The following is a 114,774-nucleotide window of genomic DNA, read 5'->3' as shown; positions in this document are numbered from 1 at the left end:
GGAGAGGAGGGAGAGGGAGAGAGGAGAGCGAGCGCCGGCGGCCGAGGAGCCGAGCGCAGGGAGCCGAGGGGGCCGAGCGCGGGGAGGGGAGGGAGCGGGCACCGCGGGGAGGGGAGGGGAGGGGAAGGAGGGGGAGGGCGGGCCGGCGGCGCGGCACGTGACCCGCGCGCGCACACCCCCGCCCTCCCTCCGCTGCCCCTCCCCCTCCCTCTCCATCCTCCGCCTCCTCCCTCCTCCCCCCTGCATCCTCTTCTTGCCCCATCCCCCTCCTCCCCCCTCCATCCTCCTCTTGCCCCATCCCCCCTCCTCCATCCTCCCTTCCACCTTTCCTACTCCCCATCCTCCTTTCTCTTCTTCCGTCCCCCTTTCTCCCCACCCCCTCCCTACTTTTTACTCTCCCCTCCTTCCCCTCCTGCTACCGAACTTCCCCCAATCCCCCCTCCTGCCCCCTCTCTTCTCCTCTCCGCATCTTTCCTCCCTTCCCCCTGCTTTCTTACCTGTCCCTCTGACTCCTCCTGCTCCCTTCCCAACCCTTCTCTGGATAGCCCAGTGGATAGAGCCTGGGAGACCTCAGTTCAAATGCCACCTCTGGCAATTGTTTATTCCCTGCATGACCATCCCGCCCCAAGACCCCCCCCCCAGTCACTTAACCCCCCCCCCCCCCCCCCCCCCCCCCCCACACCCCCCCCCCAGTCCCTTTACCCCCCCCCCACTTATTTTCCTCATCCATAATATCAAGGGCTTGACTTGTAAGGCCCCTTCCAGTTCTCGGTCTCTGACCCTATGCTCTTCTTCCAGTCCTCTTCCTGGCCCCTTCCTCACCCCTACTTCTCTTCCTCTCCCCTCCCTCTTTTCCCCTCTTCTTTCTCCTCCTCCTCCCACCACTAGCCCCAGCCCAAGTTTCTAACTTGGTCTTCCCCTTCTCCCTTGCTCCCCTCCTGATATCTCCCCATCTACCAGCCCACTCCCTTTCTCATGGGTCCAGCAGCTCCAGGAATCTCTCCTTTCCCTGCCTGCCCCTGTGATGATTTTTTGCTGCTCTGCCTTTTCTTTTCACCCGGGGCACACTTTTCCTGTGGCCTCTGGTCTGCATCCTCAGACTGACCAAAGCTCTGGGTGACCAAGAAGCCATATCTCACATGGGGAAGGAGGCACTGACTGCTGTTTAGGTTCAGGGAGGAGAGAGACACAGAGAGGGAGAAAAGGCTCACTTGAGTGACTTACTACTCTTGCCAATATTTGGAATCCTCCTTCCTTCAAAGCACTGGACAAAGCAACTTTTCAGAAGTTGATATCTCCACCCATCTCTATTCTACCAAAGTATGTCCTACCTTTTTGCTCAGTCTCAGACTTCACTGATGGAACTCCCTCACTGGGTCTTAAGGACTCACAGTCAAAATGCAAGTCCTACCATATTTGGTGGGAGACTGGGTGCTTAGTAGAATCCTAAAATTGTGGATTTCTCACTGGAAAGGACATTAGAGGTCATCTTGTCCAACCCCTTCAATTTCCTCAGGAGGAAACTGGGCCTGAGAGATTATTACTTGCAAAGAGTAACAGCCCAGCTTCTAACCCAGGTCCTCAGACTCCAAAATTTGTTCCAGATATAACCTTAGGACAGTTTGCCACTGGTCCCCAAGGCCTTTCTGCAAAGGTTGTGTTTCTTGCTCACACTTCCAAATCACGAGCAGTTGAGAATGTGTGAGATTCCAGAATTAAGTGTTTAGGTCATAACAATCCTGAAAATAGTGCAGCCATTCAGGGATCTAGTCAAGTTCCAAGCTGATTTCTAGTCTTACTGTAGTAGTTATTCAGATATTTGCTGAATACATAAATGGTTTTTTACCAGGTTTTCAATTTTTGTCTTCCAGGGTCTGTGAAGTGCTGGATGGATTTTATTCAGACCAGCTTGTCCAAAGGTATCGTCGAAGCTTATCAAGATCATTTATAGTGGGTATCTAGAATCAACCTGTCCTTTGAATGAACTTTTGGATTTTATGGTTTATTTCAAACCAGAGTAAAAAAATCTTCCGAATGACTTGAGCAAGATCTTTGAGGCCCATTTCTATACCAACCTACACTTCTACAGTGCCAAATCACCTTAGGAGTTGAAAATAAAGGTCCAACAGTTGACCATCCTGAACACAATGTGTGGATTATGAGTACCTTTTTAGGTCTTAGCAACCTGCTCAAGGGCCCTTTGTCCAGGTGACAGGAAGTAATTTTCCCTGACAGATGACAACTTGAAGAGCCTTCCACCACATAAGAGTAACACCTCCATACAAGGACATTTCCAAGAAGAAGGTCTGGTACAGAAAGGCAAGAATAAACAAGAATGTCTGGGAGGTGTTCTAAGAAAATTGTTTAATCAAATTAGGGGTCTTCAAATAAAGACTTCATTTTTTTCCTGAAAGCAGTAGAAATATTCCAAGTATAAAATCATAGTTATAGTCATTAATGTGTGTGGCCTGTTGAGCTAACTGTAATAATTAGATTAATACATCTAATACCATCCCCATTCAAAGATGTAACTGATGGTGATTATTATGTGTATATGCAGGCAAGGGATGACAAAAATAAGTCCAACCAACAATTTCTTCATAGTGGATATCCTTTGACTTGTGGCTGCAGTTTTTTTTGACCAAGTTTAATCATTCTGCTTCCTAGATTGACCCTTGTCATGAGTTCTTCACCCAAAAACTTCTACCCCTCTCTTTATAGCTACATGAATATTTGCTTCACAGACATACATATGCATACACACACACACACACACACACACACACACCACACCACTGGGTACTCTGCCATTCAGTATAACTGGATTATATTAAAGTGGTCAAGGAACTAAATATATCTATGGTATGTGTGTGAGTAGATTGCATAGGAAATTAGGAGGCATTGACCCTATAAAGCTTCAGTCTAATTTGGAGCCTAATACCATATTGGTTCTAGACTTGGTCTACTCATATTTCAAAAAGCCCACCATCATTTTTTGACTTGAGTCTCCCCTTTTTTGTCAATGCATCATTAGACAGCGCTGCCTGCATAGCAGAATTCACTGTTCGTCGTTGTGTTGCCAGCAAAAATCTTATACCATATGTAGATAGGTCTTCCTTGGTGCAAGCATTCTCTCATTAATCATTCCATATTTGTTGAGCTTTTTTCTGTGAGTAAGATATGTATCTGCAAAGGTGACAAGACACAGTCCCTGCACGCTGGAAGCATCTCAGTCTTCTCCAGGATTTTTGCCAGTCAGTATTTTTGAATCAACCCTGCAGAGTAGTACACGATTAGTCATATCTTGCTTGGCATGTGCATTCAAGTGCAGTCACCAGTCTTATCAGTTCCTGGATGACTCTCCCTAGGACATTGATGATGTTCCTAGGCTATTGAGTTGGAGTTTCCTAGAGGGCCTGACTGTAATTGCAAGCATCAGTATACTTAATTTTGGCTGCCTAGAACAGGTTGAATAATACTCTACCTCTCTTTCAACCGTACTTAATTATATCAATTCAAATCAACAAGTATTGGTGATGGAAAGGAGTCACAAAGAGCACCCAACACCCACTCTAACTAGACTATGATGGAATAAACTTTGGGTAGTGCTCTTTTCAAGGCACCGTAACTGGCTTAGTGGCATTTTTTTCTTTCATCCTCCTCTTTTCAGCATTTCACTGAGAAGGAAGGGAGAGAAAACAAAGTGGGAGTGGGAGGGAAGGAATGGGATGGGGGAGAAAGTAGTGCTGGAGAAAGGAGGAAACCATCAGATAAATATCAAGAACAGAAGAATCACCACCCTGCATAAAGTCCCATTTACTGCTTCTGCTTGTTTATTGTTCAGTTGTGTCCGACTCTTTATGACCCCATTTGGGTTTTCTTGGCAGAAATACTGGACTGTTTTGCCATGTTCCTCTCCAGCTCGTTTTACAAATGAGGAAATTGAAGCTAACAGGGTTAAGTGACTTGCTCACGGTTGCAGAGCTAATAAGTGTCAGAGGCTAGATTTGAGCTTAAGGCCCAACACTGTCTACGGCACCACTATCTAGCTGCCCCGCTCTATGCAGTAGGCAAAAAAATGTTCTCATTGAGCTACTTTGTTAAAGTTTTACTTTGTTCAGTCTGTTGCCCTCTTGGAGTCCCTTCCTGGTCAAGTCCCAACAGAGGAAGGGAATTCTGTCTTTTATGTCTTACCGCCCTATATAACATTAAAAGAAATCTAAGACAACCCGTAATGAAAACCATCTAGCCAAGATGGCCCATTAAGTAGAGTGAAAAAATATATGGTTCCATCTGGTGGACCAAGTAGAATTCTTCAGGTTGCATAGGCTTAACAATATACTTCAACTGAAAGAAAGAGCATAAAAAGAGAAGAAAGTGATGACTCAAGCTTGACTAGATAGAAGTGCTTTTAGAACTATCCAGTTGTATCCAATACTCAGATATTTTCTAACAAGTTTCTCGATTCGAGTAATAACTTCCTAGAAGTAAATCATCGTTAAAATATCAAACCTAGCTTTAAAAACAGTAAAAAAAAAAAAATTGATTGCATGCCATCTTGCCAAAAGAACACCGGAAAAGAAAAAAGCAAAACAATGTTTTGCCAGTGAAAATTTCTTGAAATGCTGTAATTTTATGACTTGCAGTCTATGGACTAATCTAATTCTAGTTGGTCAGCTCTGATTCTCTATTTTGGGCTTCTGGAATTAACATATCAGTTTTGTGATTGTCTTATAATAAAGGCCAAAGGAAAATTATTTCCTTAAATGCCGAGCAACAATTTGAATTTCCTTAAACACTACAATATTTAGGTATGTTGGGTAAAGAAATATCAGCAGAGTTGGAGATTTTGTGATTGTTTTATGGACTATTTTCTCTCTATAAAACTACTAAGTATAATAGAAGATATTTTTTTCTTCAAGGTTAATTTTAAGTTAATGTAAAATTAATTTTTATGTAAAAAAGCCAAATACTTAACAATGGTACAACACCATAATACAAAGTATTCAATATCCAAATTATTGTACCCACTAAATATCATGTCAACAAAAAATAACATTTTATCCTCAGAATTCAGCAACTTGTGTTTTGGCAGGGACAGTGGAGGGCTTGGTTCTCCCTTCTAAATTCTATTTTTTTGTCCTGGATGTTACCAACCCAAGTTAATTTGAATAGCCCTGCCCAGTATGTTGCTGCCTGGGTGCTTGGAGTGAGAGGACACAACACTGTGAGATTCATCCGAACCTAACCTGATGGTGTGATGGAAATGGCCTTGGAAGATAAGAAGAACCATGTGTTCCTGACCATTGAGAGGCTTCCAAGAAGCCAGAGGTCAGCAAGACCTTTTTAGAATTGGGGGAACTAACCAGAGCTTAATACAGGGAGAAAAAATGTCTCAAGTCAAGTGATCGTACCTTGAAATGCGACCCTTGTCTGGTGTGAGAGACTCATGTGACACAAAGGGTTGAGGTAGACTTGAGGGAATTTCTCCCTTCTGTGGCTCATTGTCCTCACCTCCACAATCTGGGAACTTCACTATCCAATGGATTTGTCACTAACTCTCCTTGGGAGTACACAGTTTATGAAACACAAAGAATGAAAAGATGTATTTATGTGGATTCTCCATAGTTTTGTGGGATCTCATGCTGTGTGACTCTCACCCATTTCTCTTGTAAATTCTACATCAGGACATGTTATAAAGATTTCGTTTTTCTTTCTTTTTCAATGAGGGCAGGTGTGGGGTGGGGGGAGGTGGAAAGGAGAGAAGATAGATTTTCATTCATTAAAAAAAGAATAATAAAAAAGCATGGACCAAAAATAATGATAAAATTTACCAGCAACTGTACAAATAAAATGAATTATACATAGGTGGTCCACCCAACATACTAGGCACCTTTTTTGGTCCTCTTGACATTAAATGGATATCAGTAAAGCACACAGGCTGCTGGTTGTTGGGCTCCCTTGTTCTTGTTATATGACTAACCCACCTTTTCCCAGCCATATTGTCTCTGATGAAATCCTTCACACTACTTCTTCACAATTCTTTTTTTTGGTAATGTGTTGCAGTTGATTCAGTCCTACTCTGTGCCTTTCCACTGTTCTTTGGGTGACCTGTCATGTTAATCCTTTGTTGACTGTGGCATTCCCTGTCTATGAACTGGATGAAATCACTGGAAGAATATCAATATCAAAAATATGGGCCCTATTTTGGGGAAAAGCTTGGGGATCATTAAAACCACTATACTCTTTCACCATAGCAATCCAGCCTGCTTTCCTCCTGTTTTAGTGGTAAGGAAAGGCTTTTTGATTGTTTCCTGGGCATGCATTCAAAAGGCACTGTCCAGATCGAGGGTTTCTCTCCTTTCTTTTCTGTCTAGCTGCTTTCAAAAGAAGAAGTAAAGACTTCTGTAAACCTCAGGTTAGGAGAGAGCATCTTCGTAGATGATTGATACAAAGCCATGAGCATGTGTTTCTATCCCATTTGTATATTTTCATTTCCGGTTTAGGTGGAATAGTGTTGGAGATAGAACAGATTAGGCTGTGACCTTGTGAGCTTCAAAAGGTTAGAAGAATGAGCCACCAGAGGTCAAGTAGTAAAAAACCATGCCAGAATTGGCGGGCAGTCAAGCCCAGTAAGGAGTGATGCTCCAACGGAACCACTTACTCCAAAGGATTAGAGGCAACCGAGAAAGAACTATCCATCAGCTATGCTGCAAGGTGGGTGGTGAATACTTTGCAGAAAATGCTTTAAGTGTAAGCTCACTCTCCCCAGGGACTGAGGAGGAGTAGGAGAGAGACCCCGGACTACTGGGGGAATACTTGTGCTTCTGTTAAATAGTTAAATAGTTAAATAGTTAAGAAAATAGTTAAAAGCTAATTGATGTTAATTGGTTAAGTGATACTGAAGTGCTAACCAATGGATCATCAATGGTGTAATAATATGGAAAAGATATTAACTGGCTAATAACATTGGGGGAACCACACCAGAATGGGGCTTGAAACAGTAGCAATAGAGAAATAACCCCAACCCCTCAGGGGTATTCCTAGAACCCTGAAGATAAAATGTAGCTAAGCCTTGTTGGGGGGGTGGGGGCGGGGAATCTGCCTTGCCAGTGAGAGTAGGAATTGTAATAAGGAGCCCCAGAGTTGTAGATGGGCTACACAGTACCCTTTCAGCCTCTGCAGCAGACATTGGTTATAAGCTTCAATGATGTATGTGGCAGTCTTTTGGTAAATGTTTATCTTGGGCTCTATGATACAAGATGACCAAATGGTGCATGGTGCCATGTTTCTTTTTGCCTTTGGACATATGGTAAACCAACTTCACAGATTCCTTTACCTACCTCTTCAAGTAGAACCTATGAGTCATTCTTCCATTGACATAGAACTTCCATTTATTATTTGGTTTCACTGATAGCAAGAATATCAAAAGGGATGTGATTCCCTTCCTCCAGTGGTCTATCCCCTCAGTGACCACCCTACAAGGAACTCAAATTTAGAATACCAGCAGCTTGGTTAATGTTTGCAGGTGGTTTCAAACTTCAGTGATCCTTAAGTCTGCTGCCCATTTTCGCACCACTGCCATGTTCACTGTAGAAACAGAAACAATATATACAAGATCGTGGTGTATTTTGTATTCTTTATTTCATGGGTCGCCATCACTAGAGAGAGAACTCATCATCAGGCCTCCATACTACTGGTTATGTGCCTCTCTGTACTTGACTGATCCTCAGAAAATAAGTATACTATCATCTGTTTCCAGGACTGTCCTCACAGCCTTTCCAGAATGGAAAAAAAAAAAAGTGGATTAACTTGGCCAAGGTCAAATGGGCAAATGGCAGAGCTGGGGTTTGAACCTAGGCCTCCTGAGTCCAAAGCCAACACATCTTTTAAGCTACCATACAAAATAGCAATGCTGATCTATGAGCAGTCTTCCCTCGATGGTCCAGATAGTTCCAACCACTTAAAATCATGCTGTGGATAGGACTCCCAGCAGAGGCATTGCCCCTAGGGAGGCTGGTTCATATAGCTCCAGCAGGAGGAATTCATAGTCAGCTTGAGCCTCATCTGCTTTTCCAGTTGTGGTTCCTCCCATAGCCAACACACCATCACTCTCCTGTTGTCTTCTACAGCTCTTGATCAGTCATTACCCAGTGAGTCAGGTCCCAATAAATGTACCTTCCCTTAGAAGCTCATCCCAAAGGAGTGGGGGAATTCTTCAGAGCACCTTTGCTTGACCAAAGATACCTAACCTTCCTGCATCCAGCTCTTATCGCAGTGCCAAGCAAGGGCCTTCACTCTGGGTTTCTCCTGTGTGCTCTGGCCTCTGTCGCCTTCTAGCCTCACAGGTTGCCCAGTGATCAAAAACACACCATTCTTCTGTTTTCCAAACTCCATTCCCAATCAAGTTGGGACAGAGTAAATTATACAATCAGCTAGCTTCTCTGCTGCAGCGCTTCCTGTCTGCCTCAGCATGCCTCCCCTTCTAGGTCTGGAGGCTCAAAAGAGTCTCCATATACCCTAATACTATTTTATGAGCTCCACTAAGCTCCTTTCCACTACATAAGGATGACAAGGGGAGAGTCAAGAAGGATACATTTTTACAGCCCCTGCTCCATGAATTAGCCATAGTGAACAAGCACCCCTATTCAATCATGTCACTCTTTTGGATTTGAAAACCATTTATAATGCCCTTCTCTTAAGCATCCCTTTAGAGAGTGTAAATAAAATTCTGCAGGGTAATGAGTCTCTTGAGATTCCTAAGACATTTTAATGCTTCACAGAGCATGAAGGAAGGAAACTAGATGCCTATAGGTCCCCTCAATCTTTAAAACACTGAAGGATTTGTTTTATTCCCCACCCTACCCAAAGAACACAGGCAAGCTGTGAATAATCATCATTGTAGTTACCCTTAATTCTCGCACAGTTGGTCCTTGTAGGTCAACCAGATCTCTTTCTTATAGTTTATAAATTACACTGAAATAGCTCCTGCTGACCTGCTCATGCTGGCAGTATTCCCAGAAGTGCCACCCATGAAGGCATTGTTGAAATGAGCAAATCCAGAAAGTTGATCTCAGCATAAATAAAATTTCAAGCTGAGATTTAAATTTTTAACACATTTGCAGCATTGAAACAAAATAACCAGAGGAACTTCAGCAAAATGACATCATTCAGATCACTGAATAATCATTTAAAGAGCCTAATATCAGAAAAGACATGGAATTGTAGCATGATGTTACTTGCAATTTCCCTCAAAGTTGCTTTGAGGGTCACTATGCGCTTCGTGGATATGCCTTGGATAAAACATATGGATCCAATCAATGGAACGCTTCATCATCTTTTTTTAATGAGTTTTTCCATATGTGGAAATAAAGAGAGGAGGTAATCAAAAACTCCTGAATTCTTGACTGGTCAAAAATACACAAAGAATATCTAGCTCATTAATTTAATACCATTTTGTATATTTAAAAATTATATACCACAGTAAAAAGCATCTTTAAAGTTTAAAATGTGAAACACATAAGTGAAGAAGTAAAAAAAAAATCTCATATAAATATATCAAGGCTGAATGAACTTATAGAGATCATTTTAGTGAGCATGCTCTGCTATAAACAACCAGGGATTATTAAAAAAAAAAAAGTGACTTTGGGTGATCAGGCCTTTGAGATAATGAATTTTCTAGCTACTACCAACCATGGGGTAGCCAGCTATGAAGAGACCTTTTTGTGCTTTAGAATGATGAGATAGACCCTGAATAGTCCATTAGTCACTGACTATAGCCCCATAACAGCAGAAGATGTGGGGTGCTACATCAGATAAAAGAAGCTCCTGGCTGGTGGGTCTCTCTTTGGCATGGTAGTACTCAGGACAGAGACTTCCAAATCAGTTGTGATTGCAACAATAGTAGAAGTAGATTGGGCGGAAGGAAAGAGTCAGCATCAGAGAGAGAAAGGCCACCAGAAAAAAAATTTTGATTGGTGCTTCACTGGACTAAGGTAAAATATATACTAATTAGCAGCCTTGCAAAAACTGTTTATGTCACATATCACACCATGATGCTTTATGGTTAGCATTCCTTTTTCTGAGTGAGAATGAACATATTCCATACCTAACTCATATTTGTACATTAAGTGCCTTTTTATACACACTCAGTCTTTGAGAAAGCCCTAGACTATATAGGACCAAAGCCTTACCGTAATTAACAATTTTCAGCAGGAAGCTGAACTGACGATGATGAGTCAATGAAACGGACAACTGAGGATCCTACTTTCCCCATCGAGAAGTCAGTCTTTCCCAGCAAAGAACCAGGTATAAGACCACCTTGCTGGGTATAGAACAGGGAAAAGAGTATGTACTCTGAGCCCCTTTGAGTCCCAATGCCATAAAATCCAGCCATCTGTACCTGTGGCTGGTTCACTGCCAACATCCCCCAAGCACAGAGGGAAAGCAGTGATCACTAGAAACCAGCATGAGTTCACTAAAAATAAATCATATTATCAAGCGTGGTCACTGTATTGGATGTTTTTGCTTAACAGTTTTCAGTTGTTAACCTCAGATTAAATGTAATGAACAACCTTGGTATCAAAGAAGAGGTAAGCCCCCTTTTCCTCCTCTTAACAGTGAAGAGAAAGACTAGAGATTAAGAATGTATCACAGGAGCAGCTAGGTGGCGCAGTGGATAGAGCACTGGCTCTGGATTCAGGAGGACCTGAGTTCAAATCCGGCCTCAGACCAAACACTTGACACTTACTAGCTGTGTGACCCTGGGCAAGTCACTTAACCCCAATTGCCTTAACAAAAAACAAAAAACAAAACAAAAAAAAAAAGAATGTATCATAAGCTGGGAGATGAGGTAATTGTGTCAGTTGGTTTTGTTTAACGATTTTTTTTATGCAAATGGGGTAGGGTATATCAAGATTTAACCCCATAGCACAAAAGAAAAGGTATCAACAAAACTTCCAAATAGATAGTTTATGTGTGTCACTTTCATGCTGTTAATCAGCAAGCATTTATTAAGTGCCTACTATGTGCTAGGCATCATGCCCACCACAGAGGTTACAGAGACAGAAACAAGAAAATTCCTTCCTTCAAGGAGTTTACATTTTAACAAGGGAAACCACACATGTGCAAATGTTCCAAGTATTAACTTCAATAATTCCATAGCTCTGTAACATGGGAACTCCCCCCCCAAAAAAATGCGCATAGCAACCCATTCATGCTGGCGCCTTGGAATAAGCATTGGGTCCAGGGTTGAGGTTCTGCTACTAAATTACCTGCCTTACCTTAGGAAAGTCATGAATGGCCTCTCTGGGCCTCAGTTTCCTCATCTATAAAATGAGGGGTTTGGACTAGATGACTTCTCAGTTTCTATCTCTAAATCTGCAATTTCATGCAGTGTGACTTTTGTCTGTATTCTTCCATAAATAATCCTCCACAAGGAATATACCTAACATAATAAACAAGAGTTATTATATGCTACAGTAGGGGGAAGGGCTTCCTCTTTACATGTAATGTTATATAGGTACCAATGCAATGTAAAGTCTGTCTATTATCTTTCATTCTGGCTAAATAATAATATAACTAACATTAATATAGCACTTACTATATACCAGGCACTTGGGGAAGCTAGGTGGCGCAGTGGATAGAGCACCGGCCCTGAAGTCAGGAGGACCTGAGTTCAAATCCGGCCTCAGACCAAATACTTGACACGTGCTAGCTGTGTGACCTTGGGCAAGTCACGTAACCCCAATTGCCTAAAAAAAAAAAACTATATACCAGACACTGTGCTAAGCACTTTGCATCATTATCTCATTTGGTCCTTATAATACTCCAGGGAGGTAGGTGCTATTATTGTCCCCATTTTACAGATGAGGAAACTGAGGCAGACAGAGGTTAAATAACTTGCCCTGGGTCACACAGCGATTGAGTGTTTTCCTGACTCCAGGTCCAGAACTCTATCTGCTGCGCCACCTTTGTGCCGTTGCTCCTAGATGAACGGCTCACCCCCTTTTTCACTTGTACATCTCAGTGTTGATACTTTAAATGCCCTCTCTTGTTTTAGAGTTGTTACTAGTAACATTTAGAGCACACAGGCATCATTGCCCTCTAATGGACTTATGATTTTAATTCTTCAGAAATTGTGATATTCTATGGCTTGAGGTCATTTTGCATGATTAGAAGATTAGTCATGTTAGAAAGTTTGGGTTTTGTTTCTGGGAGAAAGGGGTTCTCACTGAAAACTCATGGTTTATTGCTGGGCCTCATTGGTGATCTGTGTTCAAAGCATGTTAGCTATATTACATGATTTAAGCTTTTCTAAAAAGCAGGTGGGTGGCATAATAGATAGAGCACTGTGCCTGAAGTCAGGAAGACTTAAGTAGGAATCCAGCCTGAGACACCTGCTAGCTATGTGACTTAACCTCTGTCTGCCTTAGTTTCTTTAACTATAAGTGAGGATAATAATAGCGCCTATGTCCCCATGTTGTTGTGAGAATAAAATGAGATAACATTTGTGAAAAGCCACTTAGTACAGTGGCTAGTACATAGTAGATGCTTAATAAATACTTATTTCCTTTCTTTGTTCTTTCCTATAAATCTTCCCTGCAAAGAAATGAATGAGTACTGGAAATGGTTGGGCTGAAAAAAGTAGTTATTGGTGATTTTATGCTAACTTAAAAGAAGCTCTCTAATGGAGTGCCACAGGGATCTGTGCTTTGCTTTGTGCCATGTAATGTTTTTATTATTGATTTGGATGGTATGCTTATCAAATCTACATATTATGAAAAGTTATTAGAACCTAGCACATTAGATATCAGTCAGGATTCAAAAAAAATCCAGACAGACTAGAATATGAGTATGAATCTACCAAGAGTAAATAAAATAGGGATAAAAGTAAAATTGCATTTGGATTAAAAACATAATTTTACAAGTATGAGATGCAGCAGGAGACGTGTGTTGGGGCGGGGCTGAGGGAAATGGGGGTTTTATTTATTGCTTTAAAATATGTTTAACCAATGACTCTTCTCTTTGCAAGCCATTTCTCTTCCTAACCCCATTTCCAATTTCAACCTTCCCTTGTAGCAAAGAAAAACAATTAAGCAAAAAACATCTACTGTGGAGACCTTGTCTGACAATGTATACAATATTCCGTCCTAGTAGTCTCCAACCTCTATGCTATATGGGAGACAGACCGGGGAATTTTATTGAACTATAAGCTTGATATGGCTATTAAATAAACTAATGCAGTGTTACTGGAATTTTTCATTTTCCTTTTATTCAGTTTTATTATGCTATTCCTCCTGGAACATTTGGCTAATTGAAGCCTATTTCCTGTTAATATTAACCTCACCTGGCTAAAACATTATTTAAGGAATAATAGTATTAAGGGAAGACTTGACATTCCTGAGATAAGAAATGAAAAGAGAAGAAGGGAATTTAGCATAAGAATTTCCCTGACAGCAAACTTTTGGTTATCTTTGTAACATATATGTTGCTTCCCCTCAATTAGTCCATTGTGACTCCTTTAAAATGTAGGCTTGTAGTTTTCTAAGTATAGGATTTTGAAAACTCAGTGTTTAAATCTATAACTTAGTCTGTTTACTAAATTGCACTAACTTACTGTGTTCAACCTTAATTCAAGGAAGCATAAGATAAGAAATCTGACTTGGTCTGTGTGACTTTTATAATTTGAAGTCATAAAGATTGTTATGTGTTTAAAAATTACATCTGCCACTCTGACATAATTTTCTCTATAAAGTCTCTGTCAGAAACTTCAGTCTGTTTCAGGGTTATTTTTCTACTTCCTAAACCTATGTTTAAGCATCATAAAACCTGGGTTTTTACCTCTATAATTTCTGCATTGGGATAGGTTTATTCTGTAGTAGAAACCTACCTACCACGTGAACTCAAAGAGGACATGTTTTCCTGTAACAGCAGCCATTGGGCTGGGTTAAGAGAAGTATAGCTTCCTATAATCAGAATGTTCCAGTCAGTTCCATCTTAACCTGTCCTGGTCAGATTAAATCTGGAGTGGCATGTTCAGTCTGGGGAGCAAAGATTTAGGAAGAACAATGATAAATTGGAGAATGTCAATGGGAGAGCAGCCTGGAGAGAGAAGGGCCTCAAGTTTGTGCAGTATAAGAATCAGTTAGAAATGATGGCATTCAAATGGCTATGGAAGGTTTGCAAAGCTCTCTCATTTAGTCCTCACAACAACCCTGGGAAGAAGGGGCTATTATTATCCCTGTTTTACAGATGATGAAACTGAGGCTACCCAGGGTCACAGTTATTAAGTGTTTGAGGGCAGATTCTACCTCAGGCTTCCCTGACTCCGAGTCCATCACTCTTACTCACTGTGTCACTTAGATGCTCATTCCAGGATTAGGGAATGTTAGAGGGACATAATGACTGTCTTTATGGATTTGAAGGGCTGTCCTGTGCAAAGGGGATTAGATTAGTTTGGACTGGCCTTAAAGGGCAGAATTACAGGCAAAAGTGGAACCTCTAAGGAGAACAATGTCAGTATGTTGTCAGTAAACATTTCTTAACCCTAGGAGTGGTCTCAAACTGAAATGGATTGCTTATTTGCAAGGCCATGGTTTTCCTTTACCAAAGGTCTTGAAGCAGGAGTTGAAGTCCACTGTTGGGGGTGGGGAGTGGAACTGTGGGGATTCTCTTTCATGTAGGGGCTGAACTAGGCAGGTGATGAGGTCCCTTCCAACTCTGAAATTCTTAGATCTAAACACCCTATATGAGAGTATGTGCATGATAACCACAGATTAGACATTTCACCGTGCTGGCCAACAACTGCACTAACCCAGCAACAAATTCTCTGACTACTGAGACACCAGACTGAGCAGCTGTTCATATAAATAGCCTCCATTTTCAGTTTATTTTTCCTCTATGAAAAACATGTTGTGATGGAGTCTTTGGAGTAATGTATTATTAGTAGCACAGGGCATTTCAACTTAAATATCAGATCTGTTTTAAAGTGTATTGATTATGAATAGAAGACAAATGACAAGGATGTAATGCTGGCATCCCAAGCTCACCATGTCCTAACTGTCCCCCACATCTGTCCCACTTCCCAAATTCTCTATTTCTGTTTGGAGATGCGACAATTACTACAATTACTTTGAATTGAAAGCTTAACATCATCTTGGACTCTTCCCTCCTTCAGTTGCTATATCTTATAGATTCTCCCTCCACACCCTTGCACTCCATCCCCTTCATTCCACTAACAATGCCACTCTTCTAGTTCTGGCCCTCATCCTTTCTTGACTAGACTATTTTAATAGTCTAATTGGGTTTCCTCTGCCTCCAATCATGGACCTCTTAGATCTATTTTTCACATTTCTGCCTTAAGAATCTTTTTTTCCCTTTCTGTTTTTAAATTTATTTTTATTTATTTCATTAAATATTTTACAACTATGTGTAAGAAATTTAACAATCATTTTTTAAAATTTTGAGTTCCAAATTGTTTCTCTCCTTCTTGCCCCTGCCTCATTCTTGAGAAGGCAAGGGGCAGCTAGGTGGCGCAGTGGATAGAGCACCAGCCTGGATTCAGGAGGACTTGAGTTCAAATCTGGCCTCAGACACTTGACACTTACTAGCTGTGTGACCCTGGGCAAGTCACTTAACCTCATTGCCTAGCCAAAATAAAAAAAAAAAGAAAGAAAAGAGAGAGAGAAGGCAAGCAAGATTTCGATTATACATCTGCAGTCATGCAACATATTTGCCATGTTGCAAAAGAAAACACAACCAAAATAAAACAATAAAAATAAAGAAATTTTTAAAAGTATGCTTCATTCTTTATTCAGAGTTCATCAGATTAGTTTTCTCTCTGGAGGTGAATAGCATTTTTCATCATGGGTCCTTTGGAATTGTCTTGGATCATTATCTTGATCAGAAGAGTAAGTCTTTCACAGTTGATCATCTTTACAACATTACTGTTACTGTGCACAATGTTCTCCTGGTTCTGCTCATTTCACTTTGCTTGGGTTCATATAAGACTTTCCAAGTTTCTCTGAAACCCTCCTGCTCATCATATCTTATAGCACAATAGTATTCCATCACCATCATGTACCACAACTTGTTCAGCCACGCGCCAAATTGAGGCATCCCCTCAATTCCCAATTCTTTGCCACCACAAAAAGTTATTATGAATATTTTTGTACAGATGGGTCCTTTTTGCTTTTCCTTTGATCTTTTTGGGATGCAGAGCTAGCAGTGTATGGTCTGAGTACTCAAAGTTTTATAGCCCTTACAGTATAGTTTCAAATTGTTCTTCAGAACGGTTGGACATGTTCACAACTCCAACAGCCTTACATTAGTGTCTCAATTTTTCCACATTTCCTCTAGCATTTGTAATTTTCCTTTCCTATCATCTTAGCCAATCTGATATGTATAAGGTGATATTTAAAAGTTGTTTTAATTTACATTTCTCTAATTAGTGGTGATTTAGAACATTATTTTCATATGACTATCAATAGCTTTGATTTCTTCTTCTGAAAATTTACTGTTCATATCCTTTGACCATTTATCAACTGAGGGATGGCTCTTATTTTGATAAATTTGGCTCAGTTCCCTATATAATTGAAAAATGAGGCTTTATCAGAGAAACTTGCTGCAAAGTATTCCCCCCAGTTTCCTGTTTTGCTTTTAATTTTGATGACATTAGTTTTGTTTGTGCACAAACTTTTTAATTTCATGAAATCAAAATTATCTATTTTACCTTCTGAGATATTCTTTATCTCTTGTTTGGTCATAAACTTTTCTTTAATCCATAGATCTGATAGGTACATTTTTCCTGCTCCTCTTATTTACTTATATCACTGCTTATGTCTATATTATTTATCCATTTTGACCTTATTTTGGTATATGGCATGAGATGTTGGTCTATGCCTCATTTCTGCCAAACTGCTTTCCACTATTCCCAGAAATTTTTGTCAAATGTTGAGTTCTGACCCACAAAACTTGGGTCTTTGGGTTTATCAAACACTAGATTGCTATGGTCATTTATTACTGTGTATTGTGTATCTAAACTATTCCACTGATCTACTATTCTATTTCTTAGCCAGTACAGATTGTTTTGATGATTACCACTTTGTAATATAATTTGAAATCTGGAACTGCTAGTCTGCTTTCCTTAACTTTTTTTTCATTGATTCCTTTGATATCCTTGACCTTTCATTCTTTCACATGAATTTCATTAATATTTTTTTCTAGCACTATAAAATAATTCTTTGGTAGTTTGATTGGTATGGCACTGAATAAGTAAATTAACTTAGGTAGAATTGTCATTTTATTATTTATATTGGCTCAGCCTGCTGATGAGCAGTTAATATTTCTCTAGTTGTTTAGATCTGTCTGTTTGTGTGGAAAGTGTTTTGTAATTATGTTCATATAATCCCTGGGTTTGTCTTGGCAGGTAAATACCAAGTGCTTTGTACTGTCTGCAGTTATTTTAAATGGAATTTCTCTTTCTGTCTCCTCCTGTTGGGTTTTGTTGGTAGTATATAGAAAGACTGATGATTCAAGTGGGTTTATTTTATATTTTGCAAATTTGCTGAAATTGTTAACTATTTAAAACTAGTTTTTTAGTTGATTCTCTAGGATTTTCTAAATATAATATTATATCATCTGCAAATAGTGATAGTTTTGTTTCCTCATTTTCTATTTTTATTCCTTCAATTTCTTTTTCTTGTCTTATTGCTATTATTTCTAGGACAATACTAAGTGATAGTGGTGATGATGGACATCCTTGCTTCATTCCTGATCTTATTGGGAAAGCTTCAAGTTTATTCCCATTACAGATTAATACTGGCTCTTGGTTTTACATAGATCCTACTTATCATTTTAAGAAAGGCCCCATTGATTACTGTGTTTTCCAGTGTTTTTAATAGGAATGGACATTGCATTTTGTCAAAGGCTTTTTCTGCATCTCTTGATATAATCATAGGAGTTTCCTTATTATTGTTATTGATATGTTCAATTATGTTGAGAGTTTTCCTAATACTGAACCAGCCCTGCATTCCTGGTATGCTAGTGATAGCATATGATCTTTGTGATTTATTGTTGTAATCTACTTGTTAGTATTTTATTTAAAATTTTTGCATTGATATTCATTAAGGAAATTGGATTATAGATTTCTTTAGTCCAATTTTGCTCTCCCTAAGTTTAGATATCAAAACCACATTTGTGTTATAAAAGGAATTGGATAGGATTCCTTCTTTACCTATTTTTTCCAAATAGTTATTATATTACTGGGATTAATTGTTCTTTAAATATTTCATAGAATTCACTTGTGAATCCATCTGATCCTGGGAATTTTTTCATAGGGAGCTCATTGATTGCTTGTCCAACTTATTTTTTCTAAAACAGGATTATTTAAATATTCTATTTCCTCTTCTGTTAATCTGGGCAGTTTATATTTTTGTTAACATTCATCCATTTCACTCAGACGATCAGTTTTACAGGCATATAATTGGGCAAAATAACTCCTAAAAATTGCCTTAATTTTCTCTTCATTGGTGGCACATTCACCCTTTTTTATTTTTTTGATACTAGTAACTTATTTTTTTCTTTCTTTTAATAAAATTAACCAATAGATTATTTTATTGCTTTTTTCATAAAATCAGTTCCTAATTTTATTTACTAGTTCAATTTTTTTGCTTTCAATTTTATTAATATCTCCTTTAATTTGCAGGGTTTCCATTTTAGTGTTTAATTGGGGACTTTTAATTTGTTCTTTTTAAACTTTTGTTAGTTTCATGCCCAATTCATTGATCTGCTCTTTCTCTCTTTTACCCTAAGTACTGCTTTGGTTGAATTCCACATATTTTGGAAAGTTGTCATTCTCTTTAATGAAATTATCGATTGTTTCTATGATTTATTCTTTGATTTACTCATTCTTTACCAGATTATTTAGTTTCCAATTAGCTTTTAATTTGTGTTTCTGCAGCCCTTTATTAAATGTAATTTTATTGCATTATGGTCTGAAAAGGGTGCACTTAATACTTCTGCTTTTCTGCATTTGGTTGTGAGGTTCTTATGTACTAATACATGATCAGTTTTTGTGAAGGTGCCATTTACAGCTGAGAAAAAGTATAGTCCTTTCTATTCTCATTCAATTTTCTCCAGAGGTCTATCATGTCTAACTTTTCTAAGATTCTGTTAATTTCTTTGACTTCTTTCTATTTATGTTATAGTTAGATTTATCTAGCTCTGAGGGGGTGAAGTTGAGGTTCCCTCACTAGTACAATTTTACTATTTCCTCCTTAATTCATTTAGCTTTTCCTTTATGCTATGCCATTTGGTGCATACATATTTAGTATTCATTGTTTATGGTTCTTTTGAGGATGAGATTTCCCTGTTTATCTCTTTTAATCAGGATTATTTTTGCTTTTGCTTTGACTGAGATCATGATTGCTACCTCTGCCTTTTTTTTTTACTTCAGTTGAAGCAAAATAGATTCTGCTCCAGCCCCTTATTTTTAACTCTATGTATCACTGTTTTCAAGTGTGTTTCACGTAAACAACATACTGTTAGATTTTGGTTTGTAATCCATTCTGCTATCCATTTCTGTTTTATGGGTAAGCTCATCCCATTCACATTCAGTTATGATAACTAACTCTGCAGTTCCCTTCATCCTATTTCCTTCTGTTTGTCCTTTTCCCTTTTTATTCTATTTCTCTTCTAAAGTCTGTTTTGCTTCTGATCATTCCTTTTATCTGCCTTACCTTTTATCACTCCCTACCTCCCCCCTTTCTCTTATCCTCTTACTCTCCTACTTCCCTATTGAGTAAGATAGATTTCTATCACCAATTGAACATATGTATGTATATTATATATACATATATGTGTATACTATATATGCATGTGTGTATATATTATATATGCATTTATGAGTATATTATATATGCATTTATATGTATATTTTATATGCATATGTGTGTATATTATATATGCATATGTGTATATTTATTATATATGCATATGTGTATATCATATATGCATTTATATGTATATCATATATGTATATGTGTATGTATTATATATGCATTTATATGTATATCATTTATGCATGTGTATATATTATATATGCATTTATGTGTGTATTATATATACATGTGTGTATATTATATATGCATTTATGTGTATATTATATATGCACATATGCATATATTATACATGCATTTATATGTACATTATATATGCATATGTGTGTATATTATAGATGCATTTATGTGTATATTATATATGCATATGTGTGTATATTATATATGCATTTATATGTATATTATATGTGCATATGTGTATGTGTTATATATGCATGTGTATTATATATGCATTTATATGTATATTATACATACATATGTGTTATATATGCATTTATATGTATATTATATATGCATATGTGTATATTATGTGCATTTATATGTATATTATATGTGCATTTATATGTATATTATATGTGCATGTATATGTATATTGTGTGCATTTATATGTATATGTGCATTTATATATCTCCTTTTCAAATCGATTTGATGTGAAGTTCAAGCCTTGCCTGCCCCCTCTCCTCCATATTTCCCTCCACTGCAAAAGCTCTCCCTTTCACATCTCTTTTATGTAAGAGAATTCTCTCCATTCTCCCCTTCCCTTCCCCCCTTCTCTCAAGATATCCCTCTTTCTCACCTATCCATTTTTTTATATCATCCCACCATAATCCACTCACTCCTGCACCCTCTTTCTATATGAAGTCCTTCCAATTGTCCTAATAATGATAAAGTTCTTAGAAGATACATGTATCATCTTCCCATATAGAAAGATACAGTTTAACCTTATTGAGTCCCTTATGATTTCTCTTTTATGTTTACTTTTATGTTTCTCTTGAATCTTGTATTTGGAAGTCAGATTTTCTATTCAGCTCTGGTCTTCTCGTCAGGAGTGCAGGAAAGCCCTTGATTTCATCAAATATTTGATTTTTCCCTTAAAGGATTAGTTTTACTGGTGTGTTATTCTTGGTTGTAATCTCAGTTCTTTTGCCTTCCAGAATATCTCATTCTAAGCCCTCCACTTCTTTAATGTGGTAGCTGCTAGATCTTTTGTGATCCTGGCTCTGACTCCATTATATTTGAATGGTTGCTTTCTGGCTGCTTGAAGTATTTTCTCTTTTACCTGGGGGCTGTGGAATTTGGCTATAATATTCCTGGGAGTTTTCAGTTTGGGATCTCTTTTAGGTGGAGAAGGATGGATTCTTTCAATTTCTGTTTTACCTTCTCTTTCTGGTATATCATATCAGTTTTCTTTGATAATTTCTTGAAATGATATCTAATCTCTTTTGATCATAGCTTTCAAGTAAACCAAGAATTCTTAAATATCTCTCCTTGATCTATTTTCCAGGTCAGTTGTTTTTCCAATGAGTTATTTCACATTAAAAAATTTTTTTTCCTTCACTTTGCTTAGTTATTTCTTTTTTGGGGGGTAATTGGGGTTAAGTGACTTGCCCAGGGTCACACAGCTGGTTAAGTGTCAAATGTTTGGTCTGAGGCTGCATTTGAACTCAGGTCTTCCTGACTTCAGGGCCAGTGCCCTGCGCTGAGCCACCTAGCTGCCCCTAATTGTTTCTCAGTGTCTCATAGAGTTAGCTTCCACTTGCTGACAGTGTTTCTGATAAAGGCCTCATTTCTAAAATATATAGAAAACTGAGTCAAGTTTATAAGAATACAAGTTGTTTCCCAATTGATACATGGTTGAAGGATATGAACAGTTTTCAAATGAAGAAATTAAAGCTATCTATAGTGACGTGAAAAAATGCTCTAAATCACTATTGATTAGAGAGATACAAATTAAAACAACTCTGAGGTACCACCTCACACCTATAAGACTGGCTAATATGACAAAAGGAAAATGATAAATGTTGGAGATGTGGGAAAATTGGAACACTAACATATTGTTGATGGAGTTGTGAACTGATCCAACCATTCTGGAGAGCAATTTGGAACCATGCCCAAAGAGCTATAAAACTAGGTCTGCAGCCCAAAGAGATCAAAGAAAAGTGAAAAGGACCCACATATACAAAATATTTATGGCAGCTCTTTTTGTGGCCAAGAATTGGAAATTGAGGGGATGCCCATCAATTGGGGAATGGCTGAACAAGTTGTGGTATATGAATATAATGGAATACTGTTGTGCTATAAGAAATGATGAGCAGGGGCAGCTAGGTGGCACAGTAGATAGAGCACCGGCCCTAGAGTCAGTAGAACCTGAGTTCAAATCTGGCCTCAGACTAAACACTTGACACTTACTAGCTGTGTGACCCTGGGCAAGTCACTTAACCCCAACTGCCAAAAAAAAAAAAATGATGAGCAGTCAAACTTCAGAAAAACCTGAAAAAACTTGTATGGACTGATGCTGAGTGAAGTGAGCAGAACAAGGAGAACATTGTGCACAGTAACAGCAACACTGTGCAATGATCAACTTTGATATACTTAGCTCTTCTCAGCAATGCAATGATCTGAGACAATTCCAAAAGACTCATGATGTCCACATCCAGAAGCATATTGTTTTTTTCTTTTGTTTTTTCTTTCTCATAGTTTTTCCCTTTTGTTCTGATTCTTCTTTCACAACATGACTAATATGGTAATATGTTTAGTATGATTGTACATGTATAGCCTATATCAGATTGCTTGTTATCCTGGGGAGGGGGGAGGGAAGGAGAAAAAATTTGGAATTCAAAATCTTATAAAAGTGAATGTTGAAAACTAAAAAAAAAAAAATTTTTAAAGAAAAAAAAGCTGCTAAATATAGAGCAAAGTTTGGAGTTAGAAAGACCTGGTTCAAATCCAGCCTCAGACCCTTACTAGCTGTATGAGCCTGTTTCCTTATACATAACAATAGCATCTGCTTCACTGGGCTGTTGTGAGGGTGAGACAAACTGTACAGTTCTTAACTGTGAGCTGGTGCTATCTCCTCCGCTTTGAGAGCAGAGGCTGTCAGTTTATCTTTGTATTCCCAGAACCTAGCTATTCTGCACACATATTAGGTACTTAATGTTTGTTGCATTCATCCAGTTGAAGATCCATTGGTTTCTTTAATTGCTTTTTCATGTCTTTTTTATTGAATCCTTTAAATATAAAATTAAAATACAAGGCCCATTAAGAAAAGACATTTTTTGGTGGTAGAGCAGGACACGCCTATCAAATTTAATTTGTAAATTGGTAAATTTAGATCAAATTTGTTAAAAACTAATTAACCCATTGCTTACTGAAATTACACAGGTCGAGGTTGAGTAGTCAATCATAAAAAACAAACTTGTAAAAGGGGTCCTGGGCAAGAAAACTGACCCATTTGGCATATCCTTGCAGGGGTCAGTTGAAGGTAAATCCTTATACTATTGTCAGTCGAGATGTCTGTAGGCAGTTGAAGCCTCTTTGTGAATAGATTAAGAACAGGGCTGGCTGAATCAATTCCAGGTATCTGCCATCTCTGCAATCTCAAGGCAACAGCCAAGTGAGGCTGATCAATACCCAAGCAGTAAAGGATGCCAGCCCAAAGGTCTGCAACTGTGTGAAGGTCACCCCTGTCATTAACAAGCACAGGAACTGCAGCATGAAGAGAAGCCCCACAAGACCCTTTAAAAAGCCAACCGCTACACCGATTTAATATTTGTATATGCTGTATTTTTTCATGACCAGCCATGATATCCCCATTCCTTATCCCCAGCCAGATCAACCAACAATCTGATAGCCAACTAGTGTTTTGCTTCTCAAGAGACTGTCATTGAAACCTTTCAAACTTGGAAAAACCTTACGTTCTGCTGAATAGCTTTAGAGGACTGAGGCTCATCTCCACGACACAATGACGTATTGGAATAGGACTTTCATAGAGCTCTTAAAGGAATGCTCTTAAAAGGAATAATCCAAGCATCAGGGTTAAAACACTTTTTGTCTACTCAACAAATCTATGCTAGTTAATTTAAGTGGAATTACATTTTTGCTTCTGGCTAATCTGCCAGAGACATGCTTGATAGCTTTAAAAGTATCAGTGAAACTACACACCTGGAGTAGGTTGAACTCCGGAATCTTTCAATAGCTATAATCAGTTGACCAAAAAAGGCAAATGCCAAACATTGGACAGGATGGGAGAAAATAGGCACATTACTGTAACTGGTAGAGCTGTGAATGTATCCAGCCATTTGAGAAAATCTAACTATGCCCAGTTACTAAATTGTGCATAATCTGACCCAGAAATGCCATTAGGAGGTATCTCAATGATATCAAAGGAGAAACTCATGTAAAAAAAGGTTTATGGAAGTTTTTCTATGGTGGCAAATAACTGGAAAATAAGGTACCCACCAAGTGGAGAATGGTGAACAAATCTGTAAACAGAACTCAAAATCTTGTGGAAGTGAACGTTGAAAACTTCAATAATAAAAGAAAAAAGGAAAAAAAAAACCAACACAAATTTGTAAACAGAATACTACTATGCCACAGGACGGAAAAGATATTTATGAACAACTTTGAAAATTTAACACTGACCAACAGAGGGACCAATTACCATCTACCATTCCAGAGTACCTAGGAAGAATGCTATGCCCTCATGAGGTGATGCTGTATGCACGACATGAACCAACATGGGGTTGTTTTACTTGATCATGCATGTTACAGGGACATTCTTTTCCATTTTCAGTGGACAGTGTGGCAGCGAAAATTAAAATAAAAGCTTAATTTTAGAAATATTTTTGCATTATGAGCCCTTCCTTCCAATCATCTAGGCCAACTAATCTATAGGCAGACAATACATTTTCATCCAGGGATCTCTTCCAAACAAACTTGATTGGAGTACATACCCCATTTTATATTCAGTACCTATCATTTCTAAACAATGGATGAATTCCACAAGCATATATGAATTAAATCCTCTCATTTTTTTTGCAGGTTCCCCTTCCCCCAAGGTATATATAACGAAAACACTGATTATCAAAGGTTTTGAAAACTTGGGTTTACCTAAGAAGCTATTCTATGGAAGCCCACAGTAGTCATATTCTAGGGCAGGATTTACAACACCCCTGTGGAACATCTGGCCACCTACCACTCAGCAAATGACTTCACACAGAACAACCTTGAATGCAGCTATTTAAAAATCAGTTACTACCTAAACATCACCTTAAGCTACCTAAACATCGCCTTAATTACTTGACCCTAAGTATCCTGGAATTAATCTCTTGGACCCTGTCATTTCCATGTAGGTCTCTCCCAGTGAGGAGCTCTCACCATCGAAATGCATCATCTGCTCTATGCTTCTCTGACGACTTGAACCTGGGTCTTTTACTCAAGGCCAGCTCTCACTATGCTCTTTTCTATAATCACAAAAACTTAACTTCCAATGCCAATTCTGAGATGACCTTCTATTCAGAAAAAAAAATCCATTCAAATAATAAAACCAGAATGGGAGTACACCATTTTATTATTCCCTCCAACATTACATTTCTGATCCTTTCCTTTACCCTTTGGTGGGATCCCTTGTTACAGACTCAATTTCAATTTAGAGTCATAAATTAAATTAGCATGGCAATATGTTGCCATAAGTATCTCAAGTTTAGGTTGCACACACTCATCTGTTAAATCTGCATAAAGAGTGATTAGTATTCTTCAAAGATTTGGCCCCAAGGTTTTAAGTTTTCCACAATTACTGCACTTTTATTACCTGGCAACCCCTTTACAATACCTACATTTTGGACATACTGCAGACAACAAAACATCATCATAAATGTTGTTTATTAAACACTGAAGTTTACAAATTAATGTGCACCAATTAGCGGTATCTATGTAGTTGGAGAGTATTTCGCCGTCTCCAAGCAGCACGGCGAGACCCTCCAATAGTATGGTGGAATTTGTGACCCTTTCCAAGACCCCTGCTCTTCCGGCCAGCTGAGGTAAGCCCTCGCATCTCTCTGTGTTTGTGCACTGGTTTGGTGATCCATTGAGTGTCGGGGTTTCGTCTGATAGCTTTATGGAATGGGTCAATAAGAATAACCTCAAAGAATTTGTAGGTTGAATCTTCACCCACCCAGTAGGAGTTCAAGACTCTTAGGGCTCCACAGTGGCGGCCAGCACGTTCCTAGAATGGAAGAAAAATGTGGATGTTAAAAACCCAATTCTTGTATTTTTACTGGAGATATTTACAAATACAAGCCACAGTGCTAAAACTGTGCATTCTAATGCCTGTAAAAAATAACCACCAACAAACACAGAGTAGAACATACTATTCAAGGACCATTTGCATACTAAGTATGCATAACCAGTAAAATAGAAGGTCCTAGAGAAAAGCGCTGCTTGTTCTTCCATCACAGTGCTTAGCAGCAATAACTGCTTAACCAATATTTACTGAAATAGCTGGAATGGTGCTCGGGGAGGCCCTGCTGTAAAAGCACCACCACATTCTGCAAGACTAATTTCAGACGTGTTGCTTCTCTGCAGTCTTATGGGAAAAGGATGTAAACCAGCATATCAAAATCACCGCCCCCCATCAGAAACAAGGTGTCACAGGATCATAAGTAAGAGTTGGAAATAGCTTCCGGGAGGAGTCTAATCCACCTCCCGAGGCTACTCAAACAGCCATCTGTCCCCGCTGCTTTCCTTGTCTTCTCCGAGACTATGCTTACACCCCAACTTGTACAGGAAGCCTTTCAGCTACTGAATGCCCTCTGAATCGAACTTCCATCTACTCTGATTAGATTCAGTGCACACCTCAGTCCCATTCATCATTAGGGGAGGAGGCTGTCCTAGAGAAGGGATATATTTCTTTTACCTTTGTACCATGACTTCCAGCAGAGTACCTAACATAAAGCATTTAAATGCTCATTGCTTTCAACTCCTGAGTCACTGAACTATAACTCAAGTGCTCTTTGACTTCCCAATTTATGACAAAATAGTAAAAATTAAGCAAAGTACCAAGGGAGAATAAGCTTATCATCCAATGTGCTTACTAGATATGCCACATCTCATTTGATTCTCACAGCAACCCTGGGAAGTAGGTGCTATCATGATTCCCATTTTACAGATAAGGAAACTGAGGCAAGGGAAAATTAAACGACTTGCCGTGGGTCACACAGAAAGGAAATGTCTGAGTCCAGATTTGAATTCTGATCTTCCTGACTCAGATGCAGAGCTCCATCTCCTCCATCCCGTCTGTAGGTTCCCAAGTTAGAAAACCTGGCTTCAAGTCACAAAATGCCTGAGATTGTTTTGAGTGTATCAATGAAACTTACCCAAAGCTTAACCCTGGCCTAGTGCTGAGCTTATTTTATTGATGACTTGGTTTCTATCATTAGGTGAGTGACCCTGGTCACCTAAATCTTATTTTCTAGCCATCAGCCTTCCCCCCTCCCCGGTTAAGGTGGGAATAATTAAATCAACGCTACTAGGGCAAAGGGTGTGTTATTTGACTTTTCCAGCTTCTCCCACAATTTAAAGATCCCTTTCCTGGCCCAGATTCCCTCTAAACTGGTTTTCAAAGTAAGTCCCTTGAGAGCAGTACTGATTTGTTGTGTTATCTCCAGGGCTTAGCACAAGCACAAAGTCTGGTACAAAAAAATCGACAAGATGCATAAAGGACTTATCCCATAAATATAACAAAAATAATAGAGACCTAGAACAAATGCCTGCTGTTATTACAGCCAACTTTCCCAATCTAAAGCAAAATAATTTTTTTGAGCATAATGTTTTTAACTCAGCAATCAAACTATAATTGATAAATATTTACTAAATGCCTCCAGAAACACAGTTTCTGCTTCTGCCTTCCAGGAATTTACAACCTAATGGAGTAATCTAATGGCAAGGTCAGAATTAATTCTTTGGCCATTAAAGCTTTTCAAAGTATCATCAAAATAATTTCTAAGAGATTTCTGCAGTCAGGTTAGTTTTGTTTTTGCAAAGTTCTGTTCAAGTCTCAAATTAAGAGTCATATTTAATGATTCCCACTCCTGAGCTTATAAATAACTTAGGTGCTAACTTACTGAACTCTTCAAGTTCCACCGGCCCTTATCATGCATTAATAAGCTTTTCATACTAACATTTATGCCAATTAGTCAGATAGATGTTAAAGTTTAACATGAATAACAGTTCATCTCTTCTCAAGTCAATAAGCACTATTAAGCATCCCCTATGTGCTTGCCATGTGCTAAGCACTAGGGATGCAAAAAACAAAAAACCAAAACCAAAAACCCTGTCCTTACTCTCAAGCTTAGTCTAAGGAGACAAGTGATGCACAAGATACATACAGGACGAACTGATAATTAACAGAAAGAAGCCACTAGGTACTTGCTTTTTCTCTGGAAAACCTATGGGTTTCTCAACCTTTTTTGTGACACGTTTAACACCCTCAAGCAGTCTGGTGAAGCCTGTGGATCCCTTCTAAGAATGTTAATGCCTACATTTCTAATGGAAGGAAATGCTAAATTTAAATTAAGAGGTTACTGAAAATAAAGGTTTAATTTTCCCCCTCATCCAATTCATTGGCCCTAGGTTAAGCACCTTTGGCCTAACCAGTGATACCCACATACTATCCTTCAGCACCCAAATTCCACAGCATTTCTTTTGAAAAATATTTTAATGGCAATTTTAGTTCTCAGCTTGTTGAAAATGCCCTGTAAAAAAGCAAGTCACAACCTCTAAGGCTCACAGAGGGTTAAGTTTGGGGTCACACAGCTCATACTAGGGTTCAGACAGACCTGAGCCTAGGTGTTCTGCCTCAGTTGAACAGAATCATTCCATCACACCATATTGTTTCTCATCTCTAAAAGAACTACCAATTTAAAAAGAAAAAAAAATCTTACTTCTGCTACAGACTGAAGGCTCCTGGCAAACTTCAGCTGATTCACACCATGATGCACGGGTTTACCATAGGTTGCACCCTTGGGAACTGGACGCTTTCGTCCACCACGTCGAACACGAATACGGTAGATGACATAACCTAAAACGAACACAAGTTTTTTCTGTCTACAAACAGAATCAAATCCAATTGCCTGTAAACCTCCCCCGCCAAAAGATTTACATGCTTCAACCCTAACAGTCAATTATGTTAAAGATTAGAGGCCAAATTATACCAAAATGTACTCTCTGAGTGCATGAACACCTTCACGTGCCTAAGACTTTCCGGCTGGGTAGGTATTACAGTTTTGCACGTGAGGACAGACAGGCTTGGGGGAGTTCACCCAAGGCGGTCAAGTGACAGAGCCTCCGGGCCGCCTCTTAGCCCAATGCCCCATTATGACACAGCAGCAGTTCTCGAGCTCTAGCGGCAAACGCATGCGGACTAGGATTACGAAGGAAAATAATTGCAGTGAAATAAGCTCAGCCTCGCCTGCAATCTATGCATGGACTCCATGGGGTCCAAGCTAAGAAGTACCATGCTCCCTGCCTGCGCGCTGTCGACATTCGTGCCAAGGCAAGGGCAGGTGAGACTGCCCCCAACGAGGGCTTCGCGAGCCTTCCGGGTCCCCCCCACGCCGTTACCTTGCTTGGCCTTGTACCCCAGCCGGCGGGCTTTGTCGGGTCTGGTGGGCCGCGGGGCTCGGTGCAGGGCGGACAGCTGGCGGTACTGCCAGCAGCGCACGCGCAGAAGGAACCGCATGACGTCCGACTGCTTCTTCCTCCATAGCTCCTGGATGTATTTGTAGGCCCCCATCCTGGCTTACGCCTAGCCTGGAAGAGAGCGCGCTCGCCTCAGAACCGCGTCCTCCGGAGCAAGTCTGCCAGGCCCGGCCGGCGGCGGCGGCTTTGGCCGAGGGCTGGGAGTCGGCGGCCCGGCGGCGTCACCTCCCCTGCTCCGGCCCAGCTTCCCCCCTGCCCCTCGCCCGAGGCCGCCTCTCCCCGCTCCCGCTGCCCCGGGCCCCAGCCGAGGCCCGCATCGCGCGGCACACACGCCGAGGCCCCTAGGCGCATGGGGCCCGGGCCCGGATGGCCAAAGCAAAGGGCAGATTAAGCGCGGATGGTCCGTACGAAGCAGGCGCTCCCTACCTGCCTGATGGCTGCCGCCGACCGGAAAGAAAGAGGCCGCCTTCCCACAATCCTTTATGGGCTCTTCCTCTCCACAGACCCTCTTCCCGGCTCAAGCACTGGACGGGCGCACAGCCTCCTGGGAATTGTAGTCCTTCCCGCCAGTATCCCGGCGGCCTTGGAGGGGACGGGACGGAGGCTCGGCCTACACCAAGGGGAGGAGTCGGGGATGGCAGAGTCGGGGATGGCAGAGCCTGCGGCGGACGCTGCTCTTCCCCTGGGCGTCCCGCCCCGCCCATGCTCTGCAGTTCCCTTTCTGGTTGGAGGACGCTCGGCGCCGCTCCAAAGGGCCAGTCAGGAGCCTAACCCGCGGATCCTGCTGGGGCGGGGGAAGGGCAGGCGAGCACGGCCTGCGCCGACGAGGGGGCGCGAGGGCGCGTGCGCGGCTTCCCTGGCTCGGCCCCTCTCGGAAGGTAACGCGGGGAGCTGAGCTTGCTGCCCTCGGCCTGTAGACGGGGAGGGAAGAGGACGCCTTTCTCTAATTGGGGCCGGCGGCGGTCTCACTCCCATCCTCACCTGGGGCGGACGCGGTGGAGGGGGGGCGGGGGCGGGAAGGGAGATTGCGAAGACCTCTGACTGAATCGTGACCCTGCCGGGCCACCGTCTCGCACCTTCCCTTCCACCTATACCCTCCTCCCCCACCCCACTCCCCGGGGTTGCACGTACTGGGTCCAACCCCCCCTCCCCGCTTGAGGGGCTCTCTTCCCTCCTCCTCCCCCTGGGGCGCGGCCCTCCCTGTTGCCTGAGAAACCTACCCCTCTCGTGGATCGGGCAACCCCTTCCCCTGCGGAGGAGCGCATAACTCGCGGTCCTGGGTTCAAGTCCCGCCTCCGCGTCTTGACTCCCCGTGACCTTGGGAGAGTCTAGTTCTTTAGGTCAGTGGCTAGAGCAGCGCCAGGCCTGGTGTCTGCAGGACCTGAGGTCCAAGTTCGGCCTCGGACACTCCAGCAGCGACCGTGGGCAGGTCCCTTCCCCTCTGCCTCAATTTCCCCATCCGTGAAATGGGGACAAAAAGAGCTCTCCCCCCGCAGGTGGCTGGGAGGCTCACGTGAGAAGGATAAAAGTCGGCCCCGTGGTTAGGACGACGCTGATCCTCGGCTCGGGCCCTCCCTGTAGACGAGCCGGCCTGGGTCCGGGCTGCGTGCGCACAGCTCGGGCTTTCGGGAGCCTGCCCCAGCTCGGGCCGTGGGGTTGAAAGCACGGCAAATGTCTGGGAGGCAGACGCAGTCTCCCGCGGTTCCGAGGTCGCGGCTGGCTCATTTGTTTGCCCGAAGTCCTGCCCGTGAGCCGTCAGTGCCCGCGGTCACGCGAGGACGGGGTGGGTGTGGGTGTGAAAAGGGAGCGCGCGTGGTAGGGAGAGCGGCGGTGGAGATTGCGTCCCCCCCCCAAGCCTATCCCGTGCTCAGGGTGGTTTGTGTTTGCCTCGATGGGGTTTTGGGGGCCACGGGTTCTTGAGCCACTGTGGAAATTCCTTGTTCGTGGGACTGTGAAGTGTGGCTTCTCCCCCACCATCGCAGCCAGTCTTTACTGGTATGAGGTGGGAGTCGAAGGGCGTGGATTCAAATGGTGACCGTGCATGAACTTAGGCAATTCGATTCTCCCCTCCTGGCTTCAGGTTCCTCTTTGGTGAAAGAACTGGCTTGAGTCCAACTCTGGAGTCTGCGATTCTATGAATAAGATGCCCATTTGATGCATTTTAGAATTTAAAAGTTTTTAAAGATTTCATGTTAGATGAATATTTTAAAATGATGTATAAGTCTGTAAGAACTATGCTAACCGCTGAGCGTGGCTTCCTGTAATTGGAGTATTAAAGTCATTATCCATAGGAAATGGAGTCTTTTACACGGTTACGTTTGGTAATCCAGAGGAGCAGGGTCTGGTTACTTAGATCAGCCTCAACTGTGGCTTTTTCAGATCTCACCGTTTTTACTTGGCAGATTGTGGTCATTGGGTAGTAATACGTTACTTAAAAGAATTTTTTATTATCTTAACAAATATGAATATTTCTGTATGCAAAGAACAGAAAAAGAGGATTGGATATGAAACAGGGTCTCGCATATAGCTTGTTCTTTCTAAAGTCTGTATTAAATGTAACCTGTAGAGCCAGCTGGGCCATGCTTGTCCATATTCCTTTCCGGATGTGTTTCTGCCTTTGTTTTTAAAATGTGTCCTTGACGCTTTGTTGCGTGACTGGCACTCTCTCCATAATTCCTCAGTCACCCTGCCCCTGGATGCTTTACTTTATGGAGCCCTGGCTCCGTGGGATGGTGTAGGGGTGGGGAACCTGCGGCCTCTTCCTGGGCTCCAGGCCTGGCCCTGCCGCTTAGCATAGAGGATGGGGTTTAAAGCTGAGAGAGAGCCTCTCACTGTACATTGAGAAAACAGGCTCAGGAAGGGGGTGGCTCCCCCAAAGTCAGGAAATAAATAAGTGGCAGAGCCAGAAATTCCCAGATCTTCTGATGGCCCAGCAAGTTGCTTCTCCATGAGGCCGTAACTCTCCCTTACTGGGGGCACTCTGGATCAGCCCTCTGATCCTTGTGAGACTCATTGTATTTTGTATAGGATGCTGATAATAATAGTACTTATGCTGCCTTTTCCACAGGGGTATTACTAGTATCAAATTAGGTAATATAATATAGTAATATATTAATAATATAATATCACTTTTCGCAAACGTTAAAGTATATAAATGCTAAATATAGCTATTGTAGGGGGTTTTGTGGGGGGCAAGGAGGAGACAGTAGCAAACTGAGAAAGGGATTCCTGCAGGCTGTATGTTGACAAGAAAACCACAAATGAACATTATGTTGTATTTTGATTTATTTTGCTAAACATTTCCCTGTGACATTTTCATCCACTTCTGCTTAGTTTGACACCTCTGCTGGGAACTCCCAACGAGGAACTTGCTTTTACTACTTTTTAAAATTTAATTTTTCAATTAATAAGTATTTATTTTTCTCTCCTTCCCACTCCTAATTAAAAAGAGGAAAAAAAAAAAGAGCCATTGCTATATCTGTATCTATGCACAGAGAGGCAAACCATTCCATGGTCTGCATCCCAAAACAGATGTCTCATTTTGCATCTTGAATCCGTAAGCACGCTTCATGATGGATTTGATGGAATCATGGACCAGCTTTGTATTAATCGGTGTTCCTGAATCTTTGCAAGTTGTCTTTGCAGTGTTATTGTGTCATTGTTCCCTCGAGTTTGCTCTCTTTGCTCTTTTCTTGCTTACTTTTCTTGTTTACGTTTCTTATGGCATAGTATTCCCAGATATTCATATATCTTAATTTTATTGTATAAAATTTTAAAGTGTTTGCATAAATAAAACCAGCATAGATAAAATTAAAAGGGAAACAGTTAACTGGGGAAAAAAAAAAATCTGTGCAGCTAATTTCTCTAAAAGATCTCATTTCTAAGATCTATAAGGAATTGATGGAGATGTGGAAGAGTTAGAGCCATTCTCCCCAGTGGTCAAATAATATGCACAGGCAGTTCTCCAAGGATGAAATGAAGGCTATCACCAGCTGTAGGAAAAAATACTACAAATCACAAATGTTTTGAGAAGTGCAAATGAAAGCAGTTCTGAAGTTATATCTTGGCCTATACCCATTGTATCGGCAAAGGTGGCAAAAAAGGAAAATGACGTGTTAGAAGAGATGGAGCAGAACAGGCGCATTGATGCTCTGTTAGAACTTTGAATGGGTACAGCCGGTCTTGGAAGCAATTTGTCATTATGCCCCAAAGTCACTAAACTCTATTATACTTTGACGTAGCCACAGTTCTCTAGGCCTGTAGCCCAAAACCATCCAGGAAAGACAAAAGGACCCACATGTACAAAAATATTTCTAACAGCCCTTTTTTAGTGGCCAAGAACTGGAGTGGGGTGGGGCCAGAAGGGGCCTCAATTGGGGTGAAACTCTCACTGCCGATCTTGGCCATTCTGCAGTTGAAGTCTTGGAGACATTAAGTGATGGCGCTGCCCTTAGAACCTAGGCCTGACTGACTTCAAAGCCACTCTTGGCTTCTAGGCTAACCTGCCTCTTATGTATTGTCATTAACAATTGTGATATCACCTTTCCTTTTGAGCAACTTAATCCCTTTCAGATACCAAAATTTTAAATAATCAAAATGCCTTTGGATAGAAATTGGCTTTTTATAGGCCTTGTAGTTTTCCCACTTTGTAAGCTGGAATTTCCTGCCTCTCAGCTTTCCTAGTTCTTGCAGTCAGTTATACTCCCCTTTGTTGCCTTTAATCTGCTGTGGTCTGGGAATCCGGACAACCAAACTAATTGAAATTGTGTAGAAGCAGGACTCAATAAATCCTGAGCACCTCTGCTATAAAGTGAAAGTACGTGGGGTTAGGGTTAGCGATTAGGGTTAGGGTTAGGGTTAGGGTACGTGGGGTTAATGATAGCCATTTGAGCTGCTCTGCATTTTTTGCTGTTTCCAAATTCAGGCTCTATTCTAGAGTCTAGATAATTGAGGCCGCCTGATTGGGTAAGTGTCTTTCAAACAAATGAGGTGTTAACACCAAAAAAAAGTTAAACTTGCGTCCTCTATGTCATATTTAATATTTTTTAAAGTCTTCCTTTTACAGAGGGAATCAAGGAGGAAATTCTTCTAATAGTGAGATAACTACATTTTAAATTATTCCATCGACAAAATTTTAGCTTTAAAAATAACTTAAGAATTCAAAATTTTTTTTAAATGAATGTTAAAAATTGTCTTTACGTGTAACTGGGGGAAAACAAAAGTATTGTTTTTAAAAAGAGAGGAAAACCAGACTACCAATATCAAAAATAAAAAAAGGTGAATTCAGCATAACACAAAATGGAATCATTGATTAACAAAATTAAAATTAAAAAAAACTTCAAAAACATCTATCTTTAGTGGAAAGTAAGATTCATTAGCCACTTCCCCTTTCTCCACCCTCCTCTTTTCCCCTTTGAACATGTTCTATCTGGATCATTTTAGCTAGAGGAGGTGAGAGTGGGATTAGTAGATATGATTTATTTCATTAGCATTAATTTCTATTAAGGGAATTATTTTTTACTGTCAGTGGATTTTAGTTCTAGCAAAGTGATGTCCTTTGGGCCTTTTCTAATTTACTTTTTTAGCATTGGCAAGCTTATTAGAGCTATTTAGAAATGGGAATGTTTAAAACTTTGGCTCTGTGTACAAAATGAAAGGTGAAAAAAGTGTTTTCTCCAAATTATTTTCTTTTTAAAAGAGTTGAATTGTTAATCTGGCCCAGTTTTTGTTTCATGGAGAAACAGCCCTTTGTATATTTCTGTTTGTTTGTTTGTTTGTTTTTTGCATTTTTTGGTGAGGTACTTGGGGTTAAGTGACTTCCCCAGGGTCACACAGCTAGTAAGTGTCAAGTTCTATGTGTATTTCTGACTGGTTACTTCCCAACTTCTAAGAGACCTAGTGTTTAGCCATCAGGCATTTTTTAAAAAAATTCTTAGAAGGCTGAGAAGAAAGGTTAGTACTTATAGATACTTCTGGGGATGAAACTTAGTTAGACGGTGTACAAACTAGAGGGAGAGATATAAAATAACAATAGGAAATGAAATTTAGATTGTAAAATCTCCCAATAAGGACATTATCATTTTGTCTTTTTGGTGGCAACATTCTTCCTTTCCCTCTGAGTTTCTAAATTTAAATTCAAGCAGTACGATGAAAAATCTTTATTAAAATAATGATCTGTAACATTTTGGTTTGGAATTTTTTTTTGTCTGTTGACTTGTATTCATTTATCTACACTTTCTTACCATATGCTTCCACCTCATTGATAAGCTTAGATGATTGGGAAATAGAGAAAAACTAATTGACTCACCCAAACATAAGTCAACTCATAACCTTAGCACTGAGTTTAGCCTACGCTGTATGGAAAACAGCAAGAAAATTAGAGGGAAAAACGACCCTAATTTTCTAATAGCCAATGTTGATGTTACCTATGCTACTTTTCTATGTAAATGATAGACCCTTTAGGGAACTGAGTTTTTTAGGTTGTACACAAAGATGGAAACAGATGAAAATAGATGGACTTAGCTTTGCTCTTCCTTGGAATATTTATTCGGACACCTGGGCTTTTCCAGTGTTTTAGTTAGCAGGGGAGTTGTCTTGTTCGATTTAGCCAGGAGTCAGTGATGCATCTGCTATGTATGTGTCAGGCACTGTGCTAAGCGCTGAGGATACAGAGAAAGGCAAAAGACGGTCTCGTGGGGGAGATGATAACAAACAACTGTAAAAACAAAACATCCAGGGGTAAGTGGGAGGTAATCGACAGAGGGTGGCAGGAAATGCTTCTTGCAGAAGGTAGGATTTTAGCCGAACTAAGGAAGGGCAGTGGGTGGTGGCTTTGTTCCCCATAGCCTTCCACTCATCCCCAAGTAAGAGAATTGTGAGTGGTCAGCGGCGGAGAGAAATGTGGCGATTGCTTCATTCCCCATTCTTGTGTTAAGATATTTTCTGCGCCCCCCTCCCCCCTTCCCCTTCCTGAGGTAGCTGCTGAGAGTTAGAGCTGGAGGTACGTTTACCTTCCCCACCCCCTTCCCTCTAGCTCAACTCGCTGAGCTGTTTTCTAGACCCAGGCTTATGTGGCCCAGCTGAACCAGGAGGAGGGTTGACTAGTACCAGCTATTTTTTTTTTTTTTTTTGCCAGACTGCTCTTCAGTTTTGAGCTATAATTTTTATTCCCTTTGGAAACATTTTCCAAGCATTTGTGGTGAGCAGACAGGCTTTCAGCTTAATCCAGAACTGTACTAGCAGTTCTTTAGAATAAGTGCGGCAACCATTCCTATATACTCTGAAGTAAAACTATTAAATTTAGCTTCAACAAAATAACACTTTAGGTGACTTTATATTCTCTCTTCACTTCTCTGTAATGTTCTTTAATTAAAACAAATGCATTTTTTCTGTGCAGAATTTGTCAGACAGGATGGGGAAAGGCTACAAGGTCGTGGTTTGTGGATCGATGGCCGTGGGGAAAACGGCGATTTTGGAACAGCTTCTTTATGGGAATCACGTTATTGGTAAGGCGGCTTTCCTTTAAGCAGTCTCTTTAGTGGAACCTGGGAATTACTTGTAAAGGTAGTTGAGAATCCTTCATAAAACATGTTATTTGGGATAAAAATAATAGAAGTTGTGTCCACAGAGGCTCGAGTCACTGAGAAAAAGCTTGATTAGTTTCAGGATCTGCAACTTGGGTCATAACTGAAGTCGCTATAGGGCCTCCCTGACACCTTGTTTAGGCACTAACTGCTACTCTAGTCAGTATGGAGGGGGGGCAGACACTTGGTCTAGAGCCCATAATTTTGGGGGGAGTTGAGATCAGTGAGGAAGGCTCATTAGTAAGAGGATTTAAGCCTGAGAACGGATATTCATCCCAGAACAAGAAATTTGTAAGCCAGCACATATTTAAGGACATATTTATTATGTGCCAGGCGCTAAAGATACAATGATAAAGGATGAAATAATCCTTTCAAGCTATTTGCATTCCCCTGGGGAGACACATAAATACAAAATGAATAAATACAAATATATACAAAGTCATTGAATACAAGGTAATCCAGGGGGGCAGCCATGAGGAGTTGAGAGGGAGCCGTGAAGACTTGATGCAGATGATGACGCTTGAACTTAGAAGAAGGGAGGGATTTTGAGGTGGACATCATGTGTGAGGAACAGAGAAGGCCGACTGCCTGGACTGGCGGGAGAGGGAGAGGGAGAGAGACGAGAGAGAAAGAGAGTATGTGTGGAGGTGGGGTCAGCTCAGCATGTGTGTGGGGCTTTAAAAGCGAACCAGAAGAGTTTATGTTTTCTAGGGGCAGCAGGAAGCCGCTGGGGTTGGTGGAGGAAGATTATGTTGGCAGCAGTATTGTAGGGTGGACTGGAGTGGTGAGAGACTTGAGGTACAGTGAGCACTGAGAGGGCATTTTCTGTCATGCCCGTAAGTGGTGAGGAAGATCTCGACTGGGCCTACTTAGGCTGGCTGTGAGTGATGTTGTGAAGGCAGAAATGAGATTTGGCCATTGCGTGGGCATGTGGAGTTAAGGAGAGCAAGGAGGCCCGGTTGGCATTGAGGTTATAGACCTGGGAGACCGGAGGGATGGTGGTACTAGCAGCAGAAAGAGGGACGTTGGGAAAAAGGAAGAGCTTGGAAAGCAGGGAGGAAATGAGTTCAGTTTGGGACATACTAAGTCTGATAGGAAGAGAGACATCTGCATAGCAGTGACAGGACAGCCCCTGAGTGCTGCTGAGGCTGCCCAGCAAGAGTGTAGTGAAGAGGGCCTGGGACAGACCTTGAGAAATGCCCGCATGTAGCTCCCAAGATGCGGATGCGAAGCCAGCAGAGGACATGAAAGAAGGGGTCAGATGGGTGGGAGGAAGCCTGGGAGAGAAGAGGGAGCATCCCTGAGGTGGCGCAGCACATCCAGAGGGAAGGACTGAGTTACTGAATGGTTTTTATTCATTTTTATTGCAGGGCGGTGGAGAAGGGCTGGCGGAGGGAGGTCAGAGGGGAGGTGGTGACCGTCTGAGAGGAGAGAAGGGTTTGGTGAAGGGGTTATTTTTTTCCATCCATTTCTGCTGTCTGTGGCTACGACTTCATTCCTTTTAACTCTCAATACTTAGCTTTATTCCAGTTTAGTTCTTTGTATTGTTCCCATCAATCATGACACTAATTTTTTGTGTGTGGTAGTGATCCTGATAGGAACTGCCAGGGTTTTTATTGCTTCTCTCAACACTGGAGGGGGAGCATTTAAAAAGAACGCTTGTGTGCTCTTCAGCATCAGAAAGATTCATGAGTTCATCAGTGTGGATGCAGCCTCTCTCCCCTGGCACAGACTGTAATCTTCCATATCACCATGGCAGGTTTCGGGAATCACTGTGGTCAAACCCTTCATGACCTTGTAGCGCTGTTTAATTTGGCTGAACTTGAGACCGTTGTCCTTTGGCTGGTCCACACTGGAAGCCTTTCCGAGTTGGTAGGATTTGCACTCATAGTTTTGCATCCCCTCCACCCCACAGTGAGAGTAGGATATTTTACAAACGATCACATGTCACAGCAAAAGAAAAATGCAGTGATTTGCAGTGCCTGTTTTCCATCAAACAACAGGTAAAGAAGACAGTGAAACGGTGGAAGACGTGTATGTGGCATCAGTGGAAACCGATCGAGGGGTGAGGGAGCAGCTGCGCCTCTATGACACGCAGGGTCTGCAAGAAGGCGAGGAGCTGCCCAAGCACTACTTCTCTTTTGCTGAGGGGTTTGTGCTGGTCTATGCGGTGAATGACCTTGTATCCCTTCGGAAGGTGGAGAGCATTAAGAAAGAAATAGATAAATTCAGGGATAAGAAAGAGGTAAGCAGCTTTGTTAGAAAGGCTGAGTGTTTTCAATCCACATCGTAGGTGGGATTTGTAAAACAAAACTGGACTCTAAAAGATTCTATTATTTATAATCTTGTCATGAAAATAAAAATCTGTTTTTCTTATTAGATTATAAAAGCTGGCACAGGCCGCGTGGTCTCACTCACCAGCTAGCTGGATTTTCTGCCTTCGTTCTTTATTTAGTTGAGAGACCAAAACTTTATTTTTTCTGGTGTTCCATGTAGAACAACTCCTTTTAAGATGTCACAAGGGCTGGAGCAACTGTTTTTATCCACACTAAGCTAGGGACTTCTTTACTGTTTTCATTAGAATAAATATACTCATCTCGGAGGCCATCTAGGCCAATGCCTATGTGAAAGGATCCTTACTGTAACACACTCAGCAAATGTATTGTGTGTGTGTGTGTGTGTGTGTGTAGAGATACATATATGTCCAGCTATACCAGGACACAGACGTTGGCTTACTTGAAGCCTAACATATTGTTGCTTTAGAGCTATGTATGGCAGGCTTTGGAGCAGGGATGGGGAACCTGTGTCCTGGAGCCCACATGTAGTCCTCTAGGTCCCTGGGTGCTGCCTTTTGACTGAGTTCAAGTTTTTCAGAACAAATCCTTTTATTAAGGGTAACTGTTCTGTGAAGTTTGGATTCAGTTAAAGGGCCGCACTTGAGGACCTAGAGGGCTACACGTGGCCTCCAGGTCACAAGAGAGAAGACAGTTGGAATGATCTTCCTCCATTCCTCAGAAAAAGTACATTCTGAGGAAGTAGCAATGTAGGGAAGAGGTAGGAGATTAAAAGTGGAATGAAATTTACACACTTTAGAAGACAGAATTCCATTTTTCTTGCCCCATCTTTTTGGGAATTAGGTAGATTCTTTGGCAATTCTTGCTTTTTCTGAAGTATACTATTGAACTATTGAAAATAACCAAGACTTTTCAGCCATTTTTGGTTTGCTTCCTGACTTCTAAACAGTTTGAAATTCTTTAAAAAATCATATCGATTACATTCCATGCTTGTCTTCATTTTCTTCACTGCTGCCAGCATTGAGGAATTTAAGGTATAGCAAGTGTTCACCATTTTTGCTGTAGTAAACCCCTGTAATAAAATATTGCTTAGAAAAGTTTGAAGTTGTAGCCTAAAATGAGTGTTTTGAGAAGTACAGTGAACTCGGTTTTAAGGTGCAAATAACAATGACAAATTGCGCTCTCACCTTTTTCTTTTTTTAAGTGACCTTACCACCTTCTCCACTTAAAACTCTTCTCCTATGGTTACCTCTATTGACTTTTCTCAGTGTTACTACCTGTGTGCCAGGAAAGGAAGGAGAAGTGCATCCTTGCGAGTGGGGCAAAGCAAAGACACAGGATGTCTTCATGGCCTATTGAGCTGGAGCCTTTAAAGAATACTTTTGTTTTGAATTCATTATTAATTCCCCATACATTAGGCATATCCATACTAAAATTTGTCGTATTTCAGTCAGATGTGAATATTTTGATTCTCTGTGTGACAACTCCATTCCCTTACCAGGGATAATCAATAGTTGGCTGTGACCATGGATTTAAATTACTCTTTGTTCTTCTCATCTTTTATTAGTACCTGTAACTAAGTTACCTCCAGACACTAATGGGTTATGTGTGGAAAGCAGCATGATTTGGAGGCTGTGAGAAGTTCCCTTTGCCTGGAGGCATGCTCTTGTCAGACATTGGGCACAACTGCAGGTGATTCCCCCCTCAAACCTTACCTTTCTTCTTAGGGTTCAGGAGGAGGTGGCGGCCTTGCCCAGAGTAGCTGTTTGACCTCTGGAAGGCAGGAGCAAGGAGATCCTTGTTGGGGGCCCTCATGCTTCGTGTTTCTGCGTCCCTGGGCGCTTGACAAAAACACTCCTCGGTTTTGCACTGGGGGATGTCGTGGTGCAAATTTTAAGCATCTTTAACTTCATTTTTCTTTCAGATAGTAATTGTGATCTTGGGAAACAAATCTGATTTGTCTGAGCAGAGGCAAGTGGATGCTGACATGGCCCAGCAGTGGGCAAGGAGTGAGAAAGTGAGGCTGTGGGAGGTGACCGTGACTGATCGGAAAACTCTCATTGAACCATTCATCGTCTTAGCCAGCAAGCTCACCCAGCCCCAGAGCAAGTCCGCTTTCCCCTTGCCCGGAAGGAAGAACAAAGGCAATATCACGGCTGAGAATTAGCCAGTCTCACAGTAAAATGGCGTCTGGGAAAACATCCGGCCTCATTCTAGACTTTTGTGAAAAGTGAATGGATTTACAATCATAAGCTGTTGCCTAGAGCATCCACCTTTTTTCCCTTAGGAAACTGGCCCAACCAGGTCTCTAAAAGCACTTTATATCTTTAAGTTATAATTTACAAAGTTGGGTTGGAGGGGAGGGGAGAGAATGAGGAAGGGAGATCGCCTACTCTTCTAATGCGAAATCATCATATGTGCTGTAAATACTATTTGTGTATTCATTTCAGAGCAGTGTTTTTTAAAAATGATAACGCACTTGTGTTAAAAACTATGAAAATAAAATGTGGGTGACCTAAATGCAGCCATGTAGGCTTTTGATTTTCCCCTTTCACCTAAACAAAGGTGCCTTAAGGTGACTGGGATTCCCCCCGCTTCTCATCGAGAACATTTTATAATACTGCAGTAACATGATTAACTCAAGGACTTGAAGTGATCATTATATAAAGTGCCTTAATGCTCTCGTTCAAAAAACTTAACCTTTCACGTTTTTTTTGAATCTTAAGCTAGTGTGGGGTAATGGAAGCAACGCTAGGTTTGGGAGTGGACGACCTGCTCAAGTAGCTTTTTGACCTTCTCAGAGTCCGTTTTGTCACCTTCACCTCCAGCTTGAGGTCATCTCTACAATCCCAACTGCGGTCAGCTCTTGGTCTTACCATTGGCAATATTTTGGCTGCTTGGGCGTGAGGCAGAGCTGGGATAAGGCACCTCTAGGCCGCAACACACACAGGCACGCACGACTTGTGGCCCACAAGGGCCAGGGTGTTCTGGCATTGTGGCTTTAACCTTAGAGGAAGCTACCGCATTACTAGAGAATGGGTTACTTACTCTCTTCTTTTATCTTCTGAAAATAATTTATTCCATCCCATTTGTATTGAGAAGTAGTAATAATATATTAGAAAACATCTGACTCTGATATTCTAGCCCAGGTCTTGAGGGCTACCATTAATAATACCATTCAATAATACCATTCCATGGTATTAAAGTGGAGAATCAAGGTTGCTTTTATCCTGGGGCTACCTTCTTGCCTTCTGTTCTCTGTGAGCTGCCTCTTAAGTTACCCAGGAGGATGGGTGGTGGGCGATACTAGCAGCTGAAGAAATTAGTAACTTGGGTGGATGGGAGAGAAGGCCTAATTACTGTGGGTGAGGTAGATTGTATGAGTAAAGAGTAAAATTAAGACTTAAAAAATATTTTCAACTTTTCCACCCAGCTGTACTTTGGACATAAAATACGGCGTGTGGGGGATCATGGCAACAAAAGATTGCTTTAGGGCATAAGTTTCCACAGTGGGCAGTATGGCTCCCTGGGGGGAGCTGGAATGATCCAGGGGGCAATAGTAGTTTGAAATGATGCAAAATAAAAAAACAAAAACATAACCACTAAAGGGTTAAACGAAAGTACATTTCTGGGGGGCAATGAGTAATTTTTTTTTTTAAAGGGGCGGCAGGCCAAATAAGTTTGGGAACCTCTGCTTTAGGGCTTGAAGGCTGAATTATAATTCACTTCAACATTGTGGTGGTAAAGTTAATTTTGTAAGCCAATCACTCTTGTGGAATTCTAAACCCTAAATTCGCAGCAGAATGGCGGGGTCAGAATATTCACATGATCTGCAGTTTAGAAAAGCTGACCCAGATGCTGACTTAATTCATTAATGAAGCTTCTATTTCAAACCATGCCCTGACTTCATTGTTATTGATAAAGTTAACATTACTTCTTTCGTAATACCGCTTAGAACGAGTGAAAGGCTGATGTGACCTTAGCACCTCCACCAAGAGACAAAGAAAGTTACCAGGCACAAGGGTTGCAGCCTTGTTTTTTAATAGCGTTTTATTAGCACAGTAACAAAGGCAGACTGAAGTAGCCCACAACATATAACCAATCCACTGAGTGACTCCTATTCCACGCCTTACACTTAAACAGCTTAAGGTATTTCACTACAGGTTTCTGTAAGTCCTGATTAAAGCCTCTAATCTTTTCACACTAAAATAGATTGGCATATAAAATAAAATACATTAACTACTCATTTTCTATATGGTGCCATATATCTACTTGCCCATATTATATATCACGAGATGACAGTCTCTAAAAAGCAATTGTTAAATATCAATGTTCCCTCTCATGGGGGGAAAAACCAACATCTTTTTACAAAAAAAAAAAGAAGAAAAGAAAAAAAAAAAGGGTAATCTTGGAAGGACTTTACATAAATGCCATGTGTACCTGTACAAAATTAAGCTGTTTTTAATCTTTTACATATTGCAAGCAACAGAACCCAAATGTCTAAGTGTACATTCTTCTTTGTACTATATTTGAGCTAATATTGCAGAACTAATGACAGTCTTAAAAGATGCTATTACCAATTCTAACTGTCTACTGTAGCAAGATACCTTAAGTTACAACAACAAAATCTTAGGAAATAAAAGACTGAATAAAATCTGTTATAGAAATACCCTACTCTTTATCAGCTCCCACCCTCCCCCCACCTTTTCAAAATCATAAGCAGCTCTTTCCATCACAGACAAATAATGTAAATTTGGTGAAAACCCAATTTATGTCGCATATCTCTTGGTCCACTGCCTGGCCATTCTGTCGTGTTCTGCTCTGTTGGTCATGTACTGAGTGGCGATACTTCCCACTAAGGGGTCAGCTAGAAAGAAATAACAGGAAATGATTACTTATTAAGACTAGGAAAAGGAACAAATAAAATTTAGAATCTTAACGCACAGACAGAAACTTGCATCCAGTGAATGCGGATGAAGATCCTGCAGATCTCATCATACACACTTCATTACCAGTTTTCTATAGGCCTTTAAAACGTGATAGTTAATAAGCATTGGTTAAGTGCCTATTAGGTGCCAGACGCTGTGCTACTATGCACTGAGGATGCCAGGAAAAAGGCAAAGGCCAGTGCCTGCTCTCTCGGAGCTCAGTCTGATGGGAAAGAGTGTACAAGAGCCCCGTACAAACAAGCTCCAGCCAGGCTCCCTGGGCCCTGCCAGCTGAGGGGACCGGCAGGAGATGGAAGAGAAGCACCCCAAGTTACTGTCCAGTCTAAATTCTCCCTGGTCTTCTATGCTCCAAAACAACAGATCTTTAGGCTACTGAACATCATTCTTTATAAAGTAATACCTATTTGTTGGTATCACCAGGAATGAATAGTATTCCATTAAGTGAATTTTTCAAATAACTGAAATGTGATCTGGGGCAGCTAGGTGGTACAGTGGTTAGCACTGAGCCTAAGAACCGAGTTCAAATTTGGCCTCAGACACTTAGGCAATGTGACCCCAGGCAAGTCATTTAACCTCCCCATCTGCCTCAGTTTCCTCAACTATTAAATGGGGATAATAATAGTGCCTACATCCCTTGGTGGTTGTGAGAAGCAAATGAGATCATATTTCTAAGTGCACATAGTAAGTGATTAATAAATGCTTGTTCCCTTATACCTCTACCTTACTCTAATGCAAAACGTTTTATTTTAACAATTACTGATGGAAGTTTTCTAATGTATTCTCTTTCCTTGCTTTCTTAAAACAGTGTTCTAGCAAGGCCTATAATCTTCATTCTTGGGGAGACTGAGGCTGGGGAATCAACTGAGCATCTGCATGAAGTCTGGCACCACTACAGGAGTGGTGGGTAGAGGGTAGATAAGACTGGGCTACCTCAGCTAGGCCCAAAGCTCTTATGCTGATAAGTTGTGGGCTTAACACCGCCGTTCCATTTCCAGCCTGTGCAAACCAGGCAGAACTCGGTCTCAAAGCAAGCAAAAAAAAAGTTGTAGGGGCAGCTGGGTGGCGCAGTGGATAGAGCTCTTCAGGAGGGCCTGAGTTCAAATCCGGCCTCAGACGCATAACACTCACTAGTTGTGGGACCCTGGCCAAGTCACTTAGCCCCATTGCCTCATTAAAAAAAAAAAAGTCACAAACATTGGAAACAACTGTGATACAGGCACTAAATTAAAAAACAAAACTGCCTCAGTCATCATTAAAAACATTAATTATATTGTAATGTCATTTTAGACTAGCAGTTACGTTCAGTATCTCCAGGGTATTATGATTCTGTAGTTACTGTTTCTGTTTTTAAAAATTCATTTTTCCTCTCTGCTGTCAGTGTGCCTTCATCTAGGATCCTACTCTCATATTTTGCTCTAGGGGAAATCCAAATAATTTACAGACAACTTTATTAAGTTTGGTTGAATCAGAAGACTAGGAGAAGTGCAGATCAAAACTCAAAGAATTTGCCTTTCACCTGGCAAAGACAAAAAAATGGGAGAGACAATGTGGAAGAACTATGGAAAGACGTTGGTGGAGCTGTGAATTCTCACCATTCATGGTTAAAAAGGCTGACTGAGAAGGTGACTCAAATGCTCATAACCCCCTGATGCAGAGATCCAATGAGTTTAGTGCTTGTCCCAATTTTTCTCTCCATCCCAACTTGTGCCCTCCTACCAGAAGACTTCACACTTACGTACTGATACTTGCTCAAACATCCTCCTCCCAGTTCTGGGCCTTCTCACTGGCTGCACTTTATTCCTAAAATGGTCTCCCCTCTTTCCTCTGCCCCTTGGCTTCCGTCAAGATTCACCTCAAATTTCATCTTCTGCAAAAAGCTTTTCCTTATCTCCCCCACTCCACACTAGTTAGTGCCTTATATTACTGTGTGTACACATACGTACATGGACACATCCATCTATCTCTCTCTCCTGTGTGTAGATAATCTGCACACTGCCTCCTTCTTTAAGAGATGAGATGGCTCCAAAGCAGGCATGATGGTTTTGCCTTTCTTTGTATCCTCAGCCCTTAGCACAATGCCGGACCCAGAGAAAGCCAGCGACAGAGGCTTGTCGTCTGTCTGGCAAATATGCCCCAAGGAGGCCCAACAGAACAAATGGTCTCTTTATTGTGAAAATCTTCACGAGAAGCCCTTTTTGAGGTGGCAAAGAATTGGAACAAAGTAGGGGTTCACAAATTGGGGGATGGCCAACAAACCGTGATGGACAGACGTAATGGAACATTACTGGGTCATAAGCAACAATGAACACGAGAATCCCCAGAAGCTGAGTGATACAAAAGCAGGCAAACACTGGACACGGTAACAAGAGTGTAAGCACAAAGAATTAAGAGATAGGTCTCCTAACAATGATTCCATTTGCTCAGAGCAATTGCTTACTTCCATCCACTTCTATAATTGTATTCTACCTAGCTGAGGCTGCCTGGAGTGGACCGAGACTTCATAGAAGTGAAGGATTACTATGAAATTCCAAGTTGACATAAATCTAAAGCAATACACCTTATACATAGTAGGCATTTTGCAAATCCTTCTTGAGTTGAACAGCATCCAATTTTTCAGGGAACTTACTATTCAAGATTATAGCCAAAATACTTTCAGCTCAATTTAATAACTTCCATTTAGTTCATGCTGAAAAGACCGTGTTGTTTGCTATTTAAAATACAGCAGAAATACTATAGCTCTACAATTCAATGTTTCTCTGGCAAAAAAAATAAATACTGTGTCCACAGGCAACCACGCTATAGCAAAGGTGGCAGTTTTAGGTGGGGACTGGGGAAAACCAAGCTGCCAGTACAAAGCTGAAGACACTGCTGTGCTTTGTCAGATTGGTGACTTCTGTCTGTATGATTGGCTGGCCAAATGGGCCAGGAGAGAGAATGAAGAAAATGACCTGATCTTCAGCTAATGAGCAAAGAACGGCACCCAAAGCACCTAACGCTGGGCCATGGCCCTTAGCTAAACTCTACTAGAATTTCTTATTTCACCCAATATAACAGATTTTTATAGACTTACCCTAATTTTCTTGGTTCAAGCTTTCTTTGGTAAACAGCTATATTTTTTTAAAAAGTTGCTGGTAAAACAGGGGCAGCGAGGTGGTACAGTGAATAGAGCTCTGGCCTTGGAGGAGCTGAATTCAAATCCAGCTTCAGACACTTAACACTTACTAGCTGTGTGACCCTGGGCAAGTCACTTAACCCCAATCGCCTCACCAAAAAAAAAAAAGCAAAAAAAAGTTGCTGGTAAAGTAAAACATGCATTTTGTGTGTGTGTGTGTGTGTGTGTGTGTGTGTGTGTATACACACATATACATATATATATTTAAAGAAATCTTGGTTAATTTGTTTAAAACATAAAACATGTTTCTGAGAGAGGGTTTGAGGACGGGACCATTTCACAGGGTCAGTTAGGGCACCTCCATCTTACCAGGGTTGCAGTCAGTGAGCAGGGAGCAGATGGAAAGGAGTACTTTAGATATGGTGAGGGCTGGGCTCCAGTTGTCCTTCAGAATATCCAGACAGATCACCCCTTGGCTATTGATGTTACAGTGATAGATTCTTGTCCGGAATGTAACCTAGGGAGAAAAGTTATCCTGTGACAACAGCCAACGTGCCATGACATCTTATTAAATTATATTTTCTGCTTTTCCAATCTTGCCTACAGGGGACGATGGCTTTCTCTGTCTATCCCTCTGTCTTGATCACAATGCCTTACCCAATACTTGGGACCCTGCTCCATTCCACACCAGCTAAAATACAATAAGCTCTCTCCCCGATCTTAAAAAAATCCTCCCTTGACTGTAAGACCTCAGCCAGATGTCATGCCATCTCTCTTTTCCCTTTTACTGCCAAACTTTCACGAAAAAGTGTTTCCCCTTAATGCCCGTTTCCTCACAAACAACACTGTCTGCAAACCCTTACACACCCCACAAACAGCTCCCAAAGGTATCACATGTGATCTATGCTGCCAAGTCCAGCGGCCCTTCTCAATTTTCCAATGTTTTCCACATCCAATCACAATGATAAAAGCCTACTGGTTCTCCCTACACGACTGTTTTCCAGTACATCCTCTCCTCCCCATTCCCCCTGTTACCTGCCTGATGCAGGCAAGACTCTCAATGCCAGACCAATCTCCCAACACTGCTTCCTGCCTCCGTTTCCCCCTCTTCAATCATTCAGTAAACTTAAAAAAAGTAAAAAGTGGCTCCCCACTGCTCAATGAGTCAAGTCCAAGGTCTGAGCTGGCATTCGAAGCCCACCCCTCTTTCAAATCTGCCCCCACCTCACCTTTCTAGCCTTTCCTTGTGACCAATATCTGTCTTGTCTTCTTACTAGACTGTAAACTCCCTGAGGGCAGGGACTGTATCTTTTCTAAGTGTTGTATCTCCCCTAGCACTTGGTTCAGTGATTCCTGTACAGTAGGAGCTTAACATATTTTTGCTCAGTGGGTCTCACTTTTCTCATCTCTGTAAAATAAGAAATTTAGGCTAGATGATCTGCAGGGTTCTCTCGGATATGAATCTCATGCAAACTTATTCCTGATACAACAGTGTAGTTACAAGGGCTGTTAGCCCTTCCTTTCTAGGCCCAGGGACTTCTTATCTTTCAAATCTCTCCCAAAGTCCCAGTGCGGGGGCTCAGCCCAGAGCACATGCTAATAAAGGTGGAAAGACAACAAATGCTTGGTGAGAAGCAAGTTTGAGACCACCCCTGCCACTGATTTACAAGGTTAGTTGAAATAAAGTTGAAGATGAGCAAATGTTAAGTACATGATGGTGTTAAGGCCAGCAGAAAGTAGAATTATATTTAAGACATATCATGTTTTGTATTTAAACCACCTCTTCACCACCTTAAAGGCTAAAACAATATTTTCATACTAAATTTTAGGATGACTGGTTATCTGCTGACCTCTTGTGTTAGTTGGTAATATTACATTACTTCAAAGTTAATATGAAGATCATTCCAAATGGGTTGCTGCAGACTTACACACAAAATGATAGGATACTCTGTAAAATGTTTAATAAAAAGTCAAAATGGTAACCAAAGAACATTGACTACATGTAGAAAAATCCGTTAACTGGCCCACGGGAGAGTAACAGTCCTTCTACTTCCGCTTTGTTAGCTCTAACGGTCCATGTCAAAGTCTACTCCAACCACGTCTCCCCCCACTTGGCTTCTCTTGTCTGAAAAACAGCCTTTCCCAGAAGGTCGCCAGTTCCGTGTTGCTGAGAGAACTGATTTCTTAAGCAAACACGGCTAGGCTCCAGCACTTCAGGACTACCAAGTGAGACCGAGGAACACTGAAGGGATTTTATTCTATTAGTTCCATGGAAAGAGATTTCACCTGAAATAGTAAACATTTTCACTCTAAGAGTCTGAATCCCCAAATGACCATTTTCCATAAAAAGCTAATGAAACTAGTCAGGCTACTTTTGAACTTATAAACACAAATTAATTCAAGTGTTTCTATATAGCTGTCAACAAGTATTTACAAAGCACCTAAGTAGGAACAGAACGTGCCACGCTGAGCAAAGAGCCATGGCAGGTCTGAGGAAGGAAGTGGGCAGGAGGTCGAAAAGTCTTGCTGGAGGAGCAGGCAGCTAGATGCGGGCGGGAAGAAGGGGCACAGGTGTCATCACTGACGCCCAAGAGGAGGACCTCGCAGAGAGGGCCAGGGCCAGGGATGGAGTCTGCACGGACCCAGGGAGCCAGGACGGAAGGGGCGGCCGGTCACTAGAGCTTCAGTGACGGAGTGGGCGGGGCAGGGCATCCGGTGAATGAGCTGGTCTGGAGGAGCAGCAGCTGGGCAGGGCTGAGAGAGGGATGAGGCAGAAAGGACTGGACAGTTTCAAGGCGGATGCCTGGAAGACGGGAGGTGCCACCAGTAAGAACAGGAGAGGTGAGAGGCGTGGAGAAGGGCAGACATTCTCTCTCCCTGTGCTTCCCTGGCTTTTCTGGCCTGCTGGTTACTATAAGAAAAAGCATCCTTTTTTGTTCACTGATCCATAAGTAATAGCTGTTGGTCTGTTTAATGCTAAAACACCAACTTCCAGGTTCTGGGATGGGATGTGGCCCACGTTCTGGGCCTTCTACGTCCTAGCTGTGTGACCCTGGGCGAGTCACAGCCCCTCTCTGGGCTCACTGCCTCCTCCAAAGGAGGGCACAGTTATCTATGATATAACCTAGAAAGCCCAGTGTTCGCTGTCCAGAGAAGGTGGGAGATGCTCGATGAATGCCTGTTGAAGATTTGAAAGGAAATGGAAAGGTCGTCTTTCAGTGCCTGAAAACAGGTCTGCATGTTTAATATCATTTAATTCATTAAACATATTCAGAGACCTTAAAAAAAAAAATCTTTCATCATGTCAAAGAATCCCCAGGTGTCTGTGCTGTTTATTTTGGACGGCTAATTTTAAAACAAGATCGTTATGTTGTGGAAAGCTTCTGTGTGGCGAGGAACAAAAAAAGACCCAGACGACTTTAAATTCAAGAGGTGAACGAAACGATCATAGTATCGTCAATGCGCAATACGGCATCTGGCAGAGCGGACTGGCGGCCTCCTGGGGACGTGAGCACTCCCTCTGGAAGCATGGAGAAAGCTGGGGCCAGAAGCACTCGAGCACCTTCTCCCTGTGACCTTGCTTAGTCTTAGGAGCACAGAGGCCCCTGCTGCCGTCCACTGAAAGTGAAAACGGCCCTGCCCAGAACTCTGGCCATTGTTCTGAAGGGTTGAAGATGCTGAGGCTGGAATCAGGGAAGCATACGAGTGATTCTGTCCCCTCAGGTGTTAATCCTAGATTCTAATACTTTAGTTTACCCAGGTGGGCTACGATCCCCGTGGCCACCTAGCTCACAGGATTCGGAGGAGCCAGAGAGATACTAGAACCTATGCGCACGCCTTCCTCTTCACAGGCATGAACACCGCCCCAGGAACCTTTCGGTAAATTAATTCTTTCCATAAGAGAAATACAGCTCTCATGTATCCAGAATGGAAAGCTAAAAAGAGGACAGAATGTACAAATAATTTATATCTGGTTTCAGAGTAATTTATAATTTATTTTGTTTAGAGTAATACTAAAATCAGTTCGTACTCCCTGAGCATCCCGTTAGTATGATTTTGGGGAAGGAGCGCAGATGCGTGTGAGGAGGCAGAGAAAAAACTATTCTGAGTAGTTTACTTGAAAAAGCAGAAGTGACATTGATGTGTTTGGGAAGTCCTGCCCAATCAATTTGTTTACTGTACTAATTAAAAACACATGGCTACAGTGTGTCACAGGAACTGGAAAAATCTCAAAAATTAGCCTGGTCAGCAAATCTGCGCTTCTATAGTTTGAGAAGGCCGGAGAGACAGGAAGTGATGAGGCAGGGGTCTTACGCCGTCAAAGCCTGGGCCGCGTCTCATCCCAGCACAAAACCTCGAGCCTTCTCCGTCGGGCTGCTCTGGGAGCCGCACAACACAGTTACGCTGTTATTAACAATGAGAGAGGAGCCAGGGGCCGAGGAGAAAAGACATCGCCTGCTATCATGCTGGCAAAATGACCAGAACAAAATCCATCGGCATCTTAAGCCTGAATTAAGTCCCAGATTTCATGCTCACAGCCCAGGGAAACGAAGTGCACACACTGGGCTCCACAAAGGGCCTCGTGGTGGTGGTGGTGGGGCATCAGGAGCCAGTGAGACAGAAACTGTGGACTGACGCAGGGGGCAGGAGATCCTGGGATGAGAGGAGACAATACTGCCTGGCTGCCAATCAAACACATTTCAGAGTAAAACATTCATTTCATCCAAATTTACCCATGGAAAGTACTGATTAACTCTAAGAGCAGTGCTATGAATTATGAACACGACTCTCTCAGCCAATCGACATTTATTAAGCGCCTCTCTGCCAGGCACAAAGAAAGGCAGGAGCTCCCGGGCCAGGAGGGGTGACAACGTGAAAACCCTCTGAACAGCAAGATACAGACAGGATGAGCCGCCCGGCAGCAGAGGTCTCTCGTGGGGGAAGGGAGGGCTGGGTGGCGAAGGGCTTCGAATGCCAAGTGGAGGAGTTACGGTCCTAGAGGCAATACAGAGACTCTTTTTGAGTCTGAGTAAGGGGAGGTGACGTGGTCAGACCTTTGGGTTAGGAAGGTCCACATGACTGAATGATGGACCAGTGTGGGGAGAAGGCCGAGGGTGTGCCCCAGGGGGTGGCAGCATCACAGGAGAGAAGGCCGGGCTGGAGGCACCTCCCCCACAGCGGGGGAAAGATGAAGCGTGAAGTTTTGGACGGGCTGGGCCAGATTTACAGGACTCCTGGTCCGAGAAGTACAGGAGGATGTGGATGAGATAGAGCGGCCTGAGAACCGTCAGCACAGGGAATGAGAGAAGAGGGCCCAGGACGGAGCTCCGCCCACAGAGCCCACGGTCAGCAGCATGACCGAGTGAGGAGTGGCCACAGAGGCAGAAGACTCAGGACAGAGCAGGATCATGAAACCTGGAGGGAGGCATCAAACACTTGTCAAGAGCCGACTACTGCCAAGCACTTTACAAACATCTGTTTCATTCAGTCCTCACAACAATGCTGGGAGGCAGGTGCTGTCATGATCCTCATTTTACAGATGAGGAAACTGAGGCAAAGAGTCACAGTGATGAACGTCTGAGGCTGGATCTGAATTCAGGTCTTCCTGACTCCAGGCCCAGGGCTGTATCCACAGTAAAATAATGGCTGCTGCTCCCTGTTCTTAGACATTTGTGGGGTCCAACTCCACAAGGAAGAAGGAGGTTCCACCTCACGCTCTCCTGCCCACTAGCACGTTCTATAAAGAACATCTCCATCCCTGGCGCACACCACGCGTGGAGGCCCAACGGCAGAGGAGTCGACGTGACGAGTCCCTCCGTTCTCTCTGCAGTGAGCTGCAGAAGCCATGGGGGGTCCTGGGCTCAGTACCCCAAAACTAAGAGATCCCAGGCGGCTGGGCACTCCGGGTTTTGTGTCTGCTCTTCACAGTTCTTCTCTCCCGCCCCCCCCCCTCCTCCGAGCAGGCTGCAGCGCTTCCTAGCTCCCTACCTCCATCCCCACACTTGACCGGGGCAGCCAAGCCCTTCAGCCACTCAGAGAGTCTAGAACTCCAGGCCTCCCCTGTCAGGAAACACATGAGCTCCCCTGCCCGGGCTGGCTGACATTCGCTCTCACCACTCAGGGCTTTCTCAGCTCTTTCCCCAAACACCAGGGAACCAGGTGAGTCGAGGACGGTCACTGTGAGGAGCACAGGCTAAGACAACAAGACCTGCCCTCCCCCAAAACTAAAGCCCCTGACTTAAGCCCTTCCCTCGGAGTGGTGGTCTGGGCTAAAATAAGTATGAAGGCCATCATTAAAGAGGGAGGGGGGTTGCTTAATTTTCCTGTTCACTGTCCAGTCTGGACAATGACTCTGCCAGGGTTGTCAGACTGATAAATCCTATGGAAACTCATCAATTTAAGCACAGTGTAGATAGAAAATAAAGATACATGCTGACAAACATTTCAGTTATTTATATATAGAGATTAAAAAATCTGAAATCATGTTGAGTTTTGACATCTATAATCAAATAATAAACTTGTAAGTAGTCAAGAAAGATGATTATCTAGTTGTGCTTTCTAAAACCAGACTCCAAGGTCATTAACATTACCTGAACAGAATATTAAAAATAACCACAATTTCGCACATTTTCTTTGGCACTTGTAAATTTACACAAATTATACAGCCTGGAACAATTTACTCTCAATCACTGTGGATAATTGGATTTCCACAGCCTAATGGACAGGAGGTGAGAGATCCTGATTCAGGAAAATGAACCAGGTTCAGCTCTGACATCTGAGAAGTGAGAGGCAAGACAGCACTCTAGCTGACATTGGCACGTGCTACCATAAAGCAGCCCCAACTCCATCAGCCGTCTTTTTGGGTACACTCTGGGGAAAGAGACGCGAGTCCTGAAGACGAGAACCACGGGTCCCAAGGGCCAAGGTGGGCGCTCTCTCCTGACAACTCTGTCCACAATCCCACTATACAGACCCTTGGGGAACACCAAAGGCCAAAGGACCCCGCTGGATGTTGAATTCTGTGGCGAGACTGCACCTGAATCTAGCTCAGCCTCATGACGCCAATCAGAATCTTCTGTGGCTCGCTGCTCTTGGGGGAATGGATCAAATTCAGCGTTAGATCAGGAAGCATCTTACCTTTGGAGGCTTGAAGGGGTATTCAGGTGTGAAGGTTATGTCCAGGAAGAAGACGCCCCCCTCATACACGGATCCTGGAGGCCCCAGAATAGTCGATCTCCATTCATAGATGTTATCACCTTTGGGACCAGCACTGCGGGAGAAACACACCAGTGGCAAAACGTTAGTATGAGGCAGAGGCAAGAAAACAAGTCTGGAAGACCGAGGAACTCTGGGGGTGCAATGAGTAGCATCTCCTCAGAGGGCCCAGGAGGAAAGCCCCAACAAGGGATGGAGTCAAGAGGCAGAAAGAACCCTGCATTTCTGCCAGTCACTGGCAAGTGGTTTTGTTTGACTGATTATTTGTTGCAAGGGGTTTCTCTCTCTCTCCCCTCCCCGCCCAGCTCAAAATCTGGGGACAGAAAGATGGGGGGGGGGAGTCAGCCAATAAATAGAAGCCAATAAAAGGAGGGTCATTTGATCTTTTTTTTTTTTCCAAGAGCAAAGACGAGAACAGAAGGAAATTCTGAAGGAAGTCAGGGAAGTTTTCTAAGTACCATGAGGCATTTTATCATGTTTCTTCTATTGATAAGCTACCAAAGCTTAAAACTGGAGATTCAGTTTCATTTACGATCCTCTTCTTTATAATTAAAAAAAAATTTAAAAGTCACAACAGTCACTCTCAGCTTATCAATGCATATATCTCTATGATACCAAAGAGGAAAAAAGATCCTTTTTGTTCTGTCACCCCAAACTCCTCTTCCAAAGAACATATGGATTTCCCCCTGAAGTACAAAATCAAACCTCCACATGGAAAGGCAATTAAGTAGTGGCTCATGTTAATTCTGAAAAAAAAGATCAGTAACATTTCAACAACCATTCCACGCCTTTAAAGTAGTATGCCAGGTGATGGGGGTGGGGTGACAGAAAGATGAAAACCTTCAGGTTATCTGCTCTCGAGAGGCTCACATGCTAACAGGCAATGGTGAGGCAGAGAGGTCTCCAGGGAAGAAGAGGAGAAGCAGAGCTATGCCAGGGGCCCAGAGTCAGCGGACTGAAGAGTATAAGGTAGGGAGGAAGGTGTAGGAAGACTGGAAAGGCAGGAGGGGGCTAGGTGGAACATGAAGGGCTTCAAATGCCAATCAGAGGATTTTGGCATTCAGTCCTGGCGGTGATAGGGAGCCAGTGGAGTTTACTGAGTGGGAGAAGTTACGTGGGTCAGATCTACACTTTAGGCAAATCACTTCAGTGGCTAAATGGAGGATGGGCTGCAGTGAGGAGACAAGGCAGGCAGACCTCCCCCGCCCAGTAGCTATGGCAAAGGTCCAGTAGTGAGGTGATAAGGGTCAGCACCAGGGTGGGGGGCCAGGTCAGCGAGAAGGGGGTGTAGAAATGACAAGTCTTGGCCACAGCTTGGCCGGGGGGGGGGGGGGGGGGGGGGGAGGGGGGGGGGGGGGGGGCCCGGGGGTTAACGCGCGGGGGGGGGGGGGGGGGGGCGGAGAGGGAAAGAGGAGGTCAGGGTGACCTGAGGTTTCAAGCCTGAGTGACTAAGAAGGATGGGGGGGCCAGTGCGTTCGGAAGAAGGGAGGGTTTTCAGGAGAACGATGAGCCCCGACTCTGTTTTGGACATTCTGAGTTTGCTCTGCTGTCCACAAAGGCAGCTGGGGTGTGGGGCCTGGAACATGGAGCTCTGCTGAACCTTCACATACTCATTTTTCAACACCTTCCACTTACTATACACACACATTTTTTGGTTGTAATCCGACTAGTAATTTCTCTATTGCTCTTGCAAACTAATTGGGAAGTGTGATTTTTTTTCAGATTTTCAACAAAGCGGTTCAAAACTCAAAAAAAACTCTGGACAGACTTCTAGAGAGGCCAGGAAAGTCTGTTTCTCAGTTTTTTAAAGCGTGCAAAGAGAGAGCTTCTGGATGTGCCACACATCATTATGGGTAAAAACCCAGAGTTTTTAAGCACCATTAGCTAGTGTCTCAGGGTAAAAATACATGTTTCTCACTTAGGAGAGAAGACACTCAACTGTGTTTCAATGATCTTCAACGTCAAATTTGGGGGCAGGGTGTTTCTGAGGTCTGAGAAGCTCATCGTTGGTTCTGCTCCATAAAGTGAATGAGGAAAGCCTCAATCAACAAGCCTGGGGCCAACTCTCCTGTTCTCTTGCTGTTCAGTCATGTCTACGTCATCAGGGCTTTCCTGCCAAGGATTTCTTTCAGCCACATCTCCATTTTGTGATGGTTAATTCAGTTAAAACTATGCAATATGATCTGAAATCCACTTAACTGGGCACACATGCATTGTACCATGCTGCAACATGCTAACTGCAGATGAATAGGGGGGCACCATACTACGGAACTGCCCCTCATCTGGCACTCAGCAGAAGGACGCCTTGTGTACCATGCAGGACGTGGGACTAGCTGGCATACGGACCAATGAAGGACATAACCTGTGCATCAAACATGAATAAAGCGCGAGTTCTTTCTTTTTTGGTAGAAAGAAAATGGAGTTTTTGACATCTCATGCATCCTAGTGGATGGTCTTGCACAACCCGTAGGGTGCATGAATCCTATTTTAGAAACCACTGGTCTAGAGAACCAATGAGCAGAAAAGGAGGAGGATGGGGAAAATACTGTAGCAGCACCACCAGTGGGGGTTGGCAACTGCCACGTGTGGTAGGTGACTATGAAGTTTTAAAGACAGGAAAATGGCAGTCTGGAAGGGCCATGGACAAAGAAGGAAATGGGGACGGTTTGGGACACGCTGAGCTTGAGGTGCCCACGTTTCATGCCTAGCAGGCGGCTGGAAAGGTAGGATCTGCACTAAGGACAGGCAATCCGTGAATCTGTAAGAGGGGACGAGATCACCAAAAGATTACAGGGAAAGGGGGGGCATCCACAGTTAGTGATTGGGGAGAAAAGCACAAAGAAACCTCCCCAAAAGAGAGAATACCTAGAAGGATGGGGTGACGATGACTGACAGAAAAGAAAAAAAAAAGGGTATTAGACTTGGTAACCAAGAAGTCATTAATGACCACCCCACACCCCAAGAAGCAGGAGAATAGGAAATCAGCTTGCAGGAAGCTGAAGAGTTAACGGGTGGTATATGGTGTGGAAGCAAGGACTTCTCTTCCATGTGTATACAGGGTGGGGGAGAGGAACCGGTGGAAGAGAGGAGAAAGGATGGGTGGGGCAAAATCCCAGAGAAACTGTCTTTGGGATGGGGAATTCAAGGGCATAAAGAAGAGGAATAACCCCAAGTTTACTTAGCCATATTTAAAAAAAATCCTCTTCACCTGAAGCAACTTAGCTTAGCTCTCAAAATTCCACTTTATGGGTCACACAAAAAGATAACACTTTGTTAAAGAGATACCTTCAGAAGATTCAGAAGGGGAAAAGGTTTTAAAACACACTCCAAGACTAAACCTAGCTTAACACGCAGCAGCCATGACCGGGTGAGTGATGCACCCGCCTGGCCCGTGTGAGCCGGACGCCCATACCCGGCCCAGGCCCGGCACCCAGCAGCCACTTCCCAACGTGTGTAGGGGTAAGAGGTCTGTTTAAAGCCTGACTCAGGCTGCAGTGTGGTCTCCATAGGTCCTTGGTCACCGTCATTCAGATGAGGTGAGGAGTTGTGTGCAAGGCTTCCCGAGCGTCTGCTCAGATATTAGGCTGGACAGCCATTAGAAACTATGTTTTAGGCTGACATCTCAATAATCTTCCAAACCCACAAAACACTAACAAGTACTACTCGTTGGTAGTGAGATGGGGGGAGGGGGGGTTGACGATAAGGAGGGGTGGGCAGAAACTTGGGTAGAGTGTTTGTTTGTTTTTTAATGTTCAATTTAAAGTACACTTTGTACAGCCAGAATAAGGAATCCCAAATGACTAAGCTGGGCTGGAGAGGGCACCCACTGGCCCACATGTCCCCTACAACTTTCCTACAACTGTCACTTCAGCCGCTGCCTAAAGCCCTCAGAAGAGAGAGGGATCAGTCACATATGGAGGGCAGGCCTGTTGTGAGCTCTGGAAGCTTTCTTTTCTAATATGGAACCCACATTTCTCCATGCACCACCTGGTATGGAAGACCTCTTTTCTCTTCAATGACTACAAGAAACACAAAACCTCAGAGCTGGTGGGTCTAGAGGGGCCACCTGGGAGGACAACCTAGGATGGTGAAGGAGCTGAAGGTAGCCATATCTCGCTGGAGGAGACTTAAATGATGGTGGACACACTTGATGTTCCCATCTCTGGCTGTGGTGACTCTGGAGCTGAAGCCAAGTCTGGGGGGGGGCAGTTCACTTTGGTGAACTGGGCCCTCCTCATCCTTGGGATAGCATGCTGTGCAATAAGGAGGTACTTTGTCCAAGGTCAACATTCAAACAAACTGACCCGGAAGTTGAAAAGAGGCAAATCGGGGTTGATGTTAGGAAAAATGTCCCCTGCTTCAAGCTGGGGCAGCAGACCCAACTGGATGACGCCTGAGGCCCCTCCCCCCAACGCCAACGTGCCTAGCACGTGCCCAAGCATCAAGGCACCCACTCTTTACTGTCACCTCCGTGAGAGTCAAAAATTGGGCCAACAAGGACGCGGCTCCCTCCATGCCATCATCACAAGGAGACTTCCAGGGGCAAACACTGTGATTGGAGGCTAAAGGCTGGCTTCCATCCTTCCTGAGATGTTACCAAGCTGAGGGACAAGTCAGATCACAGATCCCTCTGGGCCTCATGGAGCTGGGCGAGGTAACCAAAAATATTTTAACTGATGCCTTTCACTTTAATCATCACATTGGTTCTGCCCAAAGATTAAAGTCAATAAATGATTGAAACAGTTCAACAAAACCAACCTACCCACTGATGTTGCTTGAGACTATGTGAGATGCTCCATCCCCATCACCTCCAACCCCTCTACTGCCTCCCAACAGAGGTGGGCTCACATTCTCAAGTGTTTTCTGGGATCAAACTCGGGCATTATAACTAGGTGGCATATAACTGCATCTGATTGCTCTTTCTGTTTGGTTTAGTGGACTGCAGTTTTTTCCCCCAAATTAAAATTGGATTGATATTTTTTATATCCACAATTACCTTGACTTCCCAGTATATCCCCTACACTGCACCCTGCCCCCAACCACCCCTTGTAACAGAGATGTCAAACTTGGGGCATCCAGGATTACAGCCCACCACACTCCTGAGTGGGACTGAACCAGATTAAAATGTCCTGGGAAATGCTTAACAAAATAAAGAAAAACACAACATAATGCTATTCTGTGGTTTTCTAAGTCAATATGCAGCCTGCAGGGATCCATTTCTACCCACGGACCAGGATCAGAGTATCCATATGGCCCCAGTTCAGGTCTTTGTTGTCCTTCTTCACCAGACTGGGACAATAAGTGACAAAAGCTGGATAGCGAGACACCTTTCCAAGGTCAAAGTCAGAGGAGAACCAAAGCGCTCCCCCCTATCCCCCAACACTCTACAAACAAGCCTTCTGAAAACAGATTCCCACCACCATGTTCTCCTGCCTTCAGGCAAAGCCTAGTCTTTACAAAGCCGCCTGGAGGGAGCCACTGAGCACAGACAAAGAGGGGGGCTAGAAAAGTGATGGTGAGAGAGAAGGCCAAGGCTGAGGCCCTCACCAGCCCTAGACCTCCAGGGCTGCTGGCTGCTCAACCATCCTGTCCACTAGGAACTTCAACAAGTTAACTGGAAACAAGATAGCTCATTCAGCTATTAGCATTCATTTTAAAAAGTTTTCCAATTCTAAACCATGAGGAAAAAAAAAAACCAACTGCTGAGTAACCAGCTGGAAAGTATGCACATGGCTTATACTATCCCTTCTCAGGAGGTGGGGCATTTGAAGAGCTGTTGTGTGGAAAGTCTAAGTCTCAACTGAAATGTAGTCAAATGTGCTTGTCAACAGGAAGTCTCTGTGGGCGGGTCTCAGGGAAAAGGTAGGGAAAGAAGACAGGTCTAAAGCAAGAAGGCCAATGAGAGTCTGTGTTCTGGGAGGAGTCCCAGGTGAGTGCCAGGGTACCAGGGGAGGACCAAAGCCACCCTAAAGGCTAAATCTGATGACTACAGTAATTTACAATTTGATAAATCCAAAGACTCCAGCTTCTGGGATAAGAACTCAATATTTACAAAAACTGCTGGGAAAACTGGAAAAGAGTATGGCAGAAACTAGGCACAGACCAACGTCTTACACCCTATACCAAGATAAAGTCAAAATGGGTACAGGACTTAGATACAAAGACTGATACTATAAACAAACTAGGAGAGCAAAGGGATAGTTTACCTTTCAGATCTATGGAGAAGGGAAGAATTTATGACCAAACAAGAGATAGAGAACATTATAAAATGCAAAATGGATGATTTTGATTGTATTAAATTGAAAAGTTTTTGCACAAACAAAGCCAATGCAACCAAGATTAGAAGGGAAGCAGAAAGCTGGGAAACAATTTTTATAACAGTGTCTGATAAAGGCCTCATTTCTAAAATATATAGAGAATTGAGTAGAACTTATAAGAATACAAATCATTTGCCAATCAATAAATGGTCAAAGGATATGAACAGGCAGTTTTCAGAGGAAGAAATTAAAACTATCTATAGTTATACGAAAAAATGCTCTAAATCACTATTGATTAGAGAAATGTAAATCAAAACGACCCTGAGGTACCACATCACATCTATCAGACTGGCCAACATGACAAAACAGGAAAATTATAAATGCTGGAGAAGATGTGGGAATACTGGAACACTAATGCACTGTTGGAGGAGTTGTGAACTGATCCACCCATTCTGGAAAGCAATTTGGAACTATGCCCAAAGGGCTATAAAATTGTGCATACCCTTTGACTTAACAATACCACTTCTAGGTCTGTATCCCAAAGAGATCATAAAAACAGGAAAAGGACCCACAAGTACAAAAGGACCCACACGTATATTTATAGCAGCTCTTTTTGTGGTGGCAAAGAATTGGAAATTGAGGGGATGCCCATCAATTGGGAGTGGCTGAACAAGTTGTGGTATATGAATGTAATGGAATACTATTGTGCTATGAGAAATGATGAGCAGTCAGACTTTAGAAAAACCTGGAAAGACTTGTATGGTCTGATGCTGAGTGAAGTGAGCAGAAACAGGAGAACGTTGTACACAGTAGCAGCCACACTGTGCGATGACTGGGGATCTAAGATAACTCCAAAAGACTCACGATGGGAAATGCTATCCACATTCAGAAAAAGAACTATGGAGCCTGAATGCAGATGGAAGCATACTGTCTGCTCTCTTTTTGTTGTTTTGTTTTGTTTCTTCTTTTTCATGGTTCCCCCTATTGGTTCTAATTCTTCTTTACATCATGACTAACGTGAAAATATGTTTAATATGAATGTGTAAGCAGAGCCTGTATCAGATTACATACCATCTTGGGAAGGGGGGAGGAGAGAATGGGGGAGAAAATTAAAAATTCAAAATTTTATGAAAGTGAATGTGGAAAACTAAAAATAAATTATTTATATAAAAAAAAAAAAAGAAAGAAGGCAGCTAAATCTGGTTCAACCTGAGGAAGGAAGGAATTTCATTAAGAACACCGAAGCAGTTGCCTGGCATTTCCGCTTGTGCCTGAATATTAGCTGTGATAAAAGTAGCTCTTCCAGCCTCTCCTTTCGGGTGGGTGCACAAAAAGAGTAGGACGGATGTCCATGTACAGGAGGAAGGCAAGGCCAAAGACGGCAGCTGCAGAGAAGATGACGTGGTAGCTGGATCAGCCCTGCCTCTGGCCCTCCTGGGAGGCCAAGCCCATTCTGCCTTCCTGAGAGCTCTCACAACCAAATCAGGATCACAGAATTTCACAGCTGGACAGGGCCTCCTCAGCCATCTAGGTGGACCCACACTCCAAGTGAGGGGCTCCCCCGAGGCCTCCCTAGGCCCCCCAATCCACTTCTGGACCATTCTGTGTTAACCTGAAAGTGTTTCTTCTAGTATCAAATTTTGTCATTTTCAACTTTGCCTCTCATTCTTAGTTCTGCTCTCTTCCACATGAGGATCCTCATCTACTCATCTCCTGCCTGATAACCATCCCATCCCCAAGTCTTCCTATGGGAACATGGACTCACGCCCTCCAGGCTGTGTCCTCTGGACACAGTCCTCCTCACGAGGTGGTGCTCAGAAAGGCACTCCAGGCCTGTTCTGACCCGGGATGGTGGAAGTGGTCACATGGTCAGTGCAGGAATGCTCCAGACTTCTCCAGTCTGGCTGTGCCTCCCTCACCCTGTGCTGGCTACATCGAGACCTTTCTGGACACCAGTTCTGCCATGGGGCGTGCTACCTTCCCCTGCCCACCATCTGCCACCTGCTCAGCTGACATGCCTTTGTCCGTACTATCAATTACAGTAAATGTGTTGCAGCCCGGACTAGCCGACACCCGTCTTTTCCCTAAGAACGAGCCAGATGCTTCATCCAATGCTCTGGCTAAAATCGAGGTAACCTACCTCCAAGCCACAACATCTTCCTGGCTCCAAGCCAGCCAGCCCCAGGTCAGCTGATCCATCTGGGCCCTGGGCCTTGTCAGCACCCCGATACATTATCAAGAGGCCCTCCAGTTTGTTTTACGAAGATTTAAAAATTTTTTTGTACAGTTTTGTTTCCAGGGGAATAATTGAACTATTACTAGGCTTTTAGTTTGGGCAACTTGTTTTTCTCCTCTTCTGTATACTGTCACCACCCTCCTCCCCCTCCTAACTCTCACCACCAAGGAGAACAAAAGCTCTCCCTTCTCATAAAGGACAGTCACTGAAAGCAAATGCACACGGTAGCTGGGTCTGAAAAGCTCTGTCTCCTTCTGCACCTTCTGACCACCCCCTTAATGCAGTTCTATGGCCTGGAGTAAAATCAGGCTCCTGCGGGGCTACAGATTTTTCTGGGGCCAAAAGGTATTTTGTCGCTGAGCAAGTTGGGTTCCTTCTAAAACCCGATACTATCTAATCTTCTGTGCACTCCATGCATCTGTGCCCTCCACAGCTCCTCGCTGCTCTGTGCCGCTCTCGTTTGTGGGGGGCTGGTCACGGGCTGAACCCCAAAGCCAGATTACTGACGACCAGCAGCCTCCCCGTGCCAGGGCACTGTGAAGCACCTCCCCAGCTCACAGCCTCACACCTGAGGAGGTTCAGCTCGGGCTTCTACACGTCCAACCCCTATCAACCAAGGCTGACTTTTGCTTAAAACATATTCGTCCTCACAGTGCCAAGCACAATCATCTCAATGATGAGAAATACAACAAAAGGTATTTCATCTAGGGCATAAGACTAAGGGGTTACCAATAACTGAAATTTAAAAACTATTAAAGCAGTGCGACTGAAATCTAATTTAATGTGCCTCTGAATTGCAATGTGCCAGTGTTTATAATTCCGTATCCAAGTAATACAAGGGTGAGGCTGTGACTTCTGAAAAATCATGTTACCAGGAGCCAGCGCACCAGCAACTTAGTGGACCTTCCATTCCTGCCCTCTCATTTCGAGAAGGCGATTGGAAGCAGCCGTACAACTTCCATCCTCACATGGTGTTAATGACTACTTACAAAGAAATCCCCTGAACTAGGAGAAAATGGGAGCCAGGTGTAAAACGGTCAGTGTCATGTTCTTAGTTTTACTGGAAGGAGAGAGACGTTACTTCAATATGTCTCAAGAACATCTGGCAAATCTAGAGAAGGACATGATGTAAAAAAGAAACTATGACCCTGTCCACCTCCAGCCTATGCCACTTACTGATGGCCAGACCCTGGGCAAGTCACGTCACCTACGCCTCAGTTTCCTCACCTGTAAAATGGGATGCTACAAATACCTGCACTATCTATTCCCCAGTGCTGTAAACTTTAAAACACTGGGTAAATTGGGCTCTCACTCTCTTTGCTTTACCTCTTCTACTTTTTTCCAAGAAAAACCTTTGTGGCGGCTGGGGAGTGCAGCGGACACAGCCCTGGATGAGGCTCGGGTTCAAATTCTCCCTCAACTGTAAAATGAGGGTCATAATAACACGCCTGCGTTGTGAAGATCACGAGACTTCCCAGGCCTGCCCGCCCTCCCTCGGTGGGCCGCTGTCCCTGCTCTGCCTTCCCCTATGTTCTCGCCTCACATTTTCTGCTTGGTGCTTGAATCCTGTCCCATTCTTTTCCCCTCCAAACTTTCAAAGGGCCTGCCTAATCCTCTCATGTTCCCCTGGAAACATTCCTGCCCCCCAGCACCCATCTCCTAGATGCAGGGCACCAGGTGTGACATGGGGCCAACGGGGCTGGCTTTGTACTCAGGGCTGGCACAGTATCTGGGGCTGCTCCTTGCCCATCTCCACACACTGCCTGCCCTTCTTCAGCCTGGGTTCCACCAGCAAACTATAGCCCAGCCTGAACTTCTGGGCAGCTGAAAGGCCGGCTCTGTCAGGTGCCAAAGCCTTTTCTGTTGTAATGATATGGGTTGGAACATTTCAAAGATGTCATATCCTTCCTGTCTTTTAAAACATACTGCAGAAAAGAACTGGAAATTGAGAGGATGCCCATCAGCTGGGGAACAGCTGGGCAAGTTGTGGTATATGAACGTAATGGAGTACTACTGTGCTATAAGAAATGATGAGGGGCGGCTAGGTGGCGCAGCGGATAGAGCACCGGAGTTCAAATCTGGACTCAGACCAAACACTTGACACCAGCTGTGTGACTCTGGGCAAGTCACTTAATTCCATTGCCTAACCAAAAAAACAAAAAAAAAAAAAAACAAAAAAAAAAACTTTAAAAGGAGCAGCTAGGTGGTGCAGTGGATAGAGCACCAGCCCTGGAGTCAGGAGGACCTGAGTTCAAATCCAGTCTCAGACCAGACACTTGATATTTACTAGCTCTGTGACCCTGAGCAAGTCACTTAACCCCATTGCCTAGCCAAAAAAAAAAAAAAAAAAAAAATGAAATGATGAACAGGCTGATTTCAGAAAAACCTGGAAAGACTTGTATGCTCTGATGCTGAGTGAAGTGAGCAGAACCAAGAAAACATTGTACACAGTAACAAACACGTTGTGCCATGACTAATATTGATAGACTTAACCCTTCTCAGCAATACAAGGATCTAAGACATCTCCAAAGGCCTCATGATGGAAAATGCCATCCACATCCAAAGAAAGAACTATGGAGTTTGAATGCAGATCGAAGCATACTATTTGCTACTTTTTTTCCTCTTCTGTTGAGTTTTGTTTCCTCTTTCTGGTGGTTCCTCCTATTGGTTCTAATTCTTCCTTACAACATCACTAACGTGAAAATATGTTTAATAGGAATGTATGCGTATAGCCTATATCAGATTGTGTGCTGTCTTGGGGAGGGTGGTGGGGAGGAAGGGGGACAAAAATTTTAAACTCAAAAGCATCATGGACGTGAATGTTGATCAAATCAAAGTAAATTAATAAAAATTTTTAAAAATGAAAAAAAGAAGCATAAAAAGGTAAACATGAAAGATAAATCATAAGGGACTCAATAAAATTAAACTGTTCACCTTTCAAAAAAAAAACACACTGCAGATACCCTTTTTGTCGATGACGCGGGGTCATCCTTCTAAGCAACAATCATTGCATGGGTCTGTAAAAGCCCAAGGGCATGAAGGCCTTTACTGAGGGAGGTGAGTGTTTGCCACCCCATGTCCCTGGACTGCCGAGTGGGCTGTCATTTCTTGCCTTCCTGATGGGCAGGGTTGTTGTTGTTGTTTTTTTTGGGGGGGGGGGGGGGATCTTTCCCACAGAGTCAGCACGTGCCTGTCTCTAACAGGTTCCTCTGGCCCCTTCAACTTGCTGTTTCTAAGCCAAGTTTATCAGAACTGTGTGGAAAGTAAGAGTTAACAGGCTCTGTGTGGGGGCTAGAGGTCTCTTCTATGAGCAAAGCACTGCAGGGTATAGACTCTGCTTGGGCGCCACGCTTCTCTGCTCCCTTCCAAGGTCTACACTAGGGGAGATTTCTGGAGATCAAAATGAAAATAGCAACGTAGTTATCTCTGAGGTCCTACACGCATTAAAAAAAAATCTGTCCAACACTCTAATCTCAGGACAAAACTCTGCATTCTTTCTGAGGGCGCTCCGGACTTTGGACACAACCTCACTGGCTCGTGGTATTCATGTCTATAAATCCCGCGCTCACTGTGACATTCCGGTTCGTCCATCCATCATTTATGAAGCACCTACTGTGTGTCAGGGGCTGGGGATGGGAGTGGCTACACTCTAACGGAGGAGCTGAGTTTACATTCCTATGGACACACACATACAGACAGATCTCACACAAAGGGCGGAGAGGATGCCCTGGGAACTCGTCAGGAAGCACCAGAAGGTTGTGGATGGGGTGACGAATGCCAGGGGTCGGACTTCCCTTCCAGGATCAAACCAATGCGTGGCAGGTGGTAACGGAGGGAGCAAAGATTCAGTCAGGCACTGAACTAAAAGTTATCTGTGTGGTGTAGCTGATAAGAGTGCTGGGCCTGGAGTCAGGAAGACCAGAGTTCAAATCTGCCCTCAGACACTCAGTAGCTGCATGACTCTGGACAGGTCACTTCACCTCTGTCTGACCCGGTTTCCTCATCTGTAATACGGGGATAATATCAGCACTTACCTCCCAGAGCTCTTGTGAGGATCCCTGGCATACCTTAAAGTGCCACTTAAGTGCGAGCTGTCCTTAGTATCATCATTATTGTAAATTCTATCTCAACTTTGGCTCCGATGGCTACTGACTCCCTCTGTAATCTTCATCAGGTCACTGGCCCTCTCTGGGTTGGATGAGACACCCTCTCCGAAGGCAACTCTTTTGCTCCTGCCCATGGACCAGAGAGCACAACGAAGCTAGTGTTAATTAACGAGACAGCTTTCTGCTGCCCTCCTCTATTAACCTTCCAGACGGGTGGATCCAAGGCTGAGCAGGTGATTCAGGGTGGCCAGGAGCAGATCTGGAGGTGGTGCTCCTCCCAGGCTCAATCTGGGGGGGGCGGGGGAGGGGGCCACACAGTGGGTCCTGGATAAAGGCTGGTTAACTGACCAAGAGCCTAAGAAGCGGTAAGTTTCCTCCCCTCCTGAGTCTTTTACGAGATAAATTAATCAGGACAAAATTCTAGTGAATTAGAATTGTAGGTGGTGTAGGGAATGGGAGGGGAGGGGCTGATGAAAACACGATTACATGCAAAGGCATCCCCACCCTCAGGATTACTACTGAGGAACAGGCCATCACAAACAAGGTGAAGGAAGCTGGCTCCAGCCTCAAGATCATTCCCGGGGAGCTCCAGGTAGGGGAGCCGTCCCAGAGAACAGCCTTCAGACAAGAAGCCAGGAGGAACGGGAGAGTTCCCACAGGACACCAGAGTGAAGCCACTTGCTGTGGGCCTGTGGCAGGACAGCCACGAGGGAGATGGGCCCAAGAGAAGGTCGGACCCAAAGAGAACGAGGCCTGCTTGCTGTGCGTGAAGAGGCCCAGCCTTCTCCTCCTCAACTGCCCCGTGACTCAGCTTTGGTCAAAACTGACTCAAAGGGGCAGCTAGGTGGTACAGTAGATAGAGCACCAGCCCTGGAGTCAGGAGGACCTGAGTTCAAATCAGGCCTCAGACCAAACACTCGACACTCACTAGCTGTGTGACCCCGGGCAAGTCACTTGACCCAACTGCCTAAAAACAAAACAAAACAAAACAAAAAAACTAACTGAAGACATAGCAGCAGGTCAAGGCTGAAATTCTGACCCAGGGTCGGCGAAGAAGACCCTTCATATCATCAGAGGTGGGTGTAATGAAGGAGGCTGGAGGGAGGAGGGCTGGGAGCTCAAGGTCTCCATGCAAAAGGTTAATAAACTTAAACGTAAAACAATGCACCGCTTGAACCGCACAGGACAGACAGACGTGTCTCCTGGGTTACATGAGTAAAAGCCATGCGACACACCCCCTTGTTGGGGAAGGACGAGGAAGGGAAAGACCCATAATGACAACAGCCTTTTCAGGTTCCCCAAACACCCTCCATCTCATCTGACAGTCATGACCTGTGAGGTAAGTGCTAAAGGCACCACCATTCCCATTCTGCAGATGGCGAACAAGGGAGGGTGAAGGCCAACCCTCACCCAGCCCGTGCCTCTCCTGACTCCCAGACCCTCATTCTTTCCACTCAACCACAATGACCAAGTGTGGCACCTTCAAAGTGTCTGCTAATTATGGCCTGGAAGCCAATCCCCCGGGGTGCAGCAGCAGCACAGACACCTCCAATGGACCAGGATCCAGGTCCCCCAGCTAAAGGGAAACTCCAGCAAAGACCCAAAGAGGGCTCTGTATGTGCAGGGAGGGTGGGACAGGGGACTGGGAAGGTGCAGGAGGGGACACTGAGCCGCCAGGCCAGGAGAGGGGAAGGCAGCTCAAATGAGCAACCGTATTCTTACCTTTCCCCAATAACTAGACAGAGAACATGGGCTCTGGCCCCCAGGCCCACCAGTCAGGGCAGACTTGGGACCACCCTGAGGACTCAGGGTCAGGGCAAGAAAAGCCTGATGATCCCTCCAATGGGCTCTCCCCACTCTGGTTCAGGGAGTGCTGGGAGGTCTGGCCATCGTCAAGTGACCTCCACTCAACTGTGAGGTCATCCCTGCCTGAGGAGATGACGTGACAGGAGCCATCAGGGAACAAGAGGATCAGAGGCGGCCCTGGGAGCTCAGGAGAGCAAGGAAGGGGGGAGGGGGCTGCTCGCATTTGCAAAAATAATGGGTCTGTGCACCTGTGTGCACTAGAACAGGGATGGGGAGACTGGGGTACAGCTGTAAGGGGTCAACCTCGCAGGTGGGATCTGCAGGGAGAACATGGTACATCTGCTGATCTATCTGGTGTGGATGGCTGGGCTGAAAGCCTGACAGCGTCAACACCCTGCTCTCCCTCTCTGGCTTCTAAGTCCACAGAATAGCAATGCAGATGCTCCCTTAAGTGCCTCTGATTGTCACTTAATAATTAATAGTCAGAGGGCACAAGTACTCTACCCAACACGCAGAGGGACAATGGGCCTTTTCTTCTAACAAAGACATTTCAGGACCATTCCTGATTTACATATGCCGCCCTACTTCATAGGCACTTGTCTATTCAGGACAGGTTTCCTGGAGGAGGTGGGTGGGTGGCTGAAGAAAGGTCTGAATGAGGGACAAGTGGACTGACAGATGGGAGATGGAGGGCTGTTCCAGGCCTTACGATCACACAGAATTAGGTAGGGAGTTTGGACAAAGGAGGAGAGGGCTTCATTTTCCCTGTAATAAGAAGGGAGGCGAATACAGGAAAAAAACGAAGGAAATAATGTGGGTGGACAAAATTACTCTAATGGGACTATCTCGTAGGTCTGATCTTTCCATGAAATGTCTATTGTCCCATGGTTTTATCAGAAAGTCAAAAGAAGCCGTGTGGTCTGCAGCAATTCTCTCCCGAGCCACCGTCTGCCAAGCTCCGGTGCTGAGCCCAGGCTCTCTCCTGAAGGAGGAAAGGTCCCCAAACCCCTGGATTATGGTCCCCAATCCAGATTTAAACGAAAAGTGCTAGCAAAGGGAAGACGAGCCATGCCCCAGAAAAGGAAGGGCACAGCTGACCGACCGAGATCAGCGGGCTTCTTGGACCACCACGGAAATCACCAAGGTGGTCAGCCAAAGCGGCCCAACTCCGTGCGGGGCTGCACCGGGCCCCTCTGGGTACCGAGACTCAGCGACTAATCACGTCTCACCTGCTCCGACAAGCGATGAAAACAAGAACTAGAACACGCTCCTTGCAGGCCCCCCGTGTCTCCCCAACACTTCGGGCCTTGTAGCTCCTCCATCACACGGCACAGTCCGGGAAAGGTGCAGGTGAGGATCTAAGTGATGGAGTGAATTGGGTCATAAACAGATGGGAGAGAGAAGGGAAGCAAAGCCTTCTGCAGCTACAGATGGGAGGCAGGGGGGAGTTCTGAACTAAAACAGCACCACACGGGATAAAACCAGACAATTCTGATGACATAAAACTGAAAAGCTCTGCATGCAATCACTGCACTTAGAATCAGAAGGCAAACAGCTGGGAAAAGATCTCAGTGGCAAATGTCTCTGAGGAAAGCCTGACATGAAAGATGAAGGGGACCAATACGAAACAAATGATCCACGGACATAAACAGGCAGCTCACGAAAGGAAGAAATGCAAACCGTCAACAGCTACACAGAAAACCTCCAAGTCATTAAGAATAAAAGAAACGCAAATTTTTAAAAAATCCTGAGGTCCGGCGTACACAGTAACAGCCACGTTGTGCCATGACTACTAACATTCATAGACTTAGCCCTTCCCAGCAATACAAGGATCTAAGACATCTCCAAAGGCCTGTGATGGAAAATGCTATCCCATCCAAAGAAAGAACCATGGAGTTTGAATGCAGATCGAAGCATACTATTTGCTATTTTTTTTCCTTCTGTTGTGTTTTGTATCCTCTTTCTGATGGTTCCTCCTATCGGTTCTAATTCTTACTTACATCACTAATGTGAAATATGTTTAATAGGAATGTATACATATAGTCTATATCAGATTGCATGCTGTCTTGGGGAGAGAAGTAGCAAGGGAGGGGGAGAAAAATTTAAAACTCAAAAACTTATGGAAGTGATTGTTGATAAATCAAAATAAATTAATTTAAAAAATAAAAATTAAAAAGTTAAAAAAAAAAAAACATCGACAAAGATGACCGAAGAGGAAAACGGCAATCAACTGTCTGAGGGGCTGGGGAAGAGTGGGCATAGAACACACAGCTGGTGAAACAGAATTGGTTCCACCATTCAGGAAAGCAATTTGGAACAGCCCCCCAGCCTCCCTCCAGTGGGCACCTGCCTCCCAGGGGTGTTGGGAACATCAAAGGAAGGAGGGTTTGTTAGCACAGGGTCTGGCACACAGGAGGTGCTTAATAAATATTTCTTCTCTTCCTTCCGCCCTCCCTACCTCTGCCCTGTGACACCACTTCTGGGTCTGGATCTCAAAAGATACAAGACAGAAGGAAAGGACCCACCTGTACAAAAATATTTCTAGCAGTGCATGTCATTGCAGCAAAGAAAGCAGCTGCCCTCATGGGGGGAACATGGGGGATGTGGGAGACAGCTGAACAAATTACAGTCCATGAATTCAATAAAACACATGACCCGAAGCGGGGCAGACAGGGGTAGTCTGAGAAAACCCTGGGAAGGCCAAGCGGGAAGCTGAGCTGCACCGACCACAATAATGCACAGGAGAATATATCAGAAGGACAGAGCTGTTGGTTTCACTGATCCCCACTTCTCTGGCCTTCTCGTCCTGGGGGCCCCCTCTCCCCTTTGAGGACCCGCCAGGCCATCCTTCTAGCTCATTCTCCCGGCTCTGGACCCCTCTCTATCACGGGACCTCCTCCCCATCATGGGACCTCCTCCCCTCTGGCTCTCTTTCCCAGTTAGAATGGATCTCCCAGACACAGTACTTGGCACACAGCAAGCACCTTACTAATGCTAACTGACTGACTGATGATAGCAGGAGTGGGGGAGAGACTGGTGGGGAGTGACAGTAAAGCAAAAAAAAGAAAGAAAGCTGATGACATTAAAAACACGAAGAGAAGAAATACAGTGGAACACAGGCAAGAAGGGAACTGGATGGAGCGGGGAGGAGAAGGGGGAGGCGCGGGCCAAGAGACCAACATTCTCATTCCAGCTCCAGAGGAAGCTGAAGGACACCACAATGCACAGAGTACTGGGCCTCAAGTAAGAAGATTTGAAATCTCAGAAACCCTGGACAAGGCATTTCGTCTGCCTCAGTTTCTTCATCTCTGAAATGGGGATAATAATAGCAGCTACCTCTCAAGGCTGCTGTCAGGCAATACACATTTACTAAGCACCTACTATGTGCCAGGCACTGTGTTAAGCTCTAGAGATACAAAGAAAGGCAAAAGCCAGTCCCCGACCTTCAGAAGGTCAAGATTCAATGGAAGAGCCAACATGCAAACTACCCATAGATGAGCTATGGACAGGATAAGTGTTATGAGAATCAAATGAGGTAATATTTGTAAAGCATTTAGTACAGTGCCTGGCACACTTAATAAATAAATGCTTCCTTCCTTCCTTCCTCAGATGACTTTCAAGCTGTCTTTCCAGCTCCAAAATTCTTAGAAATCAGTTTTTTGGAGAGATGTAATAGCAGTAAACTAATAAAACTAAAATAGTTTAATAATAGTTTTTATTTACATTACTGTGTCTTGGACATGGCATGTAATCAATAAATATTTGTTTAATAACTAAATGTGAACAGTGATCATGGGTTTTATGGTCACCAAGACCAATGAAGTTAACTTTCACAAACTGCTGCTAAACAATCAGTGTCGTTAGCGTGCTCCACTTAAAGAGGAGGAAAAGGCTCGGGGCTCCTTGGGCGTGTGAGATGGGCAGAATCCTGGATGCTTAGGCAGGGCAGGAGGGGGTCAGTCACTTTGGCTGCACCCCGGAAGCCCTCTTTAAACTCGCCTGCTTGGTGCCTGCTCAGAGCAGGAGGGAGGCCTCCCCAAAAGGGCATGGCTCAAGGCCCCTTGACGGACGAGGTCCCTTGTCCATCACTCTGTGAGAGCTAGGGGAGTATAGGACAAGGGCAGCCTCTGGTCTTTGTCAGAAGGGACCTAGAACCTCCACAGCACTTCCTGAGCAAGGCATAATGGCTGGAGCACATAGGGTAGAGGCCAGCCCTGCAGGAAGGAGTGTAAGGGCTAGCCCTGGAGTCAGAAGATGTAGGTTCAGGCTGGACACTGGGTGAATGACCTCCAGCAAACCAACTAAAACTCTCAGTGCCCCAAGGCAGTTCCTAAAGAGAAGGGTGGATTTGCCTCAGGGAAGGGAGTTTCTTACCCACACCAATGAAATTACAGGTTGGACAGTACAAACATACATGTACAATATACAGAGCTAACCTAGTTTTCTGTCTGCAATATTTATGAAGTTTTATATTAAAGTAGGTTAGGAATTTATTTAACCACAAATGCCATTTGGTAGTGGGTGTCCATAGTATAATCAGAAGAAAGGAAAAAAAGAACAAGTGCAGAACAAGAAGAGGAAGAAAGCCAGAGCCAGGCTCAGCGCCTGCAGGAGAGAGAGACCACAGGGTTCCTTACTCTCAGCTCTCTGGGCCTCAGTTTCCCCGTCCGTACTGAGGAGAGCTTCCAACGCTGCTGTCCTGGGCTCCACGGCAGGGGCGGTGGGCAGAGGTGGCCAAAAGGCCTGCTGTCTTCTCCCTCCTCCAGATTATAGATTACAGAGCTCCTTTTGTTCAAGCAGACACACAACAGCTCTGACCGGGAACTCAAAGGCAGAATCAATGATTGCTGACAGTGCTGTGAGGTAATGCAGGTGAGACGCTGGGAACAAAGGGTGATGAAGCAACCATTAAGCTGAGACAGAACGGTGAGAAGCCTGTGTGGCTGTTTGTAAAATAAGGCCCAGGTTTCCTGGATGGCAGGCTGATCAGAAGCTCAGCAGCAGTGACGCGATGCTCCTTCTTGGGTTGAGCAGAAGGGGTATTCTGAGTCTTCTTGCGAGCTCTCAAACCCATGGTGGCGTGAGGCCCCCTTCACTCCTGCCTACCCCGGCGGGTGACAAACAGAAAACCTCCTCCCCTGCTCTAGGAGAACACTCCCCACCACAACGCATCCATGCACAGGCTGCCTACCCCAGGAGAACCGACGTCCTCCACAGGCAGACGCAAACCAGTCCCTAACACGTGGCGATCCAAGTCAAGCCACAAGGCAGTTCCTGCTAGGAGCTGGGCAGATCGGGGGCTCCTTCCTGGCTGTCGGGGCTCTTCTCTCGACATTCTATGACACAGAGGAGCTTCCCATAGTCAGCAGTGATGGGGCTAGCTCCAGCCACATTAACTGGGGATAGCGTCATGGCTCTTTGCAGGCCCAAAGGATAACAGCAGCTTCTTTCCCCAGCTACTCTGAACATCTCACCTGACAGTCATGCACTTGGACACGGGAGTATGATTTCTAGCCATGGAGTCATTATAATTCTCACCAAGATGCATTTAGATGTAAACGTTCTCATAATGAGGTTTGACCAGTAATAGACTTAATAATATATGCTCACGCAGACTTCCCAAGTCAACAAAAATAAATTTAAAAATCAATAGTCTGTTATGTATACATAACTGAAAGGACATAGATGAAAATATTGAAAATTCAAATTGCTGAGGAAAGTTGACATAGACAGAAATCGTACAAGACTCCAAGCATCAAAATGAATTTGAAAATAAAATTGGACCGCTACTCATTTGTTTCAGACTGAAGATGAAAGAGGCCATTTAGAATAAGCTTAAGTCTCTTTTTATTTACCCTTTACTGAAAAAATCCAACAATCTTCTAAGATTTTTTTATTGGTAAAATATATATTTTAAACCTTCAAAATCACACAAAAATATCAGCAACCTAAGTGTACAAAACAGCAGAACTCTATTCAGTGGCTCAAGGTATTCTCTATCAAATTACTCATTATATACTTAACTGATCAAAAGACCTTTCCCTGCACTGATTTAAAGCTACCAGATCATGACAAACAACAGAGAAACTGGCCAAAGGTGAGAGGACAATTCCCAGAGATGCTAAAATCTTGTATCAATATGTCAAAGGGGGTTGATTATTCCTCAATATGGGAGCTGTTTCCACTCATGCAGACAGGAATGACAGTGTTCAAGTCAGCATGAGGGTGACAGGGGCTGGGGTCCAACACCAACCGACGTCTGACTGTCGGAGAGGGGACTAGCTTCAGGCCTTTGGGCCCCCACCTCACACAGAGGAGGCCACTGAGGCTTAGGGAAAAGAGGCCTATTCAAAGTCCCACCAGTGTCCTGGAGGATCTGCAACCAGGCCTCGGGTTCCAAAGCCAGTGTCCTTCCCACTGCTCTGTCCTGACCAAGAATCCCTGTTTTACTAGAGCCTGTTTTCTAACTGAAGTTCATTCAACTCATGATGATGATTAAAGATTTTTCCCTTCTTCTTTTTTTTTAAAATAATAGTCAAGAGTTTTGAAGTGGATAAATTCAAAATGCTTATCTAAAGTGAATACTTTAATATACAGGGTGCTAGTCAATCAGTCAGATAATGAACATTTATTAAGCTAGACACCAAGGCTACAAAGAGGAAAAAGCCAGTCCCTGCCCTCAAGGAGCTCACAATCTAACAGTGGGGGATCATAAGCAAACACACACCTACAAGAGGGCTCTCTATAGGCTAAACAGGAAATGCTGATCAGAGGGAAAGCCCTGGAATTAGGAGGGGTTGGAAAAGGCTTCCTGGAGATGGTGGGATTTCAGCTGGGACTCAAAGGAAGCCGAGAAGGGGAGACAGTGAGGGGGAGCCTTCCAGGCAGATCACCTGTTGGGCAGTGATGTGGGAGAACTCTGGAAAGGTCATGAAGGGCTCTGAATGCCAAGCGGAGCATGTTCTGTGTTTGCTCCTAGAGGTGGGAGGGAGCCGCTGGAGTTAGCTGAGGAGGGGGTGTGGGTGACTTGCGTGACTGGATGGAGGACGGAGTGGAGTGAGGAGAGACTGGAGGCAGGCAGACCCCAGGCAGGCTAATGCAATAACCCAGGGTCTGCACTAGGGGGAGGCAGGGTCCGAGGAGAGAAGGGGGCATATTCAAGGATGCTGCAAAGGTGAACTGGACAGGCCTTGGCAACAGCTTGGCCATGGGGAGCCCAGGAGGACTCCTAGGGTGTGGGCCCAAGGGCCTAGGAAGGGGGGTGCCAAAGATTTTGTGCCAGTTTAAGCTTTGGTAGCCTAAGATGTGACTAATGGCTCTGTAACACCCTGTATATCACACCTGTTAACTTTGTATTCAAAATTAAGCCCGCCTGATGTGCGTCCTTTGTCTGTTGGGGCAGAGGCAGGCAGGCCAGCCTCCTCAGGACACAGTGTAACTCCTCCTCCAACAAAGGAGAAAGGGGGACTGTGGAGGGCGGGGCCGTGACTCCCCTTCACCAGCAGCAGCCTCTAAGAGACCCACTGACAAGGAGAGCCCATGCATTTGAAGAAATGGGCTGAAACAACGAATCACAAAAAAGAATGCCTTATCAGCTCCTGCAAATGTCTAGTTTTTTTAAAATGACAGTTATCATGGAAACACTCTACCATCTCCCTCAGGGCAAACACCAAAGGGACTGGAATTCTTACATTCGTTTTGCATCGGGGGACAGGTGGGTATAGGAGCACCCCCCCCACCCACATACACACACGAGGGCGAGAAATGTCCAGGCCCAGGGGGGAAAAGGAACCTCTTATTCCAAAGACGATTTCTGTAGATTGCTGACAGACCAATGCATGGACTAATTTTAGTCTCCTTCGTCAGGATTCTTCCAATGGATCCAGACAAATGTTGGCTCGTCTTTAAAGTTTTTAGAAGGAAGCACGCTTCTAAACATAAAAAAGATTCACCAACTTTCATCCTCAGTTTATCTCACATTTCAGTGTATGGAGTATGCAGAAGCGTGTGAGGCCCATGGGTCACCAAGGGTCACCTCTAAAACACAAACCTCACAACAGGGGCCGGTGCCGGCTAGGGGCCCACCCGCTTAGCCATCCCCATCTCTTCTCCCAACAAGAAAACCACCTCTTCTTAACTTCCCTATTTCTGACAAAATGCCACCATCTGTCTGGAAACACAGAGGAGTCAGGGGATCTGGGTTCCAATCTTGTCTCTGCCACTATAAGTTAGTTTGAATTAGAGGGTTTTTCTTTTTCTTTCTTTAAAGAAAACATGATTTCATTACTTTCAAATAGTTCTAATAACCGGAACAATTCCAAAAAAACAATTCCAAGGATCTCGCCTCGTCGTGGCTGGTCCACTTTGACAAAGAGATAATCGTTTGGAATCAGGAGCAGCCAACTGGCTCCTGGCAATGGGAATTAGGTCCTTCCAGATAACTGAAAGGCACCTGATCAGTTACAGCTCTCTTCCAATTCTTGTTTATGTTAATGATTTGCAGACCAACCTAGAAATATTTTTTCTTTCTTTTTTTTTTTTTGAGGCAATGGGGTTAAGTGACTTGCCCAGGGTCACACAGCTAGTAAGTGTCAAGTGTCTGAGGCCGGATTTGAACTCAGGTCCTCCTGACTCCAGGGCCGGTGCTCTATCCACCGCACCACCTAGCTGCCCCTTGAAATATTTTTTTTTTCAAAGTCACACCATGTCGATTCAACCCTGACGTTCTGCTGGCCAGCGATACAAGTGAGCGTTGAGCAGGTGAGTACAGCTGCCTGCCATGATGTCAGCCTCCAAAGGTTAGAACTTTGCCCCCACCAAACGGTTGGAACTTTGCCCACGTCACCTACAAATGGGACGCCCTGTTGGAGCTGTGGGGGGCCTTCGGGCTCAGCAGTACAAACCCCTGTAACTCTGGGCTTCAGGCTTGGGTGATTCACCACAACGAGTGAGAGCACCGCAAGCCTTTTTCAGACTCCTGGTGCAAGACCTCTACTCCCATAAAGCACAAGCTTGCCGCTGGGGGCTCAGTGGGGAGAACGCTGGGTTAAGGTCAGACAGAGCCAAGTTCCACACTGACCTCCAACACTTCCTGGCTGAGTGACCCAGGGCAAGTCACTTAACCCTGCTGGCCTCAGTTTCCTCATCTGTAAAATGAGCTGGTGAAAGAAATGACAAACGACTCCAGGATCTCTGCCAAGAAAACCCCAATTAGAGTCATGAGGAGTTGGGCCCGGCCGAAATGACTCAACAACTTCTGACTTCAAACCCGGTGCTTCTGTAGTCAACGTGGACTTGGAGAGGTGAGGCTTCAACAGGGGGAGAGCGCCTGGGAGGGCTAGGGAGAGGACGCTTCAGGATGAGCAGAGACGGAGGCAGGGCCCCACAGGACGTTGTGAAGTGCTAAGGGCCCTTGAACGTCAAGTGAAGCCGCTGAGATCTTCCTATTTCTAGACAGGACAGAGTATCGCGCGATGGGTTTGAACAGAGGAGCCGCCTGGCTTTAACCTTAGGCCACTGACCGAGGCTATTTGGAAGAGGTTTACGCTCAGAACGGTCGGTTCTATTGGCCGCTGCCCTCTGACTGTAAACAGAGGTCGGGTGGTCATAGTGCCCTGCACTCCACTAGCCAGGGCAGTGGGCACAGCTGGCTGGGCTAGATAGAGGGAGGGGCACTCCTGGGGGCCTCAGCCCAATCACCAATCAGCATCAGCTGGAGACCAAGTCACCTTCTTCCTTGGCACAAAAAAGCCCACTGTTTTCACAAGATATTTGCACAAAACAAAAAGTTCCTCCTCTTCTCTTCTTTCCCGTCTCCCCCCAGCCCATTCTCCATCGTCTGCCCTTCCTCATCTCTCACTGCTGAGTCCCACAGCTAACTTCCAGACAATCCCCGATTACCTTAACTAAAATGGGCAGGGATGTGGGGCTAAGGAGTGGTGGAGTAAAGGGCGAAGAAGGTAGGGGCAAAAACCCACCTTCCAGCTGAACTAGGCCACGGTGCATCACAGAAGAAAATAATGTTAACTTCTACAGAATGAAACCACCCTGAAGAAACCACTACCCTCCTACTGAAATGTTCCCTTAGTTATCAACATAACTGAGTCTGGGGAACAGCCGTCAATGAGAAATCAATCAGAAATAAAGCTTTTTAAAATCCTTCAAATCATATCGTAAGCCAGCAGGACAATATGTTTCTGTGCATACGCATGTGCTTAGGAATGCACCCAAGGGGGAACAGGGAGCGTGAGGGAAGGTGCTGCTCTACATGCTGGACAAAGGTGCTATCAAGAGGCAGAACGATCCACAGAAATCTGAGCAGAAGTTTTCAAGGAAAAAAAATCTGGGTTTGAAAATGAATTTATATGACTCTATGAGAGGGCAAGAGTCAGTCAAACAGAAACAAAAGAATGAAAAAACAGATGAAAACATAAAATACCTCATTGGTAAAACAACAGACCTGGAAAATAGATCCGGGAGAGGCAATTTAAAAATTATTGGCCTACCTGAAAATCATGATGAAAAAAAGAACCTGGACAGTATCTTTCAGGAAATCATAAAGGAAAACTGCCCCGAGGTCCTAGAACCAGAGGGTAAAATAGCCATAGAAAGAATCCACCCATCACCTTCTGAAAGAGATCCCAAATTGAAAACACCAAGGAATATAGTAGCCGAATTCCAAAATTACCAGGTCAAAGAGAAAATACTGCAAGCAGCCAGAAAGAAACAATTTAAATACCATGGAACCACAGTCAGGATTACACAGGACCTTGCAGCTTCTACATTAAAAGACTGTAGAGCGTGGAACATGATATCCGTAAGGCAAAGGAGCTTGGAATGCAGCCAAGGATCAACTACCCAGTGAAAATGAGCGTGATCTTTCAGGGGAGGAGATGGATATTCAATGAAATTGGGGACTTCCAAACCTTCCTGATAAAAAGACCGGAGCTCAACAGAACATATGATCTTCAAATATAAGACTCAAGAGAGACATAAAAAGGTAAATGGGACAGAAAGAAACAACATGTCAGGGCAAACTGTTTACATCCCTACAAGGGAAGACGACCCTTGTAACCCTTGAGAGCTGTACTGTTATTATACTATCTTAAAGGGGTACACATAAAGGGGGTGGGTATAAATTGACTCTGATGTAATGATGAAAAAATCTAATCAAGTGGGTTAAATGGATCCAAGTAAGTGAATTAATCTGATCTAACTAAGAAAATCTTACTGAGAGAAAAGGAAAGGAGGAGGCAGACAAGGGTAAATTACATCACAGGAAAAGACAAAAACCTATTACAGCAGAGGGAAAGAAGGGAGGGGGATGAGCATTGTTTGAACCCTACTCTCATCATATTTGGCTTAAGAAGGGAATAACATGGGGCAGCTAGGTGGCGTAGTGGATAGAGCACTGGCCCTGGAGTCAGGAGGACCTGAGTTCAAATCCGACCTCAGACACATAACACTTACTAGCTGTGTGACCCTGGGCAAGTCACTTAACCCCACTGCCTAGCCAAAAAAAAAAAAAAAGAAGGGAATAACACAATCAGTTAGGTATAGAAATCTAACATGCCCTATAGGCAGTAGGAGGGAAAAGGGGAAAGAACTGGGAGGGGGATACTATTATTAGGGAGGTGAAACTACGGGAGGCAGTGGTCAAAAGGAAAACATTAATGAGGAGGGAAAAGGAGAAAGGAGAAAGAAAAGCATAAAGAGGGGGAGAAAAGGATGGAAAGACACAGAGAATAATCATAATTATGAATGTGATACATGAATGTAATGGAATACTACTGTGCTATAAGAAATGATGAGCAGGCAGACTTCAGATAAACCTGGAAAGACTTGTATGGTCTGATGCTGAGTGAAGTGAGCGCAATTAGAGTTAGGAGAATGTTGTACACAGTAACAGCCGCGTTGTACAATAACTAACATTGATAGACTTAGGTCTTCTCAACAGCACAAGGATCTAAGACATCTCCAAAAGCCTCATGATGGAAAATGCTATCCACATCCAAAGAAAGAACTATGGAGTTTGAATGCAGATCAAAGCATACTATTTGCTATTTTTTTCTTCTGTTGTGTTTTGTTTCCTCTTTCTGGTGGTTCCTCCTATTAGTTCTAATTCTAACTTACAACATCACTAATGTGAAAATATGTTTAATAGCAATGTATATTATAGCCCATATTAGATTGTGCACCGTCTTGGGGAGGAAGGGGGGAAGGGGGAGAAAAATTTAAAGCTCAAAAGCTTATGGAAGTGATTATTGATAAATTAAAATAAATTAATAATTTAAAAAAAAGAAAATGAATTTTTATTCCAATTTATTTTTTCTACCACAGTCTTTTATTAATAGAACAATAATTTTACAGAAAGTCTTGCTTTCAACCAATGTTGAATCGGGGGAAAAAAAGATTTCTTTCTAAATGTACTTTTCGCATGTCTACTCTCACAGGCAAATTATCTATAGGGCTGACTTTGGAAATGAGGTCACAATAAGTCTGTACAGGGGGTGTACTCAGAAAATTTAACTATTCTAACCCCCAAATGCCTACAGACAAATGATCCCAGCAAAGGTGGGTGATGTGACAAAGTCACAAAAATCAGTTCTTATTTCTGTCAACAGGCAATCCCAATGTGGTCAAGCGACCCCTTTAATAGCCCTTACCCTTTACTAGTAACGAAGATCATGAAAACTTAATGTAAAAAAAGAAACCTCATTTATAACAACAAAAAATGTTAAATGTTTAGGAATTAATGGCACCAAGTAAGACAATACAGTTTCAAAGAAGGCCTCGATGCCACTAGAAGGGGATGGCAGAGCCCCCTCCCGCCATGAAAGCTGGCCTGGCCTCCAGCAGTGCCCAGCTGGGCCTCTCCTTGCCTCTCTCAGGCACCGGGCTCAACCTGCATCTTGGAAGGAGGAGGGAAGTTCCCAGGAAGAGGAAATCAACAAGCTGGGACCCAGGTCAATACCTACCAAAATACCAAGGGCTCCTTGATAAAATGGGACAAAAACCCTAAGCAAATTGATATGGAAAAACAACAGAGCAAGAATATGAAAAGGGCCCTCAGGTAAATGGGAGCTTATAGCCCCACCCTGGAAATGCACTGGAAAGTATCGGCCCTGGGCAAAGAGGAATCCATCCAGTCCAACCCAGAAGACAGACAACTGAGAATATCTGATAGAAAGCAACACCTATTACAAGCAGCCAGAAAGAAACAATTCAAGTATTGTGGAAACACAATCAGGATAACACAAGATTTAGCAGCTTCTACATTCACTGCATCTCTACTATGGAAGTGTTCTGCATAACTGCACATGTATAGGTTGCCTTTTCAATGAGGGGGGAGGGAGGAAGGGAGAAAATTTGGAACCCAAAGTTTTACAAAGACATGTTTAAAAAAAATGTTTTCACATGCAACTGGGAAATAAGAGATACAGGAAATGGGGTACAGAAATCTATCCTGCCCTATAGGAAAATAGAACGGGAAGAGGGGGAGAGATAGCAGGGAAAGCAGACTAGGGGAAGGGGTATTCAAAATGCATGCCATCTTGGGGAGGGGCAGGACGGGCTGAAAATTTGGAACTCAAAATCTTGTGGAAGTAAATGTTGAAAACTAAAAATAAAAAAATTTTTTTTTAAAAGTTGAAAAAAAATTAAAAAAAAAAAAAAAGAAAGCAACACCTGGGCAAAGCATTGGTAATGTAACAAGGGCAGCTGCAGAAAAGCACCAGGTATTTTGGCAAGAAGAGGGATCTGGATGCAAATCTTCTCCCACATTCTGGTGAAGTCTCACGAGATGAGAGACTCCAACATTAGGAAAAAGGGGGTGAGCGAAGACGGAGTGACGTGTCTTGGCCATTTCAGCTATGTAAGGAAGACACATTTTGGGCATCCCAGCAAGAGAAGGACGGGTTGGAGACAAGGGGTGCTTCCCCCCCAACCCCGGTGAAAATAAGAAGAAACATCATTTCTGAAAGAAAAGGAAAAGAGCAGGGCTGTGGGAGGGCCCAGAGAGGGACCAGAACACCCAGGGAGCTGCTGCTGGTGTGGGTCAGGGAGGGCGCACATCAGGCGCGTAAGCCAGAGGGACCCAGAGACTCACCCCACAGCAGAGCAGCCCGACCTGTGCATGTACGCACACCCTATACATATTCCTATACATACGTGCGTATGCATGTATATATGATCTCATACCCTTAGGCCGCTGGGGGGCGCCACAGAGCACCTGGTGGGGAGTCAGGAAGACCTGAGTTCCATTCTGACTTCAAATACTTATTAGCTGTAGGACTCTGGACAAGTCACTTCACTTGTTTGCCTCAGTTTCCTCATCTGTGAAATGGGGATAAGAATAGCACAGGATCCAATGAGGTCACCATCGTAAAGTACTCAGCAAACCTTAAAGCATTATCTAAATGCTGGCTATTATGACCATTGTTCTGGCCACACAGTATCAGTGACAACAGAACTGAAGCACTTTCACACAATAACAAGGAGAGATCTATGCCAGGACTCAGACCCAAGGGAAGCTAGACTAAGGTGTGGGGAGGGCAGCTGGTCCCTTTCCAGCTTCTATATTCCATAAAAATCTGTAGGAGACACAAGGGGAGGGGAGAGGGCACCGCAGGGCAGAGTGCCGGGCCTGGAGTCAGGACGACTCAGTCCGAGTTCAAATCTGGCCTTAGACACTTATGAGCTGTGTGACCCTGGGTAAGTCACTTCACTCTGCCTCAGTTTCCTCACCTGTAAAATGAGCTGGAGATGCAAATGGCAAACCACTCCACTATCTTTGCCAAGAAAACCCCAAATGGGATCACAAAGAATAGGATGCAACTGAAACTGACCAACAAAGAAAGACTCAAAGACAGGAACCAGGCAGCTCGTGCTCCCTACAGCCCGGGCACTCTTCTGCTGGGAACACCGGGGAACAGCCCACGGGGCCTCCCTCATACATGGGGATGGTGGCGGGCTGTCGGGGATCTGCTGGCCCCTTCACTGGAGGAGGTCAGGCTCCGGCCAGGTCTGAGGGGCCTGGGACCCAGGGCCCTGATCAGAAGAAGGCCCTGGGGCCACAGTGCCACACGTGAGGGACAGAAAGGGCCTTCTGATAGGGTGGCAGAGGGTGGGCTCAGTGACCCTGTACCTATGGAAAATGGCTTTCACTGCTGGGGAGGACCCAGCCCCGTGGTGACGAGGGTCTGGATGAAGGTGGTGCCTGTGGGAGCTGAGGAAAGGGCTGGTGCAGAGCAGAGGGTGCCAAGGAGAAGGGGAAGGCACCTGGGCTGCTGGAAGCATGTGACCATCTCGACAGAAACACCAAAGACGGAAGGGGGGCGGGTTTGGGGGGAATGATCCTGAGTTCCGATCTGGCCATGCTGAGTTTGAGGAGTCTCTGGGATGTCCAGCCTGAAATGTCCCAAAGGCAGCTGGAGATGCAGGACCAGAGAGAGACCAGGAGCACCAGCAGCCGTCTGCCATGAAAACCCAGAAAAAGCAGGGAGAAAGAGGAGACAAGGGTCCGGACCAAGCCCCGCCATATGCCCTAGGACCATGGCAGAGAGGGTTGTGAGCCAGACAGGGAGGACAGGTTGTGGAAATCTAGAGGGGGGCTCCTCAGGTAAGAAGGGTTCAGCAGTATCTGAAACCCGACTGGAGGCTGCCAGAGCCAGCCAACAGGACTTCAGGGGGTAACTCTGGAAAGGCCAAGGTCTAGGCTACATTAGTGATAATGAAATGAATTCCAAAGTCAAATATGTGGGATTTTTGAATTATCTTCTCTTTTGTATTATCAATAACATGGCTTCTCCTCCATTAGTACAAATAATTAAGGGTTGACTACAGTGAAATTCCCTATTCATAAGCTTTCAAAACAGCATCCCCAAAATAGCTATAATCAGCTAGTAAAAAATTCCTAATATTGTGTTGATTTTTTAAAATTACTGACTATAATACAGTTGTAAATCATCTATGACAATTTTAGAATGTTTATATGAAAACATATTGCAATTACTGTACAGCTTATAGGTCATATTTTCACACAATCAAATCTCTACTTGTATATATCAATAAATGTTATGGTTTGTATTGAACACAAATTTCAAATTAGCTCAGGTGGACACAGTGGCCTATCACTATCTCCTGCAACTTGCATAAGAGCTAGCTAACTCTTCAACAAAGGATTTTGGGAGTGTTAACTATAAAACTGGTAAAATTATTCCATTTCAATATTTACCATGTCTCAAGGAAAATGAAAATGAATTCTTTTTGCGGTCATATCACAGCTCTATTTCTTTCCACTCCGAATGTTCGTTTACAATGATCCTAGCCGAATTTCAGCAGACAGTCCAAAGGGGATGGGAAAAAGGCTTATCTGCTAGGGGGCAGTGCCCGCTCCCAACTTTCCCCCTTGCCAGGCTCTCCAAGGGCTCTTGGCTGCAGCTGAGCACCCTGCTTTCTTGGTCAAATGGGCTAAAATCTTGCCCCTGACCACCCCCACATTCACATGTGTCCCATGGGGACTGCTTCCTAGGGACAGCAGGCAAGAGGCTGAGCACAACCCAATTCTGTCCCCCAGGATCCTGCCCAGAGCACAAAGCTGCGACCAGACCTAAAGATGGTTGGATCTTCCATCCACTTGAGTGGCAAATTACTCCAAATCTGGCTACTTACTATTTCTTTGTGAAGACTAGCTTTTCTCTTCCATGACAGTAGAGCTAACTGTATGAAACATTTTTAAACGGATTCTTTTGAAAAGCACACTTCTTAACAGACACAGACACCACTAATTCTAAGTCTTGCATATCTGAAATGCAGCAACGTCTGTCTCAGGACGAGAGCCCATCTGGCATTGAGGCGTCCAAGCTCTGGATCCATCCCAGTCCAAAGGTCTGGGGAAATACTCTTCATTCGGGGCAGGCAGGAGAGCTGCCCAGCATACTTCGTCCCAATGGGAGGCAAACAAAAGGCTGGCCCACAATCCCTTGGCCACAGGCACTGCTCTGTCCCTGCACAGAACCCCAGAAACAGCCCCTTGACAGGGACGCCCGGGCAGTAGGTGCAGAAGCACCTCTTCACAAATTAAAGGCCACGCAAGCAATTCAAACCCGGAACCACTGGCTGTCGAGCCATCAGTGAACTGCTTTGAGTCTCAGAAACCAGTAACGGCAGCAGGCTGCCCCATGAAAATGTGAATGCCCCAATTTTCACGTCAGGGTCCCCCCGGGCCAAACAGGACCCCATTAAGAGAAGGGTGGAGACCTCATCAAGAGAGGAAAGCCCCCCTTGAGGGACAGAGAGATACCTCCTGGGCGCCCACTACTGCCCCAACCAGACCAAAATGCAATTGAGAAACAGGGAGCGGAATAAGTAAAGATACACTGTGGCCCGGTTGGTGTTTACATGTGTTTTCTATGTCCGTGTGAGGCTCCGGGGTCCTTCCGTTCCACTTGGGGACCCCCACGCCAGCCTGGACAGATGAAATTACACACACAGCAAGTGTCCGAGGTGGAGACCAGCGCTCTAGCCACTGGACCACAATGCCCCACAAGTACTAGAGAAACGAAGGGGTGTTTCCTCCGTGGGGATCACTCTGCTGCCTCATGAGACAGTAAAGGAGGGGGGCTTACGATCTGCCCAAATTCATGCATGAGCAAGAGAAAACAAGGTCCATTCACCCAGAATCAAGCTTTAGAGTGAAGCCTGGAAAGCAACTGCTATGGAAGAAGAAAAGGGAAGATGGTGCCCTCTGTCCTTCATCACTCTCTCAGCCCAGCGGTCAATCCTGAAGGAGGCCCTCTGATCTCCCCCAAGTCACTGAGCCCACAGCTCTGAGGACCCTTGGGGCCACACCAAGGTGCTCCCCCACAAACTTCCTCTCCCCAGTGGGGATGCCTTCCCACAGAAGCCCTATTTCACACTGGGACAACTCCAACAGCTTCCAGCCCACCTCACTCTACAGGCCCCTGCACACCTCTCACCCCCTGTGGAGGAAGTGTTCCCTAGACTGCGATCAGGAGCTCATTTTACACTGTTTGCAGGCTTGAGACGCCAAGCTAGAAGGCGACCTTGGGTCCAGCACCCCTCGTTTATGTTGAGGAAACCAAGCTGCCAAGAGGAGGCGGGCCAGGCCCCAGGACGCCCAGCGCAGCACCGCTGGAGACCCCGTCTGTCCCTTCTCCCCCCCTGGCCCCCCCTCTCCCAGCTTCCGGCCCCCCAGCCAGGCTCTCCCAGGACATTTCTGAGGAATCACATTGGCCATTCCCTCCCTTGGCTTGGGGAAGGCGGACCTCTTCTCTACTTTGCAATGTCATCTGTTCTGCTGGGAACACGACTCTTGAGTCTTGCCCCTGAACTCCACTCATTCTCACATTTCCCACGGCCCACGAGCAATCTCTTCCCGTGTCTCCGCACAAACTGACCACATCATCCTTCCCCAAACCCTGCCACCAGTCCTTCACTTTTCTCTCTGCGCAGATGGCACCGAATTCTCCCAAGATGTGACTCATGACTCTACCCAACTACCACTATCGCTAATTCATCCTTCATCCTTGCAGACTGATCAAGAACTGTCCATGCTCCCCACTGCCTCCAGCAGGGGTTCTCAACCTGGGCTTTTGGAGCTTGTTTTAAAAAATTCTAACTAATTGTATTTCCACGTAATTTGTTTCTTTAGTAATCCCAAGTGTTTTATTTTGTGCCTTTACAAACACGACTCTGAGAAAAGGTCCACAACCTTCACCAGATTGTTTAAGGGGTTAGGGGTCCCTGGCCTACAGGACAAATGCCAAGTCCTCAGACTGGTATTTCAAGATCTCCAGTTTGGTACCAATCCTGCTCCACACTTCCCTTCAAGCATTCTGGGAAAATGGCTAAGCAGAGCCTCACCATGTCCTGATCTGTCTGGTGCTCCGCTTTACACAGACCTTGATCCCTTGATCCCTCCCTCCCTCCTGGCCATCTGGCCGTCCTCCCTTCCCTGACCCCCAGGAGGCCTGCCCCCTTCATGATCTCTCACCTGGAAGGTCTGTTAGAACCAGGCCTCTCCAGTCCCCAGTGCCAGGAAGGCAGGACAGTCATTTTGCCTCAGGGTCTCCAAGGTTTGTTAGCCCATGCCACGGTCAGTGAGTGGAATCCTACTTTTTCCTCCCTCACGGCATCTAATCTCAAAGGCTGGGTTTTTTGGCTAATTTTCTATCAACGTCAAAAAGGGTGATGCAGAGCTGTAAGATGCAGAAGCTCTGAATACTCTGGAATTGCAAAATGTCCATAAGGAAAATACATTCCAGCCCCTGAATCTGAACAGGACTAATTTTTTTTTAATAGTTGCATTGCTTTTTACTCATAGTGATCAGTCAATCAAAACGCACTGAATAAGCACCAGTCACCATGCTAAGCACTGGGGATACAAAAAAAATCTCTATATTCTTTTATAAAAACATTCATATGTATGTACGTATGTATGTATACATATGACAGCTATGTGGCTCAGTGGATAGAGCACTGAGCCTAGAGTCAGGAAGACTCATCTTCCTAAGTTCAAATCTGGCCTCAGACACTTCCAAGATGTGTGATCCTGGGCAAGTCACTTAACCTCTGTTTGCCTTAATCCACTGGAGAAGAAAATGGTAAACCATTCCAGTATCCTTGCCAAGAAAACCCCATAGACAGTATGGTCCACAGGGTCACGACTGAACAACAAATAGATACCTGTGCATATGTGTGTATACACCCACGCACACAGACGTGTCTACAAATGACAACGATGCCAACACATACAGCAGCGACATCACCGGGTGGTCTCCCCGGGCCCTACGAAGGTCCGCAGTTGCAGAAGCTTCACCTCAGAGGACAGGGCCAGACCCAGCAGCAGATATTCTAAGGGCAGAGTCCATTTATGCACTCTCCTGAACCCAAAGCCTCCTGATGCCCCCTAATATATCTTGGACTCGATCTGACTCACGGCCTCGCCTTCTTCCACGCCGCTTTGTCTGGCTAATATTGGGCTCTCACATTCAACATCTTTTTTCCTATTTGTAAAACACGTTTATCATATACTCCTGACTACTTACAGGAAAAATGGAAAAGAAGAATTTTTGTCTTCTTACATGAGTCACAGTTCTTTTCTCAGTGAATTTCCTGATGGCACATTGGGAAGGGTTTTTGTTCCTTACTTTTCAGGCTATGTTCCTAAGGTAAACTGGATGTCTGTGAAATAAATCCTAATTTCACTGGAAATGCCACTATGAAGGCTGAAACAGGGGCATGAGGGAGGAAGGCAAACTTCTGGCCTGGGTGGAGGTGGGGGGGGGGGCTCACAGAAATAGTAAGAAATGCCTGAGGCAGAATTCGACCTCAGGTCTTCCTGACTCAAGGGACCTCCTACCCTGAGCCTCAGGTTTCTCCAGCATCGACGATTTCTGAGGTTCTTCCCATCTCTCAATCTATAAACCTAAGATTCTGCACATGGGGCCTAATTTCCTCATTAACTATTTACTACATACAATGTACTCTGTTAGACCTGGGAGAGTCGGAGGTAATGAGGAGAAAGGCCCTTCCCCATGTCCTTTCTCTTTTTTTATTGGGGGAGGGGAGGGGTAAGCAATGGGGTAAATCGCCTTATCGACTCACCCAAGGACACACAGCTAGCTACTAAGTGTCTGAGGCCAGATCTAAACACGGGCCCTGACTCCAGGGCCCGTGATCCTTTCTAATCCAGCAGAGGAGAGAGCAGCACCACAGTGACCATGTACTAGCCAGCGCCAACTAGCTGGAGTCCCAAGGACACAGACGCTCCTGAGAGGAGGAAGAGAGCAGGAGAAGAGAAGGTCAAGGAAGGCTTCCCAAGGACCTGCCATTGGAGCTGGGCGTTGAAGGACGGGCAAGATTTCAAGAGAAAGGTGAGAGCTGGCGACTGTATCTGACACCATGAGCAGCGGCATGGACGAGGGCCATAACAGCCCTGGGCTGGACAAGAGCTACGGTTCCAGACTCCGGTAGTCATCTTCTAAATGTTTTCTGGTTCGAGATCTTTCTTCTTCCAACTTACATTTCCTAAAATGTAAGAATTTCTCCTATGCCTGAGAATTTCCTAAATTTTGCTCCTGTTTTCCCATTTCTGCCTCTGTATTTACATTTCATAGAGCTGAATTCTCACACTAGAATGTGCCAAAAATTGCCTCCATCTAGCACATGAAGCCCTCCAGAATTCTTTTAAGTATGTTGCTTCAGATTATTTAAAATAAATTAATTTCCTCCTTTAACAGTTCTCCAAGCTAGACATTTTATATGCCAGATTTAATAAAGAACATATAATATTTATCTTCTAAAAATTCAATATAGTATAGGCATAACAGAAGCTATGGCTTAAAAACATACTTGAAGCACAACCTACGGATTCTATTTCCCACCAGCAGGTTAATTCAATTTCAGTAAGGTGCGATCTCGGCCAAACTGCCAAACTGGGGATCAACACTGTTGGCAACATGTGGACATGAGACCAGACCAGCTCATCTCATACAGCCTGAGTGCCTGGGATGTGCTTGCCCAACACTTCCCTCCGAGCACTCCCCTGCTCCCCTTAGTTCTAAGCCAGGGATCCTGGTCAATTTCTTTAAGCCTCAGCTACCAAGTCTGAACCCCTTGTGCCATCCTCACTGGCCCAACTCGAACAGAAAGATAAACACGCTGGCAGGCCTGGGTGAGCTCAGGGCAAAGCAGAGTCCAGCGATGACTGCCTGGACCTCGTCTCCTTTAGCTTGTGGAGTGTGCCATGACAAGGCAACCAATGTGAGAAACGGGGCATGGCCCCCATAATTCAAAGTCCACGGGACCAAGAAAACTGACCCATCAAAAGCCTCGTGACAGGAAGTAATCCCCTCTGGGAACGATGACGCTGGGCAGGAGCGGGCATCAGCATTTCTGCGCAAACCACCCACCGCTGAAATCGAAGGAGGTTTAACATGACATTCAGCTTCAGGCATGTGGCCATAGAAAGCCACTCATAGGACACCCCCCCCCCCGCCGGGTCTGTATTCCACTATGGGGTCCCTGTGACACCCAGAGTGAGGTTCCTGCTGACCAGGGCTGGAGGAGTGTCCAGAAAGCAGCCGCAGGTCACGGTGGCACCGACAAGAGAAAGGTATCAGCGCAGGGGCATATGGGGAATGGGCCCCATCCACGCTGTCCTTTCAGTGAAACATGAGATAATGCCAGAGCTGAGCCCCCATTAGAGCTCCTTCTTGATGGTAACAGCACCTGCACCGGCATGACAGGCAGAGTCCTGGCAGGACGCCTTTCCAGTGGAGATATTTTGGGCAAGTTGCTAAACCAAGCTTCAACTGCCTCATCTGCAAAATGGGAATAAAATCTCTCCAAATATACGAGAACCACAGTCATGTTAAGAAACAAGAAAAACATGAAATGGCAAAAGATAGGAATGGGCCCTTCTCTAAGGAAGACATCCATGTCATCAACAGGCATATGAGTAAATGCTCTGAATCCTCAGTAATTAGAGAAGCGCACATTAAACCAACACTGAGGTTCCACCTCAAGCCTCACAGATTGGCAGAGACGACAAAGAGAGAACACGACAGTTCATAGAGAGGTCTCAGAAAAACAGACCCAGGCACGTGCTGTGAGTTGGTCTAACTGTTCCAGATGCAACCTGGAACTGTGCAGTCCTAACCGTGACCAAATCCAGCAGTACCAGTGCTGGACCTCTACCCCAAAGAGATTAAAGAGAGAGGAAAGGCCTCATGTGGATAACTGTCATAGCCAAGAAGGAGGAGCAGAGGGAGTGCTCTCAGCAATGGGGGAAGGGCTGAACAAATTATTAATCACAGTTCATAAACGGAACGGAATATTCCTGCACTGTAAGAAATGACAAGAGGAGCTTCAGAGAAGACTTGTTTGGATGGATCAAGAGTGAAGTGGGTAGAAGCAGGAGGACAAGTCATAGTGATCACGGCAATGACCCGCCACGATTCCAGGGCGCTGACAATGAAGCAGGCTGGCTGCCCACACTGAGACCCACACTGCAGTCCAGTGTGTACATTTTTGGCCATGGTCAACGTGTGGATTTCTTTTGCTCTCTTGTGCTCATGTGTAACAAGTATGGTGCTTTTTCTTTCTACAACGAAGGGGTGGATTTCAGGGGAGAGGGTTGTCTCAAGAAAATAGAAAAAAAGGTCATAGAAGGTTTAAAAGAATGCACAGAAAGAAACAAGTCCAGAGGGAAACAAAGACAAAGAAGAGAGCTAGGACAGCAGTGGGGTGAATGCATGATCAACAGTTTCACACGGAATCCTCTTATGTTCCACTCTGTATATGGAAATGTTCTTTTTGCGGGTTGCTTGTTAAATTCAGAATTTAAAAAAAAAAAAAAGGTTCCTCCTCTGCCCCTGCCAGGGTGGTGGTAAGGATGAGATGAGTGCCTGGAGCCGCTGCTCTGTTCTAGTTTTCTGGACACTAGTGTTCTTTCCTCCCGGGCTCTGAATCCCCCAAGGGCAAGGCCTGTACCTTGGGACGTCATCTCATTTCTACTCCACCAACAGTGACAGAATAGTATCAAACTATGTGCATGAAGGGCACCGCTCCCCTTGCTACTGGGGGAAGGTCCCCAGAAGACAAGGCAATGGCGGGGGTCATCAACAATTGATTTCCTAGTGTACACTCAGAGTGGCTGTGGATTTGCGGTACCACCACCGTCAGCACCACTCTGCCCCCACGCTGGCCGCCAGGAATGACCAGAGCTAGGTCCCACACACTGCTGTAAGTTCAGCATCAGGGTCAGATCTGGGAGGGGGTGCGTGCACAAGCATGCGCGCACACACACACACACACGCACACACACACACACACACACACACCCCAGGCAGGTGCAGCTGGCACTGGGCCCCTCAATGACGGGCCCCAAGAGCCATACGAGGCAGCGAGCCAGGGGGGAAGGGGCACAGACTCACCCAAATGACTTTGGCTAAATTACTTCATGGTGCTGAGCCTCCATTTCCTCATGTGTTAAAACGAGAAGGACATTTGCACACTGACTTCAAAAGGTCTGTTATGGATAAAGTTCCCTCTCATGCCCAAGGTGCTACGGGAACATAAGCTACCCTGAGCATTCAGCAGTGTAGACACACCCAGGAGACACAAACATTTGTTTTTAAAGATCAGACATGGCGCTGGGCGCTGGGAGCTGGCAGCTGTCTCAAAGCCATGAGGAAAGCTGGACGAGACCACAGCTCTGCACACTTCAGATCTGGTCTGGAGCGTGGCAGCCCCACAGAGATGCTGCCCTGGTGGATACAGCTCTCTACTTTTTTGTTAAACCAGAGAATCATTTGCTAGGACGTTCCTCAGGAAGCAATCTTGTAGCAGCCGTTTCTTTTTGCTTTGACAATTCTTAGCTGTGTGTGCACGTCCAACTTCCCTGCTCAAGGCTGGGGCCCAATCTCAGTGCTGTCCAGGTCAGCATCCTCGCCCCGCATGACAGAAGCCTTCACAAAGTAGTGCCCCATCGTGTGTACATCCGCTTTCAGAGGGTAGACATTAGCAGACAGCAGTCCCCGGATGATGGTTTTCAAGCCAGGAGCTCTGATGACCTCCTTGGAAGCCGATGCAGACCCCAGCTCCTCGGGCTTTGTCTCACACTGGAGCATGGCTGTCCCAGAGAGACTCAACATTAAGAAACCCTGCTTCCCTTGACCGGTGATAGGGAATGGGTCACAGGATCAGTCAGGTGGGCAGCACCAACACAAGGAGCCGCCTGTGCAAATTTTAAGACCTGGGGGACCTTGTCCGACTTCCACGCTTCGCTCCACAGCCCCGTTCTCTTACCAGAAGCCTGTGTGCTCCTAAGGCCAAGGACCACAAATGGAATCCTTCCTGCTGCTCTCCCTGCCCAACTCTGGCCTTGGTGCTCTTGTTCTTTTCCCTGGCACCTAACTCAGTGCCTGGCACCTAGGAGATGCCCCATCAAGGCTTGCCCAGTTGAAGTGAATGGAGAAGGGCATTATGGTGGCATCTTCTACCTTTCAGTCCTCTAGGACTCCAATGGTAACATTGAAAACTGGACCAAATACAGCGCTATCACATCTTTGCTGATTTTTTAAACTTTCTAGGTTCTGTTTCTCAAAAACCGAAGTGGAATTAAAGAAACAATCCAGTATTATACCAAGTTCTCAAGGATTCTCTCCCTTCCAAAAACCAAAGTCCAGGCCGTTCCACAGGGCACTGCTGCTGCTGATGCTAAAATAACCCCCCCAAGTCAGTAACCAAAGGGCTTAATTTGGTGGCACGCTCTGGCAAGCCCGCCATCTCTCCAGACACACATTCTACTCCCCCAAACCACGCTTCTTTACCTACCAGAAGGCACAAAAGAGATACCACCTTTTAGGACAAGAAAAGCTCCAAGATATTTAGCCATCTAGAGCTGACTGTGCATTTCCTCCAAGAGTCCTTTCCATCCGGCAAGTCTCAGCGATCATTATAGCACCACCATAGCTTTTTACAACAGCAGTATAAATAAATGTGACGGGTAGATGTCCCAAGGAGTTCCCTACAAAGACTAAGACTCGACGGGGTTCCTTAAACAGGGCTGCCATGATATTGTAGCTCATAAGCCACAGTACCAGGGTCAGCTAGGTGGTGCAGTGGATACAGCACTGGCCCTGAAGTCAGGAGGACCTGAGTCCAAATCCAGCCTCAGACCAAACACTTGATACTTACTAGCTGTGTGACCCTGGGCAAGTCACTTAACCCCAACTGCCTAAAAATTAAAAAAAAAAAAAAAAAAGCCACAGTACCAGAAATCCCAGTAACCCTCAGGTTTATTCCAAAAGCCCGGTGGGGAGAAGCAGTCAGCTTCCCTCAGGCACCCAAAGGGCCTTTGTGGGCTGGGTTGGGAGAATGAATTCCAGCTTCTTGCAGGTTGGAGCTTTGGGATAATCTGAGACCCTTCAGTATTTGCGAGGACCCCCTGGAGAGCTTCTTCAGCAAACGCTGGCTGCATACCTTATTTTCAGGGTATCTTGAAACAAGACAAAACTCTGCACTTTTCCCTCTTGTTTTAGGTGATAATTGTGCAGCTGGCTTTGCCATGTGACCCTTTATAAATCAGACCAGTCCCTTTGAGATAACCTCTGCTTGTTTGAAGGCTTCTATGCTGATATCTATTCTATTACTGTCCACGTTTGTGCATAATCACCCAATGCTTAGCAGTCAGCCTAACACACAACTGATAGCTCAGAAATGTTTCTTTTCTTTTTTAATTTTCATTTTGCAAGCAGGTCTTGATTATTTGCCTTACTGTGAGATCTTCACGGATTGTAGGTCCAAAGGATAAGGTTTCCCTCCTGGCCTAGAAGCTCTAAGTAATCCACCCCAAGCATGTAATCCCTTTTGGGAGCCCCTCGAGTGTTCAGGGCTTACCTGACCACCCTGCGTTTTTTTCTTTTCTAACTGAGCCTGCTTTCCTTATTGAGGGTGAATTTCAAATTCCATTCGGATTGCCATTGCAACAGTAGGGATCCATTGGGGGAAATTTTGGGTGATGAGAACTCAGAGGAAATTTGCCTGGACCTCCAAAGAGGTTGGAGGTTGTTGCCTAAGGTAGAAGAACCCCTGGAGAAATACAGGTATGGCCTGTGTGGGAAAGCCATGTAGAGCTTTTGTCCAGACACGCTGCTGGAAAACCTTATACACTGAAGGAACCATGGAGAAATCTGCATCTAGAACCATTTGGTTTTTCACCTGAAGAGGGGGTGACTTCCGGTTGCCTCCAGGTCCTTACCCCATGGGGAGCACCTCCCTTGCTCTAGAAAGCTCTGTAGGGGTCAGGCTTTCCTGCTGGGACAGGGAGCTTCATTTTCTTCGCCTTTTTCATTAGGGCCCTTTGTGAGCACTAGGCAAACAGGATCTCCTGGGAAACTCTACTGAGTCTGGAGACAAATGTGACTTTTGCCTATGAGTTTAGGACAGCAGCAGACCTGTGCCACATGTACTTTTCATAGACTCTTGGAGACAAAGCACAGGAGAAGAATTCAGAAGAAAGAATGCTTGAGCCTGCAGGGGCTCAGTGGGGAACATGGACCCCAAGCTAAGCAAATGTTAACCAGGGGAAGACGACAGCCAAGGACAGCCCAGGGCTCACAGCAGGCCCAAACATGACCTTCTGCCCCATTCTGATCCAACCTGGAGAAGCTTGGTGAGCCCACTTTGGCCCGTGAAGAAGGAGCTGGTGCTGCATGGGAATGAAGAGTCTTCTGGTCGCCTGGGGAGCTGGAAGGAATATGCCTCAAGTGGGGCTGGAATTGAGGGTGCTTACAAAAGCCAGCATTTGGCCATCCACCCCTCTGACAGCGCTTGGCTTCTCTTCCTTCTTGGTGCTAGGGCGGCTGGGTGGAAGGCAAAAAGGCCAGCTGTGCTCCCTCGGGTTCCCCAACCTGGTCGCCACAGACGCCTTCAGCTCTTCGCGGTGGAGGAGTACTCTCAGAGCAGAGTACTCAGCAAACTGGGAAGTCCCTAAGCGGTCTGAGGGGTACCTGTACCCAAAGCGGAGTCCAGCAGAATGGAAGCGGTGCACCACCGAGGAAGGGCCTGTAGCTGGAGAAAAAAGACCCGACCCTCTGGGACAAAGGCAGCACCAGGGACCCAGAGAAGTGCTGGGGGTGGACTCTGGGAAGGATCCAGAGAGCTTCACTCAGGGTAGACCCATGATGACTTCTCAAAAGGGAGACAAGGTCTCGTGGGGCCTGGGGTCAGCAGCTCCCCCAGACCTGGGCCCACCCATCCCAGGAACCACTTTGTAACTATTCTTCTTGGTCTACTTTCTAAATAAATTATTTTAATGAAAGTGAAGAGTTCACCCGATTTCTGATTGATAAAGGGGAACACAATGGATGGGGCTCATGAGTACCATGACTAGAAATTCCAGTGACCCCCCCCCAGCCAAGAGCCAGCCGCTCTGTGAACCCAACCTGCCAACGTGAGCCACCCCACTCCCCTTTCCCAGGGTGGGTATTCTTCCCTAATGCTCAAATCTGTAAGAATTCCACCAATGAAATCCACACACACACAAAAAAACAAAACACCAAACCCTGAACAAAATGGCCAGATGAGGTTTCTCTTCTCACTCTCTCCTCCCATACCCTTTAACGTAAGTGAGCAGCCATTTGCCAGAAGGCAAAAAGGAAGCCGGAAAATGAATGGCAGATATAATCTACATAATGGATTATCAACACCTAACTAGGTTTTGAAATGGTAGATGCTAGAAGTGATCACGACTCGAATTATCAAGGCATCTGTCTTCTTCTCACACTGGTAAGACTCTGATCGGCATTCAATTTGGCTCCTCACTGCATAACATTATCAGCATATTTCATATCTACAGTGAAGCCCAAATGGGACACCCTATTTCCATGAATACAATTCTGCTAAGTGCTTAGGACTTTCTTTAGAGAGTCATAACTACTTTATCACATTCCAAACACCTGCAGAAGATTGGTAATAAATGTTTAACTTTTTCAGAGGTTCCAACTAGGCTGATGCTCAAGTTAACACTGTAATAAATAACGTGGGCCTGATGATTGCTGGTGAACCTTCCATATTACGATGGCTTTACTGTATGAGGAAGTACATGACTTCAATTATAAATCCCAGGACAGCTAGGTGGCCCAGTAGATAGAGCTCTGATCTTGGAGGCAGGAGGACCTGAGTTCAAATCCAGCCTCAGACATTCGACACTTACTAGCTGTGTGACCCTGGGCAAGTCACTTAACCTTGACTGCCTCGCCAAAAAAAAAAGTTATAAATTCCTAGGACAGAGGGATACACAGAGAGCTGCCCATACTGCTGTTTTAGGCCCAGGCCCAGAGCCCCAGCTCTGCTATTCCCTGGGGGACCCGGGGCAAGGAAGTAAAGCTCTTTGGGTCTTATTTTATTCAAATGCAAAATAAAACACCTCAGAGATCTCTTCAAGCTCTAAATCTATTAACATACTAAGGTTATTAAATCAGGACAAGAAAAATCTCCAACTAATCTTTTAGTTTTCTCTAATTGATATTTTTCATCATTTGTAATATTTCACACAGAAAATTTAAAAAACCATTTGGGGGATTTAGTTGTCTTATATTTGGGACACTTTGTGAAAGAAAAGTGCAAAGCATATTTAATAAAAATCTGAAAGTTCTTTTCATAGACTTAATTCCATTCAACTGACACCAAACGAACTTGGGTTCTCAGGTAACTATAAGATATCTTCACTGAAAGATCTCACCAGCAGACAAGCCAATAATCTGTTTGTTCAATCTATCTGACAAAGCTAAGCTATAGCTGACTACCGTGGTGGGGTGGCTGCATCTTTTCTGCTCCATGGCAAGGAGACCTTCAACAAAGAGCCCACATGGGACCCAAGGCAGGCAGGAGCAACCTCAGAGACTTTGGTGAGCACGGGCCACAGCAGAAAGAGTGTTGCAAAGTGGGCAGCAAGGGGCAGCTTAAAGGACATGAGGGGCTCAGACCCTTAAAGTTTCTTCCAAGTTTCAATCCACAAATCCAGGAAAAGCTGAAACTTCAACCCAGGCCTCCTGATTTTAACTCCACTAAACCAAGCTGCCTCCAAAATGCTTTCCCAGGCAAGGCATCATAAATGCCAGGAAATGGAGCTGAGAAAGACCTTCAGATCATCAATTCCAATGATCCCATTTTACTGATACGGACGTTTAGACTGAAGGTAAGAGACCAGCAACAGGTCACTGACAGAAATGGTAGAGCTGTGACCAGAATCCCAGTCTTTAGGATTCCTCATTCAGGGAATGAACCTAATCCGAAAGCCAATTTTAGGATATCTTTGAAGCTAGTGCTTAAGACAATTTCCCCACTCACAGGAATGCCTGGGGCTTCATTTGGCATTGGTTAATTTTTCTTTCTATCATCCAAAGTCACATAGAATTTAAGCAAAAACACCTTAGTTCCCAAAGCTGAGAAACAAGAGCAGTGGACACAGCTTCTGTCTCTAAGAACCAGAGAGAACAGTTAATGACATCGTGGGTTTCAAAGATGAAAATGCCAGAGGGTCAGATGACACACTAAAACAATGAGGCGATCCAATGATGCTTGCTCGTCTCCTTAGGTTTGTGCATTAGACTCGGAGGGACCCTAGAGATAGCTGTGCTCAATACCCTCTAGATCTGAGAGAAGATGAAAGGCAGCCAGCACAGAAGAGCCCTCTGGAGCAGCCTAGCCCTGCACTCCGCTGGTGCCCGTCACCATCTCCTCTGTGACCAACCTTCCCATCCCACCCCAGCCCCATCCCCCCAGACCTGCCTCCATCCCAGCAGAGCTGAGGGCAGGGCAAACACAGAGCCCTGAAAGCCACCCCTCGCACAAAGGACTGAAGTGGCAGGTGAAGAGCCTAGCGTGTTACCTGGATTGGTCGGGGAACAGAAATGTACTCAATAAAGAAAATACCTCTGAATGTAACAGGAGGCATGTCTGTGTGCTGCATCATCATCATCATCATCAACATTTCTACAGAACTTTGATGTCTGCAAAGAGTTTTATACCATCTCTCGGGAGCCTCACAATGAGCCCCACTGAGGTAGGTGCTGCGATTCGTCCCCGTTTTACAGATAAGGAAACTGAGGGTCAGAGATGTTAAATGACCTACTTGCCCACAGTCACACAGCAAGTAAATCCTTCTGACTCCAAGTCAGTCCACAAACATTTATTACCCACTTACTATGTGCCAGGCACTATGTTAAACACTGACAATACAAGGAAAGGTAAAAACACGGTCCTTGCCTCCAAGGGGCTCGAAGTCTAATGAGGGAGACAGTGTACCCAAGACAGAAGCTGAGCAAAGGGGGCAGACTTGGAGAGGACAGGAGGGAGGAAGGAGGCTGTGGAGGGGCAGAACATAGGTTCAAACTGAGTCTTGAAGGAAGCAGGGAGGAGGTAGCAAGAGGGAGAGCTGGGCAGGGCCAGGGGAAGTCGTGAGGAGACTGAACAGCAGAGACAGCCGAGGCCTTGGCGAGTTCTACAGTCACTGGAACCTAAGTTAGGACTAGCAGAGTGAGCCAGCTGGGACACTGACGGTGGTCTGCTTGGAATGTCTCTCATCCCTGAGTGATCCGGCAACCCGATAGAAAAGAGACCAACCCACGGTGGGGACACAAGCTAGCGAGATGCCCACCCGCTGCGCTGGTGCTGTACTTTTCTTCTCAATACACGAACAGAGTGATTCAGAAAATCTAAAGGATGATGTCTTACAACATCAAGATTAAAAGTAATAAGTAAATTATAACATTCACAAAAAATAGTTCAGCCTATTCATTAGCCACATCTTATTAATGCCCTTGCAATACTAAGCATTAAACACTTCGAACTTCCTTTTTTGAATGATAGCTCTGGCAGTTGCATGTTGGCATTTTGCAAACACTGACAAAGCCCCCAAATGAGAATCATTAAACAAACCACGGGCCCCCACACTGAGGACCAGGCCAGGAAAGACCAAGAGTGACCAGAGAGGACTTGAAAAATAAAACAGGCTTTTACACTAAAATTGTCAAAAGCCAAATGTTTAAAAATAAAGGATCTGATTAAAAAGATTAGTCCTACAATGATTTAACACAGAACATCCATTAAAAAAAAAACTAACACCTGGTCTCCGAGTGACCCCTCCCCCCCAGAGGATGTGTGGATGTTTGCCTCAAGGTTACCCCCAAAGTATGAAGGACTAACAACTCTTATTACAGAGCATCCAAACCATTGTTTATTTCTCTCAAAACAAAACAAAAAGCACATTTTCTATAAAGACAACTTAACGTAAGTTGAAAAAAAGGTCTGTGTTCTCTGCAGAGAAAGCATTCATTCCCCTCACAAATTGTGGCCACCAGGGATGCCCCCAGCGTCACCTCCCAAGGAGGCTGTCTTGGACACAAAGGGCCTGACACGGAGTCCATAGCACAGACCCACCACCAGGAGAAGGCAGCAGCCCATCCACCTCAGAAGCAAGTTCAGGACTGCTTGGGCAGAGTGTGGTGGGGTCCCAGGAAAACCCCACACTCTCACTTTGAGCAGCCCATCACGAAAGATTACTTTCTAAACACGTGTGGCTGAGGTCACGGTGTTTAACTCTCCCCATGTAAATCAGCAGGACCTGATCCAACAAACAGCAGCAACCGACCGGCCAAACTCCGTGCATCCGGGTGACATTTTGAGGACTCAACCGGCCAACTGAAGGGACCGCCTATCGGTCACCGAGCTTCCCCTCAAGAACCGCTTGGCTTCTCGCACAGTCTGATGAGACTGTTTTGAGGCAATGGTCCTCCACAAAAACAATGATGACAGCTCTGGGACAAGATGTTTAGATTACAAATTACTAATCCGTTCAGCAGAAGCAAATTTTGAACTCAGGCAGTGACCTAACCTCCCAGACCAAGCAGGGCAGACTTACCCCCATGAGTTCACCCCACTCCGTGTACAATTTTAAAGACACATTCAGTAAATCGCATCAAGTTAGGAAGCCATCCCATGGTTTTAATCAAGTCAAATGCCTCCTGTCTTCTTCATTCACCCAGAAGACTATGAAGGGGCACTGATATGGGTGGCCTTTTATTCCAACACCTCCCTTGACTTCCATTTTCCCTTCTTCCAGGCCATGCTCTGAGAGCCCAGACCCACCATCCCAAGCCCGAGCTGGGTCAGATGTTGCCACTTCCTGTCTAAACAGGGTGAGCTAGGGAGCTGCCTTCCAACCCTATGGTACCCCACTGAGGGTTCTTCTGACTCTACTACAGACTAGGGGAAGTCAACGAGTCTTCCTCCTTCCTTCCTTCCTTCCGCTGCAGAAGTGCTCATCAAAAAGGACTTAAGGGGGCAGCTAGGTGGCGCAATGGGTAGAGCACCTGCCCTGAAGTCAGATGGCCCTGAGTTCAAATCTGGCCTCAGACCAGACACTTGACACTTACTTGCTGTGTGACCCTGGGCAAGTCACTTAACCCCAATTGCCTTAAAAAGAAAAAGGACTTAAGAAATCAACCCAATCTCTGAGAGCCAGTCCCAAACAGCTCCCAGAACTGAGACACATACAAGCATACAGAGCTCAGCTAGGGCAACTAAGGGAAAACAACCCTCAGCTGAATCTTTCAAGACAACTGGCAACAAAATCGTTTATGAAAGCAAATGCTTCTTTCAGTCAGAATGTTTAAATATATATGTAATATCATATATTATATATTCAATGTATAATACTATAGTTTATATATTATATATCTCCTAAATATCAGTGATTTTAGCAATTCAGAGTATTTCATTTAATTCTGTCACCTGCCAAGGTTACTGGAACACCAATCTTCCCTCACTGACAAAAGTAAGACACAGAACTGAACTAGAGTACACAAACCTCTTAACTGTGACTGGAAAAGGTCTGCAGAAATCCATTCTCTTCCCTCTTCCCGCCCGTAAGAGGCACACCCCGGCCCCTGCATCCCATTTCAGATTCCCGCAGGGCTGACACTGACAGGCACTGAATTTTTTTCTTTTTTTCCCGCCAGGGGATCCTCTGGCACATAAGTCGAGGCCATTACTCCACGGCCCACCAAGACAAGCATTAACCAAGAGCACACAAAAACAAAAGCATGCAATCAGAAGGGACAAGGGCAGCTCCTTCCCCCCCGGGGGGGGGGGAGGGGGCAGAGAAGAGAGGGGGAGGGTTGAGTTTAAAAGGGAAGGAAACTAACCTGCAGTTAGGAGGTGGGTCTAACGTGATGTCAGCCAGCTCCTTCTGAATCCTAAGCCCAGGAGAGGGAGAAAAAAAGAGAAATGCAATGGTTAAGTCTTTGTCAAACACCTTTGACAACACCCGCATCAGGACAGACACCGCGGCAAGGCAGGGAAGAGCCAGGGCCAGAAAGGCTGCTCCCCCGGGGCCACGAAGCCTTCCCTGTCACCACCCGTCCGTGCTTCCTCAGCTCGCCCTGGCATTTGAAGCTGGGGAGTTCAAGCGTTCCTCTGTGCTAATAACTGGAAGTGCCCATTTCAGGGGAGTGTGAAGCAGACCCCGGCTCAGTCTCTTCTTACGGTTCGGCTGCTTTCCACCTAAGTCTGGCCAGAACTCATCCTCTCCCCTCCCAGGGTCTGCTGGGAAGGGCAGGATGCCTTCCCGGACACCTGGACATGATCAGGACCTCCACACCTACGGCCAGAAACGACGACAACGAGCATTTACAGAGCACTTTCAAGTTTATAAAGTGCTCACAGACATGTCCTTGGGTAGTCAAAACACCCTGTGCCAAGTACAGCTGGCATTACCCCCTTTACAGCTCAGAGAGGTTTACACAGCTAATGAGGGTCCCAGGCAGGATGTGAATTAACTTCCCTGCTCTTTCCACTACACTAAGCTAGGCTCTCCCTCATCCCACCACCCTGAGCCAGACAAAATAAACCTCTTCTTCCCTCCCCTCAGCTGGCAACTATCTCTTCCCGATAGTGAAGGTATATACTGGGCACAGCTTAGCCCCAGCAAGACTAAGTCCCCACCTTCCCAAATGCAAATAAACACCTTTACAAATCCCCCTAACTCAACACACAACCTTCCCACAACCCCGCCTCCACCATGGATTCTAAAGGCTAGCTTGCCATCCTCAAAAACAACCCCTGCCCCCCCCCCCCCCCCCCCCCCCCCCCACCATGGGCACCATTCTCCAGAAAAAAGCACACAGGACTAGGCTCCAAACCCAACCATCCCCCCCAAGGGGTCTAAAGGGACATTCTTTAAAGTCACTTCTAGCTCTGAATTCTCCAGTCCTTGGAATTTTTAACCCACCCTCCCCCCATCCAGTTCCTGACACAGCCTAATGAGCCCCAACAACACACCAGACAAACCACCTGCCCCTCCCTCCTCCCCCTGTGGAGTCACCCCACCACAACCAGACCACACATGATGCCTCCTAAAAATGGAAGAACGTTCTATCAGGGTGAGGGTGGGAAGGAAATATGTGCCTAAGTGAACACAGAAGAAGCACAAAGTCAGGGCAGAAGAGCCCTGCAGGCCTGGGCCACCTTCAGGACAAAAGCCCGGAGATGGGAGATGGTCAGTCATATGAGAAGAATAGCAAGCAGCTGGCTTGGATGACCAGCAGGTATAAGAAGTCTGGGAAGGCAAAGTGGGGCCTCAGACAGAACCATTTATCTGTACTTCTGCGAAAGAGGAGGGCTGGCCTGAATGATCCCATCAGACATCCATGGGAAGCCTTCCCTATGGGTCCCCCCCATCGGAATGGGAGCTCCTTGTGGGCAGGGGCAGTCTTACTGTGTCCTCAGAGCTCAGCACAGTGAGCACACTTCCTTCCTTCTCTTCCAGCTCTAACTCCTGGATACCCTGAGCGGTCACCACCCCCACAGGCAGGCCACTAGCCTGACATCCTCCCCAACACCAGACCCAGAGGTGCCCCAGAAAACCCACCGTCTCCCCTCCCCTCAATCCCAGTGGGGATACAATCTCTCTAGAGAAAAACCAGACACCATACGCTCCAACCTCTCAAACCCCTTCATAGCCAGAGGCCTCAAAAAAGTGCACCACTCCCAAACCTCTATGTAAGAAGTCAAATCCCAAGGATGCCTCTGTCAAGAACAGTTCTTCATCTGCAAAGGAACTGACTGGACTGACTGAAAGGTTCCCTCCAGCTCTAGACACTTTGATTCTGTCCCCTATTAGTTCTCCTCCAGCCTTATCTACTGGTAATGCAGCGACTGGAACCCTGGGCCCGGAGTCAGCAAGATCACTGAAATCCAGCTTCTGACATTTACTAGCTGTGGGACCCTGGACAAGTCATTGAACTTCTGCTGGCTTCTGTTTCCATATCTGTGAAATGAGGCTACCTACTTCAAGTGGTTGTTGTGAGGATCCAACGAGAGAACATTTGCAGAGTGGCTTAGCAAGCACAGGGCCAGGCATACAGCTGGTGCTATAGAAATGCTTTTCCCTCTACCGTTCTAACCTCCCCAAGCCAACCACACTGAGAAGCCATTTCTTGCCTCTCCCCCAACCCCAGCTCAACAGACAAGGCGACAATTTCCAGGGTGAGCCCCCTCCCCAGAAAAGCCAGGCCACGTCCCTCTGATCTTCCTCCCATCCCCAGCAAGTCCTCAGAAAAATGAATTTAAAAAGGAAAGCCATGGAAGCCTCTACTCAAGAGCACCCATCCCCTAACATAAGGAGTATTACTCCCAACCTGTTTGTTCCATCCTCCATCCAAGGAGGTGGTACCTGATTCTAAACCCTGAGTTGCCTTCTCCAGCCTCAGGCAGGCACACCCCACTCCCTTTCCCCACACCCAAGCTATCTTTTCTGCTACTCTGACCCCCAGACAACCAGGTGTCAGGTTCAGCATTGACAGAAAGCCCTCTAGCCTTCCCAACAGGGACAGCCCTCATCTCTCCCAACTATCAAGGGCTTCAAACCAAACAGGCCGTAATCACCGGCTCTCCATCCAACAAACACCTTCACCCAGAGTGCTTCCCCTCTATTACTTCAATTCCCTCCCAAAGTCCTCAGGTGCTACTAGCTATCATCCCAGCCTCCCCACCTTGGGCAGACCCACATTCTAACCATCCTCCCTCATCCCCCCGGGACAAGGCCAATAACCCCACTGCTCCCCAGGGCCAGTCCCCTTGGATGGGCTGACGGTTGGGCCTCTGTGTTCTCCCTGATCTCCTGAAGCCTCATAACTAGCGGGGGATGGGGGTGAGAGAGGGAGGGAGAGGGAGGGAAAGAGAAAGAGAAAAGGAGGGAGAGACAGAGGGAGGGAAAGAGAGAAGGGTAGAGGGAGGAAAAAAAAGGTGAGAGAGAGGAAGTTTTGTCCCCCAAAACTCCCCCCCCAGAAGGACTGACAGCTTACTAAAAATGTTCCTTCAATTCACTGAACCCTACAGTGCCTTTCAACACTGAATTCTATAGGCCATCTTCTGTTTCCACTGCTTTTTGATCTAAGTTACTATCATAGCTCTCAGACAACCAGATAGGCACGTGCGCACATGCACTGGAACACACAAACAAGGGGCAGCTAGCTAGGTGGCACAGTGAATAGAAACCCTGCCCTACAGTCAGGAGAACCTGAGTTCCAATTTGGCCTCAGACACTAGCTAGCTGTGTGACCCTGGGCAAGTCTCTTAGTCCTGTTTGCCTCAGCTTCCTCATCTGTCAAATGAGCAGGAGAAGGAAATGGCAAACCACTCCAGGATCTCTGCCAAGAAAACCCCACATGGAGTCATGAATAGTGGGGCACGACTTAACAACAAGGCCCAGACACCCTCAGTGTCTTTACCAATAAAATGAAGGGGGGTGCTCCCCACCTCCCTCAGCTCACCCCGCTGAGGAGCTCCATTTGCCTCCCCTCGGGGTCTGAGTGTCACACAAACATGGGCACACTGATAGAGGCCACCGTGTCACATACAGACGCAGACACCAGCACTGTTACACTCAGACACACACTGACACGTGTATCCCCCCCCCCCCCCCCAGTCCCAGGCACATGCACGGGGTCACTCACTCGGGGATGCTAAAGCAGAGCCATCCACACAGTTCTACAGACGCACGGCCACGCACCTCAGCCCGGGCCCCCTCGGACCCCCCGCCGGGCTGATATTGACATGCACTGACATTGACGCGGCTGGGGGCGGGGGCCCGAGGGGGGTCCCGGGGCCGGACCCCATCATGGCGGCAGCTGGGCCGGGCGGAAGGGATCGGCACACTGACCCGCCGGCCGTGGCGCGGGGCAAGGGGGACCCCCGACGTGGCGGCGGAGGGGGCGGCGGCGGGCTCCGGAGCCCCTCCAGCACCAGCTTCATCCAGCTGCGGCGGCAGGACCGACTGGTGCGTGCACGCGCCCCGCCCCCAGCGCGCCGCCGCCCCCACGCGCGCGCCCCCGCCCTCTGCAGGAGGAAGAGAAGTTGGGCGGGGGCAGGGGCGCGGGTGCCCGAGACCCGCCCCTCCCCCTCCCCCAGGGGAGGGGTCCGTGCCCACAGGTGCAGCCCGAGGGAGGCGGGGGTGGGGCCAGGGTCCTCCTCCCCAACCCCCGGGGGCTGAGGGCTGGGGGGCACCTCAGGGGGCTTCCGGGCTGGAAGGGCCTTCCAGAAGACCAGCAGACAACCCCCTGGGCAGAGACCCTCCCCAAGTCCGCGTCAGGGAGCTAGAAGGGCCCTCGGGGGACAGCTAAGGAAACTGAGGCCCGGGGAGGTCAGAGATTTGCCCAAGGTCACACGGAGGGCCGACGTGAGATCCGAACCCAGACCCAGATCCTTTCTGCAGGCCCACAGCGCCTCACACCCTCTCACACCCTGCTCCGCACGCACAGTCCCCACACATCAAGGCTGCGGAGAAGCTGCTGGTTCTCCCCGGGCCAGTCCGTCCTGGAGACCATGTCAGGAACCACGGGTCCCGTTTACTGAGGGCTGCGGAGTCTACCAAGCGCATCCCATCTCGGCGTAGCGAGAGCTCCTCTCATCCCAGCCGGGGAGACGAGGAGATCGAGGGAGACCCCGGTCAAGTGACTCGCCCAGGGCCACACCGCTAGTAACTCAGGCCAAAGGCAGCGAGTCCCTGTAACACCTTCCTAGGCCAATCCACCCCACTTTTTACAGGTAAGGAAACTACAGTCCCAGGGAGATGTTTTTTTCAAAGTGCCTTCCACAAGCAAGGCCACACAGCCAGTAAGTGGCAGGGCATATAGTCTGACTCCAAACGCAGAGATCTTTCTTTTACATTCTGCTGCTTCGCTTCCTTTGTCCTCTGGTTAACTAGACTATTACATAAGCAATTGGCAAGGGAAAGTCTGATTTGTGATTTTGTTTACTGTAAAATTCTATCACTCTCTGGCCTGGAGTCCCCACCTTAAACTGCTTCCTATTCCACCCCCTTCTCATTTAATAACAACAATAACTTACATTTATATAGTGCTTTACAATTACAAAGTGCTTTCCTCCCCAACAGCCCTCAGAGATGAGGTAATCCAAGTAATGTCATCCCACTTTACAGATGGGGAAACTGAGCCCAGAGAAGCTAAGTGCCCAAAGTCACATAGCTGCAAACAGGGAAACAGATTTAAACCCAAACTCTCACTGGGATAAGAGAGGATAGATACAACTGGATGGCAATTTCACAGGTACAGGAAACTCCCCACACCAATGCAAGTCAGCATTGACTTCTCTGCAACTCAGTCTTAGGAGTTGCCTGAAACAGAGAATTTTAGTGATTTGTCCAGAGTCACACAACCAGTATGGATCAGTAGTGGAAACTGAACTCAGGACTTCCTGGTTTCCAATCCAGCATTCTATAAACCATTATAACAACTTCTCCACAGCAACCTATCTCAGTAATAACACTTCAATAAGTAGGAACCCCCCCCCCCCCGCAAAAAAAAGCCCACTAAAGATAATAGATACCCTTTATTTTCACTTTCTAGAAAGAGATTTTTGGATCTGTCCATTCTGACTCTTCCTCTACACCCTCCCCAGGGAGTTATGAAAATATAAGTGAAAACTTGAGGATGGAATTTGGAAAATATTTGAACCCCCAATTTCAATATCCCAGAGGTCATTTCCACCGTCCTCAAAAAATTAAATTATCCTTAAAAAACATCTTCTCAATCTCTAATATCAGCTGTGTTATATCTGACAGTAATACTGAACTTAAGAGTTCTGAATGTAAGGAATCAAGATTTTTGGATTCCCCTCTATCTACACTCAATATTCTGTCTATATACAGAAATGCCTTTCTCCCTACTTCAAGACACTTGGAAATACTTATTAGCTTTTTCCCTGCCAGCCCAATTTTAGCTAACATCACAGACTAGACAGTTGTTACTTTTAAGAATAAAGAGCCATCAACTGTTTATCCTCCGCATCTCTGAGACATACATTCACATCACCTACCTCCTACTAGGCAAAGTGTTTGCCAGAGTCGCTTTCACACACGTCTATTTGACATCAAGCTCTCTTATCCAAAATCACTTGCAATCTGGGCTTTTAGGAAGAAACCACTGTCCAACATGTGGTTATTAGTCTATGTTGGGATGATCAAGGCTCTTTGCTTTCCCTCTCCCATCCCTAAGGCTCATCCTGCCTCTTTCAATACGATGGACAACTCCACCTTTCTGTATGTTCCAGTCCAGCTTCTGATATATACTGGCTGTGTGACTGTGGGTGAGCTATTTAGCCCCCCAACACCCTGGAGTGACCCTTTTAACATTCGTGGCTGCCAGAGTTGTTCTCTTCTGCATGCCCTCGGCAGGAACTCCATATACCAAAGAAATCACAAATCCTGGACTCCCCCCACAAAAAATGCCAGATATATTGCTAGACCACCTCCTTTCCCCCTCTAAAGTCACCTCATTTCCCTATCATTCCCAAGTAAAGGAGCTTGCTCAACTTTCTTCCCTCAAAGGAACCAATTCTGTCTCCTAGGAAAACAACCATAGCCTGTCTGCTCTGTAATTCACTGACCCTAAACGTAGCCTAGCCTGCATTTGTCACACTTGCCTCGGCCTGCTTTTTATCCTTGTATAATAGGGATGCTCACCCAAGTACAAAATGAGGAAGCAACTATTCAAAGACACGGCCCTCCCCATCCCCAAAGGTCCGTTTCTGCCTCAGTCAAAGAAATACAAGTGGCCCCTTAGCATTCCCTGAAGATCAGAACTGCACCAAGACTATCTCAGAGGTTCAGGGCAATCAGTCCTATGTGGTCTCTATGTCCCACTCCACCCTTGGCTCTCACTCCTAACCAGACTAGGCCAAAAGGAGAACCTTGGGGACTTCAGAACCACCTGGTGATAAGCAACCTTGCTGAGGCACATATGACCACCACCACCAACTCCTTATACTGCCTGTATTTTCACACACATGAAAATCTTTGGATCCTCATAATCACCCCTTGTGGGAAGAAGGGCAGATATCATTATCCCCATCTTACTAACCAGGAAACTGAGGCCCAGAGAAGTTAAAAGCCACTGCCCAAGGGGCCACCTGGCTTACAGGAAGCTAGCTGAGGACTCAGGTCTTTTTACTACATCATGAGCTTTGTCTCAACTGCCTATTGTTGGGGTGACGATAGCTTCCTAGATCCCAATTATTCCAGATTCCAGTCAGTGAAGAGCACCAGAATAATGAATTCTCAAACAAATCGCCTCTTTACTAGAGAAATCAAAGATCAAACAGCCCATTTCATTTTTAATTTTCTCCAAAGGACTCACCCTAGTCCAACCAAGACACTTATCTCCCTCCTGTCCTCCTTGTGGTCAAGAGTCTACCTCTTTATAACTGAGTTTGATTAGAAATATTTCCCAAAGTGTTATCTGAGGGCTCCTGTGGAATGGCTAAAGATCAATAGCAAAGGAGAATTAAAAGATCATATTAAGAGATGATGGGGAGAAGGAGTAGCTGCTGACAGGGCACAAGGCTAAGAGAGGGGGGGAAAAGTAAGAACAGTATAGAGAAGAAAAGATTTACACTCAAGGCAAACCATGAAAGGAAAGAAACCGTGTTTTACGGCTTTAGAGCAGGAAAGATAGGATTGCCAGGAAAAAAGCTGAAAGGCTTTCCCTGAAATTTAATGAGTTGAGAGTTCTTGACAAAAAAAAGGGGGGGGGGGAATAACTCATTTAGAGGGAGTTTCTTTCTTGTAATTCTTGACAACTCATCAAAATACCCTTTTTAATTTCAACAGAAAATACCTTCTTATTTGCTTTCTTGACCCCATCTGTAGTTTGTAAGGTCTGTGCCCCTCTGATAACAGCAAATGATTTCATCACGCTGGATATGGGTACAAAGCAATATTCAAAAATTCTTCCATGCAACAGGTGAAAAGGAAGAAAGACCACAGTTTTACGTGGATATGAAGCTGTTGGGAAATATATCCAGATGACGGGGTGGAGGCAACTGAGAGAGGGTCAGAGAGAGGTTATAAATAAGAGAGGTAATTAGAAATCTGATTTAGGAGGTCGGTGTTTTGAAAGCCGGGCCAGGTGAGGACCAAGTCAGCTCCCCACAGGATTCGAGGTGGGGTGGGGGAGGGGTGGGGGGCAATAACAACGGGCCGGGCCTAGCTCCGTTTTCAGAGAGCGGGCTGGGCCCGGGGTGGGGGTCCGGGGGATGGGGGCACCCACCTCTTGGCGCTGGTGGAGAGGAGCTTGGAGTTCTTGCTCATGCTGACTTTGCTCTCCTTCTTCTTGGGGGTGGCGTTGCTTTCTTTCTCCGTCTGTTGGTTGGAAGATGAGGATGAGGAGGAACTGGTGCTGGCTCTCGAATCGTCATCCGACATAGCGAACCCCCCCACCCCCACCCCACCAACAATCCCTGCGGGAGACAGAGAAAAGACAAACCATCCGGTAAGTGTCCACGGCCGAGGGGCGCCTGGGGGAGTTGGGGGCGAGGGCTGAGCCTGCCCCTGCCGCGCAGACCCCCGGGGCCGGCTCGGCCGCCGACCGCTCCGAGACCCGGTTCCCCTCCCTCGCTAGGCCCCCGGCCCCCCACCATCACGTCCGGGGAAGGAGGGGGCTTTAAATGGCTCTCCTGGCCGGGGACAAGAGCCGGAGGATGGAGGAAGGGGGAGGGGGCGCCCACCACGGAAACAGCCCGCATGGGGCCGGGGATCCGGCGGGGGAGAGCCGACTCGGGAGGGCCGGGGGCGGCCGGAGTGCGCGATGTGGGGGAGGGGGACGGGGCGGCCAGCTCGAAACCCCTCCGTGGAACCTCACAAACTACGCCCCCGCCCCCGGGACCACCCCTCTTTCCGCCGCCGAGCCGGCTCCGGGGTCCGGGGCTATGCCGGCGTCGCCCCCCCCCCCCCCCAAACTCGGGGTGTAGGGCCGGGGCGGGGGAGAACCCCGACCCCACAGAGGAGCAGTAACAATGAGCCCGCGGCACGGAGGGCTGGACGCCGGGCCGGGCCGCGGCGTGGGGGAGGGGCGGGGGTCTCCCCGGGACCGTACCTCGCCCGCTCTTTGTGTCTGACTGCTCGGGGCCGGGGCCGCCGCGGGTGCCGCCGCCGCCGCCGCCGCTCCTCCCCCCGCCGCCGCCGCCGCCGCCGCCGCCCCGCTCCTCCCGCCGCTCCGCCCGCTCCTCCCGCCGCTGCTGCCGCTGCTCGGGCCGCCGGGGCTGCGGCGGCGGCGGCTGGGCCTGGCCACTCGTGTCTCTCGCTCGCTCGCTGGCACAGAAGCGGAAGTGCTGCAACAGCAACTATTAAACAGGCAATGGCTTCCCTCGGCCACACTCGCGCACACTCACACTCACGCGCGCGCAGCCCCGCACGGCCCTCCTCCGGGCAAGCCCCCCCCCTCCGGCCCGACGGGGGCGGCCACGGCGCACGTGGGAGCGCCGCCCCGACGGCCGGCCCGCCGGGAGCCCGAGGGGCGCCGGGCGAGAGGGGCTGCCCACGGCCGTGCACGTGTGGACGGCCGGCCGGCTGGAGACGCGCACCGCGGGCGGCGGGACCGGGCCCCGAGGCGGTCGGCCGGGAGCCGCCGGACCGAGGTCGGGGTCGGTGCAGGTGGGGGGTGGGGTGGGGGTGGGGTGGGGTGGGGTGGGGGGCCGGCCCGGTGCTGAAATTGATGGGGGTGAGAGCTGTTCGGCCACGGCCTTAGGGCTGTGCAGGTAAACAGTCATCCCGACCCCCGGCCGTTCTGGGCCACACTGGGCATTTCACAGACGTTGAGCTTCCTTTTCAGCGTGGAGCTAGCACAGAGTATCTCCCAGGCTCCCCGGTCTTTGTGGGCCCCCTTGTAAAGGCACCAGCCCCAGCACAGTGGGGTACACGGGCAGCCAGCCGCATTTCCCTGGGCCACTGTGAATTACGGCCTTGGAGGTGCCATCATTTCCCATGGCAACGGTGTCTCCAGTTACCGTGGACCCGGAGCGGAGAGGCGGCTTCGTGGCAGACTGGGGAACCAGGAAAGGCCGCTTCGCCATGGCTGGGCTGACCAGCCGCTTCCACCCAACCTGAAAGGCCGACTGGATCCAAACATAACCTCCTTCTTGCCCAGCCCTTACCAGCAGGTCTGCCCGACCTCTGGAAATAGCGCTGAACCCAGGAAGCCTCTGGCCGGTTGGGACCTCCGAGGGGTCAGTCCCAGTTGAGTGTCCTACCTGCAGGTACTGCTTAGCCCAAGACAGGCATATGTGTGTGTGTGTCATGTTTAAAGATCTCCTGGAAGGACCGTTCTGGATCACTCCCCATGGCCTGCTGCCAGGGGCCTGGTGTGCCCAGAAGACTGTATCCTGAGTATCCCTGATCATACAGCGTTTGGGAAGGTCTCTTGGAAACGATCCTGGTAGAGCCTTAAAAAACAGTAATGTTCACCGGAAGAAGAAAAGTAAAGACTTCGATGTGACAAAATCAAGTGTTGTTTGTCGTTTAAAAAAAACCAACAACTCACTTTAGCAGTAGTGGATAGAGATTTGGCCTTGTGGACCTGAATTAAATGCCACTTCTCATACACTCTGGCTACGTGACCCAGGGCAAGGCACTTCACCTCAAAGTGTGCTAGGCCAGAGTGTCAAAGATGTGGTGAGAAGCCCATATTTTCTCTCTGCTGCCAAACCAGATTAAAACATAATTGGAAAATCTTTAACAAAATACAAATACAGTAAAACAGATAATATTAACATGTGGTTTTCTAAGTCCGTATGAGACCCATAAGGATTCTTAGGTGTGATTTAGGAGCCCCTGTTTCTAAGTGAGTTGGGTACCACTGCTCTCTAAGACATGGTTTCAGAGAAGGTGCTGGCCTGCTTTGGCGGAGGGAGTTCCTCATGTAGGAATCCTTCTGTCAAGGACATCTCGGGTCCACATGGTCACTTGTGTGGGTGTGTTTGCCATAACAATAAAGCACGCTCCATTGTTGGTTGAGCAAAGAGACAGTATCATGAGGTCTTTTTGTAGTTTGAAGTCTCCTCCTTGGAGGTCCAGAGGTTCCATCTGACAAGGCCCTCTGCTTTTTGCTTCCTCCTTTTCACCTACAATTCATATCTCAACTCCTTATGGTCTGAGCTGTTGGATTGCAATGGCCTTTTCAAGGTTGTCCATGAGTTCCTTATTGCTAAACTCAGTGAAATGGCCTTTCTTCTTCATTACTCTTGACTTCTAGAAAAGCATTTAACAAATGTTGATGTCTCCTTCCTTCTGAAAACCCTTTCCTCCCTGGGTTTTGTGGTTTTCTTCCCACCTTTCTAATCATCCGACTCAGGACCCTTTGCAACATCATATGTGTTCCCCCAGCATCTACCCATGCCCGGATGTACCCCCAGGGCTATGTCCTGGGTCCCCTCCTCTTTACACTCCCATCACTATCCAGATGACTCCATGCGTACATACATATCCAGCCCTCATTCCTATCCTGAGTTCCAATCCAGCATCTCCAGCTGTTTGCTAGATATCTCTACCTGGTTATACCATAGACATTTCATGATCAGCATATTCAGTATGAAACTTAATTTTCTCCCAATCCCTTCTCTCTTCCTATAGTCCCTGTTTCTTTTGAGGGCACAACCCTTGTCCTCATCTAGTCTGTCTATTGATCCCCATCCTCCTCACATCCCCATCTGGTCAGTTCTGCTACTCCTTGGCCATTTC

At 45.5% G+C, this 114,774-nt stretch overlaps 3 protein-coding genes across 8 annotated transcripts; 1 reads left to right on the top strand and 2 right to left on the bottom strand.

Annotated features, from left to right (window-relative positions):
• Positions 1 to 25,761: 25,761 nt before the first annotated feature.
• On the bottom strand, positions 25,762 to 30,125 carry RPL15 (ribosomal protein L15). The gene is made up of 4 exons (XM_027872210.1): positions 30,021 to 30,125; positions 29,517 to 29,705; positions 28,838 to 28,974; positions 25,762 to 26,121 (listed from the first exon to the last, which is right to left on the bottom strand). The coding sequence occupies exons 2-4, from the start codon at positions 29,686 to 29,688 to the stop codon at positions 25,816 to 25,818; spliced, it is 615 nt and encodes a 204-aa protein (XP_027728011.1). The 5' UTR covers positions 29,689 to 29,705; positions 30,021 to 30,125; the 3' UTR covers positions 25,762 to 25,815.
• Positions 30,126 to 30,382: 257 nt separating this feature from the next.
• NKIRAS1 (NFKB inhibitor interacting Ras like 1) lies at positions 30,383 to 41,991 on the top strand. Of its 4 annotated transcripts, none has more exons than XM_027872215.1 (4): positions 30,383 to 30,472; positions 36,991 to 37,099; positions 39,181 to 39,422; positions 41,396 to 41,991. In XM_027872215.1, the coding sequence occupies exons 2-4, from the start codon at positions 37,006 to 37,008 to the stop codon at positions 41,636 to 41,638; spliced, it is 579 nt and encodes a 192-aa protein (XP_027728016.1). In that variant the 5' UTR covers positions 30,383 to 30,472; positions 36,991 to 37,005; the 3' UTR covers positions 41,639 to 41,991. The 4 variants fall into 4 exon arrangements, with proteins under 4 accessions (XP_027728016.1, XP_027728012.1, XP_027728015.1 ...); XM_027872211.1 differs by lacking the exon at positions 30,383 to 30,472 and adding an exon at positions 30,690 to 30,934; XM_027872214.1 differs by lacking the exon at positions 30,383 to 30,472 and adding an exon at positions 31,319 to 31,341.
• A 1,504-nt stretch (positions 41,992 to 43,495) lies between these two features.
• LOC114050648 (ubiquitin-conjugating enzyme E2 E1) lies at positions 43,496 to 112,190 on the bottom strand. Of its 3 annotated transcripts, XM_027872493.1 has the most exons (6): positions 112,136 to 112,190; positions 111,311 to 111,402; positions 102,890 to 102,940; positions 54,670 to 54,802; positions 47,902 to 48,049; positions 43,496 to 44,338 (listed from the first exon to the last, which is right to left on the bottom strand). In XM_027872493.1, exons 2-6 carry the CDS (start codon positions 111,349 to 111,351, stop codon positions 44,241 to 44,243), a joined length of 471 nt encoding a protein of 156 aa, XP_027728294.1. In that variant the 5' UTR covers positions 111,352 to 111,402; positions 112,136 to 112,190; the 3' UTR covers positions 43,496 to 44,240. The 3 variants fall into 3 exon arrangements, with proteins under 3 accessions (XP_027728294.1, XP_027728292.1, XP_027728293.1); XM_027872491.1 differs by lacking the exon at positions 112,136 to 112,190 and having other exon boundaries at positions 111,311 to 111,500; XM_027872492.1 differs by lacking the exons at positions 102,890 to 102,940; positions 112,136 to 112,190 and having other exon boundaries at positions 111,311 to 111,500.
• Positions 112,191 to 114,774: the final 2,584 nt, after the last annotated feature.

This window comes from Vombatus ursinus, unplaced genomic scaffold (genome assembly GCF_900497805.2).
Source record: "Vombatus ursinus unplaced genomic scaffold, bare-nosed wombat genome assembly UNPS02014799.1, whole genome shotgun sequence".
Classification (NCBI taxonomy): Eukaryota; Metazoa; Chordata; class Mammalia; order Diprotodontia; family Vombatidae; genus Vombatus; species Vombatus ursinus.
This window is presented reverse-complemented; position numbering and strand designations above follow the sequence as displayed.

What these genes read in the sequence shown, in the direction of transcription:
- RPL15 (XM_027872210.1), bottom strand. Translation starts at nt 29,688, where the DNA reads ATGGGGGCCTACAAATACATCCAGGAGCTATGGAGGAAGAAGCAGTCG. An exon ending in GGGGTACAAGGCCAAGCAAG is followed by an intron (nt 28,975 to 29,516) that starts GTAACGGCGTGG and finishes TGTTCGTTTTAG; the next exon opens with GTTATGTCATCTACCGTATT. An exon ending in GCCTTCAGTCTGTAGCAGAA is followed by an intron (nt 26,122 to 28,837) that starts GTAAGATTTTTT and finishes CTTCCATTCTAG; the next exon opens with GAACGTGCTGGCCGCCACTG.
- NKIRAS1 (XM_027872215.1), top strand. Translation starts at nt 37,006, where the DNA reads ATGGGGAAAGGCTACAAGGTCGTGGTTTGTGGATCGATGGCCGTGGGG. An exon ending in TTATGGGAATCACGTTATTG is followed by an intron (nt 37,100 to 39,180) that starts GTAAGGCGGCTT and finishes ATCAAACAACAG; the next exon opens with GTAAAGAAGACAGTGAAACG. An exon ending in AATTCAGGGATAAGAAAGAG is followed by an intron (nt 39,423 to 41,395) that starts GTAAGCAGCTTT and finishes TTTTTCTTTCAG; the next exon opens with ATAGTAATTGTGATCTTGGG.
- LOC114050648 (XM_027872491.1), bottom strand. Translation starts at nt 111,465, where the DNA reads ATGTCGGATGACGATTCGAGAGCCAGCACCAGTTCCTCCTCATCCTCA. An exon ending in ACCCCTTCAAGCCTCCAAAG is followed by an intron (nt 48,050 to 54,669) that starts GTAAGATGCTTC and finishes TTTTCTCCCTAG; the next exon opens with GTTACATTCCGGACAAGAAT. An exon ending in GCTCACTGACTGCAACCCTG is followed by an intron (nt 44,339 to 47,901) that starts GTAAGATGGAGG and finishes ATTTCTTTCTAG; the next exon opens with CTGACCCCTTAGTGGGAAGT.